Genomic DNA, 144,179 nt, shown 5'->3' with positions numbered 1-144,179 from the left:
CGAAAAAGTAAATCGGTCCCGGGTCTAGGTCTTACCATGAGACCTACGGTAATAGCTTATTCCCTATATGGGAAATTCGCTAAAACGGTCGTAGGTAAAGTAGTGTACGCAACTCGCGTTAATAGTCTTTACGACACTCGTAGAAGTTTTTAAGGCACGAGCCTTAATATTAGTTAACGCATTATTACATATTTGAATAAAAAATAAATTATATTTAAATATTATAATACTACCTTCAGTTTCTTCGCCCTGTTCTTCACTGTACCTTGGTCGCTATCGCAATGGTTAAGGTAATTTTTCTCTCAATGCACACAACTAGACAAATAGAAGAGACCCCCATTCAACTAATCTAATCAGGTTATACCTTTTTCGGTACACGCACTTAACTAAAAGTGTACTATACTTTACTGTTCAGCATACCTAAAGGTTTTTAACATGTAGTAAACCTAACGATGCAAATAAATCTATATCCAACAAATATGAAGATGGTATTCGTATGTTGACAATGTTTAATTTGACATACTGTATGATGCCTTAACCCTGTGTGTAAAATGACTTTACAATTACTATTAGTATGTAAGTCTTTTGTGTGCATGTTAAGGTTACTTGATAGTTTATAAGTAATAGGGTACTTATTCCCTACACTCTCCTGTATTTATGTTTATGGTTTTAGGTCCACCTAGATGCAGTAATATGACCCGGGGTTCAGTGATGAATAGCCTAGACCCTGGCAAGCTTCTGTCGCAGTATGATAGATGACCGACCCAACCTGACTCAGTGCTGCGAAACTGTTTGGTACCTTCGTACAAACTATGTAAGTGTTACGATATGAACACATGGTTGGGCAATGTCACAAATCATTACCTAGTACGTAAAAGTTACCGAGTTATCGGATAAAAAATCGTACCATAGCGTATACGAGAGTTTTCAACTATAATAACAAACAATCTTCCAAATAAAACTTGTCATTAGATATCATGGCACTATAGCCTAATGGTAATATATACTAATAGGATAAATTAAGCTAACGTAAGTGGAAATTGGCCTTTTAATTGGATTCATTCGTTTAACTTGTTTTGTTTCATCATAGATTAAGGGAAAGCCAAACTACAGGGTGGGGCAGGGAAATATCCCTACTTTTAAGATGGCACTGGGAGTAGTGGGGGTGTGCTGGAAGAATGGGGTTAGGCTAAAATGAAGCTTTTGTTTTGGGAATTTCTAAGAATATCACTTTCAGTAGTAGACATGGCTTCTTCGAGTGAGCAATGTGCTTTTGCACTAGAGATGTATTTTTTCAAAAATCTGTCTATTGTTGCTGTGCAGCTTCCGTTGGCTGCAAACTTGTTATCGGGTGGTCCATCGCAAAGCTGTTACAATTTGGTGTGGGTGAATTACTTTCGTGTATGTGGTGGTGTATTGCGAAGGATATTTGGAGCTCAAAGAACCGTCCGGGGTCCTGAAAACATTGACCTTGTCAGAATATCGATTTAGCAGTCTCCTCAAAGTTCTGCTTGTAAGCATGCATCGGCGCTGGCGTTTTCTAGTCATACTGTGCCTCATATTCTCCATGATGACCTACACCTCCATCTATCCAAGAGGGAAGTTGCTCATGAACTCACACAACGGGACTGGCAACAAACCAATGCAGGCATGTGAAATCTTAATTGCGGGACTACCTCATGCTGCTCGGGTTTTGTTTAGTGACGAGGCACACTTCCATATTTCTGGAACGGTAAATAAGCATAATGTGCTCTATTGGAGTGATGCTAAGCCTGGGGTAATTCAAGGGAAGACCCTAGATGCCTTAAAGGATGCAATTCACCTTGAATTTTGCCGCATTCCACAACAAATGCTTCACAAAGTTATTATGAACTCCAGAACCAGAATACAGCAATGCAATTAAGATTAGGGACACCACTTGCAGGATATGCTGTTTAAAACCAAGTTAAGTTATATTAAAATAAACTCCCAGACGTGACCTTTTAATCTCAATAAAAAGTTTGGTTCTAACATTTTTGGTTGTCTTTAAATGTACCTTCAAAATTAGGGATACTTCCCTGCCCCACCCTGTACTTGGTGAACAAAATCTTAATTACCTATTTTAAGGTGCTGTACAGTTGATAGATGTAGTATTCAGGTCCTACGCTGTAACTACAAGACCAGCCTCGCTCCAAAGTGGCAGTAAATATACATAACGATTTTGTGATATGCAATTATTGTAATTTAGGCAAGACTTTTTATTCACGGAATCCACCTTAGAAGTTATATTTAAGAAGATTGCTCCCATGATCAGGTCATAATGACAAAAAATATTAAGAAGAGCGGATCATGGTTATTTTGTGATACGCCAATACTCTTTCATCAAATTAAAAAATACGCAACCTTTAAGAATAACAAAAAAAGGAACTGTCTCTTTCTCCATCTTACTGTGATGAAGATTGTGAAATCATGACGTCCGAAAACATTCCACAAACAGCAGCTGATTTGGGTAAACCCAACTTGAAACAACCAGCTGATGTTTTCAGATTGACTAGTTGGCTCCATTCCAATAACAAACCTTCTCCTATCACATGCTTTGGTAGACACAGTGACTTCTGCTGTTTAGCCTTAGTTTGACGAAACTTTACCAATCAATATTTCTATTTCCGTAAATTGCACTAAATAGGTAAATGAAGGTGCAAAATTATTGTCTTTGCATCACTTGTGTTTTGCTGACCTCCAAGGAAGGAGCACAACATTAACTATGTGCTCAATAGTACAAGATTCTGATCCGTAACCACAAGAATGAATGTCATCACAAATGAAACGGTTAATAATGACGAAATTCAAATATCTCTGAGATAGAAGTCGTGATAAGAAGCAATTTCTGGCTTCGAGCTAACCATTTTGAAGGAAAATACAAGGTAAAATTATTCGTAATACATAAGTTGCTAAATGCTTACAGGTAGGGTAACGTAGGTAATTAATTTCATTGGCTTATGTCATTAAAATTTATTAAAATTATGAATAATAATTTAAAAGAAAATAACTTTGTCCATGGTACATTTTACAAGGTTGTCAACAATTTTAAGACCCGCTTTGTGTAAAGGTCGTTTTGCTACATATTACTTGTTTCTTGTTATTTAGCTTATTTCATAATAATTACAACTAAAAATTTATATAAATATAACAATAGTATGCCCTTTAATGTTAACTAAATGAAACACAAATCGTAAAATGGTCCCTAAAGTAAGAGATATATCGCACATCAAGTAGGCACAGTCAATCGTGAACATGAAATACACATAACACAGTAAGGCTTCCTATTTTACAACACGATCTCAGAGGTCTACTAGAACTACTTAAACACATTTATTTTACTTTGCTTTGAAAGTTAGCTATAAAACTAATTATTTAGATTTTTTATTTAAAAAAGTAACAAACACATTATTTTCAACGCATATAATGGTAATACAAATTTTTTTGCTACCGTATAACTTTTGCCACCCTAGCTAGTTTGGCTTTTATTAAAATAGCATTATGATAAAATAAATATTTTTTTCCAAACCTCACCATATAAACAGCACGGGGTTTACTGATGCAAATTTTAAACACATCTTGCCACTAAAACATAGCATATTAGACATTTACCCAATCACAACAAATATCATCACATTCACGCTAATTAGTTACAAGTGGACATACACTGGTTACATCCCCAAGGGTAAGGGTAGGGGTCAGATAATGTTGTACATGAACCGATAAACCTTACATTGTCTGATATAAGCAGCTAATCTGAGCTGTAGCAATCAATTAACAAACAATCAACATCACATAGACATGATTTATATTACAATATAAAAAATTAGAAACCTACAATTTACAATTTGTAAATGATTTATATTAGATTTTTGTGAAATACGTAATTTTATTCGGTCAGTAATTATAGATTACACTGGCGTACAACTTATTGGATCCTACAACTTATTGGTTAAGCTAGTTACACTCAACATTTAAAACTGGAATGAATGTGAAATCCTTAAATACCCATGCGTCAGTACACTTCAAGCAAATTATGTCGTAGGATCAACCTTAACTCAATTGAAGCTTAACCCACGCTCCAGTGAGTTAGCTTCATCTAGTTGTTTCGGGTTCGTTCTGTGACAAGGTTTATTAAAAGCTAGAGACTGTAACTGATATTTGAGTAAGCGTATTGTAGGTAGTGATCCCTAACAGTTTCATGACTTTATGTTGTTTAAAAGCTTAGCTGTTCTAGTTTCGACGAAATATAGTTATTAGTTGTGATTTAGGAAACTGGAAGTGAAATTGTGACTCCATTCTAAAACTTGTATTTTACATTCTGATTCGTTTATGAATACAGTTGTCAAACGTTTCTCTTATTCAATTCTAGTATTCTCTTATTCTTTTATACGTTTCCTCTTTCATGGGTTTAATTTATTAAAGGTTAAATATTAGAGTGTGAATTATTTGCATTATTTGGGCATAAAGCTAGTAGAAAATCACTTGTCAGTCCATCAATAGTTCGTAAGTGAAGTTTTTTCTAGTGGGGCCTTGAAGTGAAACAGCAGTTGCACATTTTATATTCAAAGATAACACAAGTAATTTGCAATTTTGTATTTTATACATAGAATAGGTTACTTATGAATGGTTCCAATCGACCTGTATGAAACATTCTTGGTATATATGTTAAAGTTGAATATACCTATGTCAGAAAAAACTCATGGGTCCAATTTAAAATGTATAAATAAGGGTTATTTTAATTTTTATAATTTAAATTAAGAAAAAAGCTACAATCCAAGAACATTTTTATTTAGCATTAAAAGTTTCCCATCAAACGGCAATAAGTTGAACAAGAACAAAGCAAAGTAGCTGGACTATCAAGATTTCTCGTTGTAAAATAATGTAGAATATAGCTAAGCTAGTCAGGCTGCATATAATTTTGCCTTGTTTTCCAACAACAAAATTATAATGTTTAAGTTTTTTTCAAGCAACAAACTCAAGTGCTATCAGTATAATTTTGATTAATTATTGCTTGAGTAAAGCGTTCAATTTATTGTCAGTGTAATATTTGCACATGATTCGGTCTCTGTGTAAACTCCCCTAGCTCTGGCCACCTTCTCTAATCACCAAACTACCCCATGTGTGCTCAAGACAAGCAATCGGTCTTGGCAATCCAGTCTTATTGAAGAGGACGGGAAACTAATGTGCCTGTAAGGTCAGCTTAGACCTTACCAGAGACTCCCTCAATTGTATTGATTATTTCAGCAAAATAACTCTGTTTTTTTTATATAAATTCAGAAGGGTTTGGGGAATAGCTGTAAAAATTGCGGCCTTTGAAAATTGTTCTTGCATATTATTTGTTTCCTGGAAGTTTTGTTTATCTAACTATCGTCTATATGATGTCTCAACTTTGTACGCTTTAGATCAAAATTTACTTAGTATTGGTTAGTATAATTCTACAATTTGTAGAAACATTCTGGGAGCTACTTATGCTAGATATTTGTAATGTGTTAATTGTGAATTGAATTACTCTTAAATACAAAAAGGGATGCGAAATCATTTAATCATAAACTTAAGAGATTTAGAAGGTAAAATCAGCAGTCAAATCTTTAGAAAATGGTTGGTAAATTGTTTTACCTCATTCACTAAAAACAGAAAAAGGAAATTGAGGGAGTGGACCGTACAAATTGAACCTTTTGAATGGTGCTAACAAATTGCTTCCTTGCATTTTCTACTTCAGCATTTATCGAGTCTTCTGTTCACCTCACTATTGTCATGTCAGGTCATAAGTTTAATTATTAATAGTTTTATTATTTTATTATTTGTTTTTTTACAAACTTATATTTGTATTATTTAGGAAGAAATTTATTAAAAGGTATATTCATACAGAGATATGTGAGTTGAATTTGGAATATTCTGGAAATAACATCAAGAATAAACGTTTTGCTTAGATTAAAGTAGTTAATGTCCCCAAAAATCTTTTTCCTCTTATTACAATTAATTTATAGGATTAATGTATTCAAATGTATAGTCTTATTGGAAAAAAAAATTATCAATGCAAAAATATTGTGTCTCAGTTCAGAAAAGTTACATTAAGTACTGAAAGATCTATAAATACATGAATATGTGATTAAACTTAATATCTTTTTACCCTTTTCAAACTAATTGATGGCTTAGAACTTGTACTTGGATAATCTAGGTATTAAAATTGTTTGTAAATAATAGTGCATAAGACAACATGTATATAAATATAGATGAATTCTTGTCCCTTGTAAAAAAAAACTATCTATTGAAGTGAAACACACTCTTCGACCGTTTCGGTGTTCATAAATTTATTCAAGGGATCATATTATCGATATCTTAATTGGTCTATCTATATCATCACTTAACACTTTTTGATTTGTGAAATTTACTTTTGTACCTAAAAGTCTGGCGTCACAATAGTGTTACGAAAAAAATTAAAAATATTACTAGACAATTTAAAGAAAAACAAATACCTTTTTCTTAAAGATTCGTGGTTTTTGTTAATAGCAATGGCTATATCTCCTGGGAAGTGGAGAGCAAAGTGTGATTAGAGTTGAATCAGCACTTGCAAGTTCCCCTCAGTTGCCAAACGTAATAAAACCGATCATCGCCAAGGAGGGACGGGACTGCTACAGACACGTGACTAAAATACAGTGTAGGGTGTGTGGCAACGTCTATACGTCTGGTCCAGTTGTTGTGACAAATTTATAGACTCGAGACAATAAATAAGTACACCGTTGTAAAGCTTTTACATGTTTGGTTCATGATACAATGCCCTTTTTTAGTGTCTATGACGATGGCGTTTTTGAAGGAATGTCTTCTCTCGAGGAAAAGCAGTCCAAACCCATAATTTCGTCATATTGCATCATTAATTAACCAAAACAAAGCTAGAAAACTAAATTATTTTTATGTAAAGATAACCTCTCAGAACGACTAAAGCAGTTGTTTAGTAAGATTCAATTATTTCGTATATTACGGTTGTGTTATTATACCATCGACATGTCGAGCAATCGACAACAATAGGCTACAACCGTACCTAATAAATCAATCGATAAATAATTTCGATCGATGCGATTGCCAAAATTGAAATTTAGCAGATTTTTACTCCTTAGAGACTAAAAATGATTTTTATTCCCTAGAGAGTAAAAATGCTACTTTAGACCCGCAACGCATGCATTAAAAACGGCTGTTTTTGCTGCAGTATGACGAAAAATCTTATTTGATATCCAAAAATCGAGCCAGTAACTCATCTCCTACATTACAATCCGATACTAACCAATGGGCTAGAAACACAAAAAACCAGAAAAATAAGAAAACACACTCCGCCTAGACGCTTGACAACTGTCCCTAAAAACACTTTATAGAGTACATTTTTGATTTAACGCAAAAACATGTTTCAGTTTGTACAGACATACAAATGTTATTAGCCCTGATGGCAGGAAGAAGATTTACAGTATCTAAAAACTGACTAATTTATTTCTGTAATAATTTAGAAACATTAAGCAAGTGTGAATACAATATTTACAAACTACTGAAAACAAAGTAACGGATTATTAATGGTATGCTGAAACATTAGTTAGTAAAATAAAGTTTGCTATTCAAAATGCTTAGCCTTATCAACACTATCTTGATATACGAGAAACCCCATATCCTTAGTATCTTTGCCGATACGATGGCAACTAAGGAACATACATACAGTTTATAGTGGAATCCAAACCCAATTTTTTCCATGTAATTAACCAATTGATATAATAATCAGGATAGTACTGCGGATAGTCGTAGTACTCACTAGTGCGGACGTTAATCCACACCGGGGAGCATGACATCCACAGTGCATGCCTATAAATATCCACAGTTCGCGATGTCCTAGTAGCTGGATTACAGGATGACGCCACCGCCCCAGTCTATACTATACGAGACAAACCATATCCTTAGTATATTTGCCGGTCTAAATATTAACTCTGCTTTTGCAACAACAACATAATGTGATATTAGTTGTAAATGACGATTGAGAAATTATCCCAAGGTGAACGGTATATGTGAAGTTTGAAAATTTTCCGTCTTCGTGTATTTCAGTTTAAGTTTGCAGTGTATATCTATGAACAATTCAGTGAAATTGACCTGATATAATAAATCATGATTTTAAACGATAACGATTATGGTACTTTGACATCAACAAGAATAAATTTGCAAACAAATTGTGCTTCAAATCTATTGCTCCTAATATAACGTAAAGGAGCTATGGAGGGGATAATACAGTGCCATATTTGTATGAGGAAATAATAACCTCAAAGGTAAAACTTAGTTGAAGTTCACGTTTAAACAGCAAAGCCTGTGTGAGAAGCTCGTCTTCTGTGGTTGGTATTAGCTTGAACTTCTCCGTATGTGGTTTGTTTTCTAAGCTCTCAACGTGCTTAAATTTGAATTTGAACGTTCAACGCAATTCAACTGAACGATATATTTGAATCTTGGTTACTCATATTAATTGGTATGTAAGTTATCCGTTGTTACGGTTGTATACGTTAAAATAGTTATAAATTAAAATCTATATCTATACTTATTTCATACGCAAGCAGGATTTTTTGTGACAATTACTCCTCCGAAACTACTGAACCGATTGATATGTTTTTGGTGTCATTGGAAAGAGCGTAACGTGAAATTGTGCAGAAAACCTTCTTTTTAGGGAAATAATTAGAGAGTGAGGCCATGGGGACCCTTAAAGTTTCATATTTCTCAATAAGATTAACATGGGGAACAAAAATGGTTATGAAACTCCAGCTGTTGTCAGAAATCAAAAGTGAGAAGAAGAGCATAGGTTAATCCTAAACAGTCAATAAGTTTGCTAATATAACAGTTTGCTACAAATATTTGCTGACTTGGTTGAAATTCGTTTTAAAATAACGCCTGTAATACTTAGAAATTGCTCGAATTCGAGCAACAGGGGCACTAGTTACGTATTTAATACGCAAGCATGTTTTTTGTGACAATTACTCCTCCGAATCTTGGTTACTCATATTAATTTGTATGTAAGTTATCCGTTGTTACGGTTGTATACGTTAAAATAGTTATAAATTAAAATCTATATCTATATTACTTATTTCATACGCAAGCAGGATTTTTTGTGACAATTACTCCTCCGAAACTACTGAACCGATTGACATGTTTTTGGTGTCATTGGAAAGAGCGTAACGTGAAGTTGTGCAGGAAACTTTCTTTTTAGGGAAATAATTAGAGAGTGAGGCCATGGGGACCCTTAAAGTTTCGTATTTCTCCATGAGATTAACATGGGAAACAAAAATTGTTATGTAACTCCAGCTGTTGTCAGAAATTAAAAGTGAGAATAAGAACATAAAAATGTTAATTTTACAGTCAATAAGTTTGCTAATTTTACAGTTTGCTACAAACACTTACTGACTTGGTTGAAATGAAATATTTACTATTTGAATTCGGGCTGGCGTAAATATTACAATGGAAAAAAGCGAGAGAGCCTGGATAAATTTATATATTCTGTTGCTTTTCCCCTTGTAAAACATTATTGTGTAATGTATCGTCATGCTTTGGTGCAAAAGATGTTTCATAAGAGAGGATTTTTTTAAACATAACAAACAAGAAAAGCTAGGTCAACATCTCAACCAATAAACTTCGTAGAACAACATTAAATACAAATTTAAGAGTTGAGACTAGAACAAGTGTAGATGACTGCCATATTTCATTGTTGAACAAAGTAGCTTTGAAGCCGTTATTGGATAACATTGTCGTGGATGACAAAGGGTTTTGCAGGTCTTCGCTTGTGTGTCTCTACGAATACAAACATTAGGAAACAGCCCGGCCTGGATGTACAAAGGACACGCATCACACGGAATGTTCACCCGGCTTAGTGAGCTTCGTGTACTGTTGAAAAAAAGTCTAATATCTTTTATGCGAAATAAACCAATTAAGGGTACTTTCCTGTTAAAGGGAACATTCATTATTATCGATGATTTTTTTCTCGATATATCGATATTAACCAATTGAAACATATCAGCTGACAACTACGATAAATATTGTTCAGTACCTATCAACAAACAATAATAAAATGAAACTGTTCTAAAAAAATAACCTAACATAACTAACCAAACTTGCTGTGTAACATTTAAAAATTCCGTGTTTAACTTGCCTTTTCTGTTATCAAAAGGAATTTTTAAATAGTACAAAAAGTTTGGTTGGTTATTTTAGGTTAGCTTAGAACAGTTTCATTTCTTAATCCACCTAAACAAGATCAGTTGTCAATTTGTAATGGATTGGAAAACAAAAATATCGATATACCGTATCGAAAAAATCATCGATAATAATGAATGTTCCCTTTAACAGGAAAGTACCAAATTAAGTTAGATTGTAAAATGTTGATGTGATATCGTGAAATATCTTAGATATTTCTGTGAATAATATAATAACCAGGTATTTGTGTTAGAAAACCCTCTAAACAAATAGTAAATACATTATTGCGGATGCATTAAAAACGCCAAACGAACGATCTATCGAAGAAACGAACGATGTGCCACCATCCAGTAAAATTGAATTGAGGGATATTTTTAATTTTTAATTCCTAGTAAATAACGTAATATGTTTTATTTACGGCTAATAAAAAAAAAAAAATTCTTTGTATCTGATCTATTACTTTTCATCCAACCATAGCAGTTTAAATAACCATGCATGATGAGTATGCCTCAAGCATCTTAGGCTTTCAAGGCCGAGATAAAGGTATATGTAGCTCATCATTCATCCCCACACGTCTAAAGTGGCTACAGGCGTCGTGAGTTTCACCACGGATCCATTTATTAGACTGGCGTGATAATGATTTCACTCCACCTCATGTTTCAAATGATCATATTACCAATCTCTTACATCTTCGCTGTTGCATTCAACTTAAACTTTATCAAATAATTCCGATTTAAAATGTGTTTACTCATTAATAAACAAAGTCTATAAAGTGTGATGAGGGGAAATTAGATTAAGGAGACATTATGGGAGGCTGCTGCCAAAATAAATAGAATTACCTTTGTATATTTGCGCTTCCATCACGTAAAACACACTAAACTGTTTAATCTGACATTAAAAAATATAGTCTATGAACCGACAAGCTATACGTACGCCTACTTGGTCGATTTTGTTATTTTCATTTAGCGCATTCTTTTAGGTCATATTGTCAAAATGTTGACCTCAGGAGTCTTTTAATTAACTGGGTTTAAAGGGAAAATGCAAACAAATTAATATAAACTTTTATTTATATATGTTTAAAAATTCAGAAAAAGATGTAACCGCCATGCAGTCAATTGAAATGTAATATTGATATTTTATAAACCTTAACGTTGTTATCAATCCGTAGACATGACATTGATTACATAAACTATGAAACTATAGCCTAGTTATTTGATGTGCAGTGAATAAAAAAATAATTACCTCGGATCGTATGTTGTTTGTAATTACAGCTAAAACGATTTGTCTTAAAAACAAGTTACTTTGATGTATAGTAATTACAAACAATAATACTTGTTCTCTCATTTAAAATTTAATATTTTAAAGATTGTGGGTCTAAAGAGCGCCATCAAGTTAGAGCAGTTGACATTTTAGAAGAAGTCTTGGCAGCATTCCATCGCAAAAACTCCCTTTACAACTGATTTACAACCCTTTTAACAAAGAAAACCTAAATACTTTCTCTCTATTTTCAAAATTGTATTTATTGTATGATGGTCAATTACCTACATTATATAAAATTAACCTTTTTTTATCTTTAGCTCTACAAAATAATTCTCTAAAAATTTTACTACGAAATAATAGAATATTTTGTGAATATCAAAACATGTGTAGACATAGCCTATCCTTTACTATACATACTGTAAATAAGCTCGCAATATCAAAACGTTATATTCCATTAAAATGTATTCCCTTTTCGTTTTCTATCAAATCCTTTATTAATAAGAGCGTATCATAAGTGAGTTCACATTGTTCAATTTTGCCAAACCATCACTGCAATAAATAATTGGGTTTGAGCTTTGTTTAAGACAAGTATGAAAAAAATTAAAATATTTTTGGATTACTAAGTAAACATCCTATCTATTTGGACATAATGTAGAATGTATTTGAATGAGCTACTCACAAAGTGTTTGAAGTGTAAAATTTTCATTAGCTATTGTTTCGTGTAAAAAAATACACTATAAGTGAAAGATTCTATAGAAACTAACAATAAGTTGTCCTATTAGTTTGAACTGGTTAAAAAGTTAGCGTATTCGACGAAAATCTGTATAATACAGTCAAGCGCGCTCTGTTAACGGCTTAATTCAACTTCGTCAATTGTAATTCAAAAACTACACGGAATGTCTAGGCTATCAATCAATAGTCAAAGGGAAAGTTGAACAAATGAGGTTCTTGAATAAAACTAACAAATAGAAGGGAGGCGTTTGTCCTATCGAATTTAATCAAACCTTACTCATTTAAAATGCACATTTCAAGCTGCACACCTTTATTCGTTTATGCATTTACTTAAACTGAACTTTAATGTTTACACCTATAAAATGTAACAACTGTTGGACAAATCATAATTTCATCTTCATCTACACCTTTTCCACTTTTGTTTCAGAAATGGTAATTTGTATTTCAGATGTAAGATTTTAATTTTAGAAAGCGTCAATTTTATTTCAGAAATGATCATTTATATTCCATAAATAATTATTTGGATTTCAGAAGATTTCAATTGTATTTCAGAAATAATTTGTGTCAACAACTTTTTCATCAGCATTAGGAATTAGCTATGAATTCGTTATGAGCAAAACACCGTTTAGTTAATACAATTTTAATTTTGGTATTATAGGATGTGATTCAACTTGGAAACAATATCTCATTAGGCCTGGTCAGATCAAAGAAAAATCGTGATAAACGACTGAATTTTTCAGGCTAACCTATTTAACCCAAACGTAACCCTCCCTGAGCTCCTTATAAACTAAATTTGAATCAGATCCGCTGCGACTCGACTGCGCAAAATTGTCTAATCGATCATTTCTGAAATACAATTGACTTTGTCTGACTAACCCTGAAGTATATGTGACAATTTCTGAAATACATATGACTACTTATGAAATTCAATTGATGTTTTCTGAAATAAAAGTTACTAGTCTGGAATGCAAATGATACTTTCTGAAATAAAAATGATAATTCTGAAATACAATTGATGCTTTCTGAAATAGACTTGACACTTTCTGAAATAAAATTAGAAAAGGTGTAGATGGGTTTCGCTCACCATGTAGACAGTAACTTTAATAAAGCGTTATATTATCTGGTTCATAGTGGCGAAGTATAAAACACCACCCAGATAATTAAATTCTTTATCGACTTCGGTCATTTCGTTATTTTTGTATTAACATCTGCCTTAATCTCCCCCTATTAAATTGTTGATTCAGACTAAAGTTTTCATAAAACATGTCCATGACAGATATTTTTAAGATGCTGAAACCCCTTATTATCGTATTAAGTGTTTATATTGTTAAACAGATTAAGGATATGATATGGTCTGTTGCATATTTTCAGTGTATTGAGGAAGCAGAGAGATCAACATAATATGCTTTGTAAGGGGACATGCTTGGAAGAACAGCAGTTAACCTAATGCTTTTTCTGTGTATTTCCTTAAGATAATAACAAAATTTCTTTGTCGCCAACGATATCCCTAGTAACTTGGGTGATGCTAGAAAAAATTCCATTTGCCAACAAGAAGAATATTAAATATATATCAACACAAATTTAAAGTTTAGATTGGTGTTGATATAACGAACAATATTTTTCAATTGTACAACAATGATGTGCTAGTTCGATTGCAAATAGAGTCTTTAACGGTCCCAGTTAGATGTAGTTTGTGATCGGAATATAAATGAATTGACGATAATATTTTAACAAAAGGCCGAAGTAAGATAGTAACGAGACTAGGGTTGGCGTACTCTTTTATAAAATAATTAAAAAAAACGCAAACCTCGTAAATATATATGTTTTCACCCACATAGTTGAACAATTCATTACTTCCGTGCACTGTGTGCTGCATCTTTTAATCCATCGGTTTAAGTTAAAAGCGTTACATTTTTTACATAAGCTATTTTGTAATTTTTGGGACTATCGTTGGAGGCTATGATTGGAAAAATTAAATATCAAAACCAGTCTTACGAAGTCCTGTTTATAAAGATTTGAAACGTTTCTGAGTTAACACCAGGACTAAACCTAAGGAGTCAAGTGACAAGTGACTAATGGTGGACGATTTCTTACCTCAAGTGAATCTCGTTCAGTGACATCTGTCTCTAAAAAAAAATTCGACCGAAAATCTGCAAAACATTTGTAGAATTTATAATTTTGACCAACTCATATTAACCAACTGAGGGCCGTTGATAACAAAATCGGGCTTTTAAGCTGAACATTATAATTTTAGAATAGCGTTTAGCTTTAAGGACAATCTATATGAATTGAAAAAGTGTTCGTTTATGTCTCTCATCAGCTCATAAAATAAATCGGACAAGGAAATTGCGACAATTACATTAATAAACATGAAGACTTCGCATTTTATACCATAGAAAGATGTCTTACTTAAACTATCAGTGATTAGGCCATGTTTTTTCTTTTTCAAACCAAAACAAACTACCAGTCATCATAAAATAAAATTTTGAATATTGTCAACTCACCTACATCGTCAGTACATAATAAAATAATACAAAAATATCACTATAGGCCAGGGGTCACGACTAGTTTCAAATTATTTTGGAATAATGTACCTTTTTTAACAGCAGTGTAAATAATTAACGCATCTTTACATTTGGTGGTTTAAAAATGTTCTTAAAATAATAAATATATTGAAGAACTTTCAATTCTAATTATAAAAATATTCCTGGTACTATTGTTTTTATCTCGTTTATTTTCTAACAAAGAATGACAAAAGTTATATGATGGAAAAATGTGCTTTTAAAATTAAAATGTTTGAAATTAAACTTGATGAATAGAAGCAGTAATTTAAGGAACGATTTTTAGAACAAGTACAAATTGAACCCTTTCAAATTGACCAGGAACTGTTTCGCGTTTGTTATACTTTGTCGTTAATTGAGCTGTATTGTATTCTGTTCCACGAAGCTCTTAACGAATCTTCACGTGACAAAAATTTAAATATTTATTTATTTATAGGACCAATGCAATTACATCATAAAATGACAGGACATTTTGTCACTACAGTATCGTACTAAAAGCTAAATAGTAATAAAAAAATAAATTAAAAAAAAGTATTCTTAACCCTCCCAATATCCACTTTAAAAATCCATTTAAAGAATAAAATGTCCCAGTCTTTACACTTTTAAAAATGTTTTTATTGGCGATGTATTTTGAATAGTCCGGAACTAAGTTATACAACTTTGGTCCAATATATTGATGTCATAGTTCATATAGTGTTAATCTATGGTTAGTGGGCTTAATCAGGTTTTAGCGAATTTCCCATATAGGGAATAAGCTATTACCGTAGTACTTACTCATGGTAAGACCTGGACGCGGGACCGATTTTTTTTTCGTTTTGAGGTCCCTAGAGGCCAAAAACACCACCCGTTCAAATTTACATATATATATATATATATTTATATATTTATATATATATATATATTTATTATTATTTTCTTGCATTTTTAGGGCTACTAATATAATAAAATTAAAACATATATAACAAAGTACCCTTTTAGTAATTATTTTATTTTTCATGACTAATGTAATATAAAAGTCATGAAAAATAAAATTATTACTAAAAGGGTACTTTGTTATATATGTTTTAATTTTAATATATATTTATATATTTATATATATATATGTGTCCGTCAGCACGATAACTCGAGCAAAAATGATCCGATTTTGATGAAATTTGGTACAAACGTGTAAACGTACGTTTATCGCGATCCAGCATGATCGGACCATGGGAACGGGGGTTTACGGGGGGTTTTATGGGGTAAAAATAGGTTTTTCCCATTTTTGACCCAAAAAAACATAAAATTTAGCAATTTCTTTCCAAACCATTTTGTAGAGCTTAAAAAAACAAATAATTTAGTATATTGAAGCGTTATTATGCGCCTAATGGCTACAGAGAAAATACCAAAAAATTGTACATTTGAAATTCCCATGTTATTCTTATGGAGAATAAGTAAACTGTTGTAGTTTGCTTGTTTGTGAACATATTTTGATCAAATTTGGAAAATGTTTTTATTTCTTACTAACTATTCACATTAAAAAAAAAAAAACAGTTTTACCCTCCCTGATGCAGCAAACCTAAGTACTTGTTAAACTAATTCTATTTAAATCAAGAATAAATGTTATATTTTTAAGTAGACATTTCAGTGTAAATCCAATCAGTCAAATGGAAATTCGCTTAGTCTGCAGGTTTGCTGCGGCGGGGGTATTTCACTTTTATTTCCTAATAACCAACTATTTTTTTCGAATTGTGTAGAGGATATTTATTAGATTGATTGTAATATAAACGATTGCTATATGCCTCATTCCAAAGAATTGGAACACTTGAAAACTATGGTTTAATGGACTTGAAATAAATTGTTACTTTTATATTATTAATACTTAATAATTGTGCACATGTTCGTACACGTGTATTAAAAAAAAACAAAAAAAAAACGCTTGTAAACAGAAAAAAATATCCATACAAACGGCTGTGTAACAAGGAATATACATTTATGAATAGTTTAAGCCACACGGAGCATAATACCTTATTTATAAAGAAACTTAATTTTAATAATTTTGTTTAAAAGTATGGTTTTGCTCTATAACGGACCACGAGGCGACCTCTACTTTGCAATAATTAACAATGTGTGGTAATTTAAAATATCGTCATATATGTTTTCACTGTAAGCTTTTAATAGTAAATAATACTATAGATTTTTTATAGAATGATGTATAAATCATTACAGTGTCGAGGGTATTAACCTTGTCCTAGTTTATTGCCTGACCACTAAACCGATTGATACCTTGTTATGCATAAAACTGCAGTAGTATTCGGGTATTATTGTTGATAGTAGAGCTTTATGTGGTCTATTGAAATTAAGGAACTGCATATTGATTGATTAATGTTTGGGTGGGAAATCACTCAGTTGGAGTTCGTTAATGCATATTTAACTTTTAAACTTTTTGTAACAGTAGTTTGAGTTTAATTTGTATCTCAGTTTGTTCCTTCACAAAATTAGTTTTAAAGTGTTTGGATAAGTATATGTAACAGCATATTTTATTTTATTTCAAGAGAATACCTGATCAAGGATTTTTTTAACTGTGATTCTTTTGAAAGTAAAGGCAAACCTATTTTTGAATTCTTGTACTCATGAATGGATGTCGAGGGTGCCAATTGACAACATATTAACGCCATTAAGGTACATTCAGGGTGATTTTGGAGTGTAACCAATGACTTATAGGGGTCTGGTGAGGTTACGACATAACTTATCGTCGTATTTGTCGATGATAAACTGCCCCAAATGGCCCTTCCACCCGGTCCACCACTTCTCTACACTGTATATCACACCGTTCCTGATTTGTGGTCATACTCTCTGAATGTTGGGCGGGAGAGCTATTTAAAACCTTATATGTATTTAGTTTACAAATATTGGAAGATTCCTTTATTGGAATTATTTAAAACACTAAAGAAACTATTGTTGTTTTTCATTCACACACGATTGGGATTGGTTTTCATTGAATATGGGTTTTATCGATTAGTCTATCAGAATAATACATACACAAAATGTTAAAGGTTGGTTTTCGGATCCCTTAAGGGCACGTTTTATATTTTTCTTCAGACTTGAAAACACGCATGATTTATTCGAGATCATTCAGAGTTTTGTATCTGTCTCCTAGAACAGGCCAGCAAATTGCAATTTTGTAGAGGATATGCCTGCAATATTCCAATCCAGAAAGTTTAGCCCCACTCCGAACTAAACACACAGTCATTTTATATGCAAACGCTGAGAGGTGTTTTTTTGAGATTTTTTTCATATCAAAAAACTGTGTAAAACCTGTATACGTATTACGTACTACATGTATATTTTTTAATGACTGTACAATGTTTATTTATTTGTCATACTGATATATTTTAGATGACATGAGCAGCCTTTTGCAGTCAAAATACTTTAGAAAGCTAAATTAAATCTCATAAAATGACAACCCTTGTAGTTCTGATTATTAACATTGATTTGAAATAATCATATAATTTTAAAATGTCTACTTGGGTGTCTCCATCACTACATGTCTACAGCTAATTTACAATGAATGTTCAAATCATCATTAATTTTACGTTTTTATCAAATAACCTATTTTTCAACACACTTACATGTCTTTGAGTAAATTAAACTTAAAGAATAGCTTGGCAAGATGTTGACGGGGATGAAAATCTGTGTTAGAATAGCTGCATTTGTAGTCGTTGTACTAGTTATGGATGATGTAGAGCAGCTGTATCACATAAAGAATGTATGACAACTATAGTTTTAATTAATTTGTATTCAATCTATCAATACAATGTTGATGCTTGGTTATGAGAGGGTTAAGTAATGACAATGATGAAAATTATAATAAAATACATAAAAAACCATTACTTCTTATACATTTGTGACGCTTTTATGTATTATATCCTATTTTATTATTATTTATTTTTCATATATTATTGCAGTTCTTACTCTCTAATCGAAAGGTTGCTAATTCAATGCTAAAAGTAACGTTTCTATACTAACCTGTTAACTGATAACCCTTTCTAACAGCATGTTGTTGCTAAGGGATAAGTCCAGGCATTTTACGGGACCCAAAATATGTTCTAATGATATTTAAATTTTGTTCACAGTAGAGTAGACACCTATTATAAACATTGCATAACATAACACACATTTTCCTACCCTCATGGGTGGAATGTTATTTTCTTTTGTAGTCGACGTGTCTTTGAAAAGCAGGGATATGCTGATATGAAAGGCTATATTGAATATTCTATAAGAATATTCCAACTTGTCGGCATGAAAGCCGTACATGATTTCATATTTGCGATCAAAGTTAGAATATTGAATAAAATTCCATGTAATTTACAAGCTTGGTTAGTAAATATTTTGATCGAATGTTTTAAAATAAAACAAAGCAAATGTGTTTTCATCAGACACCTCACATGATTATACTAATTATCATACGCTTAATAGAATTACTTAAAAATACACAGTTTAGAAATTGCTCAGTAAAATAATGTATACAAAATTTCTAAGACAAGACGAAAAAGTTCATGGATAACGTTATCACTTGTTTTAACATAGTATAAAAATTAATTAATTGCAGAGTTAACTGACAAATAAGTAAACGAAATGCTAATATTGAGTATACTGGCATTTTACTGGCTTAATAAGACACGATCACAATTACCTGTATTGAAGTAAAAAAATCTGCTGGGCATGGCCAGTATGGCTTCCAATCCTATTCTTTGGAAGAACATTTTACGTCATATCTAATTTTGTGTTAACATTTTGGAAATTCCACTATTCCTATTGGAAATTCACAGAATAGGGACCTTTAGTTTGAGCCCTCTCCGGTCGTTCTACGATTTCTCAGACGCCCATAATTTTACATAATGAAGCACCTTACGTAATAAAATATATAGATTATAACACCTTCAAGGTCCAATACTTTTCACTAAAATATTATAGTTTAAAATCGACTTTACGAGGAAACCGCATTCGACATTTGTTGTAAATTAAAATCAATGACCAAGTGTCAGTTTACCTAAGCGGTACTTTCCTGTTAAAGGGAACATTCATTATTATCGATGATTTTTTTTCTTGATATATCGATATTAAAAAATTGAAACATATCAGCTGACAACTGCGATAAATATTGTTCAGTATCATCAAACAATAAAATAAATGAAACTGTTCTAAAAAAAAAAATAACCTAACATAACTAACCAAACTTGCTGTGTAACATTCCATGTTTAACTTGCCTTTTCTGTTATCAAAATGAATTTTTAATTAGTACAGCAAGTTTGGTTGGTTATCTTAGGTTAGCTTAGAACAGTTTCATTTCTTGATCCATTAAAAGTAGTGTAAAATTATCCATATTATATAATGTAATGTATGTATATAATGTATATAATGTAAACAAAATTGCTGAGTGAACTTTAAAGGCATCTGGGGCAGAGCCCCAAGGAAATTTACCTCGTTTCTCTTTTGAGGGCTCACCTACAGACCAATACCTTTCTTTAGACACCCCTACCAAGTTTCTACAACCAGCCGTTCTCTCAAATTAGCTGTGACAAAAACCCCGTTTTCCTCCTTAAGAATAACATGGGATGGGACTTTAAAGACCACTGAGGCAGAGCCCCGAGGGAATTTACCACGTTTCTCTTTTGATGGCTCATCTACAGACCAAGACCTTTCTTTAGACACCCCTACCGAGTTTCTACGCCCAGCCGTTCTCTCAAAATAGCTATGACAAAGAAAAACAGTTTCAAATTAATATATAGACAGTTGTCAAAATGTAATGGATCGGTAAACAAAAATATCGATATATCGAAAAAATCATCGATAATAATGAATGTTCCCTTTAACAGGAAAGTACCCAATAGGCTATCTAAGATTAGAGAATAATTGGCTTTATACAACACTTAAAAAGTTAAAAGGTGTTAAGAAAACTAAAATTCTTTTGATAATTTTAGTTTGAATCCATTTTCTTTACTTAACAGCTATCCTATTCTTGGTTTCAGGATGATTTTGATTGGCTAAGATGATCTAAATAACCACCATCGTTGAGTAAAATCAAAGATTTAAGACTGCAATTAATAGTTGTTTTATTTTTTGCAAACATTTTAAATTTCATAAATCTACTCACAAGGACAAAGAAGGGTTTCTGAGTCACATAACGTATTGCAACCAACGTGCCATGTTTAACAGAATGATACACTGATGGTAATAGCCTATATAAGGAAACGTTGTCATAAATATTTCTGAAATTGTACTTTATGCTCTTCTAGAAAGGTTATAGTGCACATGTAGTCGCAAGGGAGACACTGGGTGAAGATTTGTCACTCTGGTAATGCATTGGGATGCAACGTACAAAATGTAGATTCCACTAGATCCATAGCATGTGTACAAAGTAAAAATAAAATAAATCATCGATCTTAACCTTACTTAGTAAGAAACAAACATAATTTGAAGAAGGTCCTAAAGATAAATAGAACTGGCAACAAACCGAGGGTCTGGGACGTAGTTTCCAGAACAAGTACAGATTGAACCTATTGAAGAGGCTAACAAATTGCTTTTCTTGCATTGTCTACTTTGCCGCACCGCCCGATCGGACTATGTTGTCCCTTCAATTGGCTTTCTCTCGTATAATAATTGTTGAAAATGCTTTCGAAAGTTTATTGTCAACACAAAATGTTAAACTAAATTTGCAATAAAATGAAAGAAGTTTTTGCCAACGTAGTTTTCCTTCAAAGAATCAATCTGTAACCTTTGTAGATGACAATGCATTTTCAAAAAATTAACATTATTTCTAGTTTAATTAAAAGAAAAATAGTTATAAAACAATGAAACGAGACAGTTAATTTGATTTTTTAAGGAAGGTAACCTTGATGTAATAATAAGATGAAGGCAATCGATCAAAACCAAACAAAATTGAAAGTACTCTTTGAAATTTAGTTATGTAACATTTACTGCATACAATTAAAACATTTACACAGGATACAACAAATCAATTTGATACAAAATTATCTTCAGTTATTAATAGTATTCCATTTTAATTAATAATTCACTCACCCTAGATGTAAGTCATATATCAACAATCAAAGAAAATCGGTATCAATTTAAGCACTATCACGGTGCCTACGAAGATTGCCAGATTGGTGATCGTAGTCCTAGAGTCTTCACCTTGGAGTTCCGTCTGTGGAGGGTTTGGACTGTTCCTCGCTTGTTTTCCTGTTCTTCTAGTAGGTTCCATTTCTAACGTTGCAAATTTTGTCAAGTAAAACAATGAAATACGCACAGGAAAGTAATCGTAACCAAAACAAATGTTGTATATAGCTTTGTGAATTGTAACAGATGTTCAATAAATAAACAGTTTAAATATTACTAGACAGAACTGGAGATAATATATTTTCAAACTTACCACATGGTGAAGTGATTTTCCATGGTTTTACAACTATGTTATTTTTTAAACCGAAGAAGTGTTCTTAGTCAATAATTAACCTACGATTAACCAATGAAATGTATGAATTAAGTGCGGGGGGATTTTTCATTACAAGGATGACTAGGTGGGGGTTTCCTGGATGAAAAAAATGCAGATTGAGGTGAGCTTCGACATTATTATGTCTTTGTCATTATAATCTTTGATTGTCAGAATTTGAATCCGACACTTCGAAACCGAAGTCGCAAGCTCGTAAACCCTTAAAACCTCATACGGGGTTCAGCTACAACTAATTACAATATTTTATCTAACGTACATCTCAGCTTTTTATTTTTTAAATACAGCCTTTCCAACCCCGTAAAATATTCCTATCAAATCGTGTAAAACATAGAGCAAGGTGTAAATAAAAGTTACAAGAAATGGAATGTTAACTTCTAGACACAATAGATGGTAGTATTATTATTTGCACACAACACATGATCATATGAGATAACAACAAAGCTTGTATAAAAGCTGCACGTCTCCAGCAGACTTCGCCCATGTCACTGACAGTGTTAATTGACACGTCCCGAGAGATAAAAGTCTCATAACAAGTCATTGTTGTAGAAGATAACACCGCAGCTTGGATAATGCCTCGCATGTCACCAGCTGGTTTACCCATAGCAATGACGATGTTGATGTGGCAAGATTCGCTGTAAAAACTGAAGTAAAATGTTTATAAATGAAAACAACGAAGTTTGGTTGAGTGTTTAACACGCCACCAAATGGTTTAATGTTAGCAGTGACAATGTATAGTCCCTAGTCATGATCCACTCTTTAATCTGGGACCATAGAAGCTACCATTCGGTTTTTAAACGCTAGACTTTAAGCATAGTACCTGTACTTAGCATTTGCTCGCCTTCTTGGTACATGTACTGGTATACAATTGTAACGATATAGTATCTCTTTCACCTAGCTGAGCAAGGGTTAAACTTGCATAAAAAAATTTTCTGAGATGATATTTAATTTACATATAAGATTGTGTAAATAAATATTTATTTTTACTTTTTCACGTACTCATTATATTGTAGCTATATAGTTTTCCCACTAACATGAATCATAAAATGAATTTGCTACCTACTGTCTCAACTGTTTTAATGTAAAACTATTAATTATCATGTGATCAGCTGACTTCTTGTTTATGTTTTAATTTACTTATTTGTTGTTGTTCTTTCTTAATTCAAAAGTGTTTCAATGATGATGAGTGTTTCACCTCTTAAATACTTAATTTTGTTTTAGTATATCCATATAATTTTATAAACTTTTACACGCTACCAACCGTGCTGCAAATATCCAAACGGACAACATAAATCACTAAACATTCCTTAAAACACCCCAGTTTTGGACACAACAAGCTGTCATGGTTCTTCGAGGTGCCCCAGGATAGCGACCCTAGCGCTGAGTGGTGCGGTGGCAGGGAGAGGTACTATCTGGTCCAGCTGACGACGGCGCAGGAGCTCCAGCCTCCCTCGCCTCTCCTCAGTCAGTGAGGAGAACTTGTGTCGGTCACCGCGTGATTGTCTTTCGCTCGAACACACAACAGCTCCTTGATTGTATCCTCAGCTCTAGCAGCCTTCTCACATCCTCCAAGGTAGGTGCTTGTTGTCGTCTTAGCCACAGGAGCGCCGATTGTCCTGGTGTTGTTTGCCGTCTATTGATTTTGCAGGTGCCCTCCCCCGCCGCCCAGCCGCTGGCTCATGCTAGTTATTGTTTTCTCGATCTCAGTGTTAGGTGTTGCATTACTGAAAATTAGATTTTAATATGCAATGTCGAGTAGAGTAACGCTGTTGTTTTGGTTAGGAGGATTTGTTTAGGATTCGATAGTTTGTACTATTAGTTTTATTTCCATTCACTACCTATAAATACTACAAACTATCTTCGGTAGCAATGTGTTTTAAAAACCTGTCGGAATTAAATAAATTGTATTTTTATATCTTTTTGGAAGTCGACGATAGTTTTAAAATTACCTATATCATACGCATATAAGAAACAATGTATAAATAACAAATATTTATTTCATATTTAGCTTCTGATGCTTTAATTCCGTTTTCGCATAATACGACAAGAAAAATACTACGTTCCCAAAATGCCTTACTTATTTAGAATGTTAACCATAATACCGTCCACACATTGTAACTTTCTGTATTACTCCCTATGTAAGATTTTATTAATGACTATTTTTAAATCACTGCTATTACCTCATTTTATTCTCATGCTATTATCTCATTGAAAATGTCAGATATACCAGATATATTTGTGCAAAATTATTATTTGAGAGCAATATTAAATCTTATAACTTCTGAGGTTCTAAAAAAGGTGATACAGATTTCAATACCAGCCCTAATCTATGCACACATTTTTCTAAAGGAATAGGCCTACTTGGACTACTTTTTATTTAAATAAATTTGATTTTTATTGTCACACCCGACAATAGGTATATTCAACATATTTCTTCGTATGCTTGTGTAAAAAAAGTCTTGATAGCATACTGTCTTTTCGAAGTTATAAAAAAATTGAAATAATGGGTTTCAGGTCAATTAGATGGACCATTTTTCACAGAACGTATTAAAAAAAAATCCATTTTCGTTTGTAGATATTTCCTTAATAGTTTCTTATATTTGCAAAGTAATGAGTTAGTATTTTTTTCTTTAACCCTAATAATTCGAGTAAAAGCAGTTTTAAAGGAATTTAAAAATCCCAAGTTTGTATTAAAAATTAAAAATAAACTTATTAAAAAATAAAAAATAAATGATTTTGTTTATTGTTCACATTTTAATTTCGAGTTGCACAATTAAGCTTTAAAACTACGTCTTCCATTACTATGGATATTTAAACACCTCGTAGTTAGTTGCAAAAGTAATTAACAGTGCAGCATGCTTTGTTGGAACAACATAATATGCTTATTTAGTACACGAATCACATTACACTGCTAATGTATTTTCTGAACCAAGGTGTTTGAAAATGGCATCCGGCCAAAACATATAAACCCTGTATATTACTCTGATGAGGTGTTTGTATAAATGTAAGGCATTACTGCAGTTCTGACGCTATAACGAATTTGAATACTTCTTTCTACCAGTACGTTGCTAATAATATTTTTATGTAATGGACATAATTTTAAATATATTATTTAATTGAGACTAAGACAACAAATTTCGTTTTTAAGTAGTGAGAAGAGATTGAGTTTACGATAATATAGTAAACTAGCAGAGTACCCGTCCTTCGTACGGGGATGGCATATAAGTGTAAAATGCGTATTGCAGTTATTTTCTAATTTAGAGTTTGCAATGGGGAGGATACAGTTTGATAAAATTTGCTTCTTTAAATTTACGGTATAGGTACTATAGTATTACACACCTACCATAGCCATAAGATCTACCACTTCACCTAAACAAAAGAGAAAAACAAATTATTAAAAATTCGCAAACTATCACAAACTATTCATGCAATTAAAAACATAAACATAACTGTAAACAATCATACTTTGACAGTTCTCATTGCTTATGACAGTGTTTTCTTCAAATTTTCAAATAAGCTGTTTTCATAAAAGGTAAAAAAATATAGTGCTGCACCCTGTTGGTAAATCTTATAACTTTTTAATACTTTTGCATATCATAGAACCAACTTTTCTATTTGAAACAGCTGACTGAATTCTTTAATTCCTCTTAAATAATGAATACTCATAAGGTTAACATGGAAAACTACAGAGCCACTGGGGCGGAGCCCGAAAGGATTTTTGAGATAAGAATATGCCTATATGTTAATCGGGAATATGAGCTATCATCATGCCGAATTTCAGCCCAATCCGTCCAGTAGTTAATGCGTGATTGAACTTCAAACAAACAAACAAACAAATAAATAAACAAACAAACAAACAAACACACAAACTTTCACATTTATAATATTAGTAAGATTAGTAAGATTCCCTCGTGAAGCTTTGTTTCTGTCTTTGCCCAGCTGTTTCTTTAGCCACGACCATTTATTAAAATCATAATTATCAAGACAAGCTGGGTAAGTAAAGTCACAAGACTGATCAGTCAATCGTACTTCAGCGTACACTATTTAATTCAACCAATTTAGAAGTGACAAGAGTCGAATTACTCATTATGGTGGTCTCCTTGTTCATCGTGGTAATTACCATTACATGTAACACACCTAGTTGACATTGCCGCCATTTCACTTGTTCTCACTAAAACATGTTATTCATCTGGGAAATGGCTTTATAATTATTGTTAATTGACGTGACATTTTCCAAAGCCTGATCGTGTTTCTAATGACTATATTCACCCCAAGTTCCTCCCCCTGTTCCCCCTCCACTAAGGGTGTTACAACTCCAATTTAACTTTACACTTAGCGCTGCACCGCGTAAGGTTAATTATGCCCGTAACTTACGAAGCTAAGTTACACTGAGTTATACTGTATATTGTCGCATTTAGTTTTGCTTTTCTTTGTTGAATCGTCATGTGTGACAACTAAGGATAACTCGTTGACACTTTAATGAGGTTTTGTACAAATATTTACTTTACTAAAGAGTTATTAACATAATAAGTACTAAAGACTAATTTTACTATTTGGGATACTATACTATTTCAATCAAATAACCAACGCAAAAAATAGTAATTATAACAATAGGTTTGCACTATAAAGTTTCTTTATGGTGTATTTGAGGTTTTTGGTGATCTTACCTTTGAGATATATTAAATGTACATGAGCGAGTAGAACATCTCAAACAGGTCTTTGACCTAGGGATGATAGTTTCAGTAGTTAAGTAGTAGTAGTTAGTAGTATATAATAATTTGCTTATAACATAATTTCAGGCTTCTTTAAAGTACACTGTGTAATTTCTGTAAAAACCAAATAAAATAATTCTGATTTCCAATAATTTCAAAAATTTTTACGACCAAAATCACATAGGATGCAATAAGTTTCCTCAAGAATAATTTGTAATTGCATTGCATTGCTGCACAACATTGTACCGTTTTCAAAACATTAAACCTCATAGTATCCTGCTAGGTGAGGGAATTGATACAAGACAACACGGAAAGGTTTCCCCTCCGAACACCCTACTATTTTCCTTATTTACATCTCAAAGGAAACTTGGACCATTCCAACTTTGGCTCGGGACCAAATCTAAAAGTTACATTTGTCCTGGGTTTCAAGTAGAAGGGAGGAAACTTCTCGGTCTGAACCTAGTTCTTATTGTAACCGAGTGGGATGCCAAACATGACCAAAGTGCTTGTTGGAACTGCATTCAAATTTAGTTCATAAAATAACAATTGTGCTAACCATGTTTTAAATCTTGTTTGAAAATACTAATATAAAATTGAATTAAACAAATAAATTTGTGAATTACCTTTTAATAAATCTAGGATAATCTTACTCCTGAACTAATTGTGGTAAGTATTGGTATCGCAATGGAGTGAGAGTGCAGAAGAGAATATGCCGGTAAATAATTTCTTTACCAATTCTTTACCACATTGATTATAGATAATAGCTAAATTTACTGTACCAATTAGTTTTATCCATTTATAGTATTTTGGTTTAGGTTATTTCAATCAAATGTGTTGCACTATAAAGATACTAGCATAATGTGAAAGTGGTCTTATTTATTTTTCCATTTTAGAACCAATTAATATTTACGTTCCTCTCCGAAACCTTGGACGTCCAGTGGATGTAGTCCGAGTTGATTTTATGGTGGTGAATTATTTTAGATCTATGTTTTGGCCGTGTTTATGATTAACTTTTGTACATATTTCATGTCAGTCAATTCAATAGTTTAGCCGTTCATGTTGAACATACTATTACCCAGATATCTACATATACGTAATCATACGTAGCTATAACAGCTTCCATCTGTTGGTTTTCAGGTAAATACATTGTATTCTAAAGTAATTTAATAAAGCACACTCTAACTTTTTAACGGTCTTAGACAACATTTAAACGAGTTAAGTAAGTAAACATGATGGTGTTGCCCCTCATTTTATCACATCCGAGGCAGACATTTTGCTGATCTTAAATGTTGATGCAAAAAGGTTTACGTAAAAAGAAATATCTTTTTGTTAGAAGGTAAAATCTAACAATTACTAGAATAGAACGGACTGAGGATATAATTATGATTATGTCCTCAATCCCTTCTATTGATTGATTGTATTGAATCGAATTCCTCCCTTATATAAGGGAGGAATTCGATTGACGAAAAATTGTTCAATAGGTTGAATTTGTTATTGTATATTGCAACAATAATATAACAAATGATACTTAATCAACCAATTGATTTGGCTTTTCGTAACGAAATGTACTTTTTAATGTTAGCTTGCTACGTAAATATAGGTCAAATAAAAACAAGACAATACTAATGTTTTATAAAAAGTCTCAAATAAGTCGTTAATAAACAATGCAATTCATAACAAATTCTATTTTTAATCGAATTTGTAAGATATATTCTCTTTCGTGTTTAGTAACAATTGGCATCTAATTCCAGCATATGTTGTATATACAATATATACAACATACAACATACAACATACAAGATATACAATATACATGTCCTCTGCTTGTTTAAAAATAGGAGTAAAATTAATTGGTCACGGTTTCATTGTAAATATACACAGTTTAGGTTAGCAACAACCAAAACTACTTTTTGAAATTGATAACTCTACCATGATTTCCTTGATGGTGTTGTAGTGTTTTAAAGCTATGTTTTAAATGAAAAACATAATTGAGAAACTCTTTCTCTAAACATATAAGACAAAATACTGGAGAAGAAGTGATATTTTAGGTAAGCAAGAGAGAAAAACACAGGCTGAAAATGTTTGTGCGTTGTATAAGCCGTAAAGAAAAACTCTCCAAGTTGTTCGAGTTTTAGTCTGAAAGCAAAGGAGGCGTGTATTTTATAGTACTTTTGAAATATGTTTTTCTGCTCTTTTCTATACTCTTGCCAAAAAGGGTGCTAATATATTTATAAATGTTGTTAGTAATATATCTGCATTGTTATTAATCTTATGGATCATTAAGTTCGATAATATAACTACAGCATGCTTTAGAAACGACATAATTCAGGGATCTATTATGTAAATCAGTCTCTTGTTCTTTACCAATATAACACCAGTGATTATATTAACTCAGTGATTATGAGATATTAACCGACCTCCCCACTACCAACAAAAGGATGAGGTTCTCAATTTGTCTGTGGCGATATACAGGGTTAGTAAAAAGTGTGGAGACCCCTTGTTATTTTTTTAACAGCCCATACTAGAAAAACTAAACTCGGCACACCATTATGGCATGCTATGAAGTACTTTTTGGGCATAATCGCCACTTGGTGTTCATCCCCAAAATGGGGGATTTTGGGGGAAACTCAAATATTTCAAATACAAAGACCCATCGAGTGACCCCTCCTTTTGAAGTTCCTGGTAAAAGAAAATCAACAACGCAAATTAGAGGTCTCTATCTCAGTTCAGTAAAAAATGGCAGCCAATTGAAATTCTCATAAGTTCCCAAACCCAAAATGGGGGATTTTGGGGGAAACTAAAATTTTTTAAAGATAATCCCCATCGAGTGACCCCTCATTTTAAAGGTCATAATAAAAGAAAACTAACAACGCAAAATATAGGTCTCTATCTTAACACAGTAAAATATGGCAGCCAATTGAATATAAAATTGCAAGTTATTACCGATTTCTAAAGATTTCAAACAGCTTCCATTTTTTACTGGATTGAGATAGAAACCTCTAGTTTGCGTTGTTAGTTTTGTTTTACCAGGACCTTCAAAATGAGGGGTCACTTGATTGGGCTTATCGTCTAAACCTTTTGAGTTTCCCCCAAAATCCCCCATTTTGGGTTTGGTAAGCAAGTGGCTATTAGGCTTAAAAAGTACTTCATAACATGCCAAAAAGGTGTGTAGAGTTTAGTTTTCCTAGTGTGAGCGGCTACAAAATTTACAGGGGGTCTCCAGACTTGGAAAGCTGTAAGTTAAAGTTAACTTCTGAGAATTTCAATTGGCTACCATTTTTTACTGGATTGAGATAAAGACCTCTAGTTTGCGTTGTTGGTCTTCTTTTATCAGGACCTTCAAAATGAGGGGTCACTCGATGGGTCTTTGTATTTGAAATGTTTAAGTTTCCCCCAAAATCCCCCATTTTGGGGATGTACACCAAGTGACGATTATGCCCAAAAAGTACTTCATAAGATGTCATAATAGTGTGCCGAGTTTAGTTTTTCTAGTATGAGCCGTTAAAAAAATAACAGGGGGTCTCCACACTTTTTACTAACCCTGTATATTATATCGGATCGATTTTTTATATCGGACACATAACACATAACTCTAGCAAAAATGATCCGATTTTGATGAAATTTGGTACAAACGTGTAAACCTACGTTTATTTGAACGAGTTCGCGAACCAGCATAATCGGACCATGGGAACAGGAGTTTTTGGGGGGTTTTATGGGGTAAAAGTGGGGTTTTCCCATTTTTCCCCCTAAAAAAACACAATTTTGCAATTTCTTTCTCAACCATTTTGTGGAGCTTAAAAAAGAGATAATTTAGTATATAGAAGCGCTGTTGTATGCCTAACGGTCACGGAGAGAATAAAAAAAAGTTTTATTTAAAATTCCCATGTTATTCTTATGTGGATAAAATTTGGCAAATTTATTTATTTCATCCTATACTATTGACATATCGTCAAAAACACTTTTTACCTTCCCCGTAGCAGCAAACCTAAGCACTTTTTAAATCTAATGTTATTTAAATTGGGAATAAATGTGTCTTATTTATGGAAATATTTTAGTAAAAATGTAATCAGACAAGTTGAAATTCGCTTAGTCTGCAGGTTCACTGTGGTGGGGGTATTTTCCTTCCACCATGAATTTCACCATGGAACATTGTCGAGTTTTATTTAAACGAATCGTATCTGCTGTGGTAACTAGGATAGAGGTATATCTTTGATAAAGTGCACTATAATTTCCTCTAGTTACATGAGAAAGAGGCCATTCTTAGTTGGGTTCCTGGCATGGATTGTCCAGCCTCTATCCCTGGGTTTATATGTTTCTTTTTCCAGTCAGTAGTTTGCCATAATTTGGAGCTTGGGTTCAATAAAAATCCTCTAATCATTGGCTCGTTTTTTAACCTTTAAAAACAATGTAGGTACTATAAACTAACTGAAAAAAACCACAAACTTTGCCCTTTAAGCAGTTGGTGAAAGGGTTTATAGCAATAAAGAGCTTAACAATTCAAAACAAATGAAACAACTGTGTGAGGGAACGCAAGATTTAACAACAACAAAAAAGGCGGAAGTTATGAGTTAAAATATCTACGGAATATTCGGTTGGTTGTGTTTATTTTGCTTGAAACAAACAATAAAATGTGAACAAAGCTTTTACGGTTGAAATGAAACCAAGATATGCTTCCATGTAATGTATATTTTTGGTTTGAAATAATTTATTGTATTTGAATTTGTGAATTATTTCGCAATGGATTAGGGGAAATCAAATTTAACTTAGTGTTTACATTGTGAATTAATTTTGGGTATAGGCTTACTATACAAAATAATATACCATGGTAAAATCCATTGATTTGTATGGCTTACAAGTATGACAAGTAATAGGGAAGGTAATATATAGTATAAAAGAAAAACAGGAAAGATTTTGATTGGATTTTGTTATGGCGAAGCTAAAGCTTAATTTTGTACTACAGTATATCACATTTTCTTATTAGGTAATAAACCACATACACAATAAGTTTTAAGCAAATATCGAAATATTTTTTAGCAAATGTTTGGAAACGTTATCTAACATAAATAAATTCTGGAGGCACATTATGAAAAAAACTGTATCTAGTTTATTCGGCGATGGCTAGTAAGTAGTAGTTAAGTCTTAATCTACTTTTATTGTTATCACTTATTTATCTGATTTTCAAAAAATATAATCCTAACAGAACAGAAGCTTTAGAAAATTTGACGTTGACCCAGTTGTCCGTGTCAATTATTCTGGGTAAATTTAATATAACTACTAGGTCGTTACAAAAAGCTGACGGATTCCAACACAGGCCTAGAAAGCCTACTCAGGACGATATTACACTAAACTCAAAATAGCCGACTAAATAAGAATATATCAAAGTTTGATTCCAGCTGATTTCTTTAGTCACTTGTTTTGCCGAGAAATGTCAACTCAGGTGATTCATTTCCAAGTCACGACTTTGCCGCCTCTTCAGAATTTCTTTGCAAGTTTTCAAGTTGTCCAATGTCATAAACAGTGAACGCATACAGTGATGAATAATAATTGGAATTTCCAACTGTAAATTATTAGTTGAATATTAAATAAACATTATCAAAATTGTAAATGTAGACTATTTAATTTGTTCGTAATATTAATGGCAATGTTTAACCCAGCCATGATGTTTATTTAAAGTATTGGGTTTGGAAACATATTAAACAGTGTGGTGAATGAAAACAAACTGCCTATATAATTTTAGCAACGTAGGCGATTGTTGTAATTCGATATTTAACCATTTAACATTATTGATACAATTCAAATGTTCATATGTGGCATTTAGAAAATCTTTTTAATTTTAACTTTTTACAGCTGAATAATAATAACATGTTTTATTTATAGTGTGGTGTGAAAATACATAAGTCTGTACATTGCATATTTTAAATCGAGTTTTCAACCGATGGACGACCTCTAGTTCTGTTTGGTAAAAAAATTACAGTTGGAATTCTGAACAATACATAAAAAATAATATTTAAAAATTGAACAGTATGAACTTAAACAAATATATAATTTCAAGCATAAATAAGCAAATGTTTCTCAAAGCAGTACCTTAGATTAAACATGTTAAGCTGTTTAGGACAGGGCTTGGAAGATATTAGTGTGCAGTAGCCTATTCATACCGTTGACTTTGAATACTACAAATAGACATCTCATCCCATTTAATCTATACTGATGCTAGATCATTACAGAGATAATACTTTGGTTCGACCAATGTCCATAAAGTCTTTGTAGTTTAAGTCACGTTCAATATCCTCTTTGTAGTTTTTTTCGAGGCAAGCTATATGATACTCAGTATAGGGTTGAGTTTTGTTTTACCCAGCACGGGAAACGGACAGAGGAGCGCAAGTCGTAAAACTGTCAACCCCTCGGCCGAAGAATTCGTCGGGGTAGGACCAAGGAGCGCAGAGGTGCTTGCGCTCCTTGGTCCTACCCGTGCAAGGAACTAATCCCCTACTTACGAGGGTTGAACAAGACAATGCTTGAGTCGACCCTGTGAGTACTTTAATACTTTAATACTATATCCCATAATTTAATAATTTAATAGTATATCCCATTAGTCGCGCCTCACTGACTACACCATTGATTCAGGTATATTTTTCTAGTGCAACTTATTACCAAACTAATGTATCAACAAATTACCAGGCCGTACACTTTCACTTTCGAATTTAAATTGCAATAGAAAAGCTGATCCTTCAGTTGAATGTTAAACCACATTTAGATTTTATTTTATTTTATAAAAATGGATTTTAAATAGGCTACTTTTTAATAATTGCGACTTGATTAAGGTAGGTGACTTTAGTCTTCATGGTGTGGATCTAAAATCAATGAATGGAAATTATTGCAAATTAGTAAGTTTATTCACTTTTAATAACTGCTTTAAACAAACATAATCTTTGAAAATAAAGGGGTATTGCACCGTTAGTTTTACCTTAGAATAGGTGTTGAACCCTATTAAAATGTGCAAATTTGCAATGGGACCCCTCGCTATGAAATATAGGCTACTAATTTTTATGCAGGAATGGTTTGTAAAATCCTTAGCTAATTTAAATCCATGAATACAATTAAATGCTTTCAACGTGTACCCACCATTGATAAAAACAACCTGAATTTTTAATCTTAGTTTTATAGGTAAATTCAACAGACAGAAACCATCTCTTCTTTATGATATGTAAAATGCGCATATCCATTGAAGTACTTTATTTTTCCATTGATTGATAAAAAGAAAAGGTAATACAAAACATACGTACCAATACAGTATATAGTTGATATACTTTGTAGTTTCTCAGGCTCGAGAGCAAGGATCGGAGTCAGAATTTTACTATGTATATTGTATTTGTGTCAAAATGATGACTTTTTATGTGGACAATTTTGTACTATTTCGAATCCCATATATTTTTTCCAAAAATACAATACGGGCCATTCTCAATTCATTTCACATTTCTTAGGAGGTAAGCTTTACTTTTTAATGCCAACAGTGATAACATAATATTACAAAAACAAGATTTTACAAAGGAACAATTTTTTAAAGTTACTTAGCCAACACTTTATATGGTAGCATGAATCAAATTCCATATAATTTTAAAGTTATTGCAATTCCAAATCATCTTCCTAATTTAAACTCAATTTGTATTACTTTCTTTTAGTTTTCGAATTATCATTAATATTTGGCGTTTATGTTGTCACCATGTAAAACGTTTGTTAAATGACACAAATGATGTATAATATAACATTGTCATCACAATGTCTAAATAGCAACATGTCACAACGTCAAACAACATAATTCATTGTTACTAATGTTTGTATAGGCCTACAAAATGTTTAAACTGTAGGCCTACGGTTTGATGTTTTTCAAAAATAACTTTGTTCTCGCTGGATAAATAAGTTTGATAATTTTGCCCTGAAATAATCAGTTAGCCTTATTTAGATGTAACAGTTATTGTTTTAAAGAAAAATCACAGTATATTACATTGTGGATGCTGACTAATCAAAAAGTCACTCTGATTAGGATTTATTTGCCCCAATGAAGTATTTTTACCCACGAATCTGTGACATTAGTTAGAAAATGTACCAATAGCACCGTTAACATTAACCGAGAATAGAACTTTCTTTAGGAATCTGCACCGGTAACGAATTTGTAAAATTGGTCACCTTATTAGATGTACAGCAAGAAATTAAAAAAAAAAAAAACACGTCACTGATTGTAAGTTACTCATTACTTATTATCTCTTATTTGATTCTAGACTCAAAAGTTTACTTTTTTATAATAGATAATTTACTTTGTAACTGGTAACACTACTTGAATAAAGACAAGTTTTAATTTTTGTAGTTTACTCTTTTTTTAGAATTCCTTTTTAGAGTATGTGCCGGTTATTGTTATTTGAATTTAGCATTAAAATAGAGTAATTATGTTTATATTTATTGGTAATCCGGAGGCTATAAAATCTACTTAAACGATGCTTAAACCATTACTTTGGAAATAGCCAAGTAAATTCTGATTAAACAAATTTGTGCTTGTCTAAACAGTTGGGAATAATTATAGGATCTTGAGGAGTAAATGTTTTCATTAGATACACTTTTTTGTCGGCAATACAACAGTTAAAAAAGTAAACCAAACAAAATAATCGATTTATTTTCAGATATTTCTAACTATATACTTTCAGAAAAACCTAAGTAATTCTTATTCAAAAAGTATTTTTAAATTTAAACAAAGCCTATGTAAACAACACTACTTTTTGAAGTAAATTTAGCCCAGGCACATTGTCATTTGGCAAATATCACTTTCAGCAGTAGGCTCACCCACCTAATCCGGAAATGCACAACATAATATAATGTTGTTCTTAAGAATTAATTAGTTTCAAGAATGGTATGCGTTGCTCCTAAATAGTACGAACGTCCGGTAATATTAAGGCATTCAATATCCTAACCTCTATCACGAGAGAAAATGCCAGGTGTTTCCACAGGACGGAGACGAAGGTTGAATCACGGGTCGATAATCAAAACAAATCACGTAGAATCATGCATGCTATAAGCAATTAATAGTCGTCATGCCTTCAAAGCTATTTCAAAATTGTATAAACTATACCTGCAAAACAAAATAATGTAAACATTTGATAGTTCTGAAACGCAGAGAGAAAGTTTAGCTGTCTCGAATAATCTAATATGATTTTAATTATAATAGAATAATGCAAATTTAGTTCCGTACTATTTAGTGATAAATATTTAATTTTTATTAAACTGCACTTAGAAAAATATGCAGTTTGTCTGCATTGAAAATGGGCTTATTAACGTAGGACAAAAACCAACTGTTTTTAAGATAACTACTTCAACTTCGAATGCATAATACAGTATCTTGCATTGTCTCTGTTAACATATTTATAGTTTCAAAATTACTCCTTACATTTTCATTTTAAAGTAGTGTATTCAATGAGGCACGACTAATGGGATTTACTTGCAGGGTTGACCCAGCCATTGTCTCTTTTAATCCGTATAATTAGGGGATTAGTTCATTGCATGGGTAGGACCGAGGCGCGCAAGGTACCTCTGCGCTCCTTGGTCCTACCCCTACGGATTTTATTTATGACCTCCCATTAGAGCAGGTATTGTGCGCTCCTCGGTCCGCGAATCGTTGGGAGGGGTTAATAGTCTACCACTTAGCCGAGCTGTGCTGGGTGATTACTGAGGTGGTGAGTACTGGGTGATTATGCTCGGCTAAGTGGTAGACTATTAACCCCTCCCAACACACGTAATAGCACTAAATGATGAGGTACTTACGCCCTACATATAATTAGGCCCTAAGTGGCGCTTTTTGTTGTTGCCTGCGACACCTCCTTAGCTCTGTATACGTGGAAACAGTCCATTACATTTATAATAACTGCTTAACTTGTATACGATCAAGAGAAAACGATGTAGCTCTATGTTTTTTTATACATAGTAGACAACAGCTTGGTCAAGTGAAACGGAAAATCGGGTAAATCCGTATAGGATGTAAATAATAGGGGAAATTGTGAATTATTTTAGATTTTATTTATCAACAAATCTGGGACTCTTTTGAATTGTATTTTACACCTGACTATATCGATATTTCATCCTATTTACAATACATATTTATCTGTTTTGTTTTGACTAGATATAATAGATGCTGTGTAATATAGGACAGTTGTATTGCTTTTAAATCGTACTGCTGAGTGATGGTCCCAAGTTTGATGTTGGCACGTTAACTGTAAGACTGTTTTAAGTCTTGCAGTGACTTACATATTGACGAGTTGTTTTTTTTTTAATACTATTTAATACCAGCACAGTTATAATGTAAATTGATATAATTTTACTGATTGCTTTTGTCTCATATATAATGTACATTAGTGTAAAAAAAAACTAATGAACTGTAAATACTTTTTAAATTTTTAAATCCAGCAATTGGATTAGTTATAATAAGACGAGATTGCTTTGGTAAAACCTGTTTTAGTTTAGAAGAATGACAGCACATTATAGCAGTACAATATGCAAATAATGTCACTTTTTTAGTCTTTAGCTCATAGTCCTTAAGCCTTCATGGCGATGCTGATTATGTAATTTGTACCCGTTGATCATGATAAGTAACTCTTGTTTTCTAATTAACACTGTAAAATAGTTAAGTTTTTATTTATAAGTCTTTACACTTTGCCTTTTTAAAGCTTTTTCCAATACATTACTACTGCAGGGAGCGAGCTGGTCTAGAGGTATAGCGCGGGACTTCAGCCTGAATTAATATGAAAAACAATTCTGATCTCATGCCTAGTGTCCTAGGAAATTAATAAATAAATGCAAGCTTAAGAACGTACGTTAGAATAAACTTTGTCTTATATAATTTCAGAATATTCATTAAACCAAACAAAATGGATGGTGATGGTTAAAATAATAAATCCAGCCTGTGGTATGCTACTGCAGTTAGGGCAAAGGTTACGAAACAAAAAAAAAAGTTGAAACTAATATTCTCCGAGGTAAAAATACACATTCAAAGGTTTAAGGTTGAAATTAAGGTTGAAATGCTACATAAAAATTGTTTGTTAAAATTAAGTATGAAAGAGTTGCCAATTAATGTAAAACTATCTGTATTACCTTTTCATGATTGTAGAATACACGGGTTTAGCAATTGTGAGTTTGTACAAAAATTGATAAAATTAACTACAAAAAGCTATAATCTTGTACCAAAACGGTTTTGTGCTCTATTTTACTAAAAACAACAAGTGTGTTACTTTCAGCATCGATGGATCGGTTTAAATATTCGTTTCCAAACAGTTAAACAAGTCAACACAGGTTTTAACTGTTTATTTTTCCAACTCTGTTTATGGAACTAACATGATAGCGTTGTATCTGGAGTACAACGTGTATTTATTTTGCGCATTTATCCGCACAGTTTAAACAAAACTATATAACTTGTGTACCGTAAATTATGTAAATTATTAACGAGTATTGTCAATAATAACGAGATCAATTATAGTTACCTTTCATCCTATGTTACCTTTTTAGCGAATTTCCCATATAGGGAATAAGCTATTACCGTAGTACTCACGGTAAGACCTGGACGCGGGACCGATTTTTTTTTCGTTTTGAGGTCCCTAGAGGTCAAAAACACCATCCGTTCAAATTCATATATATATATATATTTATATATATATATATATTCATATATATATATATTTATATATATATATATATGTGTCCGTTAGCGCAATAACTCGAGCAAAAATGATCCGATTTTGATGAAATTTGGTACAAACGTGTAAACCTACGTTTATTCGAACGAGTTCGCAAACCAGCATGATCGGACCATGGGGCTGGGGGTTTATGGGGGCTTTTATGGGGTAAAAATGGGTTTTTCCCATTTTTGACCCAAAAAACATAAAATTTTGCAATTTCTTTCAAAACTATTTTGTAGAGCTTAAAAAAACAAATAATTTAGTATATTGAAGCGTTATAATGCGCCTAATGGTTACGGAGAAAATTCCAAAAAATTGTAAATTTAAAATTCCCATGTTATTCTTATGGAGAATAAGTAAACTCTTGTAGTTTGCTTGTTTATAAACATATTTTGCCCAAATTTGGAAAATGTTTTTATTTCTTACTAACTATTAACATTTTACATAAAACACACTTTTACCCTCCCTGTTGCAGCAAACCTAAGTATGTTTTAAACTGATTCTATTTAAATAGGGAATAAATGTGATATTTTTAAGGAGACATTTTAGTGTAAATCCATTCAGGGAAATGGAAATTCGCTTAGTCTGCAGGTTTGCTGCGGCGGGGGTATTTTATTGTTCTTCAGTAAGGAAAAAATAGTTGTTAAAATGTTGTGATTGGTAAAAGCTAGGCCCAGTGTTTTTGTAAATTTCAATTGATGACTGATAGATAATCAGCTGTTTTCAATCAGAAACTAAACTTGTAAAAGAATCACACAAATTCTGAACTAATGATTACTTAAAAGAAAACACACATCCAAGTTTTGATCGTTGTTAATCTATAATTCTCAGTAAAGCTAAAATATAATCGTATTACAACTACGCTCAACTCTAATGTATTCTAGCGTGGTTCTTATTGATCTCAAAACATGGTTTGCCAGTCCTTTCCGAATCTACTCTCCTTCAAATAAATTAAAATTTTTGGCTTAGTATATAGGCTATATCTCACAGAACTTAACCCATCTCATTCATCTATTCCACAATCTTAACTTCATTCACTTCGTCAATGTTTTGAATCAGCCAGAAACAGTCACACACAAACAGTTACACTTGACCCAAAATAAATATTTAAGTTTTATATAAAATACGCATCATATAGGATGAAGTCCACCTGCATTATGCAAAGTCCAAGTGTGAAATGAGAGGGAATTAACACAAGTTACCGGAAAACATATACTGTATACATTTACGTAGCTTAACCAGTTTACCAATGCATCAGCAAGGTATTTCAATTGAAAAGTCGTAAACGATGACTAGTTTTAAAATTGTTATTCCAACACTGTCTCGTCGCATCGCTCACTCCCCATAGACATTTGTATGAAACAGCCCTGGATAACAGTGAAATATTCGTTTTATGTTCATCACCGACCAGATGAAGAATTATTACCCCCAGGGGAGTTGTGCTGTACAATTGTGAGAGGGTTGGTGGGGGTGGGGGTGACAATTGGGCTCCCGTGCAGCCCCCGCTGCTCCATCGGGACTAGTTTGGAATTAAAACCATAAGCTGTGCTGCTCCAAAATGGAAATTACGTTTTCAAATTTTTACAGATGCTCAGCTTTGCGCGTGTTTGAAAATGTATGTTGATAATCGCAGAGTAAGTGTGTTTAAATATTGAAATTGATTGTTTATTGAAATTCACTTTTGTTATGCTAGTATAAGTTCGTCTTAAAGCCAGGACCTTATTTTAATTTATTAACTACTGCGTTAGAAGGGGGTGAATAAGGAACAAATAAAATTGAATGGATGATATTGCTACAACGAAGCTTTAAAAATATTGACAATTTCAATCGTAAAAATTAAAATTTTTGATTTAATACCAGAAGATAGTTTTACTAACAGTGATATAACAATTATCCACTTGAGTTCTCAACATATTCTTGTGTTGTCCAGCTGTCCGCATCCTACTGTGAAATATTTCCGATAAGTTTTCAAAATTTCCCTAGCAATTTTATCATTGATTCTGGAATAATACTTTGAATTTAATATGTTTGCACAAAACACGGCTCGACAAACCAGAACGGTGGAAAGAGATTCAATATTTAGTGTAAAACGCTGGTTGAAATAAGGTTTGGGGCTGTAATAATGTGGTTAAGGTTAGGTTTATTTATGCTGATCTTTGGATTCATTCTCTTTTACCGCACTCCAGGATGCGTTTACTGTCGTGTATCATAAATACTTACAAGTAAATAGATACATTTTCAACTAAATTTATTCAGATATCTTATGTTTTGGTCTTTATTATCATCTCAATACTGCCAAACTAAGGTTACTTATGATTTGCACATAGAAAATATAATTCATATAAATGATTATAATGCCAGGGAGTACTAAGTAACAGAATAAATTATAATTACTTTTTCCTAAAAAATCCTGTTTTATGAAAATGCAGAAATTACTGTCAACTTATGATTTACCTGCCTAAATGATTATAGTAACTAGATTCGTGTAAAAAATATGTGTTTCTTTTCAATACCCTTATTGAATAAAGTCAGAAAAATATAATAATAACACTAAGTCAAATTGTTGAATAAACGTTACTATTACTTTTTAAACCTTTAAATACGATTGAATCCGTTTTTAAAGATTAATACAAACCAATAATTAAATACATGCACGTGGTATTTTTAAAGTCAGTAATAGTAGTAGTGGGCCATAGTTCCAATCGAGAAAAGGTACATTTAAGGAGTGAAAGCTTTAATGATATATCAAGTAATAGGCCTATTATTATGTTTGTAAGTGTAAAAAATTATACACGGAAATTAATAAATTCTTTTAGCAGTGTACAAGAAAATAGCTAACAATTAATTTAAAGTATATGAATAGAGTTATGACAGTGTGGAAAAACAAAACCACTGATTTAAGGCAATAATTATTCGACGCACGCTAGCAAAGGCGACAGTCACGGAATAATAACAGAAGCAAATGATGGAAAGGATTGAAATGCTCGTTCGTTTAAACACGCGTATAATCTTCCATAAAACTAAACATTTGTCTACTTTGAATGCGATGGGATCCTATATAGTCATAATAATAAATATTATAATAGCGCTACATTGCACAACGACGATAATATTTATGTAAATAACAATAATGTACAGCGATATAATACATTAATTAGACATAAATTCATTTCACAATACATAATACTGTTCAAAAATAACTACAATAGAAGCAATAACTTAAACCTCACAGATAGCTACAATCATAGACTAAGCAACACATGATTTATCTATGCTACAATACAACACTCAACAGTTTCATTTAATACATTGTATATTCAATCCGTCAAAATATGATTGGCTATTTGTAAATGTAATAAAATCTTTAACAAATTTGTAACATTAGAAATACCAAACACATCTTACCTACTTTATATGTTGGTTACGTTTTAATTCAAGCGTGTTGTATTTTTACCAGACCGGGATGAAGAATTATGACTCCCAAATGAGTTAACAATTACACTCGCTCGGGAAAATTGGAAACCCAATTGGAAATATTTCACAGTAGAATGCGCTGTATCCTCAATAATATGCTGAAATCTCAGATGAGTGATTTTTATATGTTTGCATGTGATTGTTTACTGAAAGTTTACTTTTTGAGATATTTTTGCTGTGGTTACTGTTACTTATAAAATTATAGATGTTATTAAAGTTTTTAATATATTTTTTAAAATGCTTAAAAGTTAGTTGTGAATTACTTCTAAAACCTGGGCACTTTATTAAAGCATTCATTATTCTAGGAACTAAAAGGAATAAAAAATACGTTTATATATTTATAAACGTATTTTTTGTCCTTGCTTTTCTTTGGCTTAAAATTTAATTTACTCTCAATAAGACTTGCCATCACAGTTGATTAATCTAAACTTATTTATTTAATCTAGTATAAACTACAAAAATTCGGACATTATTTTATACATCTTCTCTCATCACAATATATATTTTACAACTCGCCTTTGGCTCGCTGGGGGCTCCGCCCCCAGGCCCCCTAGCTGTTAGTCGTAATTTAGGAAGGGGTAAGGGGCCATCACCAAGAAACCGGGGAAATTTCAAGTCCGTAGCACACCTAGAAGTGGTCTAGAAAGCATAAGCATTTCTAAATTCTTTGTGGGGTTGTTATAGTGAAAATCGATATTGAAGTAATAACCATTTCACGAATATATTAGAGTAGATTGATAAGTTGAGAATAGTAAAGTATTATATTAAGTAAATAGTTCATAGTAAATATTCATGTATATGTTTATGAAAATAGATGAAGTTTTTTTGTTTCCCTGTCAGTTAGCCACAAACTGTATGGCATATCCAGTTCCGCCACGGGGAGGCCAGGAAACGTAGGAACCATATTAATTTACAATGATTTAAATTAACAGTTATAGTATTTCAAGTAAAGATGGTTATAAATATTTATAAATTTATTAATGAAAATAGATCAAGTAATGTTTGTTTCCCTGTCGGTTAGCCATAAACTGCAAGGCATATCCAGTTCCGCCACGAGGAGGCCAGGAAACGTCGGAACCATATTTACAATTATTAACACATGTACAAGTCAGTAAAATTTTGTATAAGATAAGTAGATTGATAAGTGAATAAATTGATAATAGTAAAGTATTATATTAATTAAATAGATTATGGTAGATATTCATGTATATATTTATGAAAATAGATCAAGTAATGTTTGTTTCCCTGTCGGTTAGCCATAAACTTTATGGCATATCCAGTTCCGCCACGGGGAGGCCAGGAAACGCCGGAACCACAAACAGTAACACGAAACACACAAAAACACACAAAACACACAAAAACACACAAAAACACACACAAACACACACCAACACACAAAAACACACAGAACACACAGAACACACAAAATATCGGGGACTTTTTTAGGCAGACCCCCTATCGTACTGCCATAGATGTCAAATCACGACGGGGAGTTTTGGTAAAGCAGATCCCCTAGCCTACTGCAACGTCAAAATCGGTTCTAAAGAAGGAGTTCGTCAAATACGATATTCTTCGCATAGGCTATTCCTTCGCGGACTCTATCAGGTGGGACAAGAACAACGATGTCGTCAGGATGTCTGACCCTGCTAAGGAGGACGTATAATTGACCGTGTGTGAAACAGTCGCTCCGAAGATCGACTCCAACGCGATCGATCGTCTGGCCTTGGCTTTTGTGACCAGTCATACAATAAGCCAACATTAGAGGGAATTGAAGACGGCGGATGCGAAGCGGCGACCCTTCGACAAACGGAAACACAAATTGAATCCTAGGGATACAAATTGGATCAGTTTTGCCGGGAAGTCTAGCAGTAATCAAGCGAGGACTAATCGCCGTAACAATTACTTTTGTACCGTTCACAAGTCCGTTGTCGATATTCAAATTCCTCATAATGAGGCAAACGGAGCCGATCTTGATTCGCAGGACATGGTCTGGCACACCCTTGCCGGTGGCCTGGTTCAGCAAGTGTACATCGACGTCCATGCCGTCATCATTTTCCTTGTCCACAGTATCGGCGCTTCTCAACACATGTACGACCCCGCTTGAAGTATTAAGAACAATGTCATTAATATTTCGTACGTTAACGTTCATTGTTGAAAGAATAGCTCGTCTAGCCGTAAGTTCAGGGTCATTCAGGTCACAATCGGGGAAAACAAAAGCGATGAGATCAGACAGGGAAGTCACATATCTAATGCCAGACAGTGGTATCAAGCTGCAACTGTCTTTTCCCTCGCCAAACACAACAGTATTGATAGTTCCATTGCCTACTTCAAGCAAGAATTTGGAGTATGCATTGGAATTACTAGTCCTGTGAGGTGTAGAAAGAGAGAACACCTTGAAACTTGACCAAAGATGAGACGCACGGAGCGATACACAAGCGATATCAGCGGGCGTTCGAGCTCTGGCAACAACGGGCGCGATCTGGCGGAAATCTCCCGAGCAGATAAAGATCTTGTTACCGAATGGTTCACGTGAATTCATGAGATCCCGCAGAGATCTGTCGAGAATCTCAAAAATGTAGCGATGAGCCATCGGTGCCTCATCAAAAACTATGAGCTGTGCGGCTCTGATTAGTTCTGCCCGCTGAGACCCGTTGGTCAAGTTCCAATAGCCTGTACCGTCGCCGAGGTCAAGTGGCAGTCTGAACATGCTATGAGCTGTCGTACCACCTGGCATGTTGCCAGAGGCGATACCAGAGCTAGCAACAGCAATAGCAACGTGACTTTGGCTTCGAACGTAGGCGAGAAGCACGCTAATTAACAACGTTTTCCCGTAGCCACCTGGTCCGTCTAGGAAGATTAGTCTGTTTGTCCGGCGATCTCCTTGTAATAACGAACGAACGTGATTTAAGACTGCCCTCTGATCATTTGACAATTTTGGTTCCCACTCATCTACAAGTGATTTCTGTTGGTTCTCACCGTAGACGAGTAGTTCTCTGCCTAATTCCGTAGTATCATCTTCCACACTTGGGAGGCCATGGTCAGCCAAACAAGACCCCTGTCGACGGAGACTGCGATCAATTTCGAGCAGAGATAGTTTAAAGGCGAGCTCATGATCAAGAGGGTTGCGTTCCAAATGGTCCTCACAAAGCGTATTTCGGAAAGATTCCCACAAAAGAGCCGCAGGCGCCCCCATGTTGCAGAGTAGGACGAAAAATGATCGAAGTTTCGAACCAATCATGAATTGAGCAGCTTCCCTAATGGCAATGCCATACTCATCCTCTGCTTCAACCAAGCCGAGGTTTCGCGCTACCTGTTGGAAAGTACTACAACCATCACCTCCACGTGCAAGCAGATCAGCGTAACCACGGCATGGTAACATCATGAGCAGCAAACGAAGAAAATATTGCTCGCTTCTGTTTGGCGAAACCCAAAAAAGCCGGCAGATCTTGGTACCACGTTGTCGAGGTGTAATATAATGTTTGCCGTCGGGATGGTCGTATACTTCTGCACTACGTGGACGTTTAGAATGAACTATAAACTGCTCGAAGAATGATTGGTAGGTTAAATTATCAAAAATAGGGTGAAGAGGTCTGTTAAAGTACAATAGCAAATTAGAGCTAGCTTGTAGAGTCGCGTCACCCAAGTTTGTTGGACAGAATGTTACTGTTTGCTTTCCCTCAAGATGTACAGGAAGGCACTCTACTGTTGGCTCAGACTTAGAGATTGGAAAGTCTAAAAGCCGCCAGCATGCATCACTAGCACCCACCATCCGCTTTGTGACATAGTGCTGTACTTCATCTTCTTGCTGACCTAAGGGCGTAACAGTAACATTCTGCAGTGAACCACCCTTCATCAGGTACTTGAACAAATACTTAACAACTTTTCGAGTTGAAGCTAGCTCTAAATTGATATGAGCTTCATATTTCAGAAGTAGCGCAGAGTTATAAGGAACAACCCAGCCATCATGAACAGTGACAGACTTTCTCCTTGACGTAATAACTCCTTTGTTCTCATAACTGCGCTTGTATTGAACAAACCCCTTTTCATCAATATGAGTTGTTTCGCAAACAGGTTTTGGAAAAAATTTGGAACAGCAGCCTTTGTCTGAGTTCCAACAAGGGAAGTCAGTTCTGTATTCTGTACCACATGGCCCATGGATCATGTGTCTCAGAACTAACTCCCTTAGTCTGCCCCCAGCCTCCTCCTCCGAAGGGATGTCAGATCGAATGATTGAATCAATGTCAGCAGCCTGCACCGGTCCATCGCCGTCAATCTTAAATACAATGTGGGCGTGTGGAAGTCCTCGCATTTGCATTTCGATGACATGTACGATGTACACGGACCGGCCGAACATTGCTCCACTGCGGAGATCTCGGAGAAGTTCTAGGAGTTTAATGTAGAAAACTCTGCAAGCGGTACTGGGGTCGCTGCGGCCGCTGTTCCGGGGACATGCCTTCTTGTTTTCTTCCCACGTCGCACTATATGTAAATGTGAGGAAGAAAGTAGGAAAACCAAGACGAGAAACAAGAGCCATTGCGTTCAAGTAACGAAGCTTCATGTATCTTGGTCCCCCTGTAAATGAACTGGGAAGATAAACTTTACCCGGCTGTGCTCCACCCTCCCCTCGGATCGTTTCGTCATTGGCAATTTCGTTAAAAATCTGTCCCGTTGGCTGATTACTACTACGTCCAGCTGTCTCCAGTTCGTCCAATGGCCCTATCCGCATGGCATTTTCAGCTGACCTGGTTTGATTATATTTTATGAAATTCAACCTCTCCTCTTCGAATCTTGCGAACATCTCGACCTGCCAAGCTTGAGACAGTCGGCCGATGTGAGAAAAACGAGGATCAGATAACAAAAGGCAACGTGCGTAGTTATACTGAGATAACTTGTTATTGAAATTATCAAGGCGACCTATATGCCAGCCCAAAGTGCCATCCGGATAGAGCAATGGGTACTGGAAAGGTTCCATAAGGGGACTAAAAAGGTTTATAGAGGTTGGTTTAGGAGACCCAACTTTCCAAATTGTCAATTTCCGAGGTTCATGAACAGTCTCATCGGTACTGAGCACTGCATGTACCTCGACGCCTGTCTGCCCGTCACCTAAGACCGGACCGTGAGTGGCTCTGCTTGTGACTTCGAAGTCCAAGTGTGCATTGATAGCTGGTTCATTGCCCAAAAGACGATAGTTAACAATGAACGGGTTTTCACGAAAAAGAAATTCATAAATAGAGTCAACTATGTCAGCATCTAGGGATCTGCCAGAGGCAATATTTCTCCTCTCTTCACCGTCATCAATGTACAGTCGCGATCTATTTACAAACTGGACGACCCCAGCTTTAGTAGTAAACTTTTGCCCAGGAGCGTCCAGATTATAAATTTGATGGTACATCCTGCCTTCTATTTTGAAGAAGGAGAGACCACTAGGATGGCGGTAACCTCCTGATACCTCGAGAGCGCAAAAGGCAAAAATGTCGTTATAGGCTCGAGCTCTCTCAAGGAAACAACGATCGGAGTAGAAATCCTCTTGAAGTGCAGGTAAATTAAGAACATTGTAGGCTCCTTGACCACAACACCACTTATTTCGAGTTTTCTCTTCTTCAAATAACCGAGCACCACAGTGGGGACATTTGAAAACATCGTCACTCCAAAGGCTTGTTTTTGCTAATTTGTATGGTGTTATATGATTTAATAAGTCCCCCGTCCAACATCCCATCGGGCCGTGATTAAAGATATTCCTAGCAAGGGTTATATCTAAATGGCGAAGTTCAATCAGCTTAGGATTTCTGAGTCGGAAAATTTGGACTCTTTCGCGTGATGCTCCAGGATGGTTTTGGCTATAACGCCCTACAGCCGCCCTGTTAACCTCAGGGTGAGTTTGACTGTAGCGCCCTACAGCTTCCCTATTCACCTCAGGATGAGTTTGGCTGTAGCGCCCTACAGCCTCCCTATTGACTTCTGGATGAGTTTGGCTGTATATACGGACAGCCTCCCTATGAGAATCAGGGTGGGTTTCTCGGTGACGACGAGCATCGTCTAAATTTTTGTCCGGGTGATTATCCGTATATTTCTTCTTTGCGGCGGCAATTTGTTCGTCCTTAGTTGTGTTTAAAACTTTAGGACGCCCACGTTTCAATTTTTTTGGCCTTCCGGGTCCTTTTCGGGGAGTATCGAGATTGGGGAGGGATTTAAACTTCCTCAAAGGAGAAACCACTACAACTGGATTTAGGGTATTCAATTTTGGATCTTGGAGGAAATCAGGACTGGGGCACTGTGAAAGTGATTCGTTGATAGAATCGTTAAGAATTAGAAATTCAGGGCTAGGACAATGTGGGGTAGGAGTAAAATTCAAACTGGGGAGTGGTGTGATAACAGGGTTGAACACAAAGTCAAGCGAAGCGGATGCGACATGGCTATTGAATTTCAATTCTGTTATCGAATATTGACGTGTATTGGCTTCATACACTACATTACATAGCAGTAGGGACGCTAAAGATATGTAGCTATCACACGCAAAGAGTCGAGCCAAGTTGTTGCCCCTGATACTGATGTCATGCTGACGCTGTTCATTTACTGCATGTGGATCAAACAAAAAGTATTTATCTTGGCTGCGCCAAAAGCCAACAGTCACGTTCAACCCAGTAAATAAAAACCCGACATTCACAGTAGCTCCTACAAACAATAGCTCTAGCTCACAGGCGAGCTCTACGATGCTATCATCTAATAAATCACGAGTTACTGGGTACAAAGCATCATATACGTAAGACACATCAACATGGACTTCATTCCCAGCAACCGTAAACTCATGTGGAATTTCATCAGGGAACAAAAACCTATTGCCACCAACACAATCTTCACTACGCAATGACCTATACAAAGTATCGCCACTTATGAGTATGGAGTCAATTGCAGAAGTAGAGAATTCATTTCCAAGACACTTCCAAGCGATGGCACAGGCAGAGTTCGCCACACATTGGGCGTTTCTGCTGTAGGTAAACCTCGGATCACCTTGATTAAATGATCCACTAGCAACACATGTAAATGCCATATTTATACTTGAGTAAAGCAATAAATACAGCAATAAATTATACGTTAGGCTGAATAAATACGTAACCTACTCAGGATTAAGTTAACAAATGTCCCTGGGCCTATACGACAAAAACGAAAAACTTGTACTATACGGCACCAGCAACAAAACAGCTAAATATAAATGATGGAACTAAAACTACTCAACAAGTAAAACTACTCGATTATCACCTGACAAGAAATGAGACCACTAAATCTATAGATGATGGAATTAAAAGCCAGCTACTAAACAACTAAACCTACTAAATTATTAACTAAAAAGAAATAAGACTACTGGCTACTAATTTTAGTAGTAGTCAGTAAACCAAAGTATAAATAAGAACTAATAAAACGATAAAGCTATTCAAGTCACTAACAACAAGTTTTTCAACCAGTCAGTGAAAACTTCAAACTAGAAATTAATAACTAACGGACGAAAAAACTGACAAATTAAAACCACACAGTAGTCTCAAATGCTACATAAGAGCACTGGAGATTCAAATCCAGCAAAATTCAGCTAAACTTGAGAAAACAAACGAATTTTCGAAAGCAAAGGAAGGACCAGGCGGGAGTATGAACCGACAAGGAACGTAGCTGAGCAAGAAATGAGGCGTCGGCGTCGCGATGAAAGCTACCCCTTCTACTACCATGGAGGGGGTACTGACGTAGACACTTACCCCCTCTCCTCTGGGAATGGATACGCGACAATTTTGTTAAAAAACAGTGTATATAGTTCAATGTCAAAATTGTATCAGATCCTCGTTATCGAAATTATACCAGGCAAATAGACGAATTTCATATATAATTTTATTCATATATGTTACAACAACCTATAAATATGAAATCCAATGTTTGTCCTTTATGCATTACTATACGACCATCCGATCGTGATGAAACTTTATGATACAAAAAGCGTAGGTTTTGTTTTTGGTTTTCAAAAAGTCTCAATTATAGATTAACGTTATCCTTGGTTTTAATATAGCACATTGCAGAGTTAACTGGCTAATAAGTAAACTAACTGCGTGTATTGAGCACTGGCTTGGAAATATAGCGCTATTCAACTATATGAAAGTAAACGAAAATCTGCTGTGTAGCTTCCAATGCAATTCTTATGGAGGGAATTTTACATTTCATCTAATTTTATGTTTAAATGTTGGGAATTCTACTATTTTTCTCACCATCACCGGAAAGATACCTTCATTTTTTTAGCCCTCTCCCGTCGTTCTACGACATCCCAGTCACCTACAACTTTTATTCAAAGAAACGCCTTACGTAATTAATATATAGATAATGCTCTAATCGGCAAGGCACAATATTTATCTATCCGTAATACCACGAAAGAAAATATTCCTACAACAGGCGTAAAGCATATAAAACATTAAACATTGTCAGTAGTAGCTTACATACACTTATTTAGCTGTATAAATAAGATAAAATAATGGTATTTTAGTAAATTGAAGTCTGTGTTCAATCTACATGATTTTCCAATTTTAAATAACTGCCACAATTAACCTATTAGATTCTAGCTATTAACTTTCTAAAATTTTAAATAATTGAACACATTAAATTATGATCTGTGTATTTAATAGGTGAACATGAGTTTTGTTATAATTGTTTGTAAGCTGTCACGCATCCGATCACCACGTTTAAATTGTCGTTGGATAGGCCAAAGCACGCAGATTTGCCATTAAAACAAAACAATCTTTTTAAATTCCATTAGGGCCCTGTCCCAGTGGCTTCCAATGCTTGTTATCCTTATGGAGAAAACCTTTGTTTACATTTGGACAGGTGTACACTTCGAAATTAACAGCAATGTTTGAAACCGCTGTTTATATTAAAATTGTAACTAATGGAAAATGGGCTATAAAGATCTTAGATTAGTTGAAAACATGGAAAATACTCGATTTTTGTTATGTAAAAGTTGGTGTTTCACCGCATTTTTTTTTAGATTAAATGATTGCAAAAGTCAACATACACGATCATAGTTACACGATCTTTTGTATTTTTTTGGATCCTTGTTACACTGAAACCAAATAACTGGATATAACTAAAAGAGTTGAGGATATCAATGTCAAAGGAATAATTATTTCAACTGAGTTTAACTCATTGTACGAGGTTGGGCCTGCATTCTGCTGATGGTTATTTATGATTGATGGTCAAGAATAATGATCAGAAATAAATGTTTTATACCACTGAAAAGAATATTTTATCATACCGAAGACTGATGTTTAAGGGGAACTAAGAAGAGTACAAAACAATGACATTTTTTGAAAAATTAAATAATTAGTTAGGAAAAAGTATCAAAAGCCATTAGATAATAGAAATAAATTTACCATTTTTTTCAATAAGGGGTTTTGTTTAGGGGTGAAGGGGTGCGATTTTCGGAAAATGCCGAAGGGAGTTTTGTAGTACATTTAATTCCTGAGCAAAACATTCTTTCAAATATCCATTTTTGAGTTATAGCCATTACAAAAACGTGTTTTTTTTATATGTCAGGCATTTTGGATTTTTTGGTGGGGGGGGGGGGTATATTCTTATATCAAAAACCCTTTCGGGCTCCGCCCCAGTGGCTCTTTAGTTCCCCACACCTTACGAGTATTCATATTTAAAGAGAGTTAAAACATTTAGTAAGCTGTTTCAACTAAAAAGTGGGTTCTGTGATATGCAAAAGCATTAAAAGTAATTTGTATTTTGCGAAACTTTAATAATTTATTTTTCTCTACTGTTTAGGTGAAATGGTAGAACATTATGGCTATGGTAGATGTATAGTACTATAGTATACCGTCAATTTAAACAAGCAACATTTATCAAACTGTATCCTCCCCCATTGCAAACGCAATGCTTGAGTATAATTCCAATCCCGTACGAAGGACGGCTTCTCTGCTAGTTCTCCATAAGAATAAGATGGGGCTAGTAAAAGTGGTAAAACTTTTCAAATTTTGGCATTAAACCTAAGTTTTGGGGTCAAGGAGTAAAGTTACGAAAAAACATGCAAAGAGTAAAATTTTAAGTAAAGTGAGTAAAATACAAAGCATTAGTAATATTTGCCTAAAGAATTAGGCCTACTAAAGTAGAAAAACGTGGTGAAAAAAATTAAAAGAAATTTTAAAAATGTAGGTCGTTTTTGGAAGGTGAAGGAGTGCAATTTTCGAAAAACGCATGATAGTGTTTCGTAGAATATTTAATTTCTGGTCATGGAAAATCTTTCAAATCTTTTCCAACTCTAACTGTTTTAGAGCTATAGCTGTTTGTACAAAACAGTGTTTTTTGGTATTTAGGTATCCACCATTTTAAATTATGAGGAAGGGTTAAAATGAAAAAATTATTTTTGAAAGTTTCACCATAAATTCAAGATCCCATTCCACAAAACTAACAAATGTCATGTCTCTATAACATTCCTAAACGAATCAGATGAGCATTACAAAGTCTTTAAATTTCATAGTTATTCCCCATAAAAATAACATGGGCCTCGTAAAAGTGGTAAAACACTTTCAAATTTCGACATTAAACTTAAGTTTTCGGGGTCAAGGAGTTAAGTTGCCAAAAAAGCTGTAATGAGTACAATTTAAAGTAAGCTAAGTTAAATATAAAGCATTAATAACATTTGCAAAAGAAATTACCTAGGTAGGAAAAAATAGCGAAAACTGATGAAGATTTGAAAGAAAATTAGTAATTTTTTGGAACTAAGACGTTTTTTAAGGTGAAGGAGTGTGATTTTCGAAAAACAAATAATCGTGTCTTGTAGAAAATTAAATTCCTGACCGGTAAAATCCTTTAAAATCTAGCTCTTAACGTTTTCGAGTTAAAACCGTTAAAAAAACGTGTTTTGTCGTCTTTAGATGTCCGCCATTTTTGATTTTCGGGGAGGTTAAAATTTTAAAATAGGACTTTCGCAAACTTAACCGTTAATTTCAGATCCCAAACTACAATACTACCAAATTTCAAGTCTCTAGCACGTTTCTAAACTGTTCAGATGAGCACACCAAAGTCGGCCACATTCAATGTTATTCCCCATAAGAATAACATGGGGCTCGTAAAAGTTGTAAAATCTCGACTTTAAACCTAAGTTTTGGGGGTCAAGGGGTATAGTTACGAAAAAACATTAAGTTACAAAAATTTTAAAGGAACCAAGCAAAAGACAAAGCATTAATAATATTTGCATAAATAATTTACCTAAGCTAAAAAAGTAGCGAAAACCATTAAAAATTTGAAAGGAATTTACTAAATTTTGAAGGTAGGGCGTTTTTTGAAGGTGAAGGAGTGCGATTTTCGGAAAACACCTAAGGGGGTTTTGTAGAAAATTTAATTTCCTTTCGCTAAGATTCTTTCAAATCTTTTCTAGCTCTTACCGTTTTTGAGCTATAGCCGTTTGAAAAAAAACTTGTTTTATCGTTTTCAGAGGTCCGCCATTTTGGATTTTTGGGTGGGTTAAAATTTGAAAATGGGACTTTCGCAAATTTCCCCGTAAATATAAGATACCATACTACGTTACTACCAAATTTCAAGTCTCTAGCACGTTTCTAAACGGTTCAGATGAGCGTATGAAAGTCGGTATTTTTCAATGTTATTTTCCATAAGAATAACATGGGGGTGAAACTCTTAATTTAGAGGGGGTTGAAATAAAAAAATTCGACTTTTCGGGATTTTCCCGGGGGTTTGGGCCCAAGAACTACAAGCGTGCCAAATTTCAACTCCCTAGCCCTTCTATAAGTGCCCAAACATTAGTATACCTGATCAGTGAGTGAGTGAGTTACACATCGGGCTGTATAGTTTTATAGATGCACAACATAGCACCATACTCAGATTTTCAAATGTTTTCACATATTTTCTCATATTTTATATCATTGATTACAGTAAGCATAGATTGTACTTGATGCCACCATAAAGAACTGCTCAAATAGGGAAATGCGTAACATGGGAAAGTGTTTAGTTCTGTTTCAGTCATATTTTGAAAATTTATGAATAAAAAACTTTTTTAAAACTAAACGTTTTTAAACGCACTAAAAAGTAGAAAATAATGAATAAATATGTGGAAAGTATAAATACTTGTAAGATTTAAAACGAAAAACGTGGGGTGCATGCAATAGATCATTTACAATTACCTTCACCTATTGAACTAATGTATTATCAATTGCAAGCACGATGCACCCCACGTTTTTCGTTTTAAATCTTACAAGTATTTATACTTTCCACATATTTATTCATTATTTTCTACTTTTTAGTGCGTTTAAAACGTTTAGTTTTAAACAAGTTTTTTATTTATAAATTATTTTCTACTTTTTAGTTTTTAATGTGTGCGGACGTTAAACCTATTTCAAGCATCTATATCAGATTGTGACAGAGGCATGTAAGAAATCTAAGGTTTTTTTAGTTTCTTTTCATATAATTATGTATTAGATTGAATGTATGGCCTACCTACTAACTATAAATATATCAATCTATTTGATTTATAGTTTACTTTATAGAATACTAAATAAATAACAATTGACATGATTGACAAACACCTTTATATCTGCATTCAGATTGTTTATCTTTATTTAGTTTGAAAGGTTTGTTTGTATAAAGAATCTCTTGGGAGCATAACCTGTACCTCTTAACCTCTGCTCTTCGAACTGTCAAATTTAAGTATTTGCAGCTGACTTAAATTAATTGATATATTTACATCCTTTCAAAATGTAAACATGGAAAATTTGGTAGCCCATGGGGCGTAGGCCAAGGGAAATATGAAAATTAAATGATATAATATTGCATTGTTATCCATTTGTGAGCTATGTTTCAAATTTCAAGTCTCTAGCTCATCGGGAACTTCGTTTAAAATTGATATCAAAATTTGTAGGAAAGCGAGATAATAAAAACAAACCCATGAGACATAGCCCAAGGAAAATATGAAAATTAAATGATATTATATTGCATTGTCTTCCATTTGTGGGCTATGTTTCAAGTTTCAAGTCTGTAGCTCATCGGGAAGTTAGTATAAAATTTATTGCAAATTTGTACCGGACAAGAAAGCGAGGTAATAAAAACGTTTTAAAATGGGCATAAACTTAATACCAATTTTGAAAGACCTTCGAGTATACTAGGAAAAAAGTAATTACAATTGTATCATAAAAGGCCAAATAAAATGTACTTGGCTCAACATAATTTTCTCTGTACAATACGATAGTCATTTTCCATTTGCACCTTAATAAGTTGTAAACAAACCCATGAAAATATTCGATATTAACCTTTAATGACACTTTCAAACAACATTTCGACTCCAGATTGGATGAATATCTGCCTGTTCACTTATTTCGTAAAATTACACCGGTGTTTTAATTTGTAAAATACAGTGAAACAAACCAAGTTAGATCTAGCATACTCTGAACGCTTTAAAGTTAACACTTATAAATTGTATCAGACAATATATTTAACATAATACACTAACATACAAATACACTTTACATCTTTACAAACTGACGTCATCCAGGAAATAACAAGGGCGTAAAGTGAAAGACGTAAGAAAGCCACCGCAGCAACACAACGTAAAACAAAAATAGCGTCCCTCTCAATCATTTAAGGCCAAAAGTGGAGAGTCGAGTCGAGGCAGACAGGCACATCTGGCACAACAGATGGTTGTCGCGAAATAAAAACAAAAAGACGTCCGTGGAATGCCTTCTACCGCACAGCTGATCGTCCAGCCCACCTATCTGCTATCTGCAGACAGTCTGACGATGTAAGACATCTGGACGACAACAAAGGAGATATATGTGACTGTTAGCTTACAAAACATGTTTTATGAATTGTACCGCAATAAAAATGTCCTTTACACTATTGGCATGACCTGTAAGATGGGCTTTAGCTCGGGAACGACATAAAAGTTCCTTCACGTCTTGGGTGAATTGATACAACAAATTAAATTGTGTTGGGAGCTAGTACACCTTACATTCCTCTCACATACCATTATTTACTCATATCTTAAGACTTGTCTTACTTTATGACAAGTTCAGCTTACTAAACAATTGTTCTTCGATGTAACTTTTGAGGCCGAAAACTGTTGAATTATGTTAACATGGGCATATTTAAAGTGTTATTTTCTAATGTACTAATTCAATAATTTTGTTTACCTTTTAAATATTTTATTAGATTCGTACTTTGGCGGGATTTATTTGTCCGTGTACTCACTATGTATCTTTTATGTTACAGGTAAACACAGCTCTACTATATTTAGCTGGTTAAAGTAAGTATGATATTCACAGATATGGTTTTGTAAATGCTAAATTAGGGGATGAATTGGTTGAATAAAACTATCAATTTCATTAAAAATACTAGGTTTAGCATTAAGGAACACAAATCGCTGAATCTAGAGCAGTAGAAAATGTAGAAGTGAGTTATTATAGTCTTATGTTTAGTAATATTTTTATACATATAATTAACATATTTTCAATAAGCATTTAGAAACAGATTGAAAAACTGAAAATAATGCTTAAATCCCCACTAAAACGAGCGTGTATGTTTTTAGACCAATTTTAAATTTTACACACCCATTCGGCAAAGAAAATACACTGTTTGGAATTTTTATTTTCTGTATTCGAGTGATAATTTTGGGCACTGCCATGTACAATACTAGCTGTAACCCGCGGGCTTTGCCCCGTTAAACTTCTTAATTTTCAAGATGATCTCGTTCGCATGGCTCAATCACGTCCTGGTTGGAGCTCGTTCGCTACGCTCACTCACCTTTAGGTTGGAGCTCGTTCGCTGCGCTCACTTGCCTTCAGGTTAGCTCGTTCGCTACGCTAACTCGCCTCCAGGTTGAAGTTCGTTCGCTACGCTCACTCACCTTTTGGTTGAAAATTAGCTGTTGTCATAAATGTAAAAGAAATAATAGTGCTGCACCCTGTTGGTAATCCTTGTAACTTTAATGCTATTGAACATCGTAGAACAGAACCAACTTGTTTAATTGAAACAGCTGTTAAGATTCATTAATTCCATTTCTCATAAGGTTAACATGGGAAACTCCAGAGCCACTGGGGCGGAGCCCAGAGGTCGGAGGGTAAAATCCTTTCTTAGTGAGCGTCTACTACCCAAAAGGAAGATGCCTGCCAAGTTTCAGGTTCCTAGGTCTTGTGGTTTCTGAAATTTCGTGATGAGTAAGTAAATGAATGAATGAATAAATAAGTCAGTGGTATTTGAGCTTTATATATATAGATTAGCATCAGGATAAAGTAGTCGTTGCACTATGATCTGTGCAATATGCACTGATGACAAGTACAATAACCGTGTTATTGCATGATCATCCTAGCTCTCAGCTACCATTGACTAAAGATAGTCAACGCTACATCAGAGAGCAGGAGACAGCGTAAGAACCAATCAGCCCCAAGTGTTGCCCTAAACCCTCTACAGCTGAGCAGCCAAGGTCTTTGATGTGGGGGAGTTGATTGTATAGGCGCTCAGTGGGTCTTCTCTATTATTACACGTCACAGATCCCGTTTTAATTGTCTAAAGCCTGCCTAAGGCTACGCAAGAGTTTTATCATAGTGTGTACTCGCTGATAGAGTTTCATTATTGGGTTTTCGGTATCCCTATCAACGGATACTGTTATTAGCAACGATCAATTTAGTTTTCTTTGCATGATTGCAATACCTTTATATGCAGTATATTGTGTCAATAATCTTGATCGTCACGTCAAAGTGTCGATATAATGTTTCGATTTCGGATAAATTTTATGGCAAAAGGTTAGAAAATTGGTAAACTACTTTTTGGCCTCAAACATCAAGAACACTCGTATTTCATTTACAACACCATTGAATAAAATTCATATGAGAACAAACATTATGGTAGAAATTGTTGAATGTTAATAACACTAGGTACTAATTCTGACACCTGTCTCAGACGAATTATTGTATACAATAGAAGGATTATTTAAAAGCAAATGCTGGGAGCATGGAATCATAATGTTGATGTACAGTTGGATGAAAAGTTCAAAATTATCAACTGCAAATCTAACATGTTTTACAGTACAGTAAAGTAGTAAACATGTAATTTTCAATGTTTACTTCATCAAAGAGCAGTAGTAATTGAAAAGATCAGAACTAGTTTATTTTACTTAGATTGCAACACGATAACTCAAATAACCAATAATTTTTCATCTCACCAAACTCCAATATTTATAGCTTTTTGTAAATTCAACTGCGTTAGATATTTTACACGAGAAGATGAAAAAAAAAGCAGACGGTTAAGTTAATATCAGGAAAGCTCTTTAAGGATTTCCAGTTAAAAGTTTGCGTTCCTAAAATCGTAAACCATTGCTTTGTTTAGCGAAGTCTCGACAAAAACTTTTGATTTATCTAACTTCTTTCTTCAGAAGCTGAGCTAACCGGTAAACAGGAGCAGGAATCCTGGGATTTTACTTTGGTTTGTGTTGACTCTGAGTTCGATTACTTATCTCGATTATCCAGTATTCTACGAATTTATTTTAAGAAAATACTTTTAATTCGTATTTGTTCCACAAGTATCCCGTTAAGTTAATTCAGTGACGCGATCAGTTATTCCAAATATTATGTTATAAATTGAAATTTCTGATCGACCAAAAAGGAAACATATTAAAAGTTTTTTTATTCATTTTATGTATGTGAAAGATGGTAGTTGGGCATTTATGAGGAAACTAAATTTGGCGTCGAATAATAATTTATTTTTGGAAAGGTATATCCTTTGTTTTTATATATATTATTTATTTATTTAACATTTATGTTGCATTTAAGACTTATTTAGATTGATTTTTTTTAATAAGGAAAAGGCATTTTCTTTAAAAAATTTACTAATATCTTATAGAGATAAGGAGTATATTTCTCATAGGGATAGAAGGCCGCGTTGGGGAATCTAGTTCAGTTTATAGCTATCTCTTTAGCATTCTTGTTTCTCTTATCTTGCTTTCATGTTTTATAATTCCTGACCTTTCTTAGATCCCTGACCTTTTTTCAGACCTCTAAGCATAGCACATTGATATTCGTCCTGAACAACCTTTTTTCCTTAAAACTATAAACTGACTTGGTGTTTTTATTATTAATTTCCGTTGGCCCTTAATTCAAATCACACATGATAGATAGTTCTAAACTAAACTTAAGTTAAGGACTAAAACAATAATTTTACAAAAGATCCCAGGATACCTTGGATTTATTTCAAATATCTTATGTTTACCAAAAAGACACGTCCACAACCAGACAGAGTTTTTTTTTACATATGGAGTTCGTCATAAATATACTAGGTTTTTAATATCACCGTGTTTACCCACTCATAATGTTGTTTTGACATATGTGCATAAATGGTTGTCAATAATGAAGTTCACACTTACCATGGATTATAAATTTCATAGTTCATGAAATTAAATTACCGTTACAAGTAATACGATTTAAATGATAGTCGGTCTTAGTAATTGCAAGTTTCCTATGACACTCGAGTAACGTGTGTTTTTAATAGCAAGCTAAATTACAGAGAAACTGAGAAATATGCGACATTTGTCACTCCCATATTCATTTGGGGTGGCAGGGAGGTAAAGGTCATCCGATAAACTTTGTCGTCTGGGGAAATATACCATCATCTGCATAGACATATCATTTGAATAAACTATTACAAATAAGATTAAACTATTCAATGCAAAACCAATGAGAAAAAAATATTTTAACAAATTATTATTGTAGGCCTACAGCCAGTTCAACCAGAACATTGCAATTTAAGTGGGGTTGAGTTTGGTGCTCAGATTTATTTAAAAGTGAGTATACAAGCTAATTTATACACAGGGTGAGGCAGATCCCGTACACTAGTACACATATATTTTTACGGGAGTACGTTTTCATCTAGAAACGCGAAATAAAACATAAACAATAAAATAAAATACTGAAATAAAAAGTTTGTGTAAGAGTGGTCTGTTTCACCCTGTATAACCCTAAACCCTGCAACCTTCTAACCCCCTAGGGCCCTAATCCTAATGCTATGGATAAATTTTTTATGTTGACCTTTAGTAGCAAGAGTAAATTGATCAAATGTGAAGTAGGCCTACACAAATATATATGTGGAGCACGTGTATGATTTTTTAATCTACAAATACATCAGTTGAATCCAATGCTAGCCATCAAACCTATTAGTTAATTCGTGGTGATTTAGTAAAGAGTAGATTCTGTTCAATATCGTTCATTTCTAGAAGAATTTGCAATTACTGTACTTGTACCTCTTTACACTTTTAGTGGATATAGGAAAACTATTTTAATGAACATTATTATCAGAAGTGTAAAATTGAACTTTCAAGTTGGGCCAAAGTTGACTTTGTTGCACTGATGTTGTTTGCCTCTGATATTTTTCAATTGGGTGCCGCAACGACGGATGTTGCTCAATCAAACAATAAAGCCCCTTGTTCGGTCAGGACCTCTGTATGTTCTCACTTAAGGGATTTTATCCCAAATACGGGATATTTATTGAGCCTATAGGGTAGAATTAGATGGAAGATTGTGTATTACTCTAACCCTTTGTCTGAAAAGTGCATAGGCCTCACTGAGTGTTAGAAAATAATTATCAAACACTGTTTCAAGAGTATAAATAAGACGATTTCAGAATGGTGTAGGAGGTAGTGGGTGGAAATGGGATAATTAACGACAATATTGGAAGTGAATGTGGTTTTTACATGTGGGATATTATGATATTTTGCTTAGGGTTTCTTTAACTACTTCCACGAATCTACATTTTGTGGTAACCACGCAAATAACCTACTTACAAAGTAAGTTACTGTAATTATTAATGAAAAGGAGTGGAGGTTTAAACCCACGGAATATACAGTTTAGGTCAAATGGTGATTTGATGATACATTTTAACAAATTGTTTGCACAGGCTTGGTTTAGAGGTTGAATGTAAAGGTGGTTGGAGTAATTTTTTTTTGTTTTTGGGGGGGGGGTTGGTGAATTTTCATTGGGCCATTGATTTAATAGCGCTTTCTATCAAAGAGTCAACCTAAGATAGTAATGAGATCAGATTATTCTTGTAAAAATAGATTGCTAACGGTTTACTATCATGCAGGTATAATACACACAAAAACAGAAGGGTACGTCTACTGTGAAAAAATTTCCAATACTGCAGGTATACAGTCTACTACCCATGGAGCTCCGCTGTCTGTTCTACTGTAAACTCTTTTGAAGTACACGTTACAACGCATGACCGGATGAAGCACAACAACAAATCGCTTCTTTTAGAGTATTCCATGAAACGTGCTCCAAACGTGGAGCTCACAAAGAGTTTTAGAGTTTGTGAACATCGCACCGTGAGTTTATTGCTGTCTGGTTCTTTGAGTATCGTCCTACTCCAGTGTTCAGAATTCATTATTCTGGTGCTGTTTAGGCTATGAGGACGAAAAACTATTTTATGGTTAGCAAAAATTGGGCAGTTTATTTTTTACAATTATTATTTATTTCTTGATATTTTATAATATTTTATATTATTCATAATATTTCATAACTAACTCTTTTGAACTTATTTATAATACAAATGGGCCTGCGGGTCAAAATTAAAATGAAATTACACAAAGACTAAATTAATTATTTAACGTCTAACTAAATAAGTCTCATATGGGCTAAACATTTTAAGTATGATTTTTTCTCACGACAACTGAGCTTGTAGTGTTGTTTTTGTTTGATATAAAAATTATCTCATTAAGATGATTATGAGCTGAGGTTTCATACAAATTCGTACAGATATCTGAATAATGATCAATCTACAAAAAAACTAATTAAACAATAACGGTGTTTTGAAAAAAAAAAAAATATACGGATCATTTATGTAGGTTCTAGTTTAGTTTATAAGAAAAAGCGATTCGAAATTTATCTTTTTATTTCTAAACAGTTTTAAATTAACAATACTTTACCAGGTTTTTAATGCTACTAATTGTTGTAATGTTTTCAACTTGGTTATAGGAACATGATACAGTAATAATGACGATGTTAGGGAATTATTTAGTCTTTAATACCAAAATATATGGCAATATGCTCAGAGCAAAACTATAATTAGTAGTGTAATGCAAAAGGGGGTTTCTGTAAACTGTCAAACTGACCTCATTTGGTAGCTTATGTAGTTACTTTAAGTAAATTGAAGATATTCTTTTTATTCCTGCGTTATGAATACTACAATTATTTTATGAGCAATATTTTTTTAAGTTGTTGTAATGTTGATCGCTTTACTATTTTTACTAAAGTAAAATATTAGAATAATAATCGGTAATCCTTAAATGGTTTACTAATTTGAAATAACAACTTCGCCAATATTTCTGAATTTTTAATTTTTGTCTACTAATTATTTATCAAATGTCAACTGTGGGTACTAGGGAAACCAGTTTGACTAAACAAATTGCAAACAAATAATTTGATGTTTAGATTGAGACCTAAAGGATTTATTTAGAAAATGAATAAAAGTGTGATAAATTATTAGACTTGAATTAACTTTCCCTTTTAGATTTTGCAGAAACCTTAACAACGAAAACGCAACCTTAACAGAATTAAGAGGACGAAGGTGGCTAATCAGAAGTAGTGCCTGGGGAAATCTTGAGTCTGTCTTAATCCGAAAGTGGGAAATGGTTAAGAACGGAGTTGGAATTGTTTACCAGAAAACAAAAGTATTTATGGATACTGGTAGCCAACAAATGCTTGGTTACTGCATGAACAACTGTTTTATAGTAACTAGACTTAAAGTTTTATTTATAATGTATAGAATTTATAAGGATACTTTATCCCATCAAAGTTTTAGATACGTTAGACAAAGATTGACATTCAACCAAAACTAACAAATAACTAGGCCAAGGTAATTTATTGCATGAGCAAAATAGACCGCATCCACCTTTACATTTAACCTCTAGATCAAGCCTGTCCAAACAATTTGTTAACATTTATAGATAAATAATATTAATGTTAAATGCTTATCCAATATTATCATGAGAAATAAAATATTATATTTTGTGAACAATTACTTTTTTTTATTAAGAAGAGAAATACTTAACAAACAAACAAAAATCAATAATGCTTGGTAACTTTTTAAACAAACCCGTTTAATCGCAATTGCTTTAAAACCACTCATGCCGCAGAGCCAAGACCCAGTAAAATTAAAGAATATGAACCGACGTTTCCTATAAATTTCTACTGCGTCATTAATTAACTAATGGGAACTGGCAAATGTGTGACTGAAGCTGCGGGCTTTGAGGTTGGAAACGCATTCGGCCATTTACAAAGTATCACACCCAAACCACGACCCTTTGCACTACAACATGGCATATTGAGATTAAAAATCTACTTAGAGTAATATAATGAGAGAAAATATAATTTATCATAAGTTTCACTATTGACTTAGGAAGCTGAGGTATACATTGATATTGACTAGCTCCAGTCAGTTTAAATTAAACTTGAATTCAATTCAAGTCCTGGTTCTATTTCAAGTGAGATACATTCTGCTTCTGAATGGCATTTGTCTCTGAGGAATTATTAATGGTGGTATTAAACAAAAGGCTCAACTTAGATAGTAACAAGACCAGAGTTTGAACCGGTACTTTACTAAGAAAAAATCTTAAACATAGTGCCAAATGGCGTTGATAAAAAAGAAAAGAACATGACTGAATTATTTTTATTTCACTGAGTGAGCGAACTATAAAATCAACTGCTCGTAACTATTAAAGTTACATTTTTCTCACCTTCCATACTATCATAGTTGATGGGAACTTAAATGAACCAATCGATCATACCTTATATGATTCAGTCCAATACTATGAATCGTACAAGACTATATTAGGATCGCCGAAGTTTCACAGTATTATAACTGTAGTGGTAATCAAACCCCTGTTTTTGATCAATACAATTAATTTTAGCGAATTTCCCATATAAGGAATAAGCTATTGCCGTAGTACTCATGGTAAGACCTGGACGCGGGACCGATTTTTTTTAGTTTTGAGGTCCCTAGAGGCCAAAAACACCATCCGTTCAAATTCATATATATATATATATATATATATATATATATATATTTGTATATTTATATATTTATATATCTATATATATATAATAAGTATGATTGTGGTTAGGGCTACTACTATATAAATAATTGAAAACATTATAAAAACATTATCACCCTTTTTAAATTCATTTTTAATTAATAAACGACATGTTTCGACACTTAGGTCATAGTCATGTTTACATTTACAAATACAATAACAAAAATAATGAAAGGAATAAATAGTCATATGTTAAGTTAACTTAGAATTTAGAGGATCTTGATTTAATCTTTGTTTAATTTTGTGTATATTATATAATATTTCAGTTTTATTGCAATAATTGTAGGATTTTTTTCAAATATCGGATTTGTTTTATTTATGTTTATGGTATTCAATAAATTTTGAGGGTGTTTTTTGTAATTTGTGTATATATGAAAATCTTCTTTGACATTTAATTTTGTTTTATTTCTTTCATATTCTAGAATTTCTAAATTTTCATTTATATTTTTGTACTCATGTCGAGTTTCGATTAGGTGCTCTGCAAAATTTGATTTCATTGTAGTTTTGTTACCTGATTTTAACGCTTGTATAATGTTCCTGGAACCTTTTCTTAAAGCTACGACTTGTTTGGCCAATGTAGGATTTGTTGCAGTCTGAACATTTAATTTGATAAATGCCTGATTTGTTTATATCTTTAACTTGGTTGTTATGTGCTTCATTAGAAATTTTGTTTTTTATCATCTGAAAGGCATTATTTTTTGTTCTGTAACTTATTTTCAAATTTGAATTTTGGAAGGTTTTTCTTGTTGCTTTGTTTATGGTTGTACTATGGGGTATGCAAATATATTCTTTTCTATTGTTTTCTTCAATTGATCTTTGTGTTTCAGATTTCTTTTTAATTTTCTTTCGAATCATTTTTTCAATTATAGAAGATTTGTACCCATTTTTCAAGGCTAAATATAGGATGATGTTTTTCTCTTTTTCAAAATCTTTGCTTGACATTGGTATATTTACTAATCAATGGGTCATTGAATGAAAAGTTGACAATTTGTGCTGCCATGGGTGATTTGAAATTGTCAACTTTTCATTCAATGACCCATCGATTAGTAATAAGTTAAAAAATAATGTTAAATTTGAGTTAGTTAGGTTGTTTTTATAGGAAAACTTATCCTGCATTATGGTACTGGATGATTAAGATCCATCCTTCTATTAGTTATATAGAAGCGATATCAACGAAAGTACATGATTTATTCAATGTGCACAGTGTAGAATATTTTGTGAATTACGATTTAACATTAATGAAATAGGCTAGGCATACTAGGAATATAATTGGCAGTTAGCGGAAAGTTTAGGTACAGTCCTAATCATCACTTTTCTTTATGTTTTTTGGGTCGCTGAACACGAATATGAGGTTTGCTGACAGATATTTTGCCCGGAACATTGTTTATTTTGTGAAAAACCTTAAAATTTGGGCACTTTTTTTGGTTTTTCGGGCAAATCTCGGTAAGTATGAGTTTTTGAGAAAATCCTGCTTTGTAAAATTAAAGATGACAAAATTTACTACAAGTTTTCTATATAATGTTTGTTTCTACGACGAACCGTTACGCCACTAGAGCACACGAAAAAAGGCCAGAAGTACAAAAAATTAAAAATATTGCTAAATGCTGCCGTTTTACATTAGGTTTCCAAGGAAACAACCCATGTTACGATAGTTTTAACTACCTATTTATTCATAATAACAAACTGAAACACACTTAAAAATACCCCCGCCGCAGCAAACCTGCAGACTAAGCGAATTTCCATTTCCCTGATTGGATTGACACTAAAATGTCTCCTTAAAAATATCACATTTATTCCCTATTTAAATAAAAGTTTAACGAGTACTTAGGTTTGCTGCAACAGGGAGGGTAAAAAGATGTTTTTTTTTTGTAAAATGTAATAGTTTAGAATGAAATGAATGCATTTTACAAATGTGATTAAAATAAGCAAAATACAACAGTTTACTTATTCTCCATAAAAAATAACATGGGCATTTTAAATTTACAGATTTTTGGAATTTTCTCCGTAACCAGTATGCGCATAACAACGCTTTAACATACTAAATTATTTGTCTTTTTAAGTTCTACAAAATGGTATGGAAAGAAATCGCTAAATTTTAAGTTTATATATAGGGTCAAAAATAGGAAAAACCAATTTTTACCCCATAAAACCCCCATAGATCCCTGTTCCCATAGTCCGATCATGCTGGTCACGAACTCGTTCAAATAGACGTAGGTTTACACGTTTGTACAAAATTTCATCAAAATCGGATGATTTTTGCTCGAGTTCTCGCCCTAACGGACACATATATGAATTTGAACGGATGGTGTTTTTGGTATCTAGGGGCCTCAAAACGAAAAAGTAAATCGGTCCCGGGTCCAGGTCTTACCATGAGTACTACGGTAATAGCTTATTCCCTATAGGGGAAATTCACTAAAACAAACTAGTGTGTCCTCTGACCACAAAACTCCACCTGAAAGAAATACCCGTCTTTTAGGATTAAATGTTGGAAAATTGAGACAATCTTTCTTTTTATAATGTTAATAACCTCATGAATGGGTTGGTTGGTAGGATCATCTAATTCACTCTCTTCGGGTTGAAGGTTGGCATTCCATCCATTTTTTATGGGCCCAAGAGGAGAGAAAAGGCATCTTCTTCCACAGCCTCAGTTGCTTCTAAGGCTTCCTCAAGCGTAAGAAACTGAGGACCAAGTTTATCTTTGAATATTCTCAGCTGCCTATAGTTTTCTTCTTTATAGCAAGGAAAGGAGTGGTGAGTATGTTGTCGATTAAGTTTTTCTTGGTTGATGCTTGGTTTTTGATGGTTGAAAGGTTGATGCTCTGGCCATAACTTTTGTGTAGTAGGAACCCACCATCAATAACACACTGCACTTGACCATGGAAGTGCTTGTTTTCGATGGGAACAAGGGCTTTAGGCCTTTAAAGATTTGATTTGGTTCTTTGTGCAAACCGTTATTATCAAACAACGAGAAAAAGTATGGACCCAGTTCGTAGGACAAGAAGTGTTTTAGTTCTTCGTCAGAATTCTTGGCGATGCTGATACGTTGAAACAATGTGTTGGGGTTTAAGGGTAAGAATTATCTACTTTCATCGCGTTATTTACTATGGCAAGTAGCTGGACACGGTCTGCTCGTCTGAACTTGACGTTACCAAAGTTAAAGCTATCTACAACTCTTTTAATGTATTTCATCCTTTTTTCTCAATCACTAAAGCAGTCAACCCTGTGGCCAGCGACATCCCTGTGCTGAGAAAATAAATGGGGGTTTTGTGGGAACGCGAAATGTTCCAGGAGTCAGTCATACATCTTGGCATAGATTTATCAAGTGTGTTTCAGTTCATTATCATGAATAAATAGTTGTAATTATCGTAACATGGGTTGTTTCCATGGAAACCTAATGTAAAACCTTTGTAAAACAGTTTTATTTTCATTTTTGGTACTTCTGGCCATTTTTAGTGTGATCTAGTGGCGTAACGGTTCGTCGTAAAAACAAACATTATATAGGAAACTTGTAGTAAATTTTGTCATCTTTAATTTTACAAAGCAGGATTTCCTCAAAAACCTATACTTACAGATATTTGCTCGGAAAACCAAAAAAAGTGCCTAAATTTTAAGGATTTTCACAAAATAAACTATGTTCCGGGCAAAATATCTGTCAGCAAACCTCATATTCGTGTTCAGGGACCCAAAAAACATAAAGAAAAGTGATAATTAGGACTGTACCTAAACTTTCTGCTAACTTTCCTAATATGCCTAGACTAAAATGGCCGAATATATTTGAATGTTTCTTTAAAACCTTTTTTCTCAGCTCGTGTGCATCGTAGGGAAAATCTACGCATACCGTTGGAAAGCTATTTTCCTGTAGGTGTGCAGAATCCCTTTATAAATTTAAATAGGCTCAAAGATAAGCACAAAAAATAAGTTTAAAAGTTGTAAAAAATTAACATGGATCTTATGCGTTGCTATGCTGGTTACGAAATAACAACGAAATATAAACAGAAAATCAAAACAAATGGAGGAAACTCCAATCACATGTTTTATTTACAGTGTGGGGTGAAAATAGTTAAGTGAGTACATTACATATTTTTGGTCGAGTTTCGACCACTGGACGACCTCTCGTACTTATTTAATACGCAAACAGGTTTTTTGTGACAATTACTCCTCCGAAACTACTGAACCGATTGACATGTTCTAGGTGTCATTGGAAAGAGCGTAACGTGAAGTTGTGCAGGAAACTTTCTTTTTAGGGAAATAATTAGAGGGTGAGGCCCTGGGTCCTTTTAAGTTTCGTATTTCTCCATAAGATTAACATGGGAAACAAATAGTTATGAAACTCCAGCTGTTTGTCAGAAATTAAAAGTGAGAAGAAGAACATATGTTAGTTGTAAACAGCCAATACGTTTGCTAATTTAAAAGTTAGTTTGCTTCAAGCATTTACTTACTTTTGAATTTGGGTTGGCGTAAATATTAGAATGGAAAAAAACTAGAGAGCCTGGATAAATTGATATACTAAAAATAAAACTGAATTAACACTGTGCAGCATTTCTTAGTAATCATTGAAAGAGCTGATTTGCTAACTATGGAAACTTAGCAAAGTCATCGAACACCACCAAGGAAAAGCAATAGAAAATAATGTGTTTTTTTTTATAATCGTTATTATGGACAACCTAAAGCGGCTATGAGTAAGGCTATTTGTAGAAAACATTAAAAAACTGGATCAGCTTTTGGAGAATGATAAAATATTTACAAGAAATGTTGATTATTCGATCTGTTACGTACCACATCTTGAGTATTCCATAATCTTTGAGTCGAATCTTTTAAAGTCATCAATAATTATGACTGTTATTCGTTTTAAAATAACACCTGTAATACATAGCATTGCTCGAATTCGAGCAACAGGGACACTAGTTGTTTTAAATTTGCATAGCGATTCCAGCAAAACTTGTAACTCCGAATGTCTGCTGATGCGTGTATGAAGACTACTACAGAGGCGTTCTTGTAGTCTAGAAACTAGGTCTTCCTCACCGGAAATGATCTCATCAAACAATCACACTCGTGTCTGGAGTCTAGACTGTTAAACAGGTCTGCATAACTTCGCGAACACTGATACAGCTATATTACTCTACTGCAACTCTAATACCTCACTGTATCGTCCAAATAATCTATACCTATGAATAAAATAATGGCAATGCAGTAAAGTAATTCCACTATAATGATGTAGGAAGGAAATGAACTTTGACAGTTAAATTACAGACACAAAGAGCTGCTATAAAATACAGTTTTTTAGTGTCAAACCTCAAGACCAACTTGTTGTAAGCTATAGAAATTGTTCTACGATGTCGATGTACCATGATTATTGCAGTTAGTACAATGAGAAACTATAATCATAGATGAAGAATGCTATAACTGAAAAAATAGCCTACTCATTGAAATGTTCATTCAATGAAGTTTTCTTTGAATAAAATTTGCTGGTCCATCCAAACAGACTTTTTAAGTACAGTATTGAAGTTAATTGGTTGATATACAGCCTTGCTTCACATTTTGTTATGAAAAAAAAAAACGATACCTTATCTCTTGTAAAGAGGTTCTCCGGAACGTATTGGGTACACAAGACATAATTTTTAACTGGTCATCGCGGTGAGATTTGGTTATATTAGTAATAATATCACTAGTATTTATATTGACTGATTCCCTTTGTTAACACAGTTTGGCTAGTACACTTCCTGTCACCCAACTACAACATTTACATTGTAAGAAATTGTATGGAATGTAAATCCCAACCCTAAACGGTTATTTATCCATTTCTCTTCTTTGGGAATACACAAATACAATAAACCTGATTACTGAACTACAAATAAACGACATAGTTCTACTTTCACTTAAAATAATCTTAACAAGTCAGGTATCCTTAATCGTTACCGATCACACGCCAGGCTCTTTTTAGTCCATTAAATATAAAGTGAGATGAGGTAATTTCATACTGAACTCAATCCCAAAAACCCCGAATCAAAACCAGGAAAATATTTCACAAAGCAAAACTTCACAGATTTTTTAGTACTGATATGATATTTCTTATTGGCAAGCAGAATGAAATTTGAGATTTACTCTAAATGTATTGGTTGTGTCAAAGTAAATAAACGTTAGGTCAGAGAGTGCGGTCAGTGGTCTGCTTATCAGACCGGAAGTCAGCTGATTAATTATTACTGTGTTGGCCAAGAGCTCTGGCCTTGGCTGAATAGTGTAATGCAAGTCTTTAGCAACAGCTGAATAATATATTTCTCACAGTTCAGCTGGATACGTAACTTTTATATCTAGATAGTTGGCTTTTTATATCTAAAAGTTAACTTACAAACAAAAGATGACTGTGGAAAATTGTCTAAATATAAATTTCAATTTTGGTAAAATTTGGAATGTTGGATGAGGGTTTTTTTGGGTTAAGTAATTTGACGCAACTTTGACTTAAGAACATGTATTATCAGATAGTATCAATAATCTATTTGATAAACTGTACACAGGTTTTATCAAGTAAATGTTAAAGATTAGGAAATTATTTGAACATAAAATACAGTTAAATGGTTTTAATCATTATTGTTGTACTGTATTGCTATATTTTAAATGTATTCATGCACATTTATTTTATTGTTGTCTTGGAGTAAATCCATTACAAAATAATGAACTCAGAAATATAAATATTCTAAATTTGTAAGCCATTTGCGTATGTACTATACGATAATTAGGCTACATATTTTACTAGAAGTTTGATATATGTTCGTTGAACCATGATCCGATAATACTAAAATATATTTTAATATCTCAGAAGTTGAAAGTGGCAATATAAAATTTTTCAGTTAATGCCACAAAACTAAAACGGACTTTTTTCAATTAGTTAGAAAATTTTTCATTGTTATTAAATGGAAAGAGGACAAATAGCTATTACCAGGAAGTACGTTTGTAAATTATGAAACTGATCTATCGTTGTGTTGGACCATTTCCGATTATTACGCTGCGCCAATGATAAACTGACGTATAAATAAGGTCTACAATAAATATTTCCAGGATTTTTATTGCTGATCCTCACAAAATGAATCATCACGCTTTGCTTTCCTATTGCTTTCAACAATTAGTTGACAGAGTGAAATTCTTTGTCATTAATGGTGTCTTATTCTTATTTCAAAATATTTTTCTCTTTTATAATTTTGTGCATTAATGTTTTAGATCGGACATGAAATAGGATATAAACTTCATTTAAAATCTGTCCACCTAAGCGAGTTGTTGTAGCTGTAATCTTTGTTTTACACAATATATAAACCAAAAACATAGTTTACTACAAACAATACACTAAAACATCGATTAATAACTGTCGTATATGTGTTTAAAAAGCATTTACTTTTTCTATACTATGATATAATAAACAATAAATAAGCCATTATTAAATCAATTATACTTTTGTTATTTGAGATTGTTTATGGAAAAAGTGTTAACAGTGAAATTTAACATTTTCAGTTACGAGTAAAATTTATAAAACCCTTGTTTATATTTTTTTTGTACTGCACTGCAGAGATATATCTTTACAGCGAACAAAATAGAGACAAACAAATAAAACAAACAGTAATAGCAATCTATAAGTGGATGTTTTACAAAGAGCGCTACAATCAGTTTATTTTCAAACATATAGGAGAGAAAATGAAAACTTTTTGTAGCAAACATATTGCTGGAAAGCGGCGGGTTGCTCGTAATGTTTAAAAACAACATATTTTACCTCTGGGTGAAGTATAGTGATGGTGTTAATTAGAGTAATTTTTGCAAACGCGTATCTCGGCTGCAGGCTCTCCATATATTCCACTACCTTTCCACTTAGCTCAGTTTCATATTCACCTTTTCAGTAGATTCATATATTGTGCAACAAGGCTTTCAATTTGGATTTTCCATCAGTAGTATAATTTTTAGCATGGATTTACCGTAAGCAATGACTTTTAAAAATTCCCTTAACATAAGTTTGGAAATAATAATAATTTTTCTCAACAATTATGCGCTGCTATGTTCAATGAAATTATTGACTACCTAAAAGTGTGATTGTTTTCATGATAATTGTTTGTGTTTCAGGTAATACTTTTAGCAATTGGAAAGTCTTTGTATTCTATCTCCTGAATGTAAGTTATAGATCTATAAGAAAACTATATAAACTGTAGTTATACTGTATATTAAAAATTATGATAAAAATGTATTAACATTTCAATTATCAAACATTCTTTTGCCAAAGGAGAGTTATTATTGCGCATGGGCTATTTAAATTTTAGGTCAATATAATTATTAGTAAACAATATTTCAATGTATTGCATTTGTATTTTAAAATGCGCTTATTTACTGGTAAACGCGTATTATATCTGCAGTATAAATCATAATATCCCAATAACTTCAAATGAACACTACTATTATCTTTATCTAAAACAGTTTAGCTCAGCAAGATCACCACTGAAGACAAAGAAATGGTTTGAGGCAAATCTTCAAACTGTTAACGTCTTTACTTGGTCTTTAGAAAATCGTACTCTTGTTGTTTGAAAGTTGCACATGCGAACTTCTAGCCTTTCGCTCTCGCTTTTCCATAATCTTATAAAGATATATTATATTTTCGGAATCTACAGAGAACCACTAATGTTTTTGATAATGTTTCTGGGTCCATATTTCTTTATATATATGAATTAAACTCTTTTAAATTCATATTTTAAAATGTATAGAAAACAGCTGTATAACATTATTATACATCTAGTGGCCTCACAGTCGGTTAAAAATATTTTGAGTCACGTTAAAAAAAGTGAACCAATGTAAAAATCCCCATTTCGCAACGGTAAAAAGATAGTATATTCTGTTTTTACCCATTCTCGATGCAGTTCAGTCATTCTTTATCTATATGACTTAAGCTATCTTAAATAAATACATTTGATAAAATATGGTATTTATGACCATAAAGTGATTTGCATAATTTAAACAGTTTCCCATTAATTAAACATGAGAGTTTTGAATGGAAATTATTTTTAATTTAGAAATCAGAAACCACTAAATACATTTTAACCTACGAAATCTAAATAGCCTACTGGGAATAGCGTAGTTGGCTGGATTCATTCCAATTAAGATCGAGTCAAGAACATATGCCGTTTGTCATTGGACTAACTAGCAAAGAGTAGTGATCTTAGAAAAGATTCGATAACAGTTACCCTAAAAAAGTGACAATAAATGCCAATGGCAGAGATAAGAACAAAAGTAACAAAAAATCTGGTTCTTGATAATTTCGTTGATGATATTTGAGAGAAACATGACGTCATAATATTTGCTTATCATTATGAGATGAGGGCGCCACCTAGGTTGCGTATTTTAACCCAGATATGAGTGAAGGATGAGTGTAGAGTGTTTTGAGATGATCTGTCTAGCTTTGTTACCGAATAAGATCAGCTGTTTCATCAGTCAGAACCATTTATTGAAACCCCCAAACAGGGTCAGCTGGGTCCAGTTTTGAACCATCAAAAAGCTCCTGACTTTTCTCAGATGGAACCGGCGACCTTATGATTAGGCTATAACCACTCAGCTACCCAGCCAGTATTGATTGACGTGACAACTGTACCCTATAGCTGAACACATAGCAGTCCAGTATGTCAGCCGCAGACAGCTATACCACAACAAAGGCTGGCAGTTATCGATGAGCGGATACTGGCCGCAGCCGCAGGTACAGAACAATAAGCCATGGCTATTGGCACGCCGGATCTTTATTGTTTGAGCCGCATGTATAATCAAAGAGCACTTCTGTCGGCGTCTGCATTATCGGAGTTCGGAAGGTAGGATAATCAATACGTACGTGTAGGTCTGTGTGTGTCCTCAGGCAAAAACCATTCATCCGAAAGCAGTGAAATTTTAGAACATGTTCTATAAACTTGTGTCTTATTCGCGCTTCAGTCTTGATTATTGTCTACAGGACTTTTTTAGTCAACCAGTTAAGTTGACAATAACAACCTTATTACGTTTTTGGTTTATAAACAATGAAAAAAGTATAAAAATTGGGTTTTAACCTACTTGCACAGCTTATCGTAACAAACTGAATTAATATATAGATAAAATGTGTGTTGTTTTGAATAGGTAATACTATTTAGTTTAGACACTTGAATTTCTCATCACATTGTATAACATAAAAAATGCATAATTGTTTATTTTGTTTCAGTAAAGTAAGAGTGGTCTAAAGAATTAATTGATATTGTACGTGCATTATTTTGTAACACATACATGATTTATTTTATACTTAAGATGATTTTATATCTTATAAGGATAATTTCAAAACGATACTTTCAAAGATAACGATCACTAACAATAAATTTATTCACCGGATTTAAAATTACGTCGTTACGAGATAAGATTGATTTGTTTAAACGATTTTAATTAGAGATCTTACAATTAAGAATGGTAATTACCTTCTCAGTAACCGGGATTTAATTAAGAGGGTAGAAGACGCTACACCCTTTAGCGAGATCGTAATTATACTTTTTGAAGTAGGTTACCTTAGAGACTATTTTTTACAAAACTGTATTATAAGACAGTTTAAAGCTGTAGTATGTCATTCAATATAAAGAAAATTCATTTTTTACAAATAATTAAAGTAGTTTGAACTAATATAACTTTGTCCCAAAAAAACTTTATACTAGAGCATTTAAGCTAAGCATGTTCACACTCAGAGCAAAATAAGGTTGATAACGATGTAAATGTTATTTAAAAATAAGGTTACTACGTGAAAAAGCGATACTGTATTATTATTGCGGAAATCTTTTAAAACAATCAATTGCCCTATTCACAGTAAAAATGCCTACGTTGAAAATCAATTAATCTCGATCTTGTAAAATATGTGTATCAAACATAAGTTGACATTATTCAGTATCAAAAGAGGATTTATAAACTATAACGGAATTTCCGTTAGAAATTTATTCTCTAAGGATGCAAGGTGGTATTTATATAACAGAAATATATGTTTAAATTTTCAACTATACCTATGTTGTAGCAGAAGTCAGAAAATGTACGACAATATTAGGGTCACCCACTTACAGATTATTAGACATATATTATTTTTAGACATTGATCTGAACGTAATATACGTTGCCATAGTACCGGAACACTTTTTGCTTCTAAAAATTATTTTTGTATTCTTTCCCATAAATACCAACTTGCTTTGTAAACCTTGGCAATCGTTTGACACTCCTTACCTGCTATATTTTAGTTGATATCCATAAGGACAAGAAACACAACAATAATGATTTTTACTAAGGATCTGAATAGGCGTAATGCGATATGAAGTCACAAGAACGACTTTAGGCCTGCAATGTCAAGGCATTTCATTTTTGAGATTCAACCAGTATTATGGAGAAGTTTTAAATTTACGGAAAGTAAATAAAAGAAACTTCCTATAACACTTAAAACATATATTTACGCTTATACTGTTACTCACAAGACGGTAAACATACAAAAAAGATGGTAAAGATGGTAATTTAATAACACGTACAATGCTGATCAAGAAGTTATTAAGTTTTAAATATAAAGGTTGTTTTATTATGATAGTGCTGAAAAAAGTGTATTTATAAAGGTAATTTAAAACTGAATAAAAACCAAATTACGCTTTACGTCCTGGTATTAGGTTTGTAAAAAAATGGCATTATTCATAAAAAAAATCCGGTATTCTTGGATTACAGAACAATAATCAATGTACAATTCGTAAAAAGGGTTTGTTTTAATATATTTAAGAGTCAAATGATAATATTTTAAAATGGTACCTCAAATCTTAAACACCGTTAATAATTACTACTTGGGAATCTGACTGTGGCAGGCAACGTTAACCCTGGAAATACAATGTATCAGTATGATAAATTTTATGTTGAAAACTGAAATGTCAATAAATACTACGCAGGGTTCGGTCGTCATGGCAACAGGGATCAGCTGATACACATTAATATAAAGCTCTTTGTCAGGATGTAATTCAACTTCAATGGTTGCAAATCCAAATCCTTCTTTGTCGAACCTGATAGAATTAAACAAATTAGTTTCCGGGAAAAGCAAAATCAATTTGCTTTGGCCAGGTTTCGCTGAATGTGATTAAATCCAAAGTTAGTATATGAACTAACGAATTTACCTAATCTACACTGTTAGCTTTTGAAGTTAGTATAAATTTAATTGCTATGTAGGCCTAGTGACTTTCTGGTATGTCCAAAACAAGGATCTTTTGTTCGTAGAGAAAATTCTTCTTTTCTCAGCGGAATTTTTCAGAATAAGTAGTTGACAAAATCTATATAAATTTAATTTCATAAGGAGATTCTTTGCTTAAAAACTGTAGATGCATAACAAAACAATATCTCCATAAAAATACCATTAGAAGTTACAAACAGCTGATTTTGATAAAGTAAAAGATCGTGCGATACCCAAGAGCCCAATATTATTCCACAGCCATCTCCGAAATGTATACCATTAAAACTCGGTATAATAATCCACAACTACCTACTAAATCTAAGTTTTCGTTACTTCTTATTGTTACGTCTTAGAATTCTGAAATAAATATTTTACAGTGCAAGGCGTATTTTAATGATAATCGGTTACTTTAACATCGAAGCTAACGTCTGGAACATCTAGAAGGGTTCCCAGCGTATCTACAGCAAATGTTGAAGTTTGAGACCAAGGAAAAGTTTGGTGGATGTTTCGACAGATTAGACGATTCCAATAAAAACATATACAACATTATATACTAAGCATTTCCTTATGCCGTTTTCAAAACACAGTTTCCAACGATATAACAAGGTTTCAACGACGAACAACGGTTTCATAATATAAGGTTAAAGATAGTCTAGTCTAGAGGTGGAACTTTGTCCAGGATAACGGGTTCTAATCCTGCCAGTCACCTTTGGATTAAATCTCAATATTTATATTTAGGCTACTAGAGATCTTCGAGTGGTCAAAAACTCGACCAAAATTAATATGATGTGCAGGCTTCTCTATTTTCATTCCTCGCTGTAAATAAAACATGTGATTGGAATTGCTTCCATTTGTTTTGATTTTCTGTTTACATTTTGTTGTTATTTCGTCACCAGCATGACAACTTATGTTAATAAGGCCTATGTTAATTTTTTAAACATTTCAAATTAATTTTTTGTGCTTATTTTGGAGCCTATTTTAATTTATAAAGGGATTCTGCACACCTACAGGAAAATATCTTTCTAACAGTATGCGTAGATTTTCCCTGCGATGCACACGAGCTGAGAAAAAGGTGTTAAAGAAACATGCTTGCCTATTATTATACCGATATGTTTATTGTAGGAATAGCTTTTTACTATTCCTACTATTCCTAGAAGTCAAATAAGAAGCCTCTGCTCAATTAACGTCGGATAGTAAAAGTCTAAATATGCTATATTGAAAAGAGTTTTTTTTATAACTAAGACAAAATAAATTTGTAGAAAGCAATTAAAAATTGTGCATTCAAACCTCCAATTCCACCTTAAGAAATGGAAATACAGAAATAAAAACAACTGCGACGAGATCTAATTTAATGAGGTCTTGGGTAACAATGCTTTTGTTTACCAATATTCTGTTTTTCCTCTAGACAATTAGTCAAATTTAATGATCAGTCTTCATCAATTTTATTGATTATGATGTAAATTAATATCAAAACAGGATATCTTGTCCATTTTCTTTACATGTTTAGATATTCTATCGTGAAGCAAATTAATGAAAGTAATGGTCTTTTACTTTTTTTATCTCGTGAGAAAACATCCCCTTGGTAGCTTACAAGCAAACACGTTAGAATTTCAATCAATTCAGTAGCATTCTGTCTGGATAGATGTACAAATAAAGTATTCTGTGACAACAAATTCAAATTAAATACAAGTTATTTGCGATTATTTACTTATACCATAGTAGTCAGAGTGCATCCACAGCGCAATTTAGTAAAAGGTCAAAGCGGGAAATGTGAGGGCGGACTGACCGCTCGGACACACCCATGGTTGATAAGATCCTGTGTGCTCTAACTGATGGAAAATAATGCTGGACACAAATATTGTGTTAACAATGTAAATTTGGAGTAAAGAAAGTCCGACTATTCTGGAGAACTATCTATTAACATAAAAAAACGAATGTAATTAATTAACTATTTGCTTTAGTTATACAAGTGCTTAAAATAGTCTATTAAAATTCGTATGATAACATCAGAGCTGAAATACCCATTTTTTTCGCAATATGCGATTGAATGTAGAATTTATCAATGCATATATAATAGTTTTTGACTAAATAGAATAATCTGCATACAAGATTCTTAACTAAATTGCAGGTTTTGTTTTAACTATTTTGAGACCCCTTTTTGGAATAGCTGCAATACGAGTAAAGCTAAGGTTAAACCTATCAGAATAAAGTTTAATCCCTTCGGATCTTACTGAAGGAGATTTATTATCCAATCAGGGACCAGAGTGCGGTTTTCTCCACTACAGCTGTGAATCACTGGTTATCGGTGAATTTTAATTCAAACCGCACACTACGATGGCACGATTCCTTTGGCATTGATTAAAAAAAAAATGGTTAAAAACAATTACAAAAACAGTAATAATTCGTAGTTAAGGATATTGCATTTGTGACTGAATAGCTACAATTTCAAAATTACAATATTTAAAAAGTATTTTAGAGTATTTTAAATTAATGTTATAACCATTAGTATCATAATTCGAACATAATATTTATAAGTTTTTATATAGTTTTAATGATATTGTTGAGTTCTTTTGTAGATGTCGGAGATAATTTTGATCCTAATGCCGACATTAAGTACTATTTCAATATGCCATCAAACAAATTTAAAAACACGTTTTCTGGGTTAAAGTTATTCTTCTGTAGTATCGAATTCTCTGTTAACCATCCATAAAGTTATATTTCTTTGCTTCCATTCTAACATCTCACTAAAGAAACATAATTTATAAAACATATGTATGTCTAGTATATATTTATACTTTTTGTTTTCTTTTCTTTTAGTGATTAGACTGTGAAATAGAATTCTTAGGTGCAATAAATTACGACAGCCGTCAAACAGTAGTACTCAAATAAATGTATGAGAGTGAGAAAGCTTTGATCTATATTCTAAACTAGAGTGTGCAGTTAAGTTTTTAACTATTGTTTATTGTTTAACGTCAAAATGAAGAATACCTTACGTTCCTCTTACTTACTTACTCCTCTGGCCATTGAATACCTAGGCGGTCTTTGGCCTCGCCAACCATGTGCCTCCAGGATCCTCTGTCTTCTGCCAGCTCTAGGGCATATATTCCTCTTACGTCCTTTTAATTAACGTTCCTCTACACGTACAAAATTATTTTTGGATTATAAATGGTAAAATGTCTTTTACGCTCACTTGTCATTTTACTGAAGGTATCACAACTCTACAAAGCTCCGGTTTAATTATTGTGATCGTAACATTCCATACCTTAAACTACTGAAATCTATTTTTACTCTTATTTAAAAGATAGGCGAGTGGTTAATACATCCACGACATAATAAGCAATTCTTTCAATAACTGGCCCACTGACATATACATAATGAAGAAATATTTGAGGCATTCAAATTATTTTTATCTATGAGTCCTGTCAGAATAATAATAATTTATTTGTCCCCTCAACTAGTCCAGGTGACGTCATTTTTAGATCGTAGAAATAAGTAAAATTTAAATTATTTTAGCTTAAAAACACATAAGCATGGATTCCTTAAACTGCCACGAATCCTCCTCCTGTTAGTACATGTCTCTCTTCTGCTACTTCTTCTACTCAAAACGTCTTCTTCTACTCTTCTCATACGCCTTCTTCCTCCTATTTTCAATATTTCTTCTTTTAACCTAAGGCATTTTGCGTTTTCCAAAAACTGATTAACTGATTACATTGGTGTATAGCCTCCTGAATATTACAAACATCAATATTTACTCCCAAAAAAGCTGCTGAGTTCATTTTTATAAACAGCTGTTTTTTATTTGTTCTCTGTAATTCTTATTGGGTAAATCGATCTTTGAGAGCACCCCACGCCTTCAAGGGTAAGAATTAAAAAAATACTAAAAAAATACAAATTTATATAAATCTTTTTAAACGTTGAAATTTGTCCAAGAATAAGGTAGGAGTTTTGTTCACAAAACGGCTTCACGTATCATAGATATAGATTCTTTCCAGCATAACAGACATAAACAATCTTGTTTATATCTGAAATTCTAGTTACGAAGTTCTAGTTATTACTTCAAGTTCTAGTTGTCTTGTTATGAAGGTTCTAGCAGCTGTTGTATGTTAGATCCAAGCTTGTGACATGTTAGGCTCGGTGGTTTGTTTGGTGTTACCTTTAAGAGCCTCAGTGATGAGTTAAGCCATCAACATCGACCCTCGTCATACAAACGTGTAGGAGAAATGTTTTAAAGTATAGTCCTATTTACAATTAACTATGTAACATAATGTAATCACGTAATATCATGTAATCATGTAACATTACATCCATCAAAAAGGTAAGCTTAAACCGCTACATTATCATAATTGTAGTCGCTTATTAGATTTCGTTGGTTAAACATTTACTTTTCTATCTTGGCAACTAGGCATCAACCCATTTGACCACAAGTAAAATTTCAAAATACTTTATGAATGCCCAGGATATTTTTGTCTCGTAACGAAGAAGAACAAATCTGGAAATAAGAGGACTTAGTAGTGGCAGGTTTAGTTAATTTTTTATAGGGGTTGTTTTGTAAATCAATACAATAATAAATATCAATAAAGGTTGATATATAAATTTTTTTTACTACAGAAAGCCATTCGAGCGTTTGCACAGAAACATAATGTACATATATATGTAAATTGCGTATGGTAATACACGCCAAATTACGAGGACATAAAATAGTCAAGATATATTAGACTGAGAGCTCTGACTTTGAGTATTCAATCTACTACATCCTTTGATCATCAGAGTAAAAGTCATCTAGAGACACATCAGTGCCAAATACATTTAGAATATCTTTGATTGCCGTCCATATTGAAATGCGGAATGGAGTTTAGTAGTTAAAAACAATTTTATATTTATCGAACTATATTCAATTCACTTTTAAATTATTGTGCTGTCCCTACACTGGTACATATCTAAATAACGGTTATACTTATACTTAACTTGTCTAAATACATTATTTTAACATCTACAATTAGTTTTGAATGATTCATCTCTTCACAAATTCTACTAAATCTTCTTTCTAAACTTAATTTGTAGTTGTTTAAAGACTCCAAACTGTTTTAACTTGGAAAGAATGACCTTTATGACTACAATATATCATATAAATACTACTGGTATGATATGACATGATAAAATAAAATAACATACAAAAATATATACTGAATTAATAAAATTATATGCTCAAAACGTTAAAATTTAATAATGTCCACTTTACGTCAAATAAAAACAAAACTAGACCTAACATACACCCTTGGGTAGCTCCAAGACAATTCACCCGAGATATTATACACTGCCTCGCCACACTACAAGTGCCCTAATAACCCTTACATTAGCAGACCTTGTCCTCATTAATCAGTTGTCTCAGCACAACCACCTCTTGTTAGCTGATCACTTCCGGTAATATCTTCTGACTTCCGGTATGATTAAAATACACCTACCAGATTTTATATGCATGGGTATTTGTATAAGTAATTATTAGAGGTGCAGTATATGAATTACACATGCTAACTAACTTTTAATTTGATATAATTTATTATTAATTAATTTATAATATAGATTTAATTTGAGCTAGGGGTATTGATCAAATGTATATAAAAAACATTTACCTACGACCGGTTTTTAAAGTAGCCATTTCAGTCCAGTTCTTAGAATTGAAAAGTTTCACTTAACAGCTGTTTACTTTCATATCAGCGTAGTTTCATTTCATATCAGCATAGTTTTTCTCATATCCACACAGGTAACGGACCAATGAGGTTCAAGTATTGAGAGAAAAGAATTAAAATTGTAATGCTTCGAACGTCAACTAATCAGCTGATCAGCTGATCAGTTGACCAATTTAATTGTTGATCCGACTTGTTCATGTTGATACTCGCGTATTCTTAATTAAGTTGGTGGAAGTCCAAAAATAAATTAAATATTTGCCGAATTGTACCTGATGCAATATTATTTATGGTAAGAATGCTGCTAGCAATGTAATATTTAACGAAGTTTAACAAACACGTAATTACAGGAAATCAGCTGATTATACAACAAGTCGTTGCATCACTTTCAGTGGCATGGACAATACACGAAAACATAACCTCTCTAAAAGGTTATCAGTAGTGATTGTTAGTAATTAAATCCAGATTGATAGTAATTAAAAAACGGTCGTAGGTAAAGTAGTGTACGCAACTCGCGTTAATAGTCTTTACGACACTCGTAGAAGTTTTTAAGGCACTCGCCAAGGCTCGTGCCTTAAATTTTCTACTCGTGTCGTAAAGACTCACTTAACGCAATCGTTGCGTAAACTACTATATAATGATAGGAACTGGTTATTAAAACAGTATTGATAATTGCTTGAATATATTTTTTATTTAGTTATTAAGATAACCAATACAGTTGTATGAAAAATCTTATTGGATGAATTTGTTCAATTTTTAGGGTACGGATTGTGAAATTTTATATACAGTAAATACATTTTTTACAAGAGACACAAGCCATCAAAAATATATTAATTGCGCAAAACCTTTTTTAAAATAAAACAAAAAATGCCAAAACAATGTATTAAATCTATTATACTTCGATGAATAAAAGCAATCTAACGATTTGAAAGCAAAATGGATTTTGTAAGGGCGAAATAAAGCGAATAAAACCTTCCGGATGAATTCAAGTAACTCCGTTAATTAAGGAAGTTTATGTATACCTAACTGAACGTGGTTTAGCAAAGTAAAACTCCGCTTACTCCTTAATAAGGCTCTCTTGAAAATTGATTTCATAATTTATATTAGTTGTTCATCTAATATAGGAGGGAAATATTCTTAATGTTAAATATATAAATTTTATTTCATAATATTAATGATTATTTTAAATGTTATAAATGTAATATTGTGTCTTTAAAATAATATTTCGTATTTTAACATATTTTATAACAAACTTTTATCCAAATCAAACTTTATAATGATTTTATCAACCACCTATAGTTTTAATTTTGCTAGTCTTCTAATATCAATAGCTTAGCATATTTCCTTTTGGTCTAAATTTCGATCTAATAAAGGCATGTTTTGATATCATACTTGTTGCTTTATGTTGACACATATTTGACCCAAAACATAACAAAACCATAAATAAACAAATCAAATCAAACTACATTGAGGAAGAGGGGTACATTAGCTTATTTCTATGAAATACAAACAAATCTTACTCTTGAAACTAAAACGTCCAATTGAAATAATTTGTAAGCTTAAAACCCCTTAATAGTTAATATACATTTTATAACTAATATAAACAAACAAAAACATATATTTTTATAGTTTAGTTGAAAAAAATTTAATTATCATATCTATTAAATACTATCTGCAATAATAACATTTTCAGGTGGTTAAAAACAACCAACTATGAGAAACATTTTCCTCTCTTTGATTGAAAACAGGATCCTTTGTTTGTCAAGGATTTGTCCTTCATCCTCTTGTAACATTCTTTTTAAGCTCTCACAGTTAATACAACGCAGGACGTCTGTTTACTTTGGGGACGTTGCTCTTCTCACCGACAAGCTTTGCGATATTGTATTTACTGGAAATACCCAAATATAAGCTCACACACTAAAAACTACTTACCATTAGCATTATATTTTAAATTAGTTTGTTTTATTGTCATAGTACGTCTTGAACTATTTTAATTTTATGTTTTGCTGTAGATGTAGACCATATAATTCAGTTGAACTCGATGGTCTAGTGGTAGAGCGCGATGCTCGGCTCCCGAGTTCCCAGGTTTAAATCCCCAACGGTTCTTAACTATGTTCTATTATGCCCACTTGTTCAGCTAGCCTACTAGGTCTTGCCTGAAGTAATATGCAAAATGATGAGCTGTGTCTAAGGAACATGTCGGCCTTAGTCACTAAGAAGACTACAAGATCATGCCACTCATCCTACACTCATCTCCAATTATACTTGGCTTAAAATACCTTCATCCGTATGGTGGCCATTTTAGAAGAAAGTATTTAAGTGTATAAGTAAGTATTTCAGACCAGAGCCTAACGTCCTACGATGTAAAATCAGTCATACAGATTGTGTTCTAGGAAATACTCGTAGAAAATGTTCGTCACAAGTTTAAAAATATTAAGTATTTTTGATAAATGGCCAGAGTAAATAATTCCACTTAAGATTACTGGTTTGTTTTTAAATCACCCACGAACGTTATCTCGATTCTTAATCCTGAAAAAGTGTTACTGTTTCAATTACAGCACACTGCAAGCGTTCTGTGGTACTCGAGGGGTTCCAAGCGCACAGAAACAATCTACTTAGTCTTGGTAACAGGACAGCAAATGATGGTTAATGTCGGTTGTTATGTGCCTGATAGTCTCCTCTACGGTGGTTGGTTGGTTCACTACCTAATAACATTGTACCCAGAACCTCCTAACTGTAGCGTGTAATACTCTCTTGCAATATACGTGCTGTACATTGACTTGTATATTTATATAAAATTGATACATATATCAATTTTGCCAATTCCTAGCTTCAATTATAACAAACTTAAAAAAGTGTTGTCACTTAATAATCATATTCATAACTCACCAACTTTTTAGAGATAATAGAAGATAATAAAATACCGAAAGCGGCAGGTGCGATTGATTTTCATGCCGTACTTAAACATTAATTTGTGAGGATGTTCGACAGAAGTTTCATCGGTGATCATCAGAAAATTCTTTGGTGCCTCATTTAGTAAAATAAGACAACAAACTATGTTTGTTAGGAAGGAGGTTATGTTTTTCTTTTACTCCTTTTTTCATTTAGGTAGGTATAATGATTACCATTATAGTCACAGTGATTCAGGATTGTTTTTATATGAAACTAGCTGAACCCGGCAGACGTTGTCTTGCCTTTGACTATTTATAATTTAAGTACCGTAACGTTTAATTGTCTTATTGTATATGAAGGTGCTTATAACTAAATTAAAAGTACGTACGACAACTAATGAAACACATATATAACAAAGGATAACCGATTCTTTATTATTGCTCTTATATTAATGCTAGTAGTGGGTAGACAATATTTTTGGTCTTTCTATTCGGCTCAATCACGTCCTGGTTGAAGTTTGTTCGCTACGCTCACTCACCTTTAGGTCGGAGCTCGTTTGCTACGCTCACTCACCTTTAGGTTGGAGCTCGTTCGCTGCGCTCACTTTACTTCAGGTTAGCTCGTTCGCTATGCTCACTTGCCTTCAGGTTAGCTCGTTCACTATGCTAACTCGCCTCCAGGTTGAAGTTCGTTCGCTATGCTCACTCACCTTTTGGTTGCAAATTAGCTGTTGTCATAAATGTAAAAGAAATAATAGTGCTGCACCCTGTTGGTAATCCTTGTAACTTTAATGCTATTGAACATCATAGAACAGAACCAACTTGTTTAATTGAAACAGCTGTTAAGATTCATTAACTCCATTTAAATATGAGTACTCATAAGGTTAACATGGGAAACTCCAGAGCCACTGGGGCGGAGCCGATTGGACGGATCACGAAATTGATGGTGTATAAACCTATTTCATGAAATTCTACACGTATGTACCAAGTTTCGTGGCAATCGGTTCAGCGGTGTCTGAGTTTATCACTGCCAAACAAATATATATATATATATATATATACAAACATCCTCTTTTATACTTATAGATAAAGTCTTGCAAAAAATAAATCTCAAATATATGAGGAATCTGAAATATTTCAAAGGTATTATAACAATCATTATAACATCATCATCATAAGAAACATTTGTTACATTATATTTTAATGTTGTTCGATTTATTAAACCTTTGAGTTTACACATGTTTGGTGAATGCACATGTTTTTATACGATAAAATATAAAAAGCTATTTCACAGGCATTATGAGGTATAGATCCCATTCATGTACCAACCAATTATATACTAAACCTACCTCTTCTCACTCGTCACTCGCACGTTTGATTTAAACATCCATTCATCTACAACCCACTCTGTAACGATGGTATTATATTGTGAATACTGCTGAGTTTAGGTACTGTAAATCGTAGCTTTCATTATAAATGTTTAACGTTACATTGTAGGGGAAATATGACGTACTGAAGTTAAATTTTACTCAAAAAGGTGTATGCATATGTTTACAAAAAGCCGATAATGCTTACCGTTGCTACTACTGGACTTCATGCATCATAATTAATTTTGGTTTGCAAAAGAGATTTCTTCTGCCTGCATGAATATGCAGGATTATCATTCGGGTATCTTTGGTAAGGAATATACTACATTTACATTTCTCATATTTTGTGTGTGTTATATCTACACAAAAAGCTTAATCGAGAATACTGTTTTTTTTTTATTTAATGATAATGTTCCCCTCTTTTCAAAGCCAAGAAAGTAAGGACAAAAAAGTTTAGAAATCACTTTCCTCTCATTAATGTTTTTGAACAATCTACAAAAATATAATATGGTTATAAATCATCTACTTATTAAGAGTATTCCTTTCTCAAAATTAAAAATTACAATTACATTTAACAAACAAATTCTTTTATAAATAATGTGTTTACAGAATCTCCCTTAACTTTTGAAGTCTCATTGAACACTGAGACTGCTTCGACCCTAACCAAATATAGTGTATCTATTTTCAAGTGTCTCTGGTGTGTTACAGATGAAGTGGTGTGGAGTGGTCGCGGTGGTAGTCCTGGTGGCGGCGGTGGTGAGAGCCGAGGGGGAGATCTGGGAAGAGGACGAACGGGAAGTGCTTATCCGCAGTGAACGAGGGACCAAGAACAACAAAGGTGAGAAAAACAACAAGACTTGTATTGTTGTTGATCAAACTTGAATGGCAACGATCGAATGAAGTATGGAGATAACGGCCATGTAATCACTTAGTAATATCATTTCATTGTTATTGGGAAATTTCGAATGGAAATAACATGATAATTAAAACGGATTGAAATCATTCGGTTCCTCACTTAATTAACGTATTATTTTCCCACGGTACCTTATAGACTACCCATATTTTTTTTCTACGATTGTTTACAAAGTAAATTTACCAAATGGAGCTCCATTTTATGAAATGTTTTGTATACATACATTCTTTTACTGTAAGTACATACAAATACGTCTAATAACTTATGTAATAATATCTTTACTCGTATACTGTTGACTCACAAGACATCAAATACATATAAAAGAAGATAAGTGGTGATCGATTTCGACTTTTTCCACAACTTTGCGCTAAATGATATATTATCTATATATATTATGATAATATTTGGCTAAATGTCAGAAAACAATATCAGATAGATTTTAATATTTTATGAGCAACCGTCGTTTCTGGTGAAAAGAAAGAAGGATTTGTTATAAAAGAATTCTTTGGAGGACAACAAAGCGTGTTCATCCTCTTACAGCATTTAGAGTCTTCTTTTAAACACAATTTAATAAAACCTTGTTTAAACAGAAGAATTTTTACCTTGTGTTTTCTTAAGTAAAAATATTGAAACCCTAGTAAGAAAACACCAGTGAGAATTAAACATGCACTAAACAATTTTGAAATGTCCTCCGACTGATTTATACTACACTCAATCGCAAAAAGAGAACTTAAAAAGTATAGTGTGGGTAATAGTTAAAAAAAAACCGTCAAAATTATGATTAAAGTAAATAAAATTCAAATTTAATTATTTTTTATTACTCTGTCTCAAAAACAGCTGTCTTACGGATCGTTTTGAGTCCCTAAAGATAGCTTTTTGCGGACTAGTTCGTTAAATTTTACGGACTCGAATCATATGGTTATGTCAAAGCTTATCTCAAAAACAAATCAGCTGTTCTGATCCTTTAAAATGCTTTTACAATATACAAACAAACTTTGTTTCTTACATAACATAATTCATTCAGTGTTACTGTATTTTTGTATTTTCTTCTATAATATATGACAATGTAATGAAAAATATTGTTCGTAACTTGTCCCAAAATGCTTTTTGTGACTTATTGAATTTCCCGCGTTAAACACGATATCGTCCCAAAAAAGCCTACTTTAGGGACTAGTAACGAAACTACTATTAAGTTAGAGGTCCGAGATAGGTTGTGTTACTAGTTAATTAGTTTTGTATGATGCTACATAACGTAATATAAAACATCTATGTTTTTCAACAGTAAAATCGTTTGTGTTTTGCTATAAAGAGTACACAAAACCACTTCTCATGCGACAGAAATTATAAGTGCAACCTTCAATAATGATTGTCTATAACTAATTTCAACGTTCAAAATATTTAATCAAACTAAAATTCATGGACATGTTCTGATTGTCTATAAATAACATAAACTAGAGGCTAATTAATCGTTCATAGTGCTAACATGTCTATAACTAATTTAAACGCTCAACTATATTTAATCAAACCAAAAAGCGTGCACAGGTACATGGTTTGAAACAATAATCTTATCCTTACAACTTAAGTAAATGACATTTTCAATAAACCATTCATTTGTACAACACAAGCTAATTACATGGCTTGCGAATAATTTTGAAACAAATTGTATTTTTTATATTGAGCAAAAAACTAATTTTTAATTTTTTAAATATGTATGTTTGGATTTCCCAGAGCCATGCCGATATGAGAAGGGGCCGTGGTCGGAGTGTGATCCCAAAAACAACATGAGAACGCGGACTTTGACTCTGAAAGACCGCAAGAAGGGGGACACCACGGCCGCCGCTAACTGCGAACCCACGAAGACCATCCAGAAGAAGTGCAAGAAAGGTAAGAAAGGTCTGTCGCTTCAACATTCACTACTTGGCATGTCTGGTGTGATTAGTGCTGTGGAAATGCATGGTGAAGTAATTGTGCTTTCAAACTAGACTAGTGAGAACATTATACTCCTGATAGGGGAATGAGGTATAATTAAAAATTGAGATTTGCATGAGCTAATGAGTAACAGTTTCATTTAGTTTTTGGAGAATTTGGCCTGCATAATTGTTTAATATAGTGTTTAATATATGTTTAATAAACCAACGAATATTTCTTTGTAAGAGATGAAGAAATTATAAAAGGTACGAGTTGGCTAGTCTCACCCTAACTAATAGAAATGTTTCAATAATATTCACTGATACGGCACAACTTTACTGCTAAAATAAGTAAACCAAAATTGTTGACATGTGACTCGTGTATCAAGCAGTTCTCAGTAGAAGACTTGACGTACCCGTTTGAACAATACTGCTGTAGATAGTGAATTTCGTTGTGGAACTTCAATTAAGAAATTCGGAGGAAACATTTTAACTCATCTCGAACGTAGAAAAACTATTGAAAGCCAAAGTTATTTTATTGATTTTATTATTTCCTAAAACATTAGTATTATCTTAAATAAGTAAAATGTAAACAACAAAACTGTGTCATCCATCAATGAGGGTCACCTTAGCCCGTGACAACAAGGTCAAATTGACTTCTTCCTTGTTAAAGTCAGGATATTATCATTGGGCATTCGGCGAAACATTTTTTCGTATGACTTAGAAAATGTTTATTTATATTCTTGTGCACTGCGTTAAGCATTTCATAGCTTGTATGTGTAGTGAAACTAATTGCAGCTGCAGTTATGAAATCCCATTTGTTTCGTCGCCAGTACTAGATTAAAGGTTGAGAGATATTATTTGATTAAATTGTATATACAGCATAGGATATATGAAAACATGAAGTGGTTAGATCAAGAGTAATAAAACGATTTGCATAAAACAGCTAGTGGCATATGGCTACTGCATAATAAAAAATAAATATTGAACAGTACACTATATTAACCGTTCGTCTCTTCTAGGTCACTCATATTGTGAAATCATACGTCAGCTCTATAGATCCGTTCCATTGTGAAATGAATCCGTTATCATGCATTATGTCTACATTACGACTGATGTATAATGTAGGACAATAAACAATGCTTATCGCTCGTAGTGCACCACATTCGATCCAATATAACACACAGACGAATCTCATATTGAGCCCTAAATTGATATTACGGATTTACTATATTTGATGTGGTTGAATTAAAATGTTTACAATTCAATCAAACATTAATTGTATACGAGCTGTTACCCCCGGGCTTAGCCCTGTTTGACTTCAAAAGTAATTGTAAATAATAAAACTATCGATTGGTTAAGTTAAGCTAAAATAAAAAATATAGTAATGCAAACAAATAATCACACCTGATTTCAATGAGGTAATAAATTGAAAGAATAACAAACAAATAAGTACAGCTGATGTATTTTTAACATCAGGTATATGGAAAGTTCCCTTTAGAAATGAATTACAACCTTAAAGGGTAATAATTTATGAAATAATGGATAGTTTTGCGCAAGTTTTCTCGTCATGACGAACATTTTAAGTAAATGGTTTATGGGTACTTTGGGATTTATATATGGATTATTTGCATTACACTCATGTTTAATTGCCTTCTTCTGATAGATTAAAATCAATACCCTTTTCAATTTTTCTGAAAGCTATAAGCAATAGAAGTGCAAAACATAAACTTAGCATTAGAAAAAACTAGCATTAACTACAAGCATAGTAAATAACTTATCAGTCCTCACTGCTATAGCCTAATGTACTAAACTTACTTTTAGCGAATTTCCCTATAGGGAAGTAGCTATTACCGTAGGTCTCATGGTAAGACTTAGGCCCGGGACCGATTTACTTTTTCATTTTGATGTCCCCAGAGGCCAAAAACACCATTCGTTCAAATTTTTATATATGTATATATATATATATATATAAACATACTAGAAGCTGTTAAGGCGACAGTACGAGTAAGACGACAGTTACTGTCGCCTTAACAGCCTCAGGCGTGCCAACATACGTTGCGTGGCGGCTGATGACGTGGGGACTGGGATGGGATCTCTTGTTTCCCGCCGACTCTCAACTGCCGGCCTGCCACTCCTACCCTACCACCGCGGTGCTCACTGCGCACAGTCGTAATCGGACATGGGAAACAATGCGTTTCCGGGCTAAAAGTTGCAATCTAAAGGAGTTGCCACTTTAAGAATACATACTGTTTACTATTGTATAATTTATTACCAATTATTTTGATGGTTTGCAAAAGTTTTACACTTTGTCAACTGACGTTGTGGTATGGCTTTGTCGAAAATCTGTTTATTGTTAATCTTTTTTAATCTTTTTATTGTTAATCTGTTTTTGTTAGTTTTTTTTTGTAGTACAAAAAAAAAGTATTTTCACAAGATTCCATACATAAAATCAACTTCCAAATTCAATGTTTCGTAGCTGTGCAGATTAGTGTTTATGATTTCTTTTATAAAAATATCAAACTACTGTATTCATTTTTTTTTTTTTACTTTTGCTTAGTTTTAGGTAAGTAGCCTAAATAGACTCCATGTGTCAAATGTTGGGTAACAGTTGTATTCATATATTTTATAAGTAATCTACACAAAGGCCAACGTCTGTATAACTAATGCATTGCTAAATGTTTTACCACTGGTATTTAGCTTTATGGTTTGGGGGGGGGGGAGTTATGTGACTGTAATAGTGCCCACCACTGTCTCTTCTGCTGTCCATTGACGATTACGTGCTCGTACAGCGCAGTCTTATTGGAACGCCCGTCCGTCTACCTGCTCTTTACAGCCTGTTTAGGACTAGGATTACGAGTTCTGTCCTTTGTCATAATTTATGAATGGCCTTATTAGTCCTAATAACCCCAGCCCCAAAATCGTAGTTATTAGGATACAGTTTTACGCTTGATAAACAATGCCGCTTGAGATAGTCGACATACATGTCGCATTGTCATTCCTCTGCATTTTGGGCCCTCTGCAACGTTTGTATTGAGAACAATATGTTTAAGGTGATTGTTGGGTTTTTATTGTCAAACATTTCCACTTCATCTTTGTACGATCAAAGGTTTTTCTGTAATCAATAGTGAACACCTTACGTGATTCACCATGTATGCCTATATACGACAAGGCCGAAGAGAACAGTCCCAAAACAGAAACTGTAGGTTTTCAGGCAAATGTAGCTTAAGAAGAAGAAGGAAACAGCGTATTACGAATACGTTTTGCTATAACTATTTCGTTACAGTAGTTCAGTAAACTTCATGTTTATGTATATTTCATACTCTTTGGTTTAATTGACTACTTGAATGTATTTGCCTTCAAACATATGTTCTTAATCAAGTTAAATTATTCTCTATTTTTCACATATGTTGTATTTTAAAAATACAACGTCACAAATATACAAAATACAAAAATAAAAAAAGACAAAAATACAACTCTCACTCATTTTTCTCTTTCTTAACATTATACCTTCTGATCCTTCAAACTATTTCCCATGGCCCTTTCTTATTTCTATTCCTTTTTCTCAACCATTCCCTATAATATTTTTATTTACTTCTCTCTAATTCATCCATTGGTATTTATATCCTACTTCGAAATCTTTCAAACAGTAGTATTTTTAAACGCCGTTAATGTTTATAACTCATATACGCAAGCATTTTTCTTTTCACAGTCATGACTCGATAACGGCCTGATGGATTTTAATGTTTGAGGTATCAAATTAAAGGCATTTTCATGTAGATGTGCAAATACGTCTCAGAACATTAAGAAAGGGCATTACGTAAGTATAGTTAAGGGCTAAATTTTGGGGACGGCAGCGCTATCTGTTGACATTAGATCAATCTCAATTCCCTTTGTTTACAACTAAACATATGGACGAATAGTTAAATTGATTTACCTTGCATCGTATTTTATCATCGTATTATGCATCGTATGTCTTTAACCTTCAATACTTTAGAAACAAACTAACGAACATTCAAAAACCTAATTTGGTGCGACTTTTTCAACGTTTTCTCCCAAAGTTTTACATGTTTAATATATAGTTTAACTACATTATGTAATTTATTAAATAGGCTACCAATAATATTTTTTAGAGAATACGTCATCTATAAAACAACGTACACATGTTTGGATGAGGATATTTTTTCCAACTGTCACTGATGTATTTAAATTAAATGTTAAAAAAGGGAAATTATTTCCGATCACGTTTTGTAACCAAATCCACAACCAAGAGACAACGATATTGTTGTCTCTTATCTCGTGTGTCTTATTTACAAATTTAATTGATCCCCACTACGAAAGTGTGTATAAATTAAATTATTTAACTAACAACCGTCTCGAAAAACTGGGAATTCTGCATGTTTCAAATTGTACTGAACTTGAGTTTTGATAACCGGGAAGAAGGCCATGAATCAGTGTTTTATAGGACTGGGAAGCTTAAATTTAGAATTGTGTCAATAACCTAACACAGTATATAAAATTGTAATAAAAAACGTTTACTGAAAGAGTATAATGTTTTTTTGTGATATAATTGAATTAATTAATGTAGTTAATGAGTTAATGATTTGTAGCACTGATCACCGATACTGTCAATAAGGGCTGAGTCAAGGTCAGCCATTATTAGCTCCCAAACTTCAAACTCCTAAAAATACGTTATTTGAAATTTTGTTAGATTTTCTTATATTGGCATACTCAAACATTTTGGTTTTCTTTTGGTTGAGTCCTAATAGCGAACAGTCCAGATTGTGAACAAGGGTAAAATTGTCCAGACTGCAGACACCTAAAAAATGTTAAGGTCTACGTAAAAGTCGTCATAAGCCGACAAATATTTATTAGAAACAATTTTTATAATTCTAGGAAAACATTGTAATTACAATCCATAGACAACTGTTTGCTGAAATATTAACAAATCTGTAACGTAAAATTTAGTAACTAAACGAAAATAAAAGAATTTGGTACTTTTGGAATTAAGTTTTTATGAAAGAAGGCTACAGTAATTTAAATAATTAGTATTTGGTCAGAACTATTTCCCTATATCGTCTAATCTTTGCTCAATAGTTAAAACCGATGGTTCCCTTTGTACTGTATTTTGTAATTTGCTAGAATACTGCGGATAACTCAACATGAACACATGTTACAATAGGTATTTTATTCAACCTATATAGTTACTTAGAAAACTCATAAGGCCAATGATAAATTTTTAAATGATTTGCGTAGGAAAATACAAATCCTTCTGAGGTAGTGGCTGTCACCAATCACGTTTTTAGGGTCTTTTATGAAAGAATGTTTAGAGTACCTTTATTTGGCATTTTTAATTCCCTATCAACCGATACAAAGCTCAAAAAGATCAGTTGATAAATATTTGTAATATTACGATTTTAGCTGTAAAATGGGATAGAAGAAAGCAGAAGCTCTATTTTACAACTAAAAATCTTAATATTTTTCAAACTATTTATCATCCGATCTTTCTAAACTTGGTATCGTTTGATAGGAAATTAAAAATGCCGAATAAAAGTACTTGTCATTTTTTGATAAACCCACCCATTATTAGTAAGTTAATAATCAAAATGGCCGCCATTTTTAAGTTTTGAATCGAATCAAGATGATCTTTTTTCTAACATGGGTCTCTTTTACCATAACAACCATACTAAGTTTCATTAAGATCCGTTAAAATAATTCCAAAATAAAAATCTTTATGTAAAAAATACAAAATGGTAAATATCAGGTTAACGAAGCGATTTTGGAAAAAATGTCATACAGTACCTCATTTTCTTTTTATTGCGACTAGGAATCACTACGTAAAATTTGTCCCCACCTTTTTTGAACACTGTGCATACTTATTTATAAGTAATAGAACCTCATCTCATCTCATCAGTGGGCCGGTCTATGAGTGATTTTGATCTTTTCAAACCATGGGTCTTTCATATAACGTAACGCACTAAATGAAATTTGTATAGTCACTAACTAGACTACAAGATCGCGCCACTCATCCTTCACTCATCTCCATTCATACTTGGCTTAAAATACCTACTATGTATGGTCACCAATTAATGGAAAGTATCTATTTATAATATTAAAACGTAACAAGGTTATTTTTATTTCACGATTCTGAATCAACCAATTGACGGATATTCATAATTTTTGTGTTGAAAGAAAGATAATTTTGAGAACTAGGGAATGTCGAAGCCATAATTTTAGTTTAGGGTTTTAGGTTTTAGGAAATTAAGTTTAAATTTTAAAAAAGTGTAGCAGCAGACGCCTACATTCTAGATTGGCTTTTTGTATAAAACCATTTGTTTAACGTAACAGCTGTAAACATTCAGAGTTTGTGACACAAATTCAGCATTTTGATAGAAATGATATATTATACGCAGGATTGACTAATTTATACTATGTGTAATGCTTTAATAATTACATACATTTATTTCGTAAGGGGATGACAGATTATTTTAATATTCATTGCAAATACTTGATAAACTAATTTATTTTTTATAGCAGTCTTTAAACTCTTGGGTTTGTTTTAGTGCATTATAATTTGTTTGAACTAACAGCTGGATGGATATAAAAATATTCTATGGAATTAGGGGGTTATTTAATTTGGTCATTGAGTATAGGAAATAAGTAAGATTAATAGGGATTAAGTAGACAGTAGAGATAAGGAAGCCCTTTGCCGTATACAAATCGAGGCTCTGCCCACGAGTCTTCAAATAAAAGAAAAGCCTATATGAATTACTTTACGAGATTTATTCAGAGATAGACAAATGTATGACAGAGATTAATCACGATTTTATCATTGACCTAGGATACTGAAAGTAGGCCTATCCTTTTGTCAAATCTAAATTGTTGTTTGGCGTGTGTTCATGTGTGACTTGTTTGGCTACGTATGGGTGCGCTGATGTAGGCAAAATATATCTTTTAATTTTTAACTAATTATCGTATAGTTTGGATAAAGGAATATGGGAAATTATGATGTACAGCACATAGATTCAATGAGGGTGGGTAATTATCACAGATAAGAACGGATAATGGTATGGATAGTAAACTAATTACGTCACTAGCTTACTAGCGTGTTTACTTTTTCAAATTCCTTCTACAGATGACAAGCAATTTTTTTCAAACGAATGTTGTTTCAACTAAACATCTGTTTCAAAACAAACGATCTGTTATTGTTTTTACTTTTCTTTGTTTACTAATTTATTTAGAAATTTATGCAGTGAAATTGATTTAAAGGATAGGTATGGACGATTTTTAATTATGTCAGGACTATTTTGGCAAACCAAATTTTTGGTTAGTAATTCAAATGTCAACAGTTGTAGTAGGTCACTAGAAAACTCTCCAATAAGCTGCATGTTGTCAGTAGATACCAAATTGGATTCATTTGATACCATAAATGGTTCAGAAACTTGGGCACTGACCAAAGAACCAAAACCCGTATTGCTGAGTCTGAGAAATAGAGTGCAGAGAAAATATACGGGCCATTTGAAGTAACGGAGGTTGAGGTACGAAAAAACAGAGAGCTAAGAGGAATATTTAAACACCTAGATATCCTACCATTGTCAAGGGCATGCTCCCAAATTATTCATTTTCCCGCGCGCGCCAAATCGCCGACCTGCAGTGCTACCACAACTATATAGTTACATTAGCAGTTGGTAGTGTAAGTACTGTACCCTGGGATCTGGCCATCTGGGTACTCACGAGATCAGCTGATCAGTTATCCCTCATTCCCTCCCTGGCTTCCCACAGGATTAGTTTTGAGTGTGTCGTATCTATACTATAATACGAGTAACGTTTGCGCACAATGATTTAAAAAACCGCTCCTAGGTCTTCCTAAAAAATTGTTAAATTAGTTTTCGTTATAAGCATTAAATGGAATTTTTATATTTTTAGCATAGGTCTTATGAACTGTCAGATGCCATTATAGTTTTCGAAAATTTAAACAAAGGAATGTGACATAAAATTATGCTTTATGACAAACAATCTAGAGTACGTTAGCAAATTGCTAAATAGTATTAACTAATAAATTATAAGGCATTATTAAATACTAATTACTAAGGCAAAGGACTGGGTTAGTGCTGGTGTAGTGGTTAGAGCGCGGGACTTCAGTCCCTGAGATCCCGGGTTCAAATCCTGCCAAGTCAAAAATGGATTTTTTCTAAGTGATAATACCCCCCTACAACCCTTAGGTCTAGCCTGAAGTAATGCCTGAAACAATTTCGAGTTCGTGCCTAGCACCCAAGGACAAAAAGGCAAAGAACACTCCTTTAAATACTATTTAGCATTGATTACCCAATACCCTTGGGGTATATTACCTTTGTATTACTAAGAAAGGGGGATTACGACTATTGAAAAACGTAGAGTCTTTAAACAAGATACACTAATATTGAACTAAAACTCTCAAGGTGAATAAAATGATGTTTTGTAGTTTTTGACGATGCGCCACCGGAATGGGAAGGGAAAATTTCAGAACGCACTCTGAAAAACTGCCTGATATGTGTAAAAAATGAAGACGAGCAATAAGCACCCGAAACGCACGAACAGAAAACTAATGCTTTTCACAATTACATGTATGTTAAATGTACACAATTAAATAAAACAACCCTCATATAATGTATGGTGACGACTATTTGTCCAATTGTCTTAAAGCAGGCAAGTCTTTAAAAAGTTACATCTGCTAATTACATGGATGCGTGCAGGATTATTTCTGCTTGAATTGCAAAATCTGGTCGATATTGAGAAAATGTTCATTGGTTTAGTTTCAATGTCGGGTTCAACCAGAACTGTGGATTCCACAGATGACATTAGCAAGCAAACACAAAAAATACCAATACTAAGGTTATGTATGTAGTGTCCACAACTTTACGTATGAAACTTGTTATAGATGTTGATAGTTCTGAGCGAAACTTATAAGTTAAATTGATGAAACAGTTGTATTTTTTATTATATCTATAAACATTTTTAAATTATTTATTGCTTTATTAAAAACCATGAAACGTGATCGCTCCACTCAACTGGATTTCACTGCTGTGAAAGCAATCCTAGTTAATAAGGTTGCACACAACAGGTTTTTCCTGGTCATTCACTAGTACAAAGAACATGTGTCAATCAGGTAGATATACAAACGCTTTAGAAAATTATAATACTTTCATAAACCCATCAACAACAATCCTACGAAGGACGGGAAATGCTATCAGGTCCGTTTCGGATTGCCGAGGGTTGAAACTATTTGAACACCTGCTGCCTCCCGGAAAAGGTTACAGAGTACTTCGCGGTAAGAAAATGTAATTGTGTCTTCCAGAGTTTTGCGTAGAAGTTTGAATTATGTTCCATGCTGATCATTGAACGCTTGAGCTGTAACTTGAATTATATTAGTGCTACAATAAATGTCCCATCCTAATTAAATGTTTATATTTGGTTGACAGAGTGGTGCTCGGGGGAAAATCAGTTTGATCATTTTGGATTTCTTAAATAAAGCATAGTTTATTCCATGAGCATTTTGTAATTAACTGTATTATCGCAATTTCAATTACACTCTACCTGTCTACTTGTCGCAGAGCCGTTTCCGAGATACGAGATATATACAAGAATTGCTCTAAGTATTGCTCTAGTAATAGGGTATATGTTACAACTAACTGTGTGCCCGTTCTACGGACGGGTTCATTTTGTCAGTTGAAAACTTCTTATAATCAGAACAGCAGTTCGTTTGCATATTTAGTGTGCATTTTTTCAGATATGCAGGCAAAACTTCGTACACAGCTCTTTTTCAGGGTCTTTTCCCGGTTATCAAAACTCAAGTTGAATTTGATTTGTTACAGACACACAGAATCTCCGGTTAACGACTTGACTGTTGCCTAGAAATTTAATTTAATTTACAGTTACACATTATTGCATTTACGATCTATTTAATCCGTTATGTAAGGCACCACGTTTTTACCCTCACTTGGTTTTGGATTTTCTTACAAAACGTGATCGGAAATGGTCGGAAATGCACTGGTCTGTAAATGATTATAGATTGGTTTTCAATTGTCTGTATATTACTTGAAATTTGCACTCGCAATGCTATCAATGGATGGCCCAGCTCTCCATCGATTGCATAGTGTTCTTCAACAGTAGTATTAACAGTGGGCCTAGTATTATTTTACATGTTTCATGAACAGTCTTTTTTTATTCGAGCAGATTCTATTACCACCTAGAAATCTAAAAGATGGGAACTACCTCTTGAATATAGATTGCACTACTGGTTTTAGGCGGGAAAGGCAGTGTTAGGCCTATTTGGTTTGTCACATGACTAGTTTTTCAATTACATTATTTAAGCAGACTCTTTCATTTTAGATACACAGATATATTGAAGTGGTTGGCTCTCTTGAATATCGATTATACTACTTTTTTATACAAGAAAGGCAGAGGTGTTCGAAACGTAACATAAATGTATTGTTATAAGGAGCTTGGAAGTTAATTCGAGCTTGATGAACTTTGGACCAACCTAATATCGAAGGGTTATTATTTGTTTAGGTCGTTTAAATGATTTTAAGTACGGTACACATTTCTCCAATTTACAAAAATACTGTTTTCACCAGAAAAAAAATAATATAGGCCTAGTTTAGTTAATTGCTATAGTAAAACGAAATCAGCGAAAAATAACTAACTGTTTAAATAAGTGTTAAACTGGAAATCTATTCAATTATTTATGATGGAACATAATGACACTGCTTGTGTTAATAGAAAAGCTACTGTATTTGAAAGAGCTAGAAACGCATTATTTTTTACTATCACTTTCTTATTTTTAACAATAAACCAGTGTTGTAGAAAGCTATGCCTAACTGGTTAGTTTAGGCACCAGCTACCTACGCACACCTCCGTCAACACAATGGAATGGAATAAGACGATAAATGTGGTATGGTAATAAAATAATATTCTATATAACTCAGAGATAGATAGTTGGTGTGGTGTGTGCACCCAATCGAGCCTCCCACTTCCTAAAACCTTCGTTTCCTCTCGGCTCCTGTTGTATTAAGCCTTTGACTAAACATAACTAGTACAGTACACGCAAATCTTACATGCAGAGAAGGTTACATCAGTCTAACCCCACTGGTGTAAAATATATGATTATGTACTAGCTGTTTTACCTTCTCTTCGTTCAGGCAATCTTTTGTAGAACAATAATATTAGAAATGCAGCTGTAAAAAACTTAGATTAATCCCCAGACGATGGAAATTCCAATTAAGTGTACGTGTCTTGTCACTTTGAAATAAGGCAATTGAACCATTGTTGACAGAGTTATAAGGGGGTGGAGGACAAAGTCAAGGATTATACATAATTTCCAATCACTATTTGCCACCGCCAGTCATTGTACTTGAGTACGGAGTTGAAAAATGTTAGTTTTGTAAATAACCACAGATTGCTATAGGTGTACAACCACAAATTAGCTGTAATCTCTGTTTTATAAAACAGTTTGCTAAACACCTCAAATTGGAAAAAAATTCTGAAATACTTCTATGTTTTGCATGTTTTTATAAATTGCAATACAAAATTAAATCAAGTAGTATATGAATATTCATAAAACTTCATACTTCAACATAGACTTTAAATTTAATAACTCTACGTACAAAAGTTTCAAAATTCCAGGGCAAGTGAGACAAAATTGGCGGTTTTTAACAAAACATTAATAGTTGTAGAATCATATTACATAATTCATATTTACATCTAATTAATCATCGTTAACATAAACATCGTTTATATTATTTACAAAACAAATTACGTAAAAAACAGTTCATTCTAATATCAAAACTAAAAATAACATACAAAATATGGCCTACTAAAATTGTATAAGTAAAATATTTGCAGGCTTAATTTTTTCCAAAATAGAGATTACAGCACATTTGCAGTATGTTGCTGTATAAAAAGGTAAAATCTGTGATCGCAGCACACAAGTGTAACGTAAAGGTCATGAAAACCACTAATAAAGTATTGTTAAATAATTGTGTACTGCGAATTTCGGAATCTGTCATACGTATTCACTCTTCGCACGGACGTGTTAAACTTCTTGCATAAAGTTCTTGTTTAAGTTTCACCTCCAGTTTTGAAATTCATTTTACTTGTATAGCGTATTTCATATATTAACTAAACTAATATAATTAATACGCTACATGAAACTTTGTCGGTTGAACTCCTCCGCCATTTCTTAACCGATTTTATCCATTGACGTCTCATTGGAAAGAGCGTGTCGTGTAGATTTGCAAACTGACCTTACATTTTTGAAAAAGTCCCTTGGGCTCTAACCCAGTGGCTTTTAAAGTTCCCATGTTATCCTTATGAAGAACATAATTGTTTACATTTTGATCAGCTGTATAATTTAATTACTGTTATTTATTTTTCAAATAGCTGTGTGCCCGTTCTACGCACGGGGATCTTATAGTAGTCAGTTGAAACCTTCTTATATTAAGATTAAAAACAGCAGTTAGTTTGCATATTTGCAGATATGCTGGCAAAACTATTATATATAAACCTTCGCAAATACAGTATCTGACAGTTCAAGCCAAAAATGCTTCGCAATTAAATGTCACCCGGATCGTTACGGTCCATATGTCCAATGATTAAACTAAAAAATGTTTTATAGATCCATGAAGCGTAGCCCTAAAGTAGGCCTATAATTGAAAGTTACTTTCCACATCGGTTAACTTAAACGTATTTAAAGTACTACCTCAACCTCACCATTTAACACTTTATTCCGGTTGACATTTTCAGTATCAAAGGTGCTCTTGTCCATTCCGTGAAACACTGAGAAATAAGGACATTAATGCGTTACCAACAGACATACACACAACAATCCAAAAAAGGCCACGAACTATTGATACAAAAACAATATAAAGGCGTAAACACTTCATGATGGTTTGCCCAACAAATGTTTTACTCAAATAGGTTATCATTTTCTTAGCATACCGGGTAAGCTAAGATTTGGAATCCAGACAGAAAAAGCAAAACTTATACAGAGTTAAGACATCACTTAAACTGAATACGGACGGCTCTAATAAATAAGGTGCAACACCAACGATAACTAATTTGTAAACTACAGTGATGTGTTGGTACCTACGTAAAAATGATTCTAGCAGCTACCAACGGTTCTAAGGAAAAGAACCAGTACCTACGTAAGAACCTACCTAAGAACTATAGTACATCCGACCAATTAAATACATTAATATCTAGTCCCGAGGCTATTGATCTCTTGCTTTTGGATTTTCTCGTAAAAAGTTATAGCGTAAACTTATCGGTGTCAGTTTGAAAAAAAAAACAACCTTACCCAAACAACTTTTTGTTATTTAATAGATTACGCATTCTCTAAACAATGATTAGTATATCTATTAACATTAGAAGGAAATGTGACGAAAATCACACAATGTTGGGGTTTTGGTCATTTGTAATTATATTTCTTAAGTAGGTAGGCCATGTAATCTATGGAAAAGTACCGGTATCAAGGATCGTCGTCAAAAAGGTTGTTATGAATAAATATGTAGGCTTACGTACCCAAGATATGAGCTATGGGCCTATTGGCTGTATGGTCCAGCGATTGCATCACACGGTGAGTAGAAACAGAAAGTGACACATTGGAAAAGTGAGTTTAGCACTTCCTCTGTTACAATCACCCACTGCAGTTGTGATTTTTTACTTTACACTTTACACAACCGCCATTGAAGCGCCGTCAATGAGTGGAAACCTTTTTTGTAAGCTATTGGCGACGATCATTTCAGTGTCCAGCCCTATACAACACGGATTCAAGGTCTTCTTTCTCGTTGTCAAAACTCAAGAAACATTTTATACTCAAAGAATTTCTGGTTCCGATTTGGACGATGTCTAGTTATTTAATTTCATTTACGGTTACACTATTAGACTATATTATTGCACTTGCGATTAATTAAATCCGTTATGTAAGAAAAACGTTTTTAATCTCACTTGGTTGGGATTTGCTTTCAAAACGTGATTCGAAATGGTTGCGGTATTTGTAAACAACATTTGTAAACATATCATTGACAGCTAGAAAAAATAATCTTGATCCGAACAGCTGTTCGTTATTTAATAGACAATTATGTGATAAAAATTGAACGAAAATTTGACAAAAATCGCACAAAACTGCATTTTTGAACGTCCGTAATTTTATTTACAAAGTAGTGAGGCTATATTTAAATCACTAAAGACTCTCTCGCCAATCCAGTGAATACATTAAAATGACTTGGATCTTGATAGGTACTCTGGTTTTCACGGAGAAGATTGCGTAAAATGCCATCTTGAGTGTTACAGACAAAGGGAAAGACAGACAGACAGGCAGACAGACAGACAGACAGAAATAGAGATAAGACTCGTTTCTGCTTCTTTAATGTATAAAACGTAAAAATAACCTAAAAGTATATAATTCTAAGCAAAGTACAGACAAAACTCTAATTTTATTTATATAGATTCAATGAAATGCATTGAGTACATTTCTTTACTATTTGAGTTTGTGTAAACATAACCCCCAAGACGGATCGTGTTAGTATGGTTTTATCTTAAATTTGTGTATTTATGGTTGTTTTGTGTCGCTATGACGGATCGCGTTAGCATGATTCTAACTTAAATTTGTGCATTTGGGTTTTGTGTACCTATAATTTGTTTATTTGTTGTTGTTTTTTTTTTTTTTAATGCCTCCGATGCGACGAAAACGAATCATAGACAAGAGGCGTAATCGTGATAACGACCGCAGCTACAGAACAGTGGCGCGTAATAGGCTTAACTCATCACAGTCAGCACCTGACCCTGGACAATCTCAACTATTAGATTATAAATGCGCCCTAACACTTTAAAATACTTGTAATAATATTAGATAATTAATATTTGAATAAAATATTTCAAGATGGTGTTGTAATGAGTCTTGTATTGAGAACAATGTTTTGATAAATACAATAGTAAAAACATCAGGAATAATAAATATTTAAAATAACATATGATTGTTGAGGAATGCAAATAGAAAATATATAACAAACACTACCCCAAAACGACTTTTCGTTCTCAATTAGCCCTCTATCAATGATCTGTGTTGCATGTAAGTTACAGCGAGGCATTTAGAGAAGGAGGAAACCGGCCGGAATGCTTAGGTTTATCAATAACGAAGATAAACATGGTCTGAGTTACACACCGGTAATCTTTGAGTTGACTTTTTTAAACTCATTGTAAATATGACTGTTATTCGTTTTAAAATAACTCCTGTAATACATTGTAATTGCTCGAATTCGAGCAACATGTACGCTAGTAATTATTAATAGCTAACATATAATTAATTAATTTATTTATTTATTTATTTATTAATTATAGCTAAAATATTCATTTTACATCCAATCAATTGGTGAATATTACGTCTATGAAGAGGGTTTTCATTCCCATATAGGGTGTATAGCGTAGGTCTCATGTAACTCGCGCGCCGTGCGGCGAATTCGCCGCGCGGCGCGCGCCGGACATGGTGTGAAAGGACTCACATACTCCCATAGCCCTACGCCGGATCCGGCGGGCGCCGCGTCGTGTGAAAGTCGTGTAAGGTGTTGAGCTGCGCATGTCGTTCTTATAATTCAGGGATTACCCGATTGGTCGTGTTGCGCATATAGCTTAGTCGAGGGTAGTCTACAAACTGCGCAGTTACCAAATCGTATTGTTCCAATAATGTAAATTCAGATACATGTTTTGGCTAAGATTTTTAACAGTAAGATATTAGTTGAAAACATACAGTATAAAACGTGATGTGTGCACTTTGAGTACAGCTTCAGATTGCAGATCCCAAAAAGTGTTGTAATGTATGTTTTAATTATAATGGAAAATGTTTGCAATAAACATTTAGTAACTGACCAGACCATCACCAACAATGAACTTCAAAAGTTTAAAAAATCGTTGGAGCCGTTTCTTTCAGCAATTTTTTTTATCATTGTCCGCACAAAACACTTATCAAAATAAAAATAAGGCTATAGGATATAGGGATAGAGATTTGTTACAAATGTAGGCCATTTTTGGGTCATTCGGTTGCCTTATACTAAACTTGTTACGGACGTGTTAAGTCTATGCAGTTGGTACCATTTACAATATAAAACAGACTTCTTCAGAGGTAACTTATATACGGCTAGATGGTGTTTTATTTTCAACTCATATAATATTCATTCCCAACAGTATACAATCGCACTTTATACACAGTTTGGAGTCAAAGTAATGACAATTATGATAATAAATTTCATAAATGTATAGAGCAAGATTGACAATCGTGTTCGCAATGACAAAATCAAGGCAAGAATATTACATTCATTTTAAAGAGTAAATAAAAAATATAATATACACTTATGTGAATGTTGTATCACACAACCCTTTTCAATGTTTAACCTAGAGTTACCAAAAGGCCTGTCCGTTAGCAGGATAACTCTAGCAAAAATGATCCGATTTTGATTAAATTTGGTATGAACGTGTAAACCCACATTTTTCTTTGAACGAGTTCACTAACTAGCACGATCGGACCATGGGAATAGGGGCTTATGAATATATAATAAAAGTATAAAGTTTTGCTATTTCTTTTGACACCATGTATATGCTAATTACGTAAGCCGATTCTTTGCATCAAAATTGTAGGCAACTGGGAAGTCGTATAACGACGGGAGAGGGCTCAAATTAAAGGTCTCGATCTCGTGACGGCGAAAAAAATATTTAAATTCCCAAAACTTTAACACAAAAAATTGGGAGAAAACTTTACAAAAGATCACACAAAATTGGGGTTTTAAACGTCCGTCATTTTATTTACAAAGTAGTGACGCCATATTTTAATGGCTAAAGACAATCTCGCCAATCCAGTGAGTACATTAAAATGATTCGGAACTTAATAGGTACTCTCGTTTTTCAGGAGAAGGCCGCGTAAAATGGCTCTTGGGCCGTGACAGACAGGAAGACAGACAGACAGAAATTTAGATAAGACTTGTTTCGGTTTCTTTGATGTATAAAACGTAAAAATAACCTAAAAGTTTATGATTCTGAGAAATGTACAGACGAAACTCTAATTTTATTTATATAGATAGAAAATTATTAACACATATGTTTCAACTGTCGTGAGTTATGCCGTATTCAAAATATTACACATTTTTGCATATAAACAGCTGCCATTTTTAAGCTAATGAAGAGATCCAAATTCTGACTCACCCATTTGACAATAATTGTGATATTTGAACGAGATAACCTCTGGGTTTGGTACATTATGTATAAAAAACATTAAAGATATTGTTGTATTAATAGTCAAAGGTTATACCTTGGGGTTTGTTTAGTCATTTCATGACTGTGAGACAAACGGTTTGTCTGAAATCAATAGTGGACACCTGACTTGATACACCCTGTGTAGTACCTCATCCATATCCTTCTAGGAACGTCGGGGCAGTTCGCACCTTCTCGCCGAGACTACTTTCACTTTCTTCCCCATTCAGCACCGTCTGTATTTCTTTAACCTACTCGATTGATCTGCACCCCTCATGTACCGGGGAGGGCCATAAATCAGGGAATTAGATTTAACAACGATCGGGTAAAACTATGAAGAAACTTCTGTCTTCCTTCGACTGATAAACCTTTTTGGTTAAACATTCTGATTTACCCATTCGATGTCCTACTATTTGCCACCAGTGTCTTGCCACCAGTAAGGTCAGTTGCCGGAATTCTTGCCTGACCGTTTCTATGTGTCACAACCATGTAGTTGTACTTATAATTTTTTGTATATTAAATAAATGGTTATAACTCCAGTTACAACTGTGAATTGTGAAAATTCATTTTACCATCTTGTTCGGCTAAGAAGAACGCAAATTTTGAGTCCAAACTTCACATAATCACAAGTTAAACAGTATATGCCTATCTATGTTAAGGTATTTTAAACTATTTGAATGTTCCTTACATGGCCTGAGATTAGATAAATAATATAAAAATAGCATTTGTCACAGTATATGACGCATCAATAAGACTAAATCCCATTAAAATCTTGAAACCCCTCAGTTTAAGTGTTTAGTATTTTGCGAATATACAGGGGGATGAATTTGAATGTGCCACCATTGCCATCTCAGAAACTATCCGATTTAGAGAAAACATTATGTGGGGACCTTTGACTAGTATCTTATGACATACAAAAATATGAATCCTGGACGATGAATTCTTTCTGGATAAATGAAGACCAGGGTTGGGGCTGAGGGCTCACCCAGTCAGATATACAGTGGTGGCAAATGACACAAATCCTAGAGTGGTGGCAAATATCACTTGTGGCGATTAACACATATTCTGCCCATTCACGTTAGAGTCTTATCATGCCCCCATTGATATTTTAGTTATATGGTAGTTATATAGCTACATGGTAATGCTATTAATTTTATCCAAGACGACTACTTTTTTAATTGCATGGATGCTTTTTAAGTTTTCGGAATAAACCTAGATAGGGTAAAGGATTGTTGTATGACATTAAGTTTGCCCTATTAAAACATTTTTACTCTGATAAACCAAAAGTCAATTTTAACTTTGATGCGAAGCTGAACTATAGCCAGCTTGAAATGGACATGTTTACATTAGGCAACTTGCCTATTAAGATGTAGGGTTATTGGTTTCTTATTTGACATTTGCAAATATTCCCTAATGCGTTTTGTTGTAAATTTATTTAGCCGAAATACAGTTCTTAATGTAATTAAACATAAACATGTTTACTACATTTCAAGAAAATAAGCTAATTTAATACAAAAAGTAAATTTTGCATTAGTTTGTTTTAAGTGGAAACATTGAGTATAGTCCCTAAAATCTGTAGTGGATGTTTAATTATTTCGTACAGTACAGTATATTTAATGATCAATATTAATCTTTTCCACGTCTTTTCTCAACGCTCTCGATAAAAGCACGGGATTGAATTATAAATTGCATAAAATGGCGGGAATATGTGCAAGTACACTACTGTATAACCAGTGATAACAGCTATGTAAAACCATTCTTAAGCACATAGCCAACACAGACAAACACAGACAAAGCCAGGCCTACGAAAAGTCAAACTATGAATTTAGAACCATGTAAAGAATAAATCACTGTAAATGATTAGACGAAAGTACAGAGGTACACACTTTGCTAGACATTTACGCAGTAAAGGAGTGTCGTTTCCTGATTGGTCTAAACAACGTCATCAGTTACCAAATCAATTAGTTTCAGTCATACGCTTTTTTAATTTAAACTTGCGCTATTATCCTTGGGCAGTTATAGTTTTAACATTATATATGTATACTTACGACAAGAGTTTCGACTAGTTTCGTCGACTAGTTTCGGAGATTTTGTAAAGTTAGAAATGATGGATGTAGAAAGATATGTGTAGATTACAATATTTTTTGATTGATCGATTTTCCGTGTTGATTATGTGCCACAGTGCATTGTTATTATTATTTTCCGCCATTATGCTTAATTCATTGCCAATATTTCTTTTAAGATATCTTGCATTACTTTGTATGTACTAGGTGGAAAATGCAGTTCTCTGCTTGCAATATTGAGAGGAGCTATTATTGTAATCCAATACGTTTTTCAAAGTCATTGCTTAATCTATTCACGTAATTGAGATGTCTCCTTACAGCTTTTAAAGAACCCAAAATACTTACAGTAACAGCACTGTACATTAGTGAGGTAATTATACTTGCAATTTCAACAAATAAAACTAAGCTCGGAGACTACCACCAATACAACACAATAAATGCTTCAGAATTCGCACTCCCGATACACCACCTCAGTTTTATAGAGAAGAAACCTACATGCAAAGAGAACTCTACTTCAACAATCTGCCTGATGAACTTAAACAAGACCCTGGAATACAGTTCATCTACGAAAATGGCTTGAAAATCACCCCTTCTATTCAGAAAAATAACTTTTAAAAATGAGAGTTTAAAGACTGTATATTTAATTTTCAATCCAATCACTAAAGTTCATGTTTAATTTCATTTTCATATTTTCCTACGTATTTTTAATTTTTAATTTCTTCTCTTTAAAACAGTACCCATTTTTGTTTGTGTAAATAATAAAGAATGGTTGTCTATTGTCTATTGTCTATTATCACTAGTTGCGGAAACTTGTTGCTTTTCATACCAAATGCAGTGACTTTTTCTGTCATCCACTAGTGGAGAGACAAGTTATCCACTAAATTTTGGCTATCCGCGGAGAGTCGGTAAAGATCAAAGAAAGTTTACAACAAAAGTGAAATCCTAGTTGCAACGTGCTTTGCGCAATATAATAATAACTTAATAATAACTGGATTATATTTTTTCATGCTTATTTAATCCTCCAATGGTGACGTGATTTTTCGGGTCAAAATGGCGACGTCCATCCGTGAGATCATCTCTTACACACTAATTTTTCATGCAAACTAGAAATCTACATATATAAAGCTCAAATACCACTGACTCATTCACTCACTCATCACGAAATCTCAGAAACCATAAGACCAAGGAACCTGAAACTTGGCAGGCATCTTCCTTTTGAGTAGTAGACGCTCACTAAGAAAGGATTTTACCCTCCGACCTCTGGGCTCCGCCCCAGTGGGTCAGGAGTTTCCCATATTAACCATATGAGTACTCAGATTTAAATGTAATTAATGAATCCTAACAGGTGTTTCAATTAAACAAGTTGGTTATGTCCTATGGTGTTCAATAGCATTAAATATACAAGGATTACCAGCACTATTATTTCTTTTACATTTATGACAACAGCTAATTTGAAACCAAAAGGTGAGTGAGCGTAGCGAACAAACTTGAACCTGGAGGCGAGTTAGCGTAGCGAATGAGCTAACCGGAAGGCAAGTGAGCGCAGCGAACGAGCTCTAACCTAAAAGTGAGTGAGCGTAGCGAACGAACTTCAGCCAGGACGTATGAAGTTAAATGGGGCAAAGCCCGTGGGTTCAACCAGGACGTGATTGAGCCATGCGAACGAGCTCACTTATGAAGTTAAACGGGGCAAAGCCCGTGGGTAAAGCTAGTTTAGTATATGCATTTAGAACATTTATATACAGCTGATCTTTTGGGAAAATAAAAACAATACATTTATTGTAAATAAATAATTGACAAAGTTTTTGTCACCTAATTGTTTATTTAAAAGCATGACTGAAGAAATAGATATAATATTATACACGCTTAGCCAGTACCAAACAATTATAGATTTTTCATAGTAAGAAATATCTAGCGAAGATGCTTTAATGAAAAAATAAAGTTGTTGTATGGACAAAAAAGGATTTAAACAAATGAAAAACCGTTTTTAGCTTTTTCACTACACCTTACTGTATTGACCACGGTCTGTAGGACCAAATTCTGATAAAAACAATATTGAATATCAGTCAGTATACATAAGTTTGTACACTTGTGTGTAATGTACACTCAACGTAACATTTTATATGTCCGGATGAAAAATAAAGTAAAATATAAACTTAAAAGCGGAACTAATGCATTCCTCTACCTCTCATAATCACCCCAGTAGTGCCAACCCACACGTCACATAAGCATTTTCGGTAGTTTTACTCATACACCCGTTATCGGGTTTCTCTCATGAGGGTACTGATGTTGGTTAGGCACGTATTTATACACATTTTTATTGAATTTTAGCACAGGAAAATAATTTTTATAACTAATTCCATTATAAATACTGTCCTAGAACGTGTTTTTTGTAAGGTATGAGTGACGACCGACTACGCACGGAAAACTAATAAATTTATAACGTCAGTGGTGACGCCGGTCCACCACAACAATGGCAAATCACGCCTGAACCTCGGAGCGTCGTAACCCCAAAAATTCAACGCCGACAACTGGAGGAACACTGAGGATAGGAGATAGTATAGAGTATAACTCGAAAGTCAGTGCATATAGTGCAAAGGCCAATTATTAAGCTATTAATAAATTTCGGTTCCGTTCCAGATACCATGCGTCACAAAAAATATTGAATTTACATTTCACTTTACATTGTACTCGAACAACAATTTTTGCTCTTATTACATTACTCTAAAACAACAACCTGGCCATAATAAGGCCAGTAAATACTCTACGAATAATCTTTGGAATTAGCTCTATGCGTGTGAAAGCTATGTATAGATGCAAATGCGGAAGTAGGCGAGAGCACGTGCAAGTGCGCGCTGTTGATTAATTGAGGGAGAATTAGCGAAAAGGACGATGGAATCGGGAGTGACGGTAGTAGTTATTATTAATAAAAGCATATTTCATTGTTAAGTTTTTATAATACTAAATAATCGTTTTATTTAAAAACAAAGGCAGTAGGATTGAATTTCTAGGAATTTCGTTGATAGAAACGTGCATAGGATTAGATTTATATCATCTATTCGAAATTTTAGTCCAGCCTAAAAGAAAGGGGATGATATTTATTATCTACGTAGTTTTACAACGATTAAACTAAACGATTGGGTCAAACTTTACTTAAATTCTTATGATTTATGAAGAATATTTGACAAAAGACTACCAGAAAATCGATGGGAAAACTTGTTCCCAACAAAGAAGTTGGTAAGCCTGAATTTTACACGTGAAAAGCTGTTAAGAAGACAGTGAGTGTTATACCAAAAGCCTGTTAAGAAGACTGTCCTCTTATTAATAAGGCGATAGTTACTGTCTTCTTAACAGGAGTTGTGTATAAATTTTGTCCTCTTAACAGCTTCTAGCATATCTATATATATATATATATATAGATTTATATATATATGTGTCCGTGAACACGATAACTTGAGTAATTTTTATCCGATTTTGATGAAATTTGGTTTGAAGGTGTAAGGCGGGATAAACTTGAATGAGTTCGCGATCCAGCATGATCGGACCATGGGAACAGGGTTTTATGGGGGGTTTTATGGGGTAAAAATTGGTTTTTCTCATTTTTGACCCTCAAAACACAAAATTTCCCAATTTTTATCTAAACCTTCTTAAAGAGCTTAAAAATACAAACAATTCAGTATATTAAAGTGTTTTTGTACGGTTATTGGTTACGGAGAAAACTAAAAAAATTGTAAATTTAAAATTCCTATGTTATTCTTATGGAGAATATTGTAAAATGTTGTAGTTTGCTTGTTTATGGATATCTTTTGTTCAAACTTGGCAAATATATTCATTTTTTACTAAGCAATAATTATTTTACTTAAAACACACACTTTATTAGTTTCCTTGTAGCAGCAAACCTAGGTACTCTTTAAACCTAATGTTATTTAAATAGATCGATTGAAAATCAATTCAGCCAAATGGAAATTCGCTTAGACGGCAGGTTTGCTGCGGCGGGGGTATTTTATGAACCACAGGTTTTCCAAGTGGTTTATATATTTGCATTTAGTTTATCAGCTAAACATTCAAAATTATTAAAATAGTGAAATGTACACACAGACTTTACATAGCAATAATGTACATTTAATTAAGGATATAATTTATTTAATACATTTTTAACTAAATGTAACAAACATTAACCAAGGATCGAGACCAATTTAGTTTTCCACTACCTATTGAGCCGAGGATAATGCAAAGTACATGGACCAAACACCAGACAGGAATTATTCAACAAAGGTATTGTGCTGCAAATGAATTTGCCTCAGACCCCGAGAAACATTGTTGTAGACCTCCTATATCTGAACAAGGGTGAGGTGATTTGTCCTTTCTATCATCAATGTTACAAGCTTTGTCGTTAAATTAACTTCGCAAATCAATTCAAACCGCTGACGTAATGTTTCCTTGGTTGAACAGAGTATAAATATTACTCCAACTCGATACAACCTATAATGGTAATGCTGTTGGCACTACGAGTATTTTAGTCTTTCTATTAATATAGATTATACATTTTTTAGTATACACAGACGTGATCTTAACTATAATATTGGCATATTATAATTCAAGGTAATTATTTTGACTAAAATATAATTTAATGTTCTTGGAAATCAGATAGCCCGCAAAAGAGCATAGTATACCTATTTACCTTAGGCACTGTGGCTTTGTCTGCATAAGATGATCATAATTCGATCAGTTATTTACTTTAAAAATATATATAATTAGGAATCTATGTATTAATAAGCAAGTATTTTTCTTTAAAACCATTTTTCTCAGCTCGTTGTGCATAGCAAGGAAGATAAACGTATACTGTTAGACAGATATTTGTAAGTAGATGTGCAGAATTCCTTTATAAATTAAAATAGGCCCAAAAAAGCACAAAAAATGAATTTAAAATTAAAAAAATATTCATGGGTCTTATGGGTTGCTATGCTAGTGACGAAACTACAACGAAATATAAACAGAAAATGAAAACAAATGTAAGAAATTCAAATAACATATTTTATTTACAGCGTGCGGTGAAAATAGAGAAGTTTGCACAACACAAATTTTTGGTCGACTTTTCGACCAAAAGGAGACCACTAGTTATAATAAATATGCTTTATAGATATTTCCCTTTGAATTTCATCAACATAATTATTCGATTAGTTGTACCATTTACTATATACCATGTAGCCCATGGTTGTACTGTTTATCTAAATGCCAGACGTGAGAGTGTAATCTGTATTTATGTTACTAGGTGAAACCCGTCGAAATCGACGGTCACTGTCAAGGCTTACGCTAATTATTCATCTACGGAAAGTTAGGTGTAGTGGAATATACTTGAAGTGAAGTTGGCTTTTACTCTTGAATTGTTAGGAGCCTCCTCGTTTATATGGTTGTGCGGCTTCATTGGCAACAAATAATTCAAATTACATAACAATGCGGCATTTGGAAAAAGCAATAAATACTATAAATTGGCTGTTACGTAAATATTGACGTTTACATTCATTGTTAAACAACGTATCTTATACTGGATGATGTGATCTAGTTTAAAAGGAATATGACCTTTCTGTCATGACAGTAGCTGCTTAAATAGTATTTACTCTTTGTGTATTTTTTACAGTCAAAATGTCGTGTTATTTTAAATCATGTTAACAACCCAGTGAGCCACGGTCCGTAATATAGACCACTTCAAATAATTTCTCAAGATAGGTACCATTTTAGGCCAGGTTTCTGTGTTTGGATGTTATTACACACGATAAGAGCACAATAAACTTCTTCTGCAGATAAAATCTGCTGGAGAAATATAAGCCGAATTATAAATGTCACAATGTGAGTTTGAGCATTTTGTAACTATATGGGTAAGTTACATAGTATTTTCGAGGCTGCTGCTCAGTGCACTTTAAGAATATATTTTATTTTTAGAGATAAATTAAATGGTTTTTGTTGCTGAGTAGCGTTAGTAAACATGCACAACCCATTTTGTTATTCTAATAACATTCAAAGGCTCTCTAAGAGTTCGAATTCTTATTTGTATACTTATCTATATTATGTTTTCACTAAGCTGAAGAACATCGAAGTGACCTCTCTGAAAAGTCTGTAGCTAATTGCAGTTTTACAGCTTAATGCCTTTCTAAATCATGCACATATTTATACATAAATATTGTAAAATTAATGGTTTATCCAGTTGCTGTAAACTACTATTAATTTAGCAAAATATGGACACTGCTCAAAGGGGCAACTTGCCCTTCTGCACTTGTATAATTTTGTATTGTATTACACAATCGAAGATTTTTCCAATGATTGAAAACATGTATAACAATAATCTCGTGAATCTATGATGATGTGTAGAATAATATGATAAAATATAGGCAAAAGTGGGGGAAAAGGCAGACAACAACCGTACAGTCGTACAGCAGATAGTTCAATAAGAAATTATTGTAAGAGTTCTGTGATAAAAGGAATTTCCACTGATTTCGTAATGGAATGTTATATTGCAAAACATGACATGATACAGAAGGAAATGAATTTTAAAATCAGAAAATAGTATTGCAAATACTTCTTTTGGACAGTTTAGTATTTCCCAATAAAATGTGTGTTGTTTAAAACACAATTGAAAAATCGACAGCTGTTTTATGAAAAAGTATTATCCACATGGCCAAAATGTTAACAAATTTGTCGAGGTATCTTTAAGGGCTTCTGGGGCAGAGCTTTAAGGGAATTTACTTCGTGTTTCTTTTGATAACTCATCTACAGACCAAGGCCTTTCTTTGGACACCTCTACCAAGTTTCTACGTTCAGCCGTTCTCTCAAATTAGTGGAGACAAATTTTCCAATTAATTATTTAGATTTCCCCGTGTTAATCTTATGGGAGAAAACCCAACTTTGATTGAAGATCCTGCCCAAACTAATAAAGATTTTAAAAAACCATAAACATTTTGCAAAACTACAGGTCAGGGCCATTTTCTTTGACACTTTAATCATCAAAATCGGTCCAAAAATGTGGGAGGAGTTCTGTTTACAAAAATCGGCTTAGCGTATTATATATATAGATTGTTTCGTTACGTCTTGTTAATGTGGTAAGATCGAGTGATGTTTTACACTGCCAGGAAATTGTTTTTGAATATTTCATTTGACATAATGATCGTTGCATGTTTCAGTAATATTACCAGTTTATTCATTAGATACTCTGATTTGTTATAATTTTTATTACTGTGCGTATTAAAAAGTTATCTATTTTATTATTTTTAAACAATCTGATTGCAAATACTAGTGCACTTATTTGCATGGGTTTTACAGGTGGGCGCATGTGGAACTATTGACAATACTTTGACCATTTTGAGGATTACTGTTTAGGTTGGATGTTATTGTAATGTCTTAAAATGATTCTTGATATGTTTATCAACAAGGGAAGCTTTTTAATCCCTAATGCCGTTTTATTGAATACCGTATTGTTTTGGGTCTTTTTACAATTAGCCTTAGCTTAATCCATCCAAATTTCTCGAATCCAACTATTTTAAATTTGGTAGTCAAAGGTTTGAATCTAACCCTTCAAATTATTATATTTTACAGAATATTTCTCTAAAATATACATAACTATTAATCATTATATTATAATATTGTCGACGCAAAAACACTAAACCAAGAAATGTGTATCCTTAAAATTTAAATTTTACTCATGCTCTTGTTCTATCTGTCTGTTGCCTCTAACATATTTCCTCAATGTCCATTAATCTGCATCAACCGAATGTCTCATGACATCATGGCAGCATGACGTAGGACATAATACGTGCATGGCTTCTAAAGTTGGACGTGTTATGTGCTTGCAGCCTGTCGCTATGAGAAGGGCGCTTGGAGCAGCTGCAGCGCACAGAATGAGATGGTTCGCACGGACACGATAAAGGACAAGAGCGACTCGTCTTGTGAACAGACCAGGCAGATCACCAAGAAGTGTAAAAGTAAGGGGGCCAGGCCTGCAAAGGGAACCAACAAGAACACGGGTAAGAACTTACCCCACATCACATAATTCAAAACACCAACTGTGATAATTCCTAAACCTACGTATAAATCACACCCCTTAAATTATTAACTCAAACAGCATTCGCAATTATACTACTCAATTCATTAAGAAATCCTAATTCAACACACCAGCTCCTGATATAACTTCAACAATCATACATAGAGGACCAAAGATACTTCTTCACAATTTACGTTGACAAAAACGATACGTTCAGTAATTATATCATCAACATGATAACCCAAAATGCCAATATTGAACTCTAACCGTTAGATTTTTATTGTCTGTCATATGCTTGTCGGTTTAGTGTCTTATGGAGTTTCATATAGTACCTACCAGGTACCTGTAATACTTATAGTTATGCCCCGGCACATATAGGGCTTCAATACATTTTCAGTTCTCCATTCTTAACACCGGTATTCTTAACATAAAACAGTTAGGTTTGTTTTATGTACAATTTTCCGTTACAAAATCTGGTTATAAATAGGAAATTCTAGTAGATCAGGATTTAATAGTTGAGTATTTTCTTTTTTTTTTATTTGATAAGTTGAAATGCGCTGTACACTATATGTAAACAAAACATGTTGTTAATGACAAGGGTTTTTTTTAATCATCAAAGCATAATGAAAATAAAATTAAGTTGTTGATAGTGCAGTGCAACATCAAAATGAACCTAGTAATAAAATAACGATTATCACAGTATAACTAATCCATATTTTATATTTTAACTAGTTATGTTTTGAAATGAAAGCAATATTTAAAACCCCGTAAACAAACGTGAATATTACACTCGTTTATAAACCGAAACCAAATTTTATGATAGTTCAAGACGAATTTCAAGGTCTTGTAAATATTGTAAAAATAATTTTAAATAGAAAAACTTTCATTTTAAATTATATTATTCACGAAAGCTTTTAATTTCTCTGTTGAAATCTTGGCTCATTTGGTTATCATTTGTGAACATTTGTTTATCTTCACAAAACATTACTGTAAGTATTAGGAATACAATCATTTTATTAAAAACAGATTATTTAATTCTCATATCTGACTTTTTTCTCGTCAACATAGAAGAGTACCTGGAGACCGAGCTTTGCTCGGGGAAAATAATTAGTTTCCTCTGAAAGCAGTATTAGTATTGCAGATACATTAATCAATTCCCAAACTCCCCACTGCTCGCCTTTACTATTTCCTTAACCACTCCCTACGTCGCGGACCTGTTTCCTTTCTTTCCCATAGCATTTTATGATTGCAGATACCTTAATCTAATCGTCATTAACAGATCCCACACTCCGGACAGCTCGCCTTTATTACTTCCTTCACCCACTTCCTACGTCACGGATCTGTTTCCTTCCCTTCCCATGGCATTTTGGGATTACAGATACCTTAATCTAATCGTCATAAACAGATCCCACACTACGCACTGCTAGCCTTTACTAAAATTTATAAAGTCATCTTCAGTATAATCTTTGCTCAATAGTAACAAGTGATGTTTTTCCTTTTGTACTGTATTTTGTAATTTGCTAGTATACTGTGGGTAGATGGCTTATTATGAACACATGTTACAACTTACAAGTCTTTTGTTTACTTTTTCCTTGTTATTTAATTCAACCAACATGGCTACTTAGCAACCTATAAGACTAATGTTAAAAAATGTGACTTTCAGTTTCATTTTTCTACGTAATTAGATTTTTGTTTGGCAGTTCTAACTTCTAACTGCAGTAAACTCGTTTTTTAGGTCAGAAATAAACTATTTACAACATTTGAAGAAAATTGTCGAATCCGTTTTCGAGATCTTTGTGCAAGCGAGCATACATACATACATACAACCAAACACTGCTCATATAAGAATATAGGATAGGATATTTTTGGTTCCTTAGCTGAACAATAACGATTGGAGGAGAATTACATAGCTTCCCTTTATGAAGATGCATGAAATGCTCAGCCTTGGACGTATTCATGGCATCCTCTGTTTAACATTTACTGTTTTATCCAACACTAAGCCCTGTCACTAATGCAATTAATCAGTAGCCAACACCTGATGGGAGTAAGATTTATCGTTTGCTGTGAATTTCTCCCTTGTAAAAAATTTCCGTAGTGGAATTAAAATAAACTAAAATTAACTATAAAACAGAAACTGTGGATGTTATTGTTAAAATAAAAATATCACAGTATAAAAGATATTTGATACATTGTAAAATTAGTTTTACGTAAATCTTAAATACGTATTTCAAACCCTTTTTGATGTAGATATTTGATGTAAATATTTATCACTGACTACAAGGTGTGTTTTTGTTTTGGTGTTCTAGGGGCAAGACGTAACCGACAGTAGATGTCTTCATTCCATTCAACTTTCTGCAAATATCAACATTCTCTCAGATCCTAGTTGGTTGACCACCTTCACTCCACATCTCAAGTATTATTGTTACTTCGGGTCAAAGTCGAACCTCGGAGCGGGATGTTTTTCTTTTGTGCAAGACTATGGAAACACAAACGTTCGATAGTTTTTCTATAGTCTCGATGTCTTAACTTTAGATGTTTCCGACTACTCGTAATGTTTAGTTTAGTTTTTTATATTTATTTACGTCCAATGAGCGGGCTTTTAGCTGTCATAGACGTAGCTCTGTACTCTATGCATTTACCGTTTTACATATGTTTTTTATTCGTAATTTAGTAAGGATCGAACCCGGGGTTGCTTGGTACCCGGTCTCATCTCCGATAGATCAAATGTTAGTGTAGGCCTATACATTTAAAGCAATTTTAAACCCATAGAGTAATATAAGTAGTTTTTACCGGAGTTTACAGTTTTTGAACATTCAGTTTGTTATTTCAATACTACATGTGCTGTATATAGCTGTATGTGTCTAGTAGGGTGTCATCTTGTTTTATGTTCACGAGGTATTCGACAGTGTCACCTCAACATCGTGTATACTGTACCACTTGGCACCTGTCGATGCTGAGATTCATTTTAAATGTCATTGTATACAAACCCGACACTAAATTTAAACGTTGTAAACATTGATATACTGGCTTTATATTTTATTATTGTATTATGTAATAAACCAAGTAATCCAATGTGAAGTTTATTTTTCTCTTCCTTTAACCTACTTTAAGTTGCCATGAACTTGATGAACTCTTTAAGATTTAATACAGAAAAACTAATTATGACCTTAATACAAATTGCACGTATTTGTTCATTTGAAAGTATTTCCCTGAATAATGATAATTAACTGTACTGAAAAAAATTCTTCATCATCTATGATATATTCATTCATGTAAAGAACTATACTTCGTTCACAATATTTATATGGTTTTAGGGAAAGAAATCAATCCCCTCCACTTGACCCTTACCTTTAAAATAATAGCTCAACAGTTCATTAAGCAACATACATTAAATAGAAAAATAGTGGTGGGGAACTTCCCCTCAAACCGTCTAAATATTGTGAACTAAATATAATACTGCTTTCTAATATCTGTGTGGCTGTCAGAGCTATCCATTGTAGTTCAATTTTAATGTAATTTGTGTATGTACCTTTTTTTGTTATATGTACCTTAATGCATTGAAAATGCTACCGGCATTTGTAATCTAAATAGTTTTAGTCAATATTTCCACACAGATTATTCCATTTATTCTGCACAAGCTTTGTTTGAACATAGAACTTGAGTGTTGCTTTAAAAACAAACTTGACCAAAGAAGTACTAAATATGAATGTACGAAAACAATGTATCTTGAATACAAATTCCTACGATACAAAGATTTATACAAATAAAGCGCCCTGTCTGTAGGCCTATGTAACGCATTACCAAGGAAACCATGTCTGCCGTCAGTTCGTTGACAAATGCCCATCCACTCAGAAACCGATTTATTCTTTAATCAGAAACTGTCACCAGGCTAACAGCTTAATATAAATTCCATCAAGAGGGATTCTAAAAATAGCCAAGCGTTAGTGATCCGTCTTAACCACAACAGATTATTGTGAAAGCTTTCCCGAACGTACACTCTGATTTAAAGTTCAAACTTATAATAATATATTTACATGGATTGCATGTACCTATACAAATTACAACTCAAATAATCAGTTTATAAATTATCAAATAATCAAATAAATTGTCAGTTGCTTAAGAAAGGGCATTTAGGCTTACAAACGTGGATTATAAAGTTGATAATTCCACTAGGTAAGTAGGGTAAATATATAAATCGACTTTCAAACTAGGCAGTAAGGTGATAAGCATTTACTTAATTCAATAATTTGGCAAATAAATTGTGAAACATGCAATAACCTATTGTAACAAGAGATGGATACATTCTAAGTTTGACTTAGTAATAATACATTATGTTGTTTACACATCCCTTATCCAAGCAATCTTGTGAAAGTATGATTAAACTTTTAGTTTTTTAACCAATGACATGGCCCAAAAACCATTGTTTTTTATACCGTTGTCTTAAAATACAAGTTTGTCCTAAATTACTTCGAAGTAAATAAAAAGTTTTACGTAGTGTTAGTTTATCAAATCACTACGCTAATATTCCCGTTAAAAATTAAAGTACAATTCTTCTACAATTTGATTCAGTATTCTGTACAACGAGCAACATGTGTGGTGCAGGTTACACAAATGTACATTCATGTGTAAAGTACCCTCGAAATGCAAAGCTTGTATTGCGACCACAACCTACTTGTTGTTGACACACTCCATACTTCAGCGATAACTCTATGTTTGCTATACTCTTCGTTATCATGGTGTTGAAATATTTGCCAATTCCAATATTTTCAAAGTATTACTTTTTCACTCAACAGAGTAATCTGTTGCCATATGTTCTCTTGTAAAAAGTCTTTAAATTGTTTCCCTAGGTGTTTGTACAAATCATTCAGATGAAGAACTAAAATATTGAAATTATTATGTAGCTAGCAGAGTGCCCGTCCTTGGCGTATTGACGTGTCGAGTATTGAACGATACTTTTTATCACAATAAAAAAGTACTTCATCAAACTTAAAAAAAAATATCTGATATTTCGTATTTTTCTACTAAACACAAACGGCTGTACAATTAATTTTAGTGTAAAATTCAGCTGATTGAAGATCGACGAGCATGGGAACTTCAGTTGTAACTTTGTTGATGTCAGGCAAAGTATTGTTTGTGTAACGAAAGTAATGTTTATTTGAAGAAACGTCAGCTGATCACTATTTGTTTTTGGTGTATGGGAATTGACGGTTTTCCTAAAATCTCAGCTGTATAAAATGGGCTATTTTTGAATGCAGACTTATGAAAAATCTTTTAATTAGTTTCTCAAGTTGTCTGTACAAATCATTCAGATGAAGAACAAATGTATTATTTGTAATGAAGGTGCTTATGTCGATTGAAGGCGCGGTTCGTTGAATTCAACCAAAATTAATTTTCTCGTTTCCAGGAATTAATCCCTCATAAGAGGGAAAACAAAAAGATTAATAAGTGTGTATAATAAGTGTATTTATTTGTTAGGTGGAATTAATTTACTTAAGAATTACTAAATTTGCTTCGGGCGTGTAAGTAAGGTTTTAAAGGATCGTCTTCTTAAAACACGTACATTTTTTACGCTGGAATCATAGAAGCCGCCATTATATTTCCCTTGGTGGCAGTTGTTTTGTTGCTTTCTATTCTTATTCACAGGTAACTACATATTCTCCCTTCTATCATTTTTGCTCTTACTCTGCATATTGAACTGTGAGCTAAGTTTCAATGTGAGCTGCTGCTAGTACATTAAAATAACGTATTTTCCTGTAGATGTCCAGAATCCCCTTATCAAATTAAATAAGCAAGAAAAGAATTTAAAAATCATATTTTTAATTTACAGCGTGGGGTAAAAATAGAGAGGTCTGGACACTAAATATTTTTGGTCGAGTTTACGACCACTGGACAACCTTGAGTTTTTATTAAACCACACAGTTAAAAATTTTAGAACGGATCAGGCAATTGACATAAGTTTGGCAAAATAATTATAGAGGTTAAAATAAAAATGTCAAAATATGGAAACAAACATGTATACCTTTGGTGGAAAACATTCGGCATTGTGATAAGAGCAATTATTAATAATAGTATGTAAGAATTAAAAAAACTCTTGATTCAATTTCATTTTTATTTAATAGTTAACGTTTTAAAGACAAGCCATAAAGTATATTCAAACATCAACAATAATAAAATTTTTGAGAGGTGAAATAAACCTCTAAATATGGTTAATGTTATTTTTATTCTGATCTTAACTAATAGTAGGAATGATGAGAGACAGATGTATTTATAATTAATGTTAAGAAACTCTTCAGGGGGTGAGGATTCGTGTAGGCTGAATCAACAGATTTCTTATAGGCCTAATATAAAATTCAATAAGTTAAGTTTAAAATTAAATAATAATTTGGAAATAATAGTTTAGTAAGATTTTGATTCCGATTAATTTTTCTTTCCTTTGGTTGATCTTAAAGAAATGGAGGTAGGACTAGTCTAAAAATGGATGCTGATGTAGTCTATAGTCTTAGTTAACAATAAAATGGAATTTTCTCCCCAATCTTTTATAAGTAATTTTGCTTCAGGATAATGTTGGCCTAATCCTTCTTTCTTCAATTATTACACTTTAGTTTATAATTTGAATTACTTTGCACTTTAATTTAGCACAATTAAGTTAAAATATTTACTGCTAATCTCTTCTTCGTGGAAACCTTAACTGCACTGTTCATTGATGTCAATCGTTTCTTCATCATTTTATGGGGTTCACATATTTAAAACATGTGTTGAAATTTGTTTGTAATCTTGAACCCAGATGCATGGTATTTTAAGTGTAGAAGTTGTTTGGAATAATAATTTTAATAAGCCAATGAATATATTTTGATTATAAATTATGCATATGTTGAGACGATATGGTTTTACTAATGCTAACACAGGTTATTTGGAAAATAATCTAGGCAAATACATTTTACAATATTTTTATAAGATAAACATGAATAAATATTAAAACTATAAACAAGATTTAGTTTGGAATGAAATTAATGACTATATTTACAAACATTGTTTTTTGAGTTATTGCGAAATGAATTTTCATGTAATCTTTTTATCGTGTGTATGAGCACAGACAATAGACCATCTTGGTCTATTCTCTGTGGTATAAGTTTGTAGAGTTTTTGGCGTCAACTGAAAGACAATAAACATTTACTATGTATTCATAACAATGATGCTATTATAATAAATTACAGTTGGACTTTTATTAAGACCGACAAACAAAGTTTTGGTGAATTTGTTTGATTTATGAATTAATGGTGCTAGATGTAGATGATCTGTGGAGTAAAACCAGTAGGTGAAATCTACGTCTCTGGATGGTATTTATATTTATAGAATGTTTATGTACAGGGGTGCCCACTGGCAGTCAAAGCTATTTCGAGCTAAGTTTATTATTGGTTGTAAACCGTTTGGTAAGATAAGCTTACGATTCTCCATCAAACTCCCATGCCACTTTCAATCTCCTTAAAGACCAGGTATTGCTTTGTTGAAATATTGGTGTTTCTTTTAACATTAAAACATTAGTTTTAATATAATGTATCCCGGATCAATGAGAAAAATAGTTCTGAAAAAACATCCCGAAGCATTGTAGTGCGTAAATTAAAAGTATGAATAACAACGCAAAAAATCATAGAGAGCATGCAATATTTGTTCTGTAACTGCATTTAATGTTTAAATAGTTAGAGGGTTAAACAACGAATCGTTATTTGTGTTTCAACTGTAAAAAACCAAACGGGTTTAAAAATAGAGCTGGTTAAAAATTAACAGGCAATAATCAATTATTGATAATATAGGATTGAAAATAATAATGGTTAAATGTATCAAACCATGGAAGATTTCCTGCATTAAATAATTCAATTACAATTTAATCACAATTTATTCATATTATTAATAAATTTCTTTAAATACTTTCATATTATTCATAATATATGTATAGAGGTGGTTTGATGTAGATTTCATCACATCTTAAAACTCATCCCTTCCAAACTGCGAATGCCCATCACAGTATATTTATAAATATATTGTTTTTATAAATTAATATTTAATATATATATAATAAATGTGTCATTATTATACATGACAGATTCTTCTTGGACGATAAGGTAAGTAATCTACATAGTGGAAGATTATTAGTTTAACTCTAGCTCATTACGTGGAAGTGTAAAAGCTTAAAGTTACTTCTAATATTAATGCAAGTAAAAGTAAATGTTAAGAATTTTCACTTATTATTTACAAATTGAATAATAATACGTCAATAATATGGGATGTTTGACGTCGTTTAGTGCATTAAATACATAAAAAGTAAACAATTTTATTTAACTTAGAATAACTGTTTTAAAGAAAAATATACACTGGCAATTCTCCTTCTTGTTAAATATATAATTATAAAAGTAACTGGCCAGAGGTAAATACGTAAATGTACACAATGAGCTCACACTTTTTAAACGACGGTTTAGTTACTTCTTGTTGCAAGACGTGACATTGTAATGGATTCCGAGACTGTTGTTTACAAACATTCTACCATAATGTCAAAAGCAATACTTACATAAACGTGATTTCAGAGGAAATTCCATATCTTACAACCAATAACAGTCGAACACACCATGACATAAACTCCCTTTGTTCCTTGGCCAAACGACTACTTAGTCTTGCCTCTTAACTTATCCACCACCAGCTTAGTATAAAATAAATAAATACGTTTACCAATTTACTTATTCTTCATAAGAATAACATATGAATTTTTAATTTATAATTTTATGAGTTTTCTTCGTAATCCATAACAGTAAAAAAAAAAACACTTCAATATACCTACAATTTCTTATTCTTAGGCTCCTTAAGAAATGAATTAATGGTTACAACGATTCGTTGCATCACTGTCAATGGCAAAAAGAGGTTATAAACGAAAACATAACCTCTCTTTTAAGTTATGATTTGAAGTGTACGCAACTCACGTAAATTGTCTTAAGTTCCCGTAGAAGTTTTTTGAAGGCACTTGCCAAGGTTCGTACCTTAAATTCTACTCGTTAACACTATCTTTATGTGTTTGTTGCGTAAACTACTTTAAATATATTGTTTAAATCTGTAATGGGTCGGATTTTATTCATTAAAGGTAATTACAGTTTACAATAGCGTAGTATTCACTTCCACTACGGTACCATATTTTCAGAAATTACTCGTTTATTGTATCTTATCTCATCTAAATGATTCTCCTAACAATGCAGTGCCTGGTAGATACATGGCTGGGACGAGGAAATAGTATACAGGGTGTCACAAAAAAGTGTGATGGGCTATACAAGATTTAATTCTACATGCAAAAATAAGTCAAAAATGAAGAATAAAATTTTTTGGATTTCGGCTTAGTTTAGCCGTAATCCGCCATTTTGTTTTTTGGGGAAAATATTTATTATTTCAAAATCCCTTTGCGTTATTTTTACGAAACTTGGCAAAATTGTTAACACTATAGTAAGTAACATTTATAAAAAAAAATATTATTTTAACTTTCCAAATTTCAAAATGGCGGCCGATTGAATTTTTTAATGCCAAATTTCATGAAAACCGGTACCTAAATCAAAATTTTGTAAGAGACAAAAGTTTTATTATTTATTATGACAAATCCAACAAAACAAATACCCCCGCCGCAGCAAACCTGCAGACTAAGCGAATTTCCATTTGACTGATTGGATTTACACTGAAATGTCTACTTAAAAATATAACATTTATTCCGGATTTAAATAGAATTAGTTTAATTACTTAGGTTTGCTGCATCAGGGAGGGTAAAAAATTGTTTTTTTTTTGTAAAATGTTAATAGTTAGTAAGAAATAAAAACATTTTCCAAATGTGATCAAAATATGTTCATAAACAAGCAAACTACAACAGTTTACTTATTCTCCATAAGAATAACATGGGAATTTTAAATTTACAATTTTTTGGAATTTTCTCCGTAACCGTTAGGCGCATAATAACGCTTCAATATACTAAATTATTTGTTTTTTTAAGCTCTACAAAATGGTTTGGAAATAAATTGCAAAATTTTAAGTTTTTTGGGTCAAAAATGGGAAAAACCTATTTTTACCCCATAAAACCCCCCGTAAACACCCGTTCACATGGTCCGATCATGCTGGATCGCGAACTCGTTCGAATAAACGTAGGTTTACACGTTTGTACCAAATTTCATCAAAATCGGATCATTTTTGCTTGAGTTATCGTGCTGACGGACACATATATATATATATATATATATATATAAATATATATATATATATATATATATGAATTTGAACGGATGGTGTTTTTGGCCTCTAGGGACCTCAAAACGAAAAAAAAAATCGGTCCCGCGTCCAGGTCTTACCATGAGTACTACGGTAATAGCTTATTCCCTATATGGGAAATTCGCTAAAATGAATAAAATCGGTTCTTAAATAAAGAAGCTGTGTTTATTTTAGTAATTTAGACTGAAATTACTTAATACGTTACATAAATTATTACATTACATTTAATACATTTTAATATTAATAATTTCAGTCTAAATTACTAAAATAAACACAGCTTCTTTATTTATGAACCGATTTTATTCATTTTAGTTTTATTGGATTTGTCATAATAAATACTAAAACTTTTGTCTCCTACAAAATTTTGATTTAGGTACCGGTTTTCATGAAATTTGGCATTAAAAAATTCAAACGGCCGCCATTTTGAAATTTGGAAAGTTAAATAATATTTTTTTTTATAAATGTTACTTACTAAAGTATAAACAATTTTGCCAAGTTTCGTAAAAATATCTCAAAGGGATTTTGAAATAACAAATATTTTCCCCAAAAACAAAATGGCGGATTACGGCTAAACTAAGCCGAAATCCAAAAAATTTTATACTTCATTTTTGACTTATTTTTGCATGTAGAATTAGGTCCTGTATAGCCCATCACACTTTTTTGTGATACCCTGTATTTCGTACCCAGAGTCGAAAATGAGATTTTGCCGGCTCGAGAGCTGCAAAACCATTTCGGTCCGTGGTACGAACACTATTTTTCACCACACTATACCCTTTTACCACTATTCTCCACTATGATAATGCACACTGATAGTCAACACAACTACAACTTTAAGGCTATGTGAAGAAATAATTTGAGGAATCAGCAAAAATCCAAATAAATAGTTGCCAGGCAACGGTGACAATAACACAATTCTATTGCAATGCTATGGATTTTGATTGTGTATTTAAAATGCATTCATGTTTTAAGTAAGTAAGTGGACAGCTGATTTTGCGGCCCCGGGCTGTAAAAACATCCTCGGTCCCCAAATCACGATGACAGCTGGAATGACCAGCAAAACGTAACTTTCAGCCACCAATTAACGTATGTTATACAGCCAAAAACATCATCGTGTAGTGAAAAGTTTATAATTGACTTTCGGTAGTTTGACTTGGAACAAACAAGTTGTATAACTGTCGGTCTGATGATCAATCGAGCATTCAATATATAAGATGTGACCATGACTGATGCTTGGCTGGAAACAGTTACTATGAAAGGTATAGAATAGTTTAAAGCCACTAAATCCTATCAATAAACGGACATGCAAAGACACAACTTTATTTCCTGTCAAATGTAAGAAATTGGAGTGGTCGAAACTGAAATTTCGTTTATATAAATAGAGTTTTCACTATGAGCCAAAATCATTCTTTAATAAAACATATACTTATTTGTCTACTTATAAAAATTGCATAAAATGCCTATTCAGGACTGTTAATTTTTAGTTACGAAAAATTACAAGGGTTATTTAATACAGTTAATTCGGTAAAGTATAGTGGATAATGAGAACAAACAATAAACACATAAAAGAAGAAAATTCACATAGGGCCTACTGTCAAGTTTGCTAAACTTAGAATGAACACCAGAGAGAAATATAGAACTACAGAAGTCTTAGCGTTTAATATGCTTGCCAAGTAAACAGTGCACAGATGAAGCTTTTAAACTGTCAGGAGAAGTTATGTTTTTACGAGCTCAAACAAGCTGCAAGGCGCTGTTCTCTTATTATCTCTCCTCGAAGCTCTTAAACTTGCACATCGGACATGTGTTTTGTAGTTTTCTATTTTTTTTTAATTATGTACTCCAACGTCTGTTCTAACTTTTTTAATAGCTTTGGTACTGTATTGTCAATATCTAACATTCACCTTTATTTAAGAACTTATTTTCTCAAACTTCCTGAAACGCTGGTAATACTTTAGTATTTGAAGAGGAGTATTTCTATCCCCGGTGTTGCTAGTTGTTGTGACACACATACGCTTTGATATAATTTATACTTTACATTTTGATAACACTTTGGTGGTTTTTACGTAAGTAAACAAATATTTCGGATGAAATTTATTGGTAGTATGTTTTATAAACTATAAAATCAACAATCAAAGGAATTGTCAATATCTTAGAGCAATAAATTAAAAGGTATAAGTTCTGTTTGGGCAGAAGAACAAACAAGTAATTAAAAAAATAGCTGAATGAAATTGAGTCCATTTACCCATTACATTAACTATTTAACCCATATAGTATAATACAAAACAGTAATCTCAACAGTTCTTGGGGTACTTAGTACATACCTCAAGTTTTCAGAATTAATTACATAATCAAACGAACAATAACCAAGCTTTTTGTATTTTCCTTATTTAAATGGATCAGTCAAATGTATTCCATGTATCCTATTTTCTCTATTAACTGTTAAATTTTTAGCTTTCCAAGCCATAGAAGACTGAATGCTGATTTCCTTTGATGTCTGAAGTCAATGCTATAATATTTACCAAGATAATATGTCCTCATTAATTTAAGGAACAAAAGATCCATCTATTAATTTTTTTATTTATATGTAACCTCCTTCTTGTGTTACGAAAAGTTTCAAATTACTCCTTAAAATATTAACTAGGGTTGGGTATGCTTGAGACTCCGAATATAGAATCGTTAGTTAAGTATGAAAATAATTATGTGATATATTGTACATATTTTTCTCCTCCCTTAATCTTAAAACTTGTATGTGACTTCTATGTTATTACTGTACATTATAACACTTACAACTAGCCCATATTAATGTTAGTTAACACAAATATTACTGAATAGCTTTTGGAAGTAAGTTTAGAAACTGATCCAGATCAGTCCACCAGTGCTAAACAGTCCTCTCTTCAGCCAACAGGAAGAAAGGGAAATCAGCTAAAGGAGGTGAGATATCTGGGGAAATGGGATTTGTGTATTTCGTTTGATTCGGCTCAATGCTTTGCTCTTAAACGATTTGGGGAATTGAAAATGCTTATCACCATCCTTGTTTCGGTTTTACCAAATGTTATTTTAACTACTACAAAATCTGTGATTAAAGGTTCATAGCCTCAATAAAACTTTTACTAAACCTTTATGCTCTCATATAATATAGCCTAATGTGTATAGTGTTTTTTTTTCTGGAGGTCATTTTTATGATGGAGCTCATTACCTAGCCTATGTTGTAAAGTATGTTATAGAATAAAGTACATATGTGTTGTAACTTTTTTTGGAATTTGATCATCTATTTTTAAATCAATTATCATCTATAAAACCCAGTTAATAAGATGAAGAACGTTGCAGGTAAAAAGGAATACAGTATTACTGAAATAGTCCTACGATTAGTAAACGGTCCTGTCATAACTGTTTGTCAGTTAATTCCTAAATGGAAAAAGAACAGTATGTGCAGTGGATATCTCATATGTAATACAAGTACAAATATAAAAGAATGTAATACGATCGTATGTAAATATTTAATTTGAAAATAAAAATAGGAAATGTTTAATCGTATATATCTTTTCATATTTTAAAGTATAAGGTAAATCTACAAGGTCACTCATCAATATAAGTCATATGACAATAGCGTTTTGACTAAACCTCAAGAAGGGGTAAGATTTTTAAAAGATTTTTTGTACCTACGGAAAGTTTATATCGAAAGTCGATCTTAAAGATAGATTTTATATTATTATAAAATGTCATATGCTGGCATAAAACAAAGGAATTAAAAATAAACTGTGTAATACGTTATAGAAGAGCTCGCCCACAAGTTAAAGTCAAACTGGCTTTGCAAACCAGGGAGTATAAATTAGGTTAATGTATCCAGCGAGACGACCTAGATGATGACAATCGATCAGGTTGACTTGCCTCCTGCTCTCCTTTATATAAGAGTCGGTTGTAGAATTTAAACTATGTGACTAGAAAATATTACTTTATTAAGGAATGAAATCAGTAGGTTAATTAATTGTATATGAATCAAGACTACCTAACTGATGGAAAGGGTGTTTACACGTTGCAGAAAATGCTAAAATATTGTATTACTATAATACAGCCAGATGCTAAATCAAATATAGCGTTAAAAAGTCGTCAAGTTTCTACTACATTAAATTATACTTATGTTTCAACCATTTCAAAAACATTATAATGTATGTATGTATATTGCATATACTGGTATTATCTCTTCAAACCCGTGCTAGATGTGTTTTGCTGATTATTTATCGCATTACTATTTTTTAAATGTAAAGTCAACTCAATACCGTTTTTATAATATACTAAAATAATCAATAGCATAAAAATCACTTATTTGATAATCTACATTGCTAAACGTATAAAACGTAATTGAGATAGGTGACATTTGTGAGTTATGTTCAAATTTAAAACTCTAACAAAACGTCACAATGTATCTAATCAAATTCAAATAAAATGTATAAATTCTTGAGGTGAGAAAAATCTATGTTGGGCGTTTTTGTCGAAATCATATTATAGCCAGTTTCGAAAATAAGCATCATTCTTAACAGTGAACAGAAAAATCATACGGAATTCATAAGTTTAGAATTACACACCAACACCAGGAAGGCATCTTAATCTAAAGTTTGAAAAGATATAAACTAAAGCATCAAACAAGGTTAAATAGTTAGAAAATCTGGTCATATTCTAGTAGTAATTTGCGAATGTAGGACACACGGTTAGTTCATGCAACATTGCCTCTGGTAGCGTAAACTCTTGATTGTCAAACGGTTGGTTAGTCTTATCTTTGATGAAATTATGGACCCCTAATATAAGCCTGTGTTTAAAGAAACTTGAACAGTTACCTAAACTATATATGTGTATACAGGGTGATTGATATAAGTGTGCCAGCCGTTTTATTCGAAAACTATAAGAGATATCAAAAAAAGTTAAATGGTAAGTGCCTTGGATTTTTTATTTAAAAAATTATAGTAAAGTCCAAAAAATTATTTTAGCCGCCATTTTTCCAATATGGCCGCCAACTTTGATTTTTCTAATATAACACCCTGTATTTTATGATGTATCCTGGTAGAAAAAGTAATTTTAAGACGATTTCATTCTTGTGATTTTTTTCATAAACCTAACCGTTTCAAATTTTGAATGGTTTTCAAACAAAACAGCTGGCATGCTTGCTTAGGCCTTTATCGAAACTCTTTCTCATGCAGAAATTTCAAAACTTTAACCATTATTATCTTTGAAACGGTTAGGTTTATGAAAAAAATTACACGAATAAAATCGTCTTAAAATTACTTTTTCTACCAGAATACATCATAAAATACAGGGTGTTCCGTAAGAAAAATCAAAGTTGGCGGCCATATTGGAAAAATGGCGGCTAAAATATTTTTTTTGACTTGACAACAATTTTTTAAATAAAAAATCCAAGGCACTTAACATTTAACTTTTTTTGATATCTCTTATAGTTTTCGAATAAAACTTCTGGCACACTTATATCAATCACCCTGTATTATATATATATACAAAATATATTCACATAACATTATAATACCTAAATTCCTTGAAAATTGTTAAATATTTTTCTAAGAATTATATCCGGTGTCGTTGACAATATTGTTACTGCAGTATCCAAAAGCCAATAATATTATGCTAAAACCTGTAATACAACTTATACTTGACTTTCGTCAGCCCTCTGGAGTTTTCAGCCAACTATTACGGACTTTCATGTAATTGTGTAAACGCGGTTAAAAGTTCCCTTTTTATGAAAATTTTAAAATCTTAGAGCGTTTGTCTGTTGGAACTGTTTTGCGAAATCATTACTTAGACTAGCTCTAGAGGGATAATGTCATATAGACAAAGCCTTGCATATTTGCAGGATTTGAACGTAGAGTCGCAGAGACCTAAGCCCGGCATTCTAGGTCTATCATCACTAGCCCCCCCCCCCCGTTCTGACTTGCACCCGTCTTTTACTTGGTACTTTTAACATTCATTTGTAGCATCCATCTACTTATGTCCAATGGGTTTGTTAGATACAACCTTTGTCCACCAATACAATAATACGAACATTATAAAATCCATCAAATGAAAGTTAGTTAATTAAAGTAAAAATAAATAAACTTTGTAGCAGAAAACGTCAATTATTTTATTCCAAGAGAAGCATTATCCAGTTCCGTTTCAGGATTGAATTACTTGAAAATCGACACAGATATACGACATTTTTTAAAATTTATTTTTGAACTGGATTTATAATTTTCTCACTGTAGGGTGATTATTTACTGTCAGTTAAACAGTTTCAAGTCATCTATTTTAAGAAATTATGTCCGATTTGTCTTTCTTAATGGCTATATGAATTTCATCACTAGGTTTACACATTTCTTATTGACAAGGTAAATTAGTTTATAGTAAATTTAAGGCTTTAAAGATATTTGATCTTACTGAGGACAACCTCTTTCTAACAATTAGACTAAAGTATAATATTTTTTTCATTAGTAACATAAAATTAAACGTCCTATATATCCCTCTAATAAAGTATTAGTACAGTATTTTAGTATATTAGTATTTTATGTGGAATAGCACTAAAATAAAAAAAAAATACTATCTTTATTCGAAAAATGGATATGCTTCAAACTAATAAAATGTATTTACCATTTTATTTATACTAAAAACGAGCCAGTTTTGATCCAACCTTACAAACGGGGCTTGCACTACTGTGATCTACTGTATTGTAATACTCCAATCTGTATCAACTCAATGCTATCTTAGTTACCATAGCAACTGCAACATCAGTTGTATTATAATGATACTGAATGTTACACGCATTACTGTGATAAAGCACAATACCACTATTTCGGATACCTGAGATATTGCAGCGGTCGAAAAAGGCAAAAAGTACATTCTTATATTACTCAAATTTGACCCACCACAAAAATGTTTGAATTGTACTAATTTGTGGTATCTTATAATGATAAGTATGCTTTTTCATTTGCGCTCGATTTTATAATTTCCAAAGTATGTCAAACACAAACATTTGGATGGCCCCTGTTCTTAGTTATTGAGAAATCTGAAACCACAAGATATATATTAAAATATAATAGCTGGTACTAAAATCAGATTTTTCTTTCACAAAATATGGGTACCTAAGTTGTTACAGTGTTCCCCTTAAAATTTAGACGTTCCATTAGGTGCAGTTTGTCATTAGTCTGCAGGAAACATCCTGCGATGTTACCTAACAAAATATCGACATTAGATAGTTTTTATATACAATGAACCAGGATTTGGGCAACTCCCTTACAAAACAGTAGATAAATGCCAATAGCTTAAATAAACACAAAAATAACAAAACAATATGCTCTCAAAATTTTTACCGATATTTGAGATGTTTGAGCCGCTTAGACATCATAATATTTGCCAATCATATTGATGCGACAGATGTACCCTATAGCTGAACACTAAGCAGTCCAGTATGTCAGCCGCAGACAGCTATACCACAACAAAGGCTGGCAGTTATCGATGAGCGAATACTGGCCGCAGCCACAGGTACAGAACAATAAGCCATGGCTATTGGTACCCCTGATCTTTATTGTTTGAGCCGCATGTATAATCAAAGAGCACTTCTGTCGGCGTCTGCATTATCGAAGTTCGGAAGGTAGGATAATCAATGTGTATGTGTATGTCGGGCACGAGTGTCCTTTATGTATTAACAAACTATTCCAAACCATCTATCCGATTATCGTGAACATCTAGGAAGTGTTTATATCCTTGTAAGCCTTAGAACGTTTATTTCTGTCTAAAATATTACAGTTTAAAACTTCAGGTATTCAAACTTTGGCAATCGTTTGAAAAAATAATGTGTTTTGAATAAGTGATATTATTAGCATTGGATACATAAAAATCTTATCCCATTGTAAAATTTAAAAAAATATTTTTATGTTTGTATTGGAGTTGGCAATGTTCGGTGGACATACAATTAATATTTGAACACAGTTATTGTTATAAAATAATTCGTTTCTAAATTTTTTTAACATTTGTGGGCTATTATTGTTTTCTCTTTAATAATGAAAATTTTAAAAACGCTATTCAGAATATATACAAAGTTGTGCCACGCAGAGGTTTAAACGTTTCATTTTATTACTTGCCCATTTATGTACCAAACATTTGTAAATCTTACACAATTTATTCAATAGGTTTTAGAAAAATTCTGAGAAATGTTCACCTCCTTAACCCTTGTAGAAACAAAATGATGGCATATTAAAAAAATAATACTTTAACAACATTAAAAATTATGTTTCTGGTTTTGTAAAATATTTTTATTGTCACATTCCAGGTCTTTTATTAAATAAGGCCTTTGAATTAGGAAACTGGAACATCCAGAGAAGTTTCTTCAGTTGATCATTTTTGTTCCTAATAACTAAGCTATGGCTGTAAACTTGATCCTTTAAGTAACCTCATAAAAATAAGTCATACACGGTTAAATCTGGGGATCGGGGTGACCCATTTAAAATTACTACTCGACAAATCTAATGGTAATGAAGGTTGTCATTTAGTAATTGCTTGACATGATTTGCAAATTTAAGTGGGACACCATCTTGTTGGACGATTTCTTGATATATTTCTGGAACCGTAAAATGAGGCAAGGCATGTCATTTAAAACTTGTGCATACCTATTCCCAGTCATTTTATTGTCTGTATCATATGCAACGTAGTAAACAAATCAGGTAATAACTTAAGAAAGCGTGTGTGTGTGTCTGTGGAAGAAAATTGGCAAACATTTAAATATGCCACAATTTTATTTCTACAAGGGTAAAGGGGCTGAAATTTTCTCAGAATATTTTTAAACCCTATTTTATAAATTGTGTAAATTTTCAAAATGTTCGGTCTATAAATGGGCAAGGAATAAAAGATCAAACGTTTAAACCTCTTCGACATTCTGTATATATACATATATATCTCTTCTTAACTAACTCACTGGCAATAATTAGATTTATTGAAACCTAAACTACGTCGTTAAAAGATAAGATTATTTGATTAAACGATTTTAATTAGAGATCTTACAATTAAAGAATGGTAATTACCTTCTCAGTAACCGGGATATAATTAAGAGGGTAGAAGACACTACACCCTTTAGCGAGATCGTAATTATACTTTTTAAGTAGGTTAAACCGTTAGTGACTATTTTTTACAAAACCGTTCTATTTTAAGACAGGTTAACACTCTAGTATTTACTTTATTCAACGTGAATAACCTTCTTAAAATACTCTACGAAAGACGTAAAGTATATTTTGAATAACATATACTTAATACATGTTATCTATTAATAGCATTTACTACAAATAATTAATCTATGTAATAACTTTGTCATGGTACATAAGTAATTTAATTTTAAAATAGGCAATTTACTTCAGTTACATTCTGTTCTGAATCAATGTTCGCTTAGTATTACAAAATATTATTATCAATGATTACAAAATATTATTTAGTTTCATTCAATCTTAAGGAATTTATTATTTTCAGTTTTAGCAAAATCTTCAACCTACAAGTCAACCTTTACCACCACATTAGGTGAACAGAAAATTAAATATGAGTGGCTTGTAGGGACATAAGTCCCTAAAAAGCTCAAATGGAAAAGAAATTATTGTAATATTTGAACAAACTCATATGTGTCAAATCAAATTATCAATCAAATTACACATATGTCAGGATAGATATCCCAGTACAACATGTCTTTTGTGTAAAAAAAAAGAAAACTGTTTGTTATTTGTCTTTGTTTGCTTTTGTTGGTGTTATTTTAATGAAAATTTAATTATGAAAACAGAAGGACAGAAGGATTATTGGTTCATGTATTCTATGAACGTAGGCCTACAGTTTTAATTTCAACATAATTAATCATTATAAAATAAGTATATAAATTGTTTTACCACTACGTTATTGCCTAACCATCATCATATTGATGTGTTTGCAAACACTGCAATATCTTTTAAGCCTTCCAGCCCAGGGAAATTCTCTTTAAAGGCTGATTCCCCCCTTTGTTCCACATGTTATATACTGGTACTTAACAGACAGCTACAATTACAGCTTTGTTGTTGTTTTGTCTCACTAAGAGCAGAGTAAGGCTGGTTTGTAACAATGAAAATGTTGTTTACTAAGAGCATTAAGAGCATAATAAGTGAAAAAGCAATTTTACTATTACAAAGATTAGTCAATTTTACACCTAAATTTAAGTACAACACACAAATTCAAATTGGCCTCGCTCTCTACAGCTACTGTATTTGTCCCATAATTTGAGAAAACTAATATTTAATACAAGTTTTCAACAATATAATATTTAGTACAATTGTTTTTGAAAGTCATAATTTTTTTTTAAACAATCAAAGGACACATAATATTCTTAGCTTGTTTAGACTAGCATTAGCTTTTTTCAGAGTATTCACCACTCGTGGTGTAGCTGGTGATGCGGATATAATCTTAGGGGAAAGGTTGGTAATGTGTAGACGGGCAGTTGAACAATGTGTCACTAAGTTCAACAAATGAATTTTAATAAAAAAAATTGTAGACCTATATCAATTTAAAACCCTTGTATTTCCTTTGTGGATAATAAATCATTATCATTTGTCATTATCAATATATTAATATACTAAGGTATTCAAAGATGTAACAACATATCATTAATATAAATAAGGAACACTATAGGCACATTATATAAGATGTACTCCTAAACATTAGTGTTAAAGGTTATATATTGAAATGTAAATAAATCCTCATATAATTACAACGCAGAGTTCGGTAGTCATGGCAACAGGGATCAGCTGATGCAAATTAATATAAATCTCTTTGTCAGGGTGTAATTTAACTTCATTGCAAATCTAAATCTTTTTTTTAAACTGATAGAATTTAACAAATTAGTTTCCAGAAAAAGTAAAATCATTCGCTTCGCTGAATGTGAAACTATAGAGTCTAATGTACAATTAAATAACTGCCTCTATATTCTAAAAGATCTTATCTTATCTACTGTATAAGATGTAGTTAAGATGTTTACATCAATCGTTATTGGATGCTCACTTTACTAAAAGCTCAACAAATGCTTAACCAACGTCAGAATAATACAATTGCACACAGACAAAAGAAGTCTCAATATATATTGAAAAACATCTTTTAAAACGAAGCTAAATCAAATCTGCAGAATTTAATTAAAAGTTTTGCATTAAATATGAAAATGCCACCTTAATAACTGGAAATGAATAAACAGACTTATTTCAATTAAATATATAGGCTGTTTAATTAGTTCTTGGATAACAATGCTATTGTTTACCAATAATTTGCATTATCTCCAGATAATTTAACAATTTCACTTGATCAAGCTTATCCAGTTTTATTGATGAGGAATTAAATTGATATAAAAATAGTTAATTTACCAAGAACATAAATTTAATGAAAGATGAAGTGACTAAGATATTCCCTTGGTTAAACACAGCTAGAAAATCCTAAATATAATTCTATTGTATTTGCAAACCATAAGTATACAAACAATAACTGAAATTAAACTGCTAGATTTTCAGTAGTGTTATGTCGGGATGGTTGAGCAATTCCAAGACTTTTGTAACAAGAGATGTATATCATTTTAAAAGGGGTTTTGTTTACGGTATTTGTTTACATCGTTTATTGCTAAAATGCCAACGTGCGTCTAGAGTGAAATATATTGAAAGTTTGACAAAATAAATGCAAGGGTGGCTTGACCCACTAGACACACCCAGATTTGATAAGATCGCGTCCGCTTTAAATTATGAGAAATGTTTCTGGAAACAAAAAATATTCGTAAAAAATTATGCAAATACAACTGTTATTGTGTACTTGTCTTGTACAAGATGACTGTGTACTAGTCAACACTGGAGGAGAAGGTGTTGCCGTGGCGCTGTATTCTGGGCAAGGTACTGTTCTTCTCGTAATTGGTGGACTGGTAGGCTCTACCAAAGAGTTCAGTTGACCTTGTGCCACTAGGAACGAGAAAATGAATTCCCTCCAGTATCTCAGGACAGTTTATTATTCCGTTGACAAGTTTAAAGAGAAATATGATATCCTGGAGTTTCCTTCGGGTTTTCAGTGTATCCAACTTCAGCAGACAAGATACCTCATCCATTGGTACAGATCTGTAAGTGAACCCAAGTCTCAAGCCGACCAGGCGTAATAGTCTGTTCTGTACTGACTGCAATGTGGACACTGCCGTTACCTGGTGTGGGGACCATACAATAGGTATGGTACAATATGATGGTGATCAAGATGGCTCCGCCAAGAAACAAGTCACTAAAATGTGGCTCATGTAACAAAATCATTAATTTAAAATCTGACAAAATCCAATGTAGTGGTGAATGTAAATATATGTTTCATTTAAATTGTACCAGTTTATCAAAATCAAACTTTGTGGGAAATTGTTCTCAAATTGATTGGAAGTGTGATATATGCTCCGTCGCTGAAAGTAACGTGAGTAACAACACAGACAATTCGGTAGCTTACGACACCAACTCAATTGTCAACCATATCTGCCCTTGTTCAGAGAAAATTGAATATTTGATATCAAAAATCAATGAACTATCTCAAAACAACTCAGAAATTAAAGCAGAAATTTCCGAAATTAAAATAGAAAATGTAAGGTTAAAAACTGCTTTGTCTAATCAGGCAGAGGCTGTCAGTGATCTTATGTTAAAAGATAGTAACACTTTTGCAAGTGTTTTGAGAAATAAATCTAAAATGATTGCTAATAGTGAAAAATTTATAGACTCATCTAAATCTTCAAATGACAACTCAAAGAATATTATTCACAATCATAAAGACAATTCTAATTATAATCTTAGTAGTTGTCATCAGTCTGTCAATAATTCGACTACTTTGCCCGTGTCGTCTGCCGCCAAAAGTTCTGCTAGTTTTCCTGCGACGTCTGCTCCTGTAGTAGACAAGCGAAACAGCGAAACTGTTACGCCTGCCAAACAAAAAACATCAGTGAAGAGGAATGGTGGAAAACGTCAAACTGAACTGTCAAAACCGTATAAACATAACCCTAACCTACCAACTACAACAAGTACAAGTGCAGTTAACACTAATGGTCTTAAGGTGTACAAACAAATACAAAGTTCTGGAAAACAACATTTTAATAACGAAAATTCTATCACAGGTTCTGCCAATACTAGCAACAAACTAAAAACTGTCAACAAATACAGGTATTTATTTATCTCAAGGCTGGCTACAGACGTTGACTGTGACACAGTTAATAAATATATAAGTGATGAAATTAGTGGTGATTATAAAGTCACACAAATGAGGAACAGATTCCCAGGCTATCGAACATTTAAGGTAGGGGTTCCTGCTCACTTGTGGGACAAAATATATTTGCCTGAGTTCTGGCCTACTGGGGCATATATAAATGCCTTCAGGTTTGCTAAAAAAGCAACAAGCACTGTTAAGCACCAGGAAAATTTTTTAGAAACTCCCCCCGACTCTGTAGATTTAACGTAGAGTCTGAAGTGTCAGATAACTCTGACACACAACTCTCTTCGCATAACAAAGCGATTGGGAACTCCTCTAACATTTGCTTGCCCCAGTCATCTAATAAAACACTATCTAGGTCAGCTAAAAAATTAAACATCCTCCTGTGGAATATTCAATCTATTACCAACAAACTAGATTATCTACGATTGCTTGGGTATGACAGTAGTGTGGATGTGATTTGTTTGACTGAACACTGGGTCTCGCAAAATGATATTAATAGCTTAAGCCTAAGAGGCTACTTAGTTGCAACCTCTTTTGCTAGATCAATGTCTAAACATGGTGGGTCTGCTATACTTGTAAAAGAGAACCTAGACTTTATAATTTACGATAAGTTAAATTTGAGTATATTAGTGGAAGAACTCACGTTTGAAGCCTCAGCGGTGTACATCGTTAAGTACAAAACAGTGATTGTAAACTTCTACAGACCACCCTCAGGTAATGTTTCTTTATTTCTGGATAAACTGCATGATGTATTCTCAACTATGCATGGTGTGAAACTTGACTTCTTTTGCACAGGTGATTTTAACATAGACTTCCTGTCTGACAGCATTGAAGTCCGGGAACTTAAAAACCTAATATCTAGTTTTGGTCTTCACACTGCAATTAATGAAATCACTAGGCCTAATGTTGCAGCTGGAAGTGTAAACAAAGGTACCTGCTTGGACAATATTGTGACCTCAGTACACCCAGATAGATGGGAAGCCTCAGTTATACACACTCCTGTCTCAGATCATAATGCGGCCTTTCTGTCAATGAACATTGAGTCATATTCTAAATCTAATCCAATTTCTTTACCGAGAAAAGTTACTAAGAAATTAAATCCTCAGAATTCTTTAACATTTTTATCTAACCTTGGCCAGTTGAATTGGTTTGAACTGTATGACCATAGCCTAGACTTAAATGCTAAATTCAAAGTGTTTTTTGACAAACTGTTGTGGGCCTTAAATAGTTCGATTCCTTTGAAAACTGTCGGTTCTAACAACAAACCTAACAAAAGGTGGTATCATCAAGGACTTGTAAAAATGAAAAATGAGCTGGACCGGCTATATTTTTTGTTTTGTAATGCAGGGACTGCTGAAATTAAAACTAAGTACAACTCATTAAAGTTGCAGTACCGCAAAGAAATCAAGAAAGCCAAACTTGACCATAACAACAGTTTATTGCAAAACTCTAGTAATATTTCTAAAACATCCTGGTCAATCATTAATGAATTAAGCAACTGTAACAGTAAGCCTTTGTCTATTCCTGACTGCCTAACTGCCGATGGACTGAACTCTTACTTTGTCGACTGTGTTGAAAACCTGAGAAGTAATGTTCCCGCCTCTTCTAATGGCCCTGAGCAATATCTAAGTAATTTGACATCTTGCAACGTTCTTCCGACTATTGAGGACAACAATGCTTTTAGGCTTGAACTATTTACTGTAGAAGAGGTGTATGCAGCCATCAACAGTCTTAACAATAGCTCTTGTTTAGATATTTACGGAATTAATGTCCCCATCTTGAAGTTAGCTTCTAGTTACATAAGTGAAGTTTTGACATACCTATTTAATCTCTGTATAACACAAGGTTGCTACCCAAACAAGTTCAAGATTTCTAAGGTTATACCAGTCCATAAAAAGGGGCCTAAAAATGTTATTGCTAACTATAGGCCTATATCTATTATCCCTGCAGTGTCGAAGGTCTTGGAACATCTCGTACATCGTAGATTTTCTCAGTATCTTGAGGATAGTAACCTTTTAGCAAGTAGTCAGTTTGGCTTTAGGCCCAAACACAGCACTGTCCAAGCAACCCAGGCACTGATATCAAATTGCTTTCAAAGTTTAGAGGCCAAAAGTGGCATAGTGTTTAGATCGTACGACATGTCTAAGGCCTTTGACACAGTGGCTCATGATCTCCTTGTGGATAAGCTTTCTTGCTATAACCTTGATGCAGTTTTGGTTAAGTTCTTTCAATCTTATCTAAGTGACAGATGGCAAAAAGTCTATCTAAACGGCACTTATTCTAGCCCTGTTCGAGTGCCCCACGGAGTGCCCCAAGGCTCTATATTGGGCCCTACCCTGTTTATACTGTATATAAATGACTTACCTTGTAATATTAATGACTTATCTGTAAAAAGCTTTCTTTTTGCTGATGACTTGGCCTTGTGTGTACGGGGTAACTCTTTGAATGACGTTACAGATACATTGGATACAAAATCTGCTGTTATTAATGACTGGTGTAATGCAAACAAGTTATGTCTTAATGCTGATAAGACTCAAGACCTAACTATTAGTCTTAGCAGTAATGGTAATGATGTAAACACTCTGAAGTTTTTGGGTTTTCACTTGCAGTCAAACTTGAAGTGGTTTTCACATGTAGATTTTGTAGCTTCTAAGATTGTAAAAGGCATATTTATGATAAGAGCACTTAGATCCACTGTTTCAGTTGATGTCCTTATTTGTATATATTATGGCCACATTCATAGCTATTTGTCCTACGGTACCTCACTGTGGGCCAACAGTTTTTATGCTAACAGGTTGCTCTTTACTTTACAAAAGAAGGCGGTGAGGTTAATTTGTAGTGTGAATAGAAGAACACATTGTAAGCCCCTTTTTGTGGGTCTTAACATTCTCACATTTCCATCTTTGTATGTTTTGGCAAGTTTGTTATATGTAAAAGAAAACATTTCTCACTTTGAAAAGATATCTGATGTGCACAACTACTGTACTAGATCAAAAGATAATCTGTCTACACTAAGGCATAAGTATACAGCCACTCAAAATAGTTTTGAGTACCAAGGTGTTAAAATGTACAATTTCTTGCCTGCATCCATCAAAAACCTGTGTGTTTTAAAATTCAAACATGCTATAAAAACTACTCTAACCCAGGCTTGCCTGTATAAACATGAAGAGTACTTTGGTTTAGAGTTTTAGATATTTTAGTTGCCAGAGCCATCTTGATTGTTTTGTTTTTATTTTGACGATTGTCATGAACTTTGTACATAGTTTTAACGACAATAAATCATTTCATTTCATTTCATTTCATTTAGATGCATATTCAAGTATGGGTCGCACATAAGCACAGTAAAGCAGCTTTAGCGTGGATGGGTTTGTAAGGTAGTGTGAGGATCTATATATTAGACCTAAGTTCCGGCTTGCTCTGGATGAGATGTTATTGATGTGATTGGTAAAACTTAAAGAAGAGTGCATCAAAATTCCAAGGTCCTTGGCTTCATCCTTTCTCTGAAGACTACAACCACTGAGAGTGTAACTTGTGTTATGTCTAGAACGTGTTCTATGGAAGGACATGTAAAAACATTTTTCTTTGTTAAGCACCATGCAATTTTTGTTACACCACTCTTCAACGGCATCTAGGGTGTCCTGAAGGGAGCTCTCATCGGCTTTGTTCCCAATCTTTGTAAATATTTTCATATCATCAGCAAATAATAGCTGGTTGACTCCTAGGCCCCTGACGATGTCATTAATGAAGGCAATAAAAAGTATTGGACCCAAGTGTGATCCCTGCGGGACCCCCGAAGTAGCATCGATCACTGAAGATTGTGAGGAGGTAAATCTTACAATAAGCTTTCTATTCCTCAGATAGCTTCCGAACCATTGCAGCAGTGATCCGTGGATTCCATAGGACTCAAGTTTCACCAGGAGATGATTGTGGCTAACCTTGTCAAAAGCCTTTGAAAAGTCCAGGTACAGAGCATCGACCTGGAAACCCTCTTTGAAAGCAGCCATTACGAAGGATTCAAATGTGACAAGGTTAGTTATGGTTGACTTCCCCGGGACA

General features: G+C 33.1%; 2 protein-coding genes across 2 annotated transcripts; one reads left to right on the top strand and one right to left on the bottom strand.

Moving 5' to 3' along the window:
* The first annotated feature begins 23,672 nt into the window (after positions 1-23,672).
* On the top strand, positions 23,673-119,675 carry LOC128995916 (uncharacterized). Its single transcript, XM_054420964.1, has 5 exons — positions 23,673-23,830; positions 87,123-87,252; positions 89,056-89,211; positions 116,416-116,586; positions 118,910-119,675. The coding sequence occupies exons 2-5, from the start codon at positions 87,123-87,125 to the stop codon at positions 118,930-118,932; spliced, it is 480 nt and encodes a 159-aa protein (XP_054276939.1). The 5' UTR covers positions 23,673-23,830; the 3' UTR covers positions 118,933-119,675.
* On the bottom strand, positions 43,695-47,870 carry LOC128994295 (uncharacterized). The gene has a single exon (XM_054418729.1). It carries the CDS (start codon positions 47,868-47,870, stop codon positions 43,695-43,697), a length of 4,176 nt encoding a protein of 1,391 aa, XP_054274704.1.
* Positions 119,676-144,179: the final 24,504 nt, after the last annotated feature.

The sequence above is a fragment of the Macrosteles quadrilineatus genome, unplaced genomic scaffold (assembly GCF_028750875.1).
Source record: "Macrosteles quadrilineatus isolate MER2022 unplaced genomic scaffold, UCM_ALF_1.0 Scaffold_5__1_contigs__length_97177068, whole genome shotgun sequence".
Taxonomy (NCBI): domain Eukaryota; kingdom Metazoa; phylum Arthropoda; class Insecta; order Hemiptera; family Cicadellidae; genus Macrosteles; species Macrosteles quadrilineatus.
The sequence above is the reverse complement of the archived record's forward strand: the minus strand, read 5'-3'. Positions and strand labels throughout refer to the sequence as shown.

What these genes read in the sequence shown, in the direction of transcription:
- LOC128994295 (XM_054418729.1), bottom strand. Translation starts at nt 47,870, where the DNA reads ATGGGATGTTGGACGGGGGACTTATTAAATCATATAACACCATACAAA.
- LOC128995916 (XM_054420964.1), top strand. Translation starts at nt 87,123, where the DNA reads ATGAAGTGGTGTGGAGTGGTCGCGGTGGTAGTCCTGGTGGCGGCGGTG. An exon ending in AGGGACCAAGAACAACAAAG is followed by an intron (nt 87,253 to 89,055) that starts GTGAGAAAAACA and finishes TGGATTTCCCAG; the next exon opens with AGCCATGCCGATATGAGAAG. An exon ending in CCAGAAGAAGTGCAAGAAAG is followed by an intron (nt 89,212 to 116,415) that starts GTAAGAAAGGTC and finishes ATGTGCTTGCAG; the next exon opens with CCTGTCGCTATGAGAAGGGC.